Source organism: Nuphar pumila, chromosome 8 (assembly GCF_984573655.1).
Source record: "Nuphar pumila chromosome 8, dmNupPumi1.hap1.1, whole genome shotgun sequence".
Classification (NCBI taxonomy): domain Eukaryota; kingdom Viridiplantae; phylum Streptophyta; class Magnoliopsida; order Nymphaeales; family Nymphaeaceae; genus Nuphar; species Nuphar pumila.
The window spans coordinates 7,311,241-7,455,419 of NC_143256.1; the positions used below are offsets into that span (position 1 = coordinate 7,311,241).

At 36.9% G+C, this 144,179-nt stretch overlaps 2 protein-coding genes across 4 annotated transcripts; both read left to right on the top strand.

Annotated features, from left to right (window-relative positions):
• The first annotated feature begins 13,828 nt into the window (after nt 1-13,828).
• Nucleotides 13,829-59,940, top strand: LOC149829537 (phospholipase D gamma 1-like). Its single transcript, XM_090016011.1, has 10 exons — nt 13,829-16,260; nt 18,430-18,546; nt 27,981-28,175; nt 28,813-29,058; nt 29,187-29,255; nt 29,343-29,490; nt 30,593-30,741; nt 31,701-31,874; nt 32,090-32,287; nt 59,310-59,940. Exons 1-10 carry the CDS (start codon nt 14,695-14,697, stop codon nt 59,601-59,603), a joined length of 3,156 nt encoding a protein of 1,051 aa, XP_089872137.1. The 5' UTR covers nt 13,829-14,694; the 3' UTR covers nt 59,604-59,940.
• Nucleotides 59,941-74,883: 14,943 nt separating this feature from the next.
• Nucleotides 74,884-108,133, top strand: LOC149829538 (uncharacterized). 3 transcript variants are annotated; one of them, XM_090015568.1, is made up of 5 exons: nt 74,884-75,061; nt 88,968-89,215; nt 103,858-103,949; nt 107,366-107,613; nt 107,891-108,133. In XM_090015568.1, the coding sequence occupies exons 1-5, from the start codon at nt 74,948-74,950 to the stop codon at nt 108,011-108,013; spliced, it is 825 nt and encodes a 274-aa protein (XP_089871694.1). In that variant the 5' UTR covers nt 74,884-74,947; the 3' UTR covers nt 108,014-108,133. The 3 variants fall into 3 exon arrangements, with proteins under 3 accessions (XP_089871694.1, XP_089871695.1, XP_089871696.1); XM_090015569.1 differs by having other exon boundaries at nt 107,459-107,613; XM_090015570.1 differs by lacking the exon at nt 103,858-103,949 and having other exon boundaries at nt 107,403-107,613.
• Nucleotides 108,134-144,179: the final 36,046 nt, after the last annotated feature.

Here is a 144,179-nt window from a genome sequence, read left to right on the forward strand (position 1 = left end):
GTTTCTCAGGGCCAAGCATCGGCGGTGAGAAGATCGATGGTGCTTCATCGGTGGAAAATCATTGACAATGAGTTTTTTGGTTTAGGGTATCTTATGATATGGGTAGCATTGAAAATAAAATCTGCAACTCATTCTCATCATAGAGGACGGGGAATGATAATGATGTATCTTTCCATCAATACAAAGTTAATGTATCTCATAGTCAGTGTTCAATCATGTGGTATAAGTGGGACATGCAGCATTCTTGAGGCATATGCTCTAACGAACTGTGAGGACACATCTTATGGTATGGGTAGGATAAAAAACCAAAAGTCTGCAAGTTAGTGTTTGATGCGGTGATATGCAGGAAAAATAGTGTTTTCTCTTCACCAAAGATATAGTGATATACAACATTCTCAAAGCCCAAGAGATGGAGATACCTTTGTACATACTTTGTTTTCTCTCCATCAAAGAGGCAGTGAGAAAATGCATTTTTGTGAAAGAATGAAATGGATGCAATGTATGAGTGATTTTGCTTTGTGAAAGAATAGTTTGAATGCAATATATAAGTGATTTCGCTTTGTGAAAGAATTGAATAAATACAATGCATGAGAATCTTCATTTTGTAAAAGAATGAAATGAATGCAATGTATGAGCGATGTCATTTTGTAAAAGAACGATGTTTCATTTCTCAACCCCTTTTTTGCATTCGGATGCCTCATTTTCATAAACCCTGAATTATAGCCCACCTTCAATGATTTTTTTAATGAATCTCCTACGAATTGTGGAGGCAAAAAAAAATTTTTGCAAGAAAATATTAGACTTTCTTAATTTTTTCAAGTACCTTGCAAAATTTCCTTCTGATTTAAAAAGAATAAATGAAAATTTGCATGTACCTTATAAATTTCTTTTTTTATTTAAAAAGAATAAACTGGAATTCATATGTACCTTGCGAAGTTCTTTACTGATGTGAAAAAACATCATTTACAAACACATGTTCATTCTCTATTATATACCCATATCAAACAAATTTATTCCCTATTATATACACAACTTATTCTCATAAAAAAATCAATCAATCAATCTTCTTTTATATAAGCAATTCATTCTACTCAAAAAACAAGAATCAAATAAATTTATTCCTTATTATATACACAATTCATTCTTCTCAAAAAATAAGAAGCAAACAACTTCATCTTTCATTGTTGCAAGTGCAATGGTGACCTTCATCAACTTTCATCCATAAGTGCAAGTGTATCCGCCAGTTTTTATTGTCGCAAGCTCAATACAAAAGTAGTTGACCATTCTGTATAAATATCATAATAAATACATACTAAAAAAAACCAACCATTTTTTAGGACTTATCATCGTCGTAGATATTTATTTGGTTCTTCTTCACATGCCCAAAAAATCATTTTCATGACTTCTTTGACTCCTTATCCATCACTCCAAATGCTATAGAAAATATATCATTGAAATCATCAATCATGTGGGCATACAACAAAATACCCATGTATTTTTCTTTTAAGAAGGTGTCATCCACCATAAGAAGTGGAGAACATCCTTTGACAAACATTGTATATATGACTATCTTTGCTTTAAAAAATGCAACATTCATGCATTCTCAACTTTCAAGATTAACTAAAAAATAACACCTCCAGTTCAAGCATAAATTAGAAAGATTGTTAACTGATACCTAGATTTGTCATCTACATTGGAAGGTTGGGTGTCATACAACATCTTGTGATGATGGTCATCGACACTGGTTTGTCCAAGTGGTTCTAGATCATTTGCAGTGATCATCTCATCTTTAATTGTTGAGAACAATGAGATGTTTGCCAGAGTAGTGAACTCAATAGCTGGTGGCTGAGATAGATGCACATTATCCTCAAGATTTTCATCATTTCATTCATGTACGTCACTTCTAACTACATCTTGTATATCACTTCGAACTGCCACTTGATATTTAACTATGCATCCTCCAACTTCTTGTTTAACTTCACAAACATTGTTAATTCGTGTAACTTTACTCGCAACTAAGTAAATGTTGCCTCTATATAACAGTGATTGTACATCATTGTCGTCAAAGAGATGTATTCATATATCTTCACCATCTAATTTTGGAGTGTACTTATACGTGAGGACCATTAACTTTTACACATATATGATTTTATGAGACATTAATACTACAAATTCATTATAACTATTGTTTTTAGAGACCATTATAGATCTCCAAAGGAGTTGCTCAGTGCTACAATAATTTATAAATACCATTTCAGCAGCCATCATAACTGCATACACCAACCACACAATATATCACTCAGTTAACAATTCTGAAAACTAACAACCCACAATAAACTACAATACTCCCACAACCCTTATTTAATGCTTGTACACAGTCAACCCCAACCACATATAACTAATTGAATGTGCTCTAGCCCCAATCAAACAAAGATAAATATTGACAAAATCACTGAATATTGACAAGCAATAGATAAAAATAAGTAACTATATGTGAAATTCTTAAATATCGTAAACCATAAATAGTAAACAAGAAAAAAATATATACTACAACCTTAATAGATAACCAAAGAAGTAGAGGAGAAGGATAACACAACCTTGCACGAGGTGGAGCGAATAACTTTCATGAAAATCGCTGAAAGAGTAGGGGTTCTAGAGGGAGGAGGAGGAAGATTAGGGTTACCGCTCTTTTCAGATACAAAAGAGAAAAAGAGAAAAAAACTAAATAGGCATTTATATGGGACAAAATTTTGAAAGAAAAAGTAATTGTGCAATACAAGAGCGATTAGAATAAGAAATTTTGTAATATCGGGCTTTTATAATTTTTAGTAATTTTGCAATACTTCATGTGATACTTTTCCGTAATTTTACAATTATCAGACTTCTATAAATTTTATGATTTTTACAGGTTATCGCATGAAACTCGTCACGAGTTTCACAAATTGTTTAAAATTTCACAATCTTTTTTGGAATATCTCAATCGTACATGTGATTTTGTTGACAAGTTTTGTGGGTGTATTATTTTAGTGTTATGACCTACAAAACTCACAAATTCGCACATGTGAGGTGTAAAAGCATAAAAAAAATTTGAGAACCTACAATATTGTCTATTCAATGGATTTAATAAATTGTGGGTCATTTTAAAAGACATCTTTTTTTGCCATACAATACAGTTATTTTCTGAAATACAATTTGTGTGTGGGTGAAAATATCACTGATAGTGTCGTGTACTTCAATTTTGCCTGTGAATCAGAAAGGTCAAGAGTAAACTTAAACTAACTGCAAGTAACATGTTCATGTATTCAAAAGCAAATAACCATAAGAGAGACAAAAGTTACCTCATGCATTGGTTTATGCAACGCAAGTATTGGCAAGCATATCTGAATTGTTTTTGTGTCTTAGCATTTTCTGTAACACTCAAAAATTTTAAATTAAAATTACATAATTTTTAGAATATGAATGATGTCAGGACTGATCCATGGTCTGGCTTTAACCAGACTAAGCTCTAGGAGGTCAGCTTATGCACAAGTGCTAGTATTTAATAGCTCACTAGAATTAAGTTCGTGAAATCAAATATAAGATCCTTGTCTAAACGACATACAAAAAATACAACAAAAAACATTTATATTATTTTGGTTAGAATTTTGGGCAGGTTACAGGTATGATAATTCAACATGGGACTGGATCCAATTCTCATATTGGACTTGGGTTTATGTTAAACTCATGATTTGGTTCCAACTCAGAAATCTGATATCTAAAGTAACACTAAGATAATATCATTCATAAATTTAATTAAATTGTTTAAAAACATAATCAAATAACAAGTTTTAATAATTCATAAATTGTTTCAAAAGCAAATCTCAAATCTAAGAATTGGTTATCAGCACCACCTGCAACATCCCGCCATTGCTCCAGCTCCATACGCATTACCTGAATATTGGTAATGTAGGGATAGACTCATCAAGTCTCAGTAAGAACACAATAACAATGCATATATTTACAAATCAAGCATACATAAGAACATATATTTTTTAAAACATATCCAATGCAATCATATCATAATGCATTCCAAAGAATATCTATTTTTAGGAAATTCGCGTATTCAACTGAACAAATATAACAAACAAATTCATGCGGCATCATTACTAAAACATGCATACCCATGATTAAGAATTTACATTATTAGGGCATGTTTTTAATGAAAGTTTTTTATAGAATAAATGTGATAAAGTTTTAAGCTTTTGTTTCTTTTTATTGCCCTTCTGTGGGTACTCACAGGCCATTGTCGTTGACTATGATGAAACAAATCAAGGGTTTATTAGGCTATATATTTTAATAACCCGAGTAACTACCTAAAACTAATCTAATGAGGGTGGTTTGTGATCGAGAGAACCCTCAAAAGTCACTGATTTTGAGGATGCATCATAAACTTTTGTAGAAGATATAGATCTACCACTTAAGACACATTGGTAGTCTAACCCTCTAACTCTGAGGATTGAGGACCAAATGAGATGCCTTGCTTTGAAAAAGAACATGATGGTCCAACAGAGTTTTGTACTATTCACCCTCTTCAAGGTAAGCTCAAATATGAATGAGTTATTAAGTATCTTTATTAAAGCATTGGTTTAATGCATCTTCAACACATGTGCATATACAACACTCCAGCATATACAACACTCCATGACTCAATAGCCCAAGTACCCCTTTAGGGTAGCTTTTACATTGCCTTTCATGGCATGAGCATCATACTACCCATTCATGGTAGTTAAATAGTTTTATTGGCCCAAACAAGTTAATGACTCATTTAGTATGCTTTGGTGCCTTTAAACCAGTTGAACACCTTGCCTGTGAAGGAGATTCTCAAATTATTGTGTGTGCATATATTTTTTTCATAACTTAGTGCACTTTTAATGCCTCATATGTTATTTTTCAACCCCTTGCTCATTCATGAGCGATTTCATGTGCATGCATGATTTTCTTGCATCACAACATATTATCATCATCACATGTTAGTCAATAGAAAATTATGCATTACAGGACATTATCATCATCACATGTTAGTCAATAGAAATTTATGTATTACAACACATTATCATCACTCACGACACCACATGGTTTCTTTGAACCTCAAGCTTATTCATAAGCATCCATACGTGTGAGCATACTTTTCATGTCTTACAATATATCATAACATAATCACATACAACATATCAAATTTGTGCGCTTATGACACCACATTAGTTCCTTGAACCACAAACTCATCTATGAGCATCACATATACATGCATGCATTTCGTGTCTTATAATACCTAACAACACCATGTAACATCATATTGCATACTATAACATCATGTTGCATATGTTATCATCATAATGCGTATCATCACATATCATGTTATACATTAACACATCATGCATCTCATGTTAGCATTATGACAACAATTACAACATAGCATTCAGAATGTATGCATAAGTGATGGCATAACCATACAACCTCATTAGGCTCACATACGATATATTAAGAGATTGTGTATCCATTTGGTTTACCTCTAGAACCAAGCTACATTTATCTGGTTCACTTTCAGAACTATGACATGCTTTCAATCTTAAGTTTCCAATTCGATACTGTATGAACAAAATTTTCTTAGTAAATAGAAATTCTATCATGACTCGTATGAAATGATTTTAGCTTTAAGATTTTTACTGTAGATTCATACACATATTAGTTGTTTATATGAAAAAACCTAGACCTAAACTCATTTTGAATTGGAGAATAAAAATTATAGAACCACTGACTGTTTTCTGTTCACAGAATAATCTTGTTTTGTTCAGTCTTTCTAATAAAATATCAACCATGCATTACACAAAATGAAATAAATTCTAATAGTTTTACTAAGGGTGAGTTGATATGTCTGACACAAGTCTTTAAAAATCTTGAGTTACAATTCATTTTCAAAAGATAACTAAAAATCATGTAATACATGCTATTTCTGTTATTTAACACTTTTTTAGAAATTATAGTTTTTGGAAAGAAATTTCAAGATTTTTAATTTCCAAACCATAGAGAATCTGCCTTCAAGATTTTTGTTGTATGTTCTTCAATATACAAACTAACACACATAAAAATATCATTTATAAATCTAAAATAATTTAGGAGATATGATTTTTATAAAAATGTGCAGCCTATACAAATTTTCTGTCGAGATAAAAACTCTATGTTAACTTGTAGAGGTCGTATCTACGAACCCGTAACTCTTTTTTCTGAGATTGTTTTCATATGTCTGAAACATCCCTCTAAATTTTCAGGATTTATAGATTTACCATTTTTGAGAACCAATTTTTTCTTTAAGGTTGGTTGTAATAAATGAACAAGATAATATGAAACATATCAAGAACTTCATATTTTTCATAAAGAAACACCAAGAACATGCTTCCAACAATTTTGATTCATCAAAATCACATCATATTCATGCATATACATATCTAAACATGTTAAAAACGTAGACATATCATACATATCATGAATCAAATACAAGATCCAATATTTTTACATAAGAAAACACATTTTTCTTAGAACTGATTGTCGAAAAAAAATCATATTTATGAAAACCTCCATAATCAAACTCATATAAGATCCTAGATGGATCTAGGTTAATATGTGTGTTGATACATATCTAAGAATCATTCATAGCATATTCATGTATCTAGCTCCACACACACACTCATAGCTACGGTGTACCTTCCTCAAAATTAAAAAAAAAATCAAAAAATGACTTTCTGCAAGCATGAACACCAAATGATGCTTTACCTACGTATGTGCACCACCAAGATTTAGCCACAAATCAACTCTCTAAGGAGGGGTTTGTGGAAGAAAAAAGGAAAAGACACTACAAGAAAAATGCTAATTAGCGACGGATATTTGCGACGGATTTTTTTCGTCGCAAATTTGCGACGGATTAGCGATGGAAAACTATTTGTCGCTAACATTCAAAATATTTGCAATAGTAGCGACGGAAATATTTCCCTCGCTAAATTCGTCGCTAAGTAGCGACGGATTAGCGACAAAATTTTTCTGTCGCCAAAACACTACAAAAAAATACTAATTAGCGACGAAATTAGCGAGGGATTTTTTCTGTCGCTAAATAGCGACGGAAAAAATCTCTCGCTAATTTTCGATTTAAACCGTCCCACCTGAGGCGCAAAATTTTCCCTCCCTCCATTTTTTCCTCCCCCCGTTTGATTTAAACCACCCTTCCGGATGATGCTCAATTCAAAAACGTACGGGAAGAGGCGTGGCCAGGCTACCGACAGCCACAACCTCGCTAAAAGGGTAAAGATAATGCACCCCATCGATGGCCCATGACCCTCTCTCCTTCTCCAAACTAAACTTCCTTTTGGTTTTCTTGCGTAGGCGAGGAGGAAGAAGATCAACGCCCGCATCAAGCTCCTCCAGGAACTGGTTCCCGGCTGCATCAAGGTTTTCTCTCTCTCTCTCTCTCTCTCTCTCTATCTCTCTCTCTCTCTCTCTCTCTCTCTCTCTCTCTCTTCCTTCGATTTTTACCCTGCTCTTTCATTTTTTCTTCCCTCTCATTTTTGGTTATCATTCTGTGGAAAGGCCAATTGATATTGGGGTGTTTTCATTTTTTTTTTTGGAAGATTTTCGGTACGGCTTTGGTGTTGGAGGAGATCATCAACCACGTACAGTCGCTGCAACGTCAAGTTGAGGTTCGCCTTCTCTGTCCTGTCTCCATTTCCCTCAAAAAAACAAAAAAAAAAACGGGATTTCATTCTTCTTCTTTTTCTTTTGTTTTGGGGGTTTAACGAAAACGCTATAAAAATCCTTTTCCTTACCCTCTTCCCGTATGTTTTTGAGCTAAGTAATAACCCAACCCGACCCGCCGTGATTGGCACGCTGCGGAAGAGCGTCCCGAAGCCGGAACGCGTCGGTTCTGTGCAAAAAAAATTGCTCCCTGCTGGAGAATGCGCCGACAGAGAGCAATTTTTTTTTTATTTTTTTTTTAAAATTTAACGACGGATTAGCGACGAATATTATCCATCGCTAATTTAAAATAGCGAAGGACTCGCGATGGATCATGTCCGTCGCTAATCCATCGCAAATTAGCGACGAAAGTAGCGACGGATAAGTTCTGTCACTACTTAGCATCGAAAAAATCGCGATGAAAGTTATCCATCGTTAAACTGTTTAGCGACGAATTAGCATCAGATTAGCGACGGATTTAGGTCGTCGCTAATCCACAGGTTTCTTGTAGTGAGAGAAATAGAGAGATATGAGGTAGGGAATAGAGAAACTAAAGAAAATAAGAACCTAGGGGGTGTGTGGGAGGAGTAGAGAATGAAGTCATTTTATAATTCTCTTATGAATTTCTTAATCCCATTAGGAAACTCTATCATAGCTTACTTACTTGACATTTAATTTGATTTAAGTTTTTATGTAGAATTTTTAGCTAATTAGGATTCTAAAATAATTAAGAAATTATTAAACTCATTAGCTAATTAGAACTCTTAAGTAATATGAAAATAAATTTCTAGTTTGACTTTAATTAAAGTAAAAGACTTTAGGCAAGTAGGAGGGGCCCACATGGGTGGGATGTATTATGCCCTATGGTTCTAATTTCCTTAATTTGCTCCAAATTGGTTTCAAATTAAATTCAACCCAAATTTAATTTTAAATTCAAATTCAATTTCAATTAAACCCTAAATTCAAATTAAATTGAAATTAAATCTCAGGTAATGGAACTTAGACTTAACTGAGTGGTGTAATGACATGACTTGTGCTAGTGAGGATGGTTTTTATGGATTGTGGAATATTCTTTTTCTCAATGACAGGGTTGAATGAAAAATAAATTGTAAACTTGATTTGAAATTATTATATTTTTATTAATGGTCTAAACTGTTTCGTTTTAACAATGGTTTGAAACAAATGGTTGGTTTGACGGTGGAACGTGGGTTCTGAACCTGTAATGTACTTCAGATCCTTGAGATGTATTTTCATTCTTACATAAACTTCTGCTTTATTTTCTTTTTAAGAGGGTTTTTATCTTTGATTGGCTTTTTCTCGAGCTTAGTTCGATTGAACAAATATATGCTCACATTTGCGCTCAAGCAAGCCCCCTAATGCTTAGTCCGGTTAAAGCATTGTATAGATAAGGCCTTGCATCATTCACTTCAAACAAAAATTAAAGAAATTCAGGATAATTTTTGGTGTCAGTTGCTTAACTTGAAGACTGCTCTATTCTTGACAATCCTTAATGCAAAAATCATGTGCGTAAAACTTGAAGCAATTATTATCTCTAATGAGCGTAGCTACAAAAAACAAATTTCTTTTAATCTCAAACTCATGAAAGATGGTTTTAATCTCAAGCTCACGGTAACGGTGGGACGACATCAGCGTCCGGTGTTGTAGCGTAAAACACTAACGTTGATCAGCAGTTTAAATTTGAAGCAAAGGTAATATCGAACATTGAGCATCTTGCGTCCAGTCCGTCTTGTCCTGCCACGGTGACACAGACGGGATTCCCTCAAGGACTTGTAGACGACATAAATCGGGAGCCTTTGGTGGCCAGAGGAATCCCATAGCAAATGATGGATCACAATCGGCCTTCAGGTCGTGCTCAACGACTGCAGAGGAGATGGGGTCTAGGGACAGCTCATGTGAGCTCTGCTCAAACTCCTTTAGCAGATCAAGCTCCTGTTAACCTGAACCCTGATTGGGTTCCCCCAATGTAAATTTATAAATTTAATCTGGATTTAATAAACAGGTAGGTGTCTGCCTAACCCAGCTTTCTATGTCGAAAAAAATAACATTACTATGTTTGATATCAGCAAATTGACTCCATTTTCCACCGTGATTCTGTCCGTCCCTTGATATTCAGCTTGTTGTTAGTCATGCTTGAGTTATCAGTTATACTATGAGATGCCCAACTATTTGGATATCAGTTAGGATCAAACAATAAGTTGGAGCAAAGGAAGGAAGCACCTTGAATGGATAATTATAGCCACAAAACTTTCATGTTGATCTCACAATCCATTTAGGTTGTGGTGCTCTTCTGAGGCTTGTTCATTGGCTGCATTGAGAGGAATAGTCAACCATGTTTTTGCCTTCCTTTTTAATATTTAAGAGCATTCTAACATACTTAAAGCTTCACAAGCTGTAGGAATACATGTGATTTGAGCCAACACCAATTCATTGATCCAGCTCTTCAAAAAATTCACTACCATCTCCATCTCTTTAGGTGGAGAAGTTTTCCATCCTGTGAAATCGTACAAATTTAAACTTGCAAATTTTTTTTTAAGAAAACATTTTCCTTACAGGAAGTGGCATGGAAATTTCTGTCCTGTGTTTTTTTAGACCGAGACTCTGACTCTGACACTACCTAAGCGACCAATTTTAAGTCTTTAAGTTTGGTAAAACTTAGTAATACTACGAGTATATGGTTGCAGGAGCTTGTGTTGGATCCTTTCCATCACGTATATACAAACTTTCATCCTGTTTTTTTTTTTTTAGTGTAGTATGCCAAACAGCTTGAAATAATTGGGGCATCTTGTCTTGTTATGTTGGGCTAGGCATCCCAACGATTTTCTAGAGTTCGGCAGAGCCTTTTCGTTCAACACTTATCAATGGTGCTACCTGGGTAAAGATGTACCTATTTATGTCTTTCTAGTCTTTCTCGAGAAGGTTTGTAAGCGGAGTCACCCTCTTCGAGTATTTGTGGACTGTGATTCCGCCGGGGTTATGATGGTTCTTTCCCAAGTAGGTCAAAACAAACATGAAAATTCAGTTATTAGATAAAAAAAGAAAAGTCTAAAAAGGATGGGTCAATGCAAACAAACAACAACAACAACAACTACGCCTTTATCCCAAAACAATTGGGGTCGGCGATATGAACTAAAAAATAAATTCATTTTGGGTCTTCCACGTGAATCCTTCTCCTCCAATCATTTATATCCAATGCCATGTCCTCGGTGAGGTTCAAAGCATTCATATCCTTTCCTATCATCTCTATCCAAGTCTTCCTAGGCCTACCCCGACCTCTTTTAATTAATATATTATCCCATTTCTCCATCCTTTTAAATGGAGCATCATTAGGCCTTTGCCAAATATGTCCAAACCACCGTAAACGATTCTCTCTTATCTTATTTTCAATGGGTGCAACGCCTACCTTCTTACGTATCTCCTCGTTCCGGATCTAAGGATGGGTCAATGCAAATTCTTCAAAAAAAAATCTGTTCGTTTGGTAAAGTTTTCCTTCAACAAAAGGTTTCCTTTGGAGAAAAATTTTCAAGGAAAAAGAAAGTTTTAGGATAATGAGGGTCCATTAGTTTCAAGCTTCCATGGCATTATGGCTCCCCATCCATGCTAGGTCAAGTGGGCCCCAACGTTCCAGTGCTCTTTCACGTGAAAACCCCTTTCACATCTCCTCTTCCATAAAAGATTTAATTTAATCTTTCTTTTTAACTGTTGGGAGGCCTTGGACCTTAACTTGCTCCCCCTCGTCTTGAAAGAGCTGTGGGTCAACCACTTAGATATCAGAATCGTTGGCATCTTCAGAAAAGGAAATGAATTAAATAAAATAGAAAAGAGAGAAAAGGGTAATTTGGTACTAAGGATAGGGGTGGGCAACCGGCCCGACAGTCCAATGGCCATGATTTTAGTCCGAGGCCCGTTAGGTATTTGGTCGAAACCCGACCCGTTATATATGTGAGCTGGGCTCCTGCTAGCTTGCCGATAAGCTTTAGTTATTTATTGATTTTTTAATAATATGATTTTTTTAAAAATTAACTATTACACAATAACTTGGATAACTATTATTATTTACCTAATTAGTTGCATGAGAACTTGGTATTTGTTAATTATTACTATTTACTTACTTAGTTGCACGAAAACTTAGTATTCTCTTATTAACCTATCATTTCAATCAAGCATTTATGCATTTTAAGATTGAGTGAGGTTAAACCCGGCTCCCTTCACATTAACCCATAGGCTGAGTCATGGGCTTCACTTTAAACCCGAGCTCGTTAAGAAACGGTCCTAAACCTGGGCCGATCGGCCTGATTCATTAGCGAGCTGGCCCGACCCGATGCCTATCCCTAACTAAAGCATGAAACTATTGATTTAAAAAAATAGAAAAGAGAAAAAAAGGGTAATTTGGTACCAAGGCACCTAACTATTGAATGAAAATAACTTTCAATTTTTTTATATATATTGAACTCTATGGAAGTGATATATATGGTTTGTTTAGTGAGAAATAGGTTTTAAATTATGTGATTGTGACATGTAAGCAGTTTTTTATGAACTTCAAAAATTCAATGACATAATTTATTAAAACTTAGTAACTCAAAAAGTAAAAAAATGGTATTCTTATATTTGAAAAAACACACCCTTATCATTAGGGAATAAATTCATGGAAGATAACTCTATGTGGTTGGATCAAGTCCACATAGTTTGTACCTGTGATTTCTAATTCAATAGTTAGTAACTTTATTTGTACAAAGTATTATCCCAATAAAAGAAAAAAAAACTCTCCTATTTCTTAAAAAAGATGAGCCTTCTTTTTATACCATCCCAACACAAGGTGAAGTGCACTAACTGCTCTTACCATACAAGTGGAGCCCCCTACTCGGTTCAGTATTAAGTGCAGTATATAAAAACACATATATTCTGTATAAATAATATACATAAAATATAAAATGCTTTTACACGAGACATCTGTTCATGATCAACTAATCCCATTTAAAAAAGTTCAGCTTGAGCTCGGCTAGGCTAAACAAAAACACAAACTGAGTCACCAGTAAACTGGCTGGGTTTACCTAGACCCAACCCAGACCAAACCCTAAGGTCAGTTTAATACATAGACTCGGGTATAGTTTGTGAAATTTTATACCGGACCTGGGCCCGACTAGAGTTCCGATTAAGACCTGTAATTTTTTAATGTAAAAATGATAAAAAACATTATTTTATTTCATATAGTTCTTATCAGGTCTTGGTATGAATTCTCTTAATCCGATTAGATCTAGGTCTGAACCAGATATCATACCCGAAAATCTCATTCAAGTCTGGTTTTACCCGAGTCAGAACCAAACCAGACCCGTTGACACCGTTAGTCACCAGCTCAATTCACTGACAAACTAACCTAACCTGACCTGAACGTGCCTTTGTTTGGTCCGTACAGCTCTTTGATCAGCCCTACTGATAGCATGTCCGACTTCGGCCATTGATGACACTGGGCGTGTTTGCAACCACACGATTTTTTGTTTTTGAAGGGAAAGAAAATATCTGGAGAGAAAAAATCGGTACCTCGTCCCACCCACTTTTGTTCCCCAGCTTTTATTGAGTTTTCATCTCTAGTCTCTTACAGTGACCAAAAGCGAGCGGGGGAGAAAAGCGAGTCCTGACCGGTGCAATCACATGGCACGACATTTTGTGCATGAAGCACTTGATTGTCCTCCATCTAGGGATGGCAGTGGACTGGGGAAAGCGGGGCCCCGTGCCGCCTCGCCCCGTTTGGACCGGGGATGAAGGGTATGAAACGGAGATGGAGGCGGGAACGAAGGTTAAAATCTATCCCCGTCTCGGGGTGGAGGCAGGGATGGACGTGCACTTTTCCCTGCCCCGCCACAACCACTTTTCCCCGCAATATCCCTGCCCCGCCGTTTGAACCGGGGATGGAGGACATGAAACGGGGATGGGGATGAAGGCTGGGATGGAGGATAAAATCCATTCCCCGCCCGGGATGGAGGCTGGGGTGGAGGATAAAATTTTGAGGCGGGGCGGGGTTGGAGACCTTGTCCCCCGCCCCGCCCCACTGCCATCTGTCACAGATATTTGTTGCACCTGATCTTTTCACGAGAAAAGGTCGGGGGGTGTTTGATTGACGTACACTGTCGGGCTGTTTCTTTTTCGCCGGTTGCGAGCACGCCCTACGCAACAGACAAAGCCCCGCTTTATCTCTAACACTGTTGCAGTTCTTGCAGTGAGTTCCATGATCGATCCATCCATCCCACTTCATTCAGTAACTCCAAAGTATGGATCTCGAGCGGTCCGCGATCTACCCCGGTCACGTCCGTACTGGAAAGTCTTTCCCAAGTCTTTGTTTTACCCTGTGGAACTTTTTCTCGTTCTTCCTTGGCGGCTTTGAAGATGAGATCAAACTGAAGGGGGCCGGGGTCCCTCTGGTTAACCTTTCACCAATCGGAGCTCGTTCTTTCTTTCTCTCTCTCTCTCTCTCTCACACTCCCTCTCTCTTTCTTGGTCAATAGGTGAGCTTCCTCCCTTTTCCTCCTTCCATTACAGTTCCGATTTTCTCGCCAATTCTTCGGATTTTCGGTTTCTCTTGAAATTCGCGTTAATCATTTCGTACGTTTGATTTTCTTCTGATTCTCAAGGTAATCGTTCTTCGAGTTCTTAGAATCATCTGTTTGGTTAGTTTGTTTCATTTTCTAGCAGTTCTTCGTGAATCAGCGTTCGTTGTACACCTGTTTTCACTGGTTCGCAGTTCTATGACCAGTTTTTGATATTTTCACCCACGTAGAAGCCCTAGAATTCCGCATAAATTTTCCCCTTTAGTTCCAGGTTTTGTTCAGCGAGGAATTTCTTTTCAAGAAGAAAGTATTCTGGCTAAATTCACAAGAATCTGATCTACAAAACTGATCTATTTGAACATTTTCGCTAGTCGGTATGGAGAACTACGATTCAAATTCGTCAAGTGGAAATCAGAGACCCTATTATCCTTACCCTAGTTCCCATCGTGGACCTCCTATGCCGCCGCCTCCGAGTGTTTATCCTCCTCCTCCTCCTCCTCTGTATGACAATCCAGGGGTTCATTCTTATGAATATTCACATTCGCACTCGTATGCAGTTCCTCATTTGGAGCCTCAATTCGCGTATTCGAACCCTGATATTCATCCCCCACCTAGTTTTTATCCAAACCCCCCTCCAGTTCCGCTGCCTTTCGGCTACCCACCGGATTTTCAGCAAGGGAGCTTTCACTATAGTGCCACATCCTACCATGATCATCAATATCAGTCTGCTCAATTTCCCCACCAAGAAGCACCTCATGCTTATCAAGGGAGCCATCCTTCTTTAGCTCCAAGTTTGTCTAGTCACACACCTTTCGATTCATCCATGCCTGTGACACCTTATTCGTTGCCAATCGATGATGTTGTGGCTTCGAGCCGGCTGTCTGATGATCATCCTACCCCTGGATCCTTTTCTGCTTCTAGTTCATCTAGTGGAACCCAGAGACAGGATTCGGGATCCGTACGCCCTGGGTTTAACGAGTACTCGAATTATTCAATCCCTTCATCATCTGATGTCTCACAGCATAGTTTGAGCCAGCAGATTGTCTCATGTTCGCCTGCAAAAGCATCTCTGAAGGTGATTTTGTTACATGGAAGTCTTGATATATGGATTTACGAAGCAAAAAACCTTCCGAACATGGATAAGTTCTCCAAGACCTTGACTGATATGTTCAGGAAAAATGTTTCCACGAGAATTGCTGATAAGATTGACGAGCATATGACTAGCCAACATTCAATGACTAGCGACCCATATGTTTCTGTTTCTGTATCAAATGCTGTGGTGGCAACAACTTATGTGATCCCTGATAGTGAAAACCCCGTCTGGAATCAGTATTCTCGTGTTTCAGTTGCACATCATGCTGCGGAAGTGCAATTCCTCGTTAAGGACAGTGACGTGGTTGGATCTGAGCTCATTGGAGTTGTTTCAATTCCAGTAGACAAGATCTACTCAGGCGCAAAAGTTGAGGGATCTTTTCCTATCCTTGGTGCCAACAAAAAGCCCTGTAGAGCAGGTGCTACTTTGAAGATCTCAATTCGGTATATCCCCATTGAGAGACTGACATCATACAATTTAGGAGTAGGTGGTTCAGATTACAAAGGGATTCCTGGTACATACTTCCCTTTGAGGAAGGGTGGAAAGGTTACTCTTTATCAGGATGCGCATGTTCCAGATGATTGTCTTCCAGCCTTGAATCTTGACGGGGGTATGCATTACCGACATGGCAAGTGCTGGCGGGACATCTTTGAAGCAATAAGTCAGGCACATCGATTGATCTACATTACCGGGTGGTCTGTGTATCACATGGTTAGGCTGGTTCGGGATCCAGATTGCTACTCTGGTACTCTAGGGGATCTTTTGAAGACCAAGTCACAGGAAGGTGTGAGAGTTTTACTTCTTGTTTGGGATGATCCTACCTCAAGGACCCTTTCAAGTTTTCAAACGGTATGAAACTCAACCCATTGTATTTGTACTATCTTGAAATGTACGATTACAGTTAATTCCAAACAAAAGTAGCCCTGTTTATGACTAGTCAAAGTTAGAAGTTTGTTTCATGGATTTATGGTGATGGTGTGATGATTATTGCCATACACAAGAAACTATTTTCTAGAATATGGTTATGAAATGCAATGATCCTACTTGATATCTTTTTTTGTCTTCCAAAAATAATATTAGGCGTTTTCTTTATAACAGTTTATCAAATTACTTGTCTTATGTAGGGAAAATTAGGTTACAGACAACAAGAATACAACCAACAAATGCATATACACTGAAAATGAAATTTCATTCATAATTTTCTAGATTTTCTTTGTTCATTCCAAGGCATTGTATCTGATAACTAAAGAATGGTCCAGAAGACCTGCAGTTGTTCGCTGAATTTATTTGCAAGCATATTGTTGTTTATACGTGATCACATCCATGAATCAGGACTATCTTATTGTAGCTCTCAAGTAGGATTATCTGCTTGAGGTGTCCTTTGTCCCATCTGAACATCGACATGTCTCTCCGAGGACAGTTGAACTTAGTTCAGGCTATCAGTGAAAAAGCCATGACTTTGTTAATTAGGTTGCTCTTATCTTAAATATGTTATTTATTTCTAAGTTACATAATCTTGAATATTTATGTGCTTTTACATTTGTTTGTAGTGATTATGTACTAAAAAGATATGGATGCTTTAGTCAGAATTATACCCAGGCTTGGATTCTATTGATCATTGAACTCATGTCTTGACTCATTTATACCAATAAGCAACACTTCCGAATTCTTTGGACTGGACTGTGTGTTGCCTTGAATACAGAAATTGCCTTTCCTCCTAAGTTCCTTCATGGGAGCATAAGATCGAATACATAGATTGGGGTTAAAAGAATCATCAAGGAAATAGGGGAAATATTATGCTTTATTTGGAGAACTAAGATTATATACTTAACATCATTAGAAGTGGAAATAAATGCATCTACTACATGGCTAATGCGAAAAAATTTGCCATCTCCAACAATAAAATTTTTTTGCATAGCAGTACATGGGAACATGGATCAGAACTTTTAGGAATTAAGCAGGGCACGGATAACCCTTGGTTTGCTCTCACATAAGTTATGCTTCCTTTTGGAAATGCCTATATACACATGCCTCTTCCACTAATTTCAGTGGATGAAAATAGATGATATTTCTTGCAATTTGTAATGATTTAATTATCTATCATATTCTTCATGGAGAAAAGGTTAATTCGATTGTCTAATCCTTTTTTTTATATATATCCTATTGAAGAAAAATCCCCTTTTTCATATGTAAAAGACTTATTGAAAATGGCAAGGAGAGCATGACTTTATTCCAGTAGTGCATTGTTCCTATCTCAAGGGATTGCATATTTTGTAAGGTTAAATGCGTCAGTTTATCTTTATGCATTGAACTGCATGCCAGAGCATATGCAATCGTGCATTAATGGATGCACTTCCATTTCAAAACTTGAAGTTGCTTATTAAATGGTAAGTTCGCATTAAGCAGCATGTTTGGACAAGTGCAGCTGTATTGGCATTTAACTTATTATCATAAAGATAGTCACTGTAAAGCAAATATTTTTTGCAGAAGGAATCAGAAGCAAGTGGGTTTTCCTAGGGAATATCATGACAGAAATTTCTTAAACAGAAAATTGATAGAACTTGAAAAAAAACAGTAAATTAAAATTTCTTCTAAAACTGAAGTTCTTTGAAAATATCATGACAATATTAGGCTATTAAAAAAACATACCGAGTTTTTTGAAATTTTTATGAGTTTTTTTATTTTTTAATCATGGATAAAAAAGTGATAAATTCTAAATATTGTGAGATATGGTGGCTACGGCATAAGCCATCTTGGCTTTATTTGTGCTCATGGCTGGATGGTTACTCATAGTGCTTGATTTTGTCGTTTCTTTCAACTGGTTGAACATTGCTGTCAATTTTATCAACCATTTTCAAATGGTTATATGGTAATTGCTACTCTTAAGTCTTAATTAATAGGTTATGTACAAAACTGTAGGTGAATATCCTCAGGTTTTAAGGGAATTGCACTTTTAGATATTAAGAGAATCGATATGGTCCAAGTCATAATTCAGACTTGATTCCTTATGATATGCAGGATGGTTTAATGCAAACTCATGATGAGGAGACACAAAAGTTTTTTAAGCATTCATCAGTTCAAGTGTTGCTTTGTCCACGATCTGCTGGAAAGCGCCATAGTTGGGTCAAGCAACAGGTGATCTTTTAAGTAGCAAAAGCTATCAGTTTCTTTGTTCATCCTGTTTGTCTGCCTGTTGAGTTATTCACTTTGAAGCAGATAATATTTTATTTGTGTGCAACTCATGTGACCTATGACCAACATCTGTCTGACGCCCTTCCTGGACCCCATACCCAAAGCATCAAGCACAGATAACCATTCATGGGGCATTTAGATAGTATAGGGCCTTTACATCATACTATAAATACCATTGTAGGACCTAATTTTAACTGTTCTATATTGATTGGTTATTTGCAGATAGAATATGGTCATAATTATATTATTCCGTACTTTTCTCGCATTTAATTATTTTACTATTTTAAATTGGAGTATTTAGAACACACTTATTTCTTGAAATTCAATCATTTCTCATGCAAGTTACACTTTTCCTTTCTTTATCTCTAATTTAAAATTTGGAGTACTTGAACATATAAAATTGCCAAAACCTAACTGAATCTGTCTTATTCATATAATTTAAAGGTTCAGACAAGTTGGAGCATTGGACAATTTGTTGATTCCTACCTATATTCATGAGTGCTGGCAGCACCTTTTCTTTTTCCTGAATAAGTCCAAGGGAATGCTGGTTCTTTCAATTAGGTGAATTGGTTGATTCATCCACAATCCTTAGTTGTTTTCACCTGATTTTGAGTGTTTAAACTCTTCAAATGGGTGATTTCTCCACTTTGCAAAGCATATGAAACCAAGCCTATAAAGCTGGTTTTACTGCATAACATTTTTGAGTGAAAAGATATTGGTCTGTGTGTCACCAGAACATCCCAGAGGCTGCTCCATAAAGACTGTTTTTACCCAGTAAAACCCAGAGTTACCAGAAGCACCTAGGCGCATTGGGAAGCGTGCTTCCCCGAAGCGCGTTTCGGAAGCGCGAAACGTCGCGCTTCCGAAATGTGCAGGGAAGCACGCTTCCCCCTTGCTTCCCCATTTTTTCATTTTTTTTTTGTAATTTTATTTTTTTCGCTTCCCCCTCGCTTCCGGTTCACTTCCTAGGTTGCTTCCGAGACGGTTTGTAATTTTCTTCTAAGTCATCCTACGGTTCCCGCTTCCTAAAATTTTGAAAGTGCCTCGCTTCCTGTTCCCGCTTCTCGTATCGCTTCTCGCTCCTGCTTCCTAGACTGGTAACTCTGGTAAAACCATCATTTGGCTAACCTTCTCTATAGAGTTTTGTGTAGGATAAGCCCTAATCTAGAATCTATATTCTAGACACTACCCCAAAATCTCTACTTTTTTGATGTTTTAGGCACCAAGGAAGCCCACATTAGATAGCTGGCATTCTGTACATGTCACGTTGCCTTCCTGCTCAAATGATATTGGAAGCCCATCAAAATGTGGCTACATTTCTAATGCCCTCAAATAAGGGGCAAACATGTCATTTACAGATTTCTTTGGATTTAAGTACATTTCATTGAACACTAATGACAAGTTGAGCTTAAACTCGGTAACATGTATGTTGGTGTTTTGAGTATTAGAAACTTGCTATTCTAAGCTAGAGTCTACAATCTATATTCTAAATTGGGGTCTAGCCCATGTAATGAAGTATGCAGAAATATAACGAATGCTTAAAGCATTCACAATGTCCTACAATGGACAAGAGAGAGAACAAGAGAGAAGTCCACTATGGGACAATACAACAAGCCTTAAAGGCAACACACATAAAAGAATATGAGCTTTATTAGAGAGGCGCTCTAAAGCATGACAAAAAGGGGGGAGTTCCCTATTTATACACAAAAAGTAGGCTAAAAGACAAAGGGGGCCATTGGGGGCTCCCCATAGAGTCGTTGGGAGACCCCCCAACGGTCCCAACGATCCTATGTGGGACCCCCCAATGTCAAACAAAAATATTTTTTAAGAAAAAGGAAAAATAAAAAATAAGAAAACAAAAAAGGATATTTAAATAAATAGTTGTTTCTATAAACAACTATGTGAAATGATGAAAATACCCCTATCGGGTATATATATATATATATATATATATATATATATATATATATATATATATGATTACATATATTTTAACATCCCATTCTTACCAAAAATCGTTACCTATGTTGGGAAGCTGCTTTGGAAGCTGGAAGCTAAGGATTTTCCAATTTTTGATTCCTTTATCATCAAAAGCTTGCTACTGAAGGCATAAGATTTTCAATGTGAGAATTAAACTTTCACTAAACATTCCTATACAACACCATAGTTGGCTTATTTTATTTAAATTGAATGATATATATTAGATAACAATGCATTTTCTACAAATTTTTAATATAAAATTTTGTTTTCTTTTAAATGCAAAGTATTTTGAGTTATTCATTTAGAAAATAAGTCAAGGAACAAATGTGAAACATTCTTCTCATATAATATTATGTATGATATTATGTACTCTCTAGCACATGATATATAAGTACATAGCCTTAATTTTTATGTGTTATTTGTTGCTTACTATTTATTACAATATTACTACAACAACAACAACAACTACGCCTTCATCCCAAAACAATTGGGGTCAGCGATATGAACCAAAAAAGAAATTCATTTTGGGTCTTCCACATGAATCCTTTTCCTCCAATCATTTCTATCCAACGCCATGTCCTCGGTGAGGTTCAAAGCATTCATATCCTTTCCTATCATCTCCATCCAAGTCTTCCTAGGCCTACCCCGACCTCTTTTAACTAATATATTTTCCCATTTCTCCAACCTTCTAACTGGAGCATCATTAGGCCTTCGCCGAATATGTCCAAACCACCGTAAACGATTCTCTCGCATCTTATTTTCAATGGGTGCAACACCTACCTTCTTACGTATCTCTTCGTTCCGAATCTTATCTTTTATTACAATATTACTAAATAACTATTTTTGCTTAGATAAATTTTGTTTTATATTTGTTATATATAATAAACTAATGTTATAATCATATAGCAAAGAAATAAATTTTTTTACTTTGGGTTCAATAAATATTATATTAACATATATTTTACATGCTTTAAAAGCAAAAATTTAGTTAATATATCTTGAATTAATTATTAGTCTCATATACTATAGTGACTTTGAGCCTTTTTTTTTTTATGACGAAGGGAAACCCTCACCGAGAACCGGATCACTTAATGGGACCGTCTTTCTGTGAGGTAAAATTCCAAGTTGAGGACATGACCACCCAGCCTTACGTGCTCCAATCGTGATAAAGCAATAGCAGCCCCCATTCGCCAGCAGGATTCGATTCTGGGCCTTCAGCTTGACACAGGTGTTAGAACTTCAGTTTCCCCCTGGGCTGATCTGCAAAAGAGGGAAAGGTGAGAAGAAAAATGGAGAAAGAAGATAGACGCTGAGTCGATTTTTGCTGCACACAGGCTGACGATATTCTCTTCAATCTCTTATCGTGGCCTGGCTTAATGTATTTAAACATTAGGTATTAGGTTACAATTGAATAAGTTACAAATTACATGCGTGCCCCAGTAAACACGTCAATAGGATTTCCCAGTTTTGGTCTGGGTCAGACCCAAACTGGATCCAGGCCCAAACTCTCAAACCAGCATACGACACTTAATACTCTCCCTCAAGTTGTGCATGGTCTTGAACCATAGACAACTTGTTCTTCAGGAACCAAAATTTGTTTTTCGTCAAACCCTTTGTAAACAAATCCGCCACTTGGTCTTCTGTAGAAATGAAATGAGGTTCAATCTCTTTGTCTTCAACCTTCTGTCGAATGAAATGCTGATCTATCTCAATGTGCTTTGTCTTACTGTGGAAAATAGGATTAAAGGATATGTTAATGGCACTTTGATTGTCACACAATAAAATACACTTGGAAATCTGTTCTTCCAATTCATTCAACAAATGTCTCGTCCAAGTAGCTTCAGCAGTTGCAGTAGCCATTGATCGATATTCAGCCTCAGTACTTGATCTAGCCACTGCTTTTTGTTTTCTACTGCTCCAGGATACTAGGTTCTCCCCGAGAAAGATGCAATATCCGGAAACCGACCTCCTTTCATCAGGATCTCCTGCCCAGTCTGCATCACTGTAGATCATGACATCATGCATGCTTCCTTTTTTCAAACTTTTCTGATACACCAACCCATCTCCAATAGTACCTTTTAAGTATCTCAACACCCTCTTGACTGCATCCATATGCCCTGTTCGTGGCTCATGCATGAACTGCGACACTTGATTGACAGAATAAACAATGTCAGGGCGAGTAAATGTAAGATATTGAAGCATGCCAACTACACTTCGATATCTTGTAGGATCCGGGTACAAATCTCCATCCTGTGAACTGAGCTTTTGATGTAAGACACTCGGTGTAGACAAAGGCTTGCAGTCTTGCATACCGAATTTCTTTAATAAATCTAGCGTGTATTTATGTTGTGTCAAGGTCAGGTAACCATCCTTCCTGTCTACCTCGACTCCAAGGAAATAACGCAAATCTCCCAAATCTTTCATCTTAAACCTTTGACTTAATAGTCCTTTTATTTCTTCAATGTGATTCATGGAGTTCCCTGTAACTATAATATCATCAACGTATATCAACAACAAGGTGGTTATGCCTTTATCCTTGAAGATGAATAAGGAGTGGTCTAAGAGAGATTTACAGAACCCATGCCTCTGTATTTCTAAGGAGAAACTCTCAAACCACGAGCGTGAGGCCTGCTTCAAACCATATATGGCTCTTTTTAATCTGCATACATATGTGCTCGGGTCTCCCTCAGCATATCCTGGAGGTTGTTCCATATAAACCTCTTCTTTCAAGTCTCCATGAAGAAATGCATTTTTGACATCTAACTGACTCAATGTCCATCCATGTTTGACGGCTAAAGACAATATAATTCTTATTGTCCCCATTTTGATCACTGGGCTGAAAGTCTCATCATAGTCCTGACCATATTCCTGTGTAAACCCCTTTGCAACAAGTCTTGCTTTGTATCGTTCTATAGTGCCATCGGGTCTGTATTTGATTTTATAAACCCACTTGGAATCAACAACATTTATGTTAGGAGGTCTGGCAACAATTTCCCATGTCTGACATTCATGAAGCGCTTCCACTTCTTCATTCATGGCCTCAATCCATTTGTTTGATTTCACAGCATGATGAAACCCTATAGGTTCATCATGCTTATCAACCTGAGACAGAAAAAGTTGAAGATCCATAGAAAAATTATTGTAGCTGACCCATCTGTCAATAGGATGTCTGATTCTATTCGAACTCCTCAGGTTTCCAACAGACATATAAGTATCTGATCCAATGTGAGGAGCAGGGGGAGTACCCTTTTCTCTTCGCACATACACATACCCTTTAAATTTTTCAATAGGATGCGATTGTGGGTCTGCCCCTTCTTCAGTGTATGAAGCTCCACCGACTTGATCCCCAGATTGAGGTAAACATGCTTGGCCTGAGTCAATATTATTTTGGTCCGCCGAGTTTGTTTCTTGAGTACACTGAGGTGAGCAATCACCATAAGTATCTGCAAATAATTCTGCATTCATCCACGGATGATAAACTTCTTCTCTGGGAATCCCTTGACTAGTATTAAATGATACATCTTCAAGATTATTCTCGTCAAACACAACATTCCTGGAAATCCTAATACGCTTAGTCATGGGGTCATAGCACCGATAGCCTTTATAATCATCAGCATATCCCACAAATCTACACTTGGAAGCCTTTGGTTGGAATTTGTTCCTGAGAGAATCATCAATATGAACATAACAAATGCATCCAAACACCCGCAGAGCATTATAATCGGGTTGAATGCCGAAAAGAGAACAGAATGGTGAACTATTTTGCAAAACTGTCATAGGCAGACGATTTATAATATAAACAGCTGAATGGAATGCTTCTGTCCACAAACTAATGGGAAGATTACTGTTGTGCATCATGCTCATGGCAGTTTCAACAATATGCCTGTGCTTTCTCTCAGCGACCCCATTTTGTTGTGGCGTATGTGGACAAGACACTCTACGCTTTATTCCATTACTTTGGAGAAAATCAGTAAAATCCTTCGATGTATACTCACCACCTCCATCACAATGAAAATGCAAAATATTGGTAGAGAAATGGTTTCGAACAAAGGCATGAAAGTTGCGAAATATGGAAAAGGTTTCAGACTTATGCTTCATAAAGAATATCCAAGTATAACGAGAGTAACTGTCAATAAAGATGAGATAATATCTGCTGCCAGAAGAAGAGCATACGGGCGCAGGACCCCAAACATCTGAATAAACAATTTCAAAGGATCTTGAAGCTCTTTTATTTATAGAATCAAAAGGAAGTACATGACTCTTACGCATCTGACAACTGGGACATTTTTTATTACTGGTCTCAAGGGCTAAGCTTGATTTAGGAATTAATTTGCTTGATACAAGTTTCTCAAGAAAAGAATAACTGCAATGACCAAGACGATCATGCCAAAGACTTGGCTTATTACATTTGGAAATACTAAAAACAAACTCAGGCCTGACTTAGATAACTCAGACTGAAAAGACTTAGATTTCAATAAGGGCTTCAAGACGGGACTGGTATGCGCAAGTGGATCTTCCTTGAAGATGTACATATTCCCTTTTCGCTCCCCTTCAGCGAATGTCTTCCTCGTTTGAAGATCCTTGACATACACAGAAGAGGGAGTGAATTCAACATAAGAATGTGTATCATCAACAAGTTTAGACATAGAGATGATGTTCTTTTTTATGTTAGGAGCATGAACAACATTTGACAAATTGAGAGATGATTTTGACAAAAGAATGATTGCATTACCAATGTGAGAAATGTGATGGTGAGATCCATCTCCAGTAACAATACTATTTTTACCAAAGTAAGAAACCGAGTTCGAGAGCTTACCAACATCGCCTGTAACATGGGTCGCTGCTCCTGAATCAACATACCATGATCCTTGATCATTCTGTTTCAAGTGTAACCCAGACAGTGCTGCCAACAACAGTTGTTTCACCTCCCCATCAGACTTGGTAACATTATCTTCCTTCTTGCTCTCAGTGTTTTGCAATTTGCCTTTATTTTGAGGATTAAATCAGCAATTTGCCTTAATATGTCCCTTTCTATTGCACAGGTAACATGTCGGGACAACTCTTTGAGTTTGGTTCTTCGCATTAGAGTTGAACGACATATTGGGTGTGGGAAGCAAACCTGGACCTGCAAATCTGCCACGACCTCTTCCTCCTCTAAAGCCATTTCCTCCACGTCCACGACCAAAGGAGAACCCAGTGGCTAAGACATCTTGAGAGTCAGATTGAGCACTAGAATCTTCAGCGATGCCTTTCAATGACATTTCGTATTGTAGAAGTTTTGCTCGGAGGTCTTCAAATGTGGGAAGCACAGGCAAGCACAATAATGATGTCACCAATACATGATAATCTGGGCCTAAACCATTCAATGTCTGTTGCACTTTATCCTTGTCCGGCACTTCACATCCAATAATGGCTAATTGATCTGTAATGATTTTCATCTTATTCAAGTAATCCATGATAGATAGACCACCTTTTTTGAGAAGCTGGAATTCTCGCTTGAGGAATAAAACTCTTGCCTCAGATATCTCAGAGTATGTCTGTGTCAACTTGTTCCACAATTCCATCGCTGTGCAGTCGTCGGGGATAGCAACTAGTACTTCCTGAGACAAAGTAGAGGTGATGTAGGCAATCAATGCCTGATCTTTTCTCATCCAAGAGACATAATCCGGGTTGCGAACACGGTGAGTAGGTGCAGCCTCATGAGCGTTTGTTTCCTCCTTTGCAATGAACTCTGGTGGGACTGGAATTGATCCATCTAGATGACCAAAGAGATCTTGGCTCCTGATAAAAGGAACTATTTGCCTCTTCCAAGTCAGGAAATTGGAGTTATTTAATTTTTCAGAAACAAGTTGACTGAGGAAGTTTGATGACAAACCAGACTGAGATGAAAAAGAATCCATGGTAACGAGACACGAGAATATAAAATGGAAAGCACTCTAAGAAAGGTAATCAAATGATTACTTAAAACTCAAGATAATGTAACTGTTCAAAATCAGTCCAGAAGAGAACTCACTATAACAGAACTCGGATCCTTTTTTTTTTTTAGATCACGAGAATACTCAAATTATCAACTCAATATTTATGAATCAAGCCAAAGCACAACTAATCAATGTTATGCATATACAAGATATCGGATCACGTGAACAAGGGCCAGATCACGTTGATTAACTGAGTTTTCAGATTAATCAACGATGAATATTCAGATAAAGGAATGGGAAAACAGATCCAACAGACAGAAAAGGAAGGAAAGTATTAGCAACAATAACCCAGATTAATCGTATTTGCAGATTAATCAACAATAATGGAACACGACAGTGCTTTCAAATGAAAAACACGATAAAGGAATGAGAAAACAAATTTTAGAGAAGAAAGAACGAAGAAATCGTGTTTTCAGATGAAGGAAGAAAGATAGGGTTTCAAATGAAAAACATGATAGTGCTTTCAAAAAAAAAACTGGAAGAGAAGAAGAGAGAAAGATAGGGTTTGAGAGAGAAAACGATAACCCAGATTAGAAAGAAGGAATGTTTCCTGGCTGAAATTAGATGATCTCTAAGGTCATACCTTTTTGGAATCAACACCGAGCCCTAGGTCCAACCATGCTCTGATACCATGTTAGAACTTCAGTTTCCCCCTGGGCTGATCTGCAAAAGAGGGAAAGGTGAGAAGAAAAATGGAGAAAGAAGATAGACGCTGAGTCGATTTTTGCTGCACACAGGCTGACGATATTCTCTTCAATCTCTTATCGTGGCCTGGCTTAATGTATTTAAACATTAGGTATTAGGTTACAATTGAATAAGTTACAAATTACATGCGTGCCCCAGTAAACACGTCAATAGGATTTCCCAGTTTGGGTCTGGGTCAGACCCAAACTGGATCCAGGCCCAAACTCTCAAACCAGCATACAACACTTCAGGACCCCGCTGACCAAATGGGTAACCACTGCAGTGGTGACTTTGAGTCTTTTTATTTATACATTTAATATATATATATATATTAATTCACATTATCAGCCTCCTGTTGATCAAAGTTCTACATATGCATATACATACATACATACATACATGCATATATGCTTGCACACGTGTTACTATTTCTGGTTTTATAACTAAAATGAGTAGCAAATCCTTGTGGATTCACCCCTTTCATCATTCACCAACCTCTCTCTCTCTCTCTCTCTTCTAGATTTTTTCAACTTTGAACTCTGGCAAGGTCCAGTGATGGTTGGAAAATGACCAAGCTTTTACAATTGGTGCTGGCCCTGTCTGGAGATGGGTTATGTGCTAAAAGTTTGTTTGTTTTTTGCTATGAATTTTCTAGCAGTAGCAAGATATTCTGGTGCGTGCATCTAGGCTTGGAAAATATTTACTGACAATCAATTGTTCAACTTTATTTTGCAGGAAACTGGAGCAATTTATACTCATCATCAAAAGTCAGTGATCTTGGACTGTGATGCTGGTAATGGCAGGAGAAAAATTATTGCTTTTGTTGGAGGGCTAGATTTATGTGATGGGCGATATGATACTCCAAAGCATCCTTTATTCAGGACATTACAAACTGTGCATAAAGGAGATTATCACAACCCAACTTTTCCAGTAATTATCTTCTCCTATATTTGTTGTATTTCCTTTTCTTATAATATATTATTCTGCATTTAGTTATTAGTAATGTATGGAGTAAATAGTTTAATTATGTTTCTTGGCCTTAGCTTCTAGACAGTATTTCATATAAAGGCATGATTTTGATTCATTGTATATGTTTTCTAATTCACCTTTCCTCTTAAACATCAAAACTTCTACTGAGCTTATTCGTCAGGAATCCTTTGCACGAATAATGTCATCCATGAAGGATTGTAGGTTTGAATTTCATTGTCTTTTAATTGCCAGAACCATCTCCTGTCTGAATGTTCATCATCCTTAAATCTGTTGCTTTCAAAGCTTTTCCTATTTGAAAACTGCTAGCTATGTAATTCTGAATCCTGCTTCCAGTCCCGGGACACATCTCAGTTCACTAGGCCATCTTTCACCTAGGATGCTTTACTATAAAGTTTGCAAGGACCAGATAAAAATGGAATTGACATTTTCTTTATTCACACATTAATTACCAGTGCCCATACTGTCATGAATGTGTATGTCTTCATGGGAGTTTATTCAGACAACTGTCGAAGTCATACATTAAGAACTATATAATATTCAGGACATCCATTTTTTTTGTCACACTGGTCCCCTCCAGGCAGGTGTAACTTCCCCAAGGGAGCCATGGCATGATTTGCACTGCAAAATTGATAGTCCTGCTGCATACGATGTTTTAACCAACTTTGAGGAGAGGTGGTTAAAAGCTTCAAAACCTCTTGGTATTGGAAAACTTAAAATGTCTGAAGATGATGCACTTCTCAAGCTTTCAAGCATTCCTGAGATATTTGGAATAACAGGTGCTCCATGCTTGGATGAAAGTGATCCCGAGGCATGGCATGTGCAGGTAACGTTATTCATGTACTTAATTTAGGCGCAACAAGATGCCATGTTCAGTTCCATCTCTTACTACCATTCACAATTATTATGTTCTGTTTCCTTATTGATTTTATGTTCCTTTTCCAATGAAAGCAGATATTCCGTTCAATTGACTCCAATTCTGTCAAGGGATTTCCAAAGGATCCAAAAATAGCAATGAGCAAGGTTAAAATTGATAATTTGATCATGCAAAGTTTTTCTCTCAAGTGGCTGCATTTTTTTCTATACTAAGATGAATTATACATGTGACAGAATCTGACATGTGGGAAAAATGTAACAATTGATATGAGCATTCATACAGCATATGTTGAGGCCATTCGAGCTGCACAACATTTCATTTATATTGAGAATCAGTACTTCATTGGGTCCTCATACAACTGGTCTTCACACAGCGAAGTAGGTAGGTTTCAGCCTAATCAATTTGAGAATTGTAGACTTATATTATTTGCATATTTGATCATGTAAGGCTTATTTTGTATTACATTTACGGTGCGTTTGGTTATGTTTTTGAAAAGTAAAAATACTATTCAAAAGACATTCACTTTCAAAATCTCATGAGACCTCATGAAAAAGTGAATCTCACACAAATGAGATTCACTTTTTAAATCTCGTTTGGGGTTTTGTGCCAACTCACTTTTTATGAGGCTTGCTTTTGGGGTTTTATGCTAATTTTTTTTATGTTTGGTTGCTTATGGGGTACAGTTCAAATGATATTCACTTTCTAAATCTCATGTGATTCCAAATCACATGAGATGCAACCAAACATACCCTTAGAGGAAACTAGATGTCTAACAGCGGCAATGAAAGATTTTTGTGGCAAAGGCATAAGCTGTATATAATGTTACCCTTACCTTTTTTGTGTAATGAAAATTTTCTTTAATCTTTTCATACTGAAGTTGTTTATGCCCTTTTGTTATCTAACTTTGCAGAATGAAGAAAGTAGATCTTACAAAACAATTTGATTATTGAATGACTCTCAAAGCTGGGTTGTTTCAGCATCCACATTACCTGACCTAAATATGTCATATGCTGTCGACCATGATAAGGTCCATGACATTGAATCTATGTGAATTTCCATAAGTAAATAGGTTGTCTATTGCTGTCAGATGTTAGATATAGACTTTCAAAAAGCTGCTTATGCCTATACTACACCTTGTGATCAATCTTTTGGTATTATTTTTCTATGGGGTATGTTCGTGTCTTAGGAATAGTGAAATTGTGTCATATAGGATGATGGAAACACTTCCATGGAATCTGTTATTCTTATATTTTCTGTTAAATTTTAGTGTGAATGTGTCTTGTGTTTATTAGTTAAAAGCTGCATCTTTTATATTGTTTTGAGTGTAAAGCTAATATTTCAGACTGCTGTTTTCCCATACTTCATTCTTTATAAGTGGAACATTGAATTCAGCTCACTAAATTTGAGATTTTTGTTTGATATCTGTTATATTCATCCGCTTATTGCTCGTCATGGATTTGTCTTTATTAATCATTGGATGCAGGTGCTAACAACCTAATACCTATGGAAATAGCTCTAAAAATTGCAAACAAAATTAAAGCAAATGAAAGATTTTCTGCTTATGTTGTAATTCCGATGTGGCCTGAGGGTATTCCAACTGCTACTGCTACTCAGCGGATTCTCTATTGGCAGGTAATTTCATCTTGAGATTTTTGAGGGTATTCCAACTGCTACTGCTACTCGCCGATCCCAATTGTTTTGGGATGAAGGCGTAGTTGTTGTTTGTTGTTGTTGTATTTCTTGCCACTGCTGCCCAGCGTATTCTCCCGGCTTTTGTAAATAGATTGGGCAATTAGATTTGACTTTGTGTATAAAGTTACTTTAAAATTTCTTTCTCAATCTTCTCATGAATGGAATGACAATTAATGTCGATGTGTTTAGTGCACTCATGAAAAACCAGATTGTTGGCAGTTTATGATTGATTTGTTATCACAGTGAAGCATCATGGAAAGAGTCACCTCAATCCCCAGCCCACTTTTAATGGGCATGAGCCATACCCTTTCACAAGCTCCAAGTGTCACAACCTTATATTCCAACTCACCACTTGATCTAGACAGGACATTTTGCTTTTTATGAGATAAGACCACCACTAACAATTGCACAAAACCAAGATATATTGTCAGAGAAAAGGTCATTTAAATTTTGATGCTTTAACCATAATCCTCGCAAGGATTTTTACATCTTGTAGGATGAAAGTCTGCTTTGTAGATTTAAATATTTAGTTTCTGATAAAGTTTGTATCTATGTGAGGACATTACTCAATTGTGGCATGTATTTGAAAATTATTCTGCAACCTTATGTATCCACAGCTTTATTGCTATGACTCAACTCCACACATTATGATCATGTTTAATATGATTATTTTGATACACTATCTTGGTGATGACTTTGCTTTCAAGAGTATCGACTGGTTAATTCTGTGGACATGATATTTATTTGCTCCATTCTTCTAATATTAGTCTGGTCCTAGATTGTTTTGGTACATCTATGCATCCTATGCTACATGATATCCCATTATCTTTTGAAGTTAGGATCATATTTTATTATGTTACTAAGTGAACTGGTGTTGTTGTTTCCATTTATATGTGCAGCATAACACAATGCAAATGATGTATGAGACTATTTACAAGGCTTTGGAAGAAGTTGGTCTTGAGAACACTTACCATCCACAAGATTATTTGACCTTCTTCTGCCTTGGGAACCGTGAGGCAGAAGATGGGAATATTGTCTCATATCGAAGTGCAGCTGCAGAAAACACTCCTCAGGTAACTTCAGTCCTTGATATAAATTGCATGCTCATTCAATATTAAGTGTTCATTTTCCTTCAGAAAATTTAACCTTTTCCCACTTATCCCTTTCCTGGTTCTTCCAGTGACAGATTGTATCATTTGGCATTCTTATTTCTTCTACAAATTAACTTGCAAATGTTTTCCTTTTGCATCTTTAAAAGCCTGTTTAATGGATTTGATTAATCACTTAGGCACTTGCTCAGAAGAATCGTCGCTTCATGATCTATGTCCATTCTAAAGGAATGATAGTTGATGATGAGTATGTAATCTTGGGATCAGCAAATATCAACCAGCGCTCTATGGATGGCACAAGAGACTCAGAGATTGCAATGGGTGCTTATCAACCTCGGCATACATGGGCAAGAAAATCATCTAATCCACTGGGGCAAGTAAGATTGAGATTACCATCTGTTACCCTTATGAGAAAACAATGTTCTCTTCACAATAGAAGCTTATCATGCCACTCAAGTGTTAAGAATGTATGGTATTTGTATTGTGTATATGATGAGGGGTATTTAGTCATTCTGGTATATGGGAGTCTGTTGTAATATATATATATATATATATATATATATATATATATATATAAAGGATGTCCCATCAGATCGGGGATGATTCCCATTCTGTTTGCCTCCACTCCTCTCCTTTCCATTCCACTTTTGTCTTTTCTTCCTTTGTGGATACAGGGCACAGATTCCAAGGTGCATTTTCACTTGGTATAAAGAAGGGACAAGAAGAGTAAGTCCTCATCAAAGCCAAGACTGCTGATTTCCTTCTCTTCTTTCCCATTTCATCTTTTCTTATTCCCTTCTCTCTTATTTGTTCTTTTTAAAAGTCTTTCTTCCTCTTCCTTTTCCCTCAAAACGAAAGTCTTTTTGTCCTGATCGTTCTAATCTTTTCTTTGTTAGTTCATATCTGAATCTGGTTTTACCCTGCATCCTATTTCTTCATGTTAGAGCAAAAAAAGGAGTTGAAGAGAGAAAAAAAGGGGAATAAAAAAGGCAAACACCAAAAAAAAAAGGTACACCCTATGTCACAGGGATTCGGCTAGCAGGGCGCTGCACCCGCGTCGACGCGGGTGCGGCCAACCCGACCCTGGGTGCGTTGACCACACCCAGGGTCATTTTTGTTCATTTTTTTTTAAAAAAAAATTGCCCTATGAAATGGGCTGCGGAATTTAAAAAAAAAAATCTTTGGGGGGGGGTGGGGCACTGCCCCCCTATAACCCCCCGCCGGGGGCGCCCCCCCCGGACCCCCACCCGCTGACCGCGCAGCGGGACCCGCGCAGGGGAGGAGCCCCTGGACCCCCCTTCCTGCAAGGGCAAAAACAATGAATCAGGCTCCACAACTCATCACTTTCATCTTTGGGGACAACCATATAAGATAAAAAAATGGTAAAAAGTAAGTTGGGCATAAATGTCATGGACCTTAACAGCTACCATACATTCACACACACACACACACTAACACTATATATATATATATATATATATATATATATATATATTATATTTTTGCCCCTGCCGCACCCCCCGCACCCGATTTTTTTGGAAGTGCCGAATCCCCGCACCCGCACCCATGTGACATAGGGTACACCTGTTCTTGGGATTGCAAATCTTAATCCCATCCTTTTTCATCCGAAAAAAAAGGAGACGGCATCCAGGGCTGACATCAGTAAACTGCAGCAACCTTCTGGTGTACACCAGATTCATATCTGACCTATTTCTGTGTTTCTTTCCCTTTCTCCCTTGCTGATATCACCGGTGGAGGTCATGTTTCAGTGCTGAAATCAGTATCTTATTCTTTTAGGTTATTTTCTTCTTGCCAGTCTTTTACAACAAATCTAGCCCTTTTTATTTTCTTTGTGTTTTTTATTATTTCCTTTTTTTGTTATATATATATATATATTCTTGTCTCCTTCTTCCTACCGGTCTCTTACTAGTCCTTAATGGCCTCTTCAAATCTTACCAGTTCCTCATTTCTGAGTCAGTTGGCGTTTGACAAACTCAAGGAGGCCAATTTCATAACCTAAAAAAAGCAAATTGTCCTATGTTACATGGACACTTCACTTAGGCTGAAATGTGGGTGTCCGATACTTCCCACACCAACACTCTTGTGTTAAAGTATATATATATATATTGATGTAATAAGTAAAACCCATTAGGGGTATTTTAGTCATTTCACCTTATGTAATTAGTTGTGTTCATTAGGGGCACCTTAGGGTTTTTATTTTTTGTATTTTATTCATTTTATCAAGGGCATTATAGACCTATAATGCCCTACAAATAGAGCTATTGAGTGTGCTCCCAACGGCTATATTTCTAGTTGTTGGGAGCACTCCTAATGGCCCTTGTTGATCCTTTTTGTGTATAAATAGGGGATGAATCCCCTCTTGTATGTTATGCTTGTTCTTAATTTCTCTCTCAATAAATCTTATATATTTTTTATGTTTTCTCTCTTGCCCATAAGTGGCATTGTGTATGTGATTGTATCTTGACCCATAAGTGGTCTCTATTCGAGTGTGTTGTACTTGCCCATAAGAGGCATTTGTTTGTGTTCTTTATATCTAATTCATCAAAGCTAGAAGTGAAGGAGGAATGTGTGATCGTGAACTTCATTGCCTCAGAGAGCTCGACATCAACTTCCACATTCTCTATCTATTTCTTCTTTCTACCTCTTCTCTCTTCTCTTGGTGTGATGGCAGAAAAATAAGTTGTTACAATTGTTCCCATCAAATTTAATGTGAAAACTATAATGTGTGGGCTACCGCCATTAAAAGGATTTTAATAGGCAAGGATTTGTGGGAATATGTTGATGGTTTCTTATCGAAACCTCAACCTATTCTCACCAAATCTACTTGCGGTGAGGATGGAGTAATCAAAGAAGGAAAAGGGTAGTGAGATGTTAAAACATATGTAATAATACATCTATATATATATAAATATAGATGTATATTCACCATAATACCCGATAGGGGTATTATGGTCTTTTCACAAGTACCCAATAGGGGTACTTGTTTTATTCCTTTTTTTTTGTTTTTGTTTTTGTTTTCTTTATTTTTTAAAATGTATTTTGGATACCGAAAAGGGGCCCCACAATGGAGTCGTTGGGGCCCCCAACGGTCACAATTGTGACCGTTGGGGGCTCCCAACGACTCTATTGGGAGCCCCTTTGGTCTCCTTTTCTTATAAATAGGGGGAACCCCCCTTGTATGTTGCATTGCTCTTGAGAGCTCCTCTTCAATAATAGTGATATTATTTTTCATGTGTGTAGCCTTTTTATAAGGCCTTTCGTATATCCCTTAGTGGATTTCCTCTCTTATGCTTGTTGCATTTGTCCATGTGGGACATAGTGAATGCTTTAGCATTCTTGGATTCTTCCGCATATTTCATTACATGGTATCAGAGACATACGATCTTCTAAGGTAAAATCATGTATCTCTCTACTTCCTTTTTTTTCTCACACCTCCATCTTGTAGCAATGGAAGTCAAGATCGATCTATCATTCAAGCTCAATGGGAAAAATTACATGATGTGGGCATCCGCAATGGAGAATAATCTCAAAGGTAAGAAGCTTTGGGGTTATGTAATGGGGATCATTCCGGAACCTCAACTTAAGCTCACAAAGATGGAAGAAGATCAAGAGAAAGCACTTGAAGGCGATGCTCGTCTCAAGGCTATTGAAGATTATCATCATCAAATGGAAGATTGGGAGAGTAACCATGCAAAAATCCTAGCATGGTTTATGAATAATGTTGAACTTAAGGTATGTGCAAATATTGCAAAATTCCGCCGGGCAAATGAAGTTTGGTTTTTTATGAAGGGTATGTTTACCCAAAAGGATCTTGCAAGAGCTTATTTTTTGCAAGAAAAAGTGAGAACCACAAAACAAGGTGACATGAGCATACAAGATTATTATAGTGCTCTAAATCCTTTGTGGGATGAATTGGCTCTTTTAGAGCCTAAATGGGTGTCTATGGAGGATGTGGTTCTAAGACAAAAACAAATGGAACAAGATAGATTGTTTCAATTTTTATTTGGGCTTCGTCCCAAATTTGAACAAGTTAGATCCTCACTTCTCCATAGATCTACGTTTCCTCCCTTAGAAGAGGCTATTGCCGAGATTACTCAAGAAGAGACTAGGCATAATATGGGTAAAAGCATTGATGAAGTTCTTGCCGTATCTAAACCCGGCAATCATGTCAAAACATACAAACCACCTCATTTTGGTAAGCAAGGGAGTGGTGGAAGAAAAATGATTATATGTCATCATTGTTATGAGCCTGGACATATTAAACCCGTTTGCCCAAAGCTAAATGGAGCATTCAAGCCAAAGGTGGCTTCCGTTGAAGAGTCATCCACCAAAGAAGATGACGGCAAGAACGGGGATCTCAAAGATACTCTTGGACAAATTTCCTTGGCTCTCCAACAAATTCTAAAGGCTACTTCTTCTACCTCCGGTGCCGCCATTGCCTCATCATCACCTCCCGGTACGTACTCTTGGATTTTAGATTCTGGAGCTTCTTTTCACATGACCCCTCATGAAAATGCATTAACCAATGTGAACACCAATTCAAAAATGTCTTGTGTCTCTACGGCCGATGGAACTTTTCTCAAAATAAATGGTGTTGGAACTCTTGATTCTAAAAATGTTCAAAATTTCCTTGTTCCAAAAGTTAGAATAATTCCAAAATTAAATCTTAATCTCTTTTCCGTTTCTCAAATAGCCGACCATGGATGTGAAATATCTTTCTCATCCCAAGGGTGCTTTGTGCAGGATCTCCGGTCCGGGAAGCGGATTGGGCAAGGCCATAGGAAGGGAGACCTTTATTTTATGGATAACTTAATGCTTCCAAATATCTCATTTTGTACTTATGTCTAAGACAAAAATATTGAAACTTTGCATAAAAGGCTTGGACATCCAAGTTACTCTAAAATGTATCTTTTTCCTTTTGGACACAAGTTTTGTAAAGAAAAAGATATCAATTGCAAAGATTGCATTTTTTGGCAAAATGAAGTCTACTCCTTTTCCTATTAGAACCTTTGTAACAACAAGACCTTTTGAATTGGTGCATTCCGATGTTTGGGGGCCATCTCCGGTTCTATCTAAAGGTGGTTATTCGTATTATGTTACTTTTATTGATGATTATACTAGATATGTATGGATTTATTTTCTTAACTTTGAATCAGAAGTTTTTAACTTCTTTAAAGAATTTCATGCAAAAGTTCAAAATCAATTTCAAAGTCAAATATCCATTCTTAGATCCGATTCGGGTGGAGAGTACTTATCAAATGATTTTAAATCATATCTAAAACAACATGGCATTTGTCATCAAAAATCTTGCCCAAGAACTCCTCAACAAAAGGGTCTAGCGGAAAGAAAACATAGGCATATTTTGGAAACCACTAGATCCTTACTCATTTCTAAAAATATTCCTAAAAATTTTTGGGCCGAAGCCGTGTTAACCTCCATCTATTTAATCAATAGGATGTCATCTTCAAAATTGAACAATATCTCTCCTTATGAAAAACTTTTTAATATGACACCCGACTACAATCGTCTTCGAATTTTTGGGTGTAAATGCTTTGTTCTTTTACATAAAAGAGATAAATTATCACCTAAAGCAATAGAATGTGTATTTTTAGGATATGGTGAAAATCAAAAGGGCTATAGATGCTTTGACCATAAAAACAATAAATTATTTGTCTCCAAAGATGTGACCTTTTTAGAAGATGAAAATGGATTTGAAATATTGGAAAAACCAAATGAAATTGATTATATGTTTATCAATGATCTTTTAGAAGATTCAAATGATGACTCTTTGAGTCATCCGGAAGTTTTAGAAAATACTCATGATTCTCATGATAATGATGTATAACCAACTAATGGTGACAATCTCCAAGTATACACTCAGCGTGAGGAAGCCCAACCTATTAGTGCTTTAGAAAAATTCTTGCGGCTTAATAAACCTCTAGAAGAGACCTCCCTTAGGCGTTCTTCTAGAGAATCAATTCCACCTAATAGGTTTGTCTCATACGAAACTCTCTCACCTAACTATAGAGCTTGTCTAATAGCCTTGCATTCTTACTATGAACCCTCCCATTATAATCAAGCAAAAAGTATACCTCATTGGGTTGAAGCAATGAAAGTTGAACTAGATGCTTTAAATAAAGCTAAAACTTGGGAAATAGTTCACCTTCCTCCAAATAAGAAAGCTATAGGATGTCGATGGGTCTACAAAGTCAAAACAAAAAATGATGGTTCCCTAGAACGTTATAAAGCTAGATTAGTTGCTAAGGGATACTCACAAGAGTATGGCATCGATTATGAGACTTTTGCTCCCGTGGCTCGCATGACAAGCGTTAGAACTTTAATTGCAGTAGCATCATCTAAGAAATGGCCTATATTCCAATTAGATGTTAAAAATGCCTTTCTTAATGGTCAGTTGAATGAAGAAGTATATATGGACCCTCCGCCGGGAATCAGTGTTAACCAAGGTCAAACCCTTCGGTTATTAAAAGCTTTATATGGTCTTAAACAAGCCCCTAAGGCTTGGTATGATAGATTTAGTGCTATCATGTTACAATTGGGATTTTGCTCATGTTATACTGACACTGCTCTTTTTGTTAAACGTGCAGGTAATAGTATCATCATCCTTCTGCTTTATGTTGATGATATGATCATCACTGGCAATGATGAAAGTGGTATTCTTAAAGTTAAAAATATGTTAAAACATAATTTTGATATGTCTGATTTGGGTTTTCTCAGGTACTTTCTTGGTATAGAAGTTGCATACTCTCCTCGAGGGTATATATTGTCACAGATGAAGCTTGCTGCAGACATATGTTCCAAATCTGGGATTTCAGATGATAAAAAGGTGGAGACTCTCGAGGTTATCAATGCTAAACTACGACTGGAGGATGGAGTTCTGCTGGATGATCCTATGCCCTACAGGCAACTCATAGGCTCCCTCACCTATCTGACTATCACCAGGCCGGATATTGCTCATGCTGTGCACTCTGCAAGCCAATTTCAGCATGCTCCTACATCTGTTCATATGAGTGCTGTGCTCCGGATCATTCGATATATTAAAAATACTTTGACTAAAGGGTTATTCCTATCCTCAATCTCTTCCTTAGATTTACTAGCTTATACTGATGCTGACTGGGGAGGAAACCCAAATGATCGAATCTCAACTACTGGCTTTTGTGTTTTCCTAGGAGATTCGCTAATTGCTTGGAGGTGCAAGAAACAGCAGAAAGTCTCATTGTCTTCTACTGAAGCAGAATACAGGGCTATGGCAACTACTACAATGAAGCTGGTGTGGCTTCGAAGTCTTCTTCAAGATATGGGAGTCGAAATTACCGAGGCTTCGAAGCTTTGTTGCGACAACAAAAGTGCCATCTACATTGCCAGCAACCACACTTTCCATGAGAGGACTAAACATATTGAAATGGACTGTCATTATGTACGTGATAAATATCTTCGTGGGACAGTTACACTGCCATATGTCACTTCAGAATATCAACTTGCAGATTTCTTCACCAAAGCCCTGCCTGCTCCTCGCTTCTTGTTCCTTCTTGGCAAACTTTCGGTCATTCCCCCGTAAAGTTTGAGGGGGGGTGTTAAAACATATGTAATAATACATCTATATATATATAAATATAGATGTATATTCACCATAATACCCGATAGGGGTATTATGGTCTTTTCACAAGTACCCAATAGGGGTACTTGTTTTATTCCTTTTATTTTGCTGTTTTTTTATTTTTATTTTTTTTATTTTTTAAAATGTATTTTGGATACCGAAAATGGGCCCCACAATGGAGTCGTTGGGGCCCCCAACGGTCACAATTGTGACCGTTGGGGGCTCCCAACGACTCTATTGGGAGCCCCTTTGGTCTCCTTTTCTTATAAATAGGGGGAACCCCCCTTGTATGTTGCATTGCTCTTGAGAGCTCCTCTTCAATAATAGTGATATTATTTTTCATGTGTGTAGCCTTTTTATAAGGCCTTTCGTATATCCCTCAGTGGATTTCCTCTCTTATGCTTGTTGCATTTGTCCATGTGGGACATAGTGAATGCTTTAGCATTCTTGGATTCTTCCGCATATTTCATTACATGAGAGAGAAAAGGCTCTCTTTGAATACAAAAAAGCCTTTAAAGCATGAGAAGTTGGACATGCTAAGGTTTTATCCCTTTTTAGGGGAAGTATGTGAAGAACCTTGTGAGAATATTTTGGAGTCCGAAAGGACCGATGAAGCATGTGTTTTTATTAAACAAATCTACACTCAAAATGATGTGGCCCATAAATGGGAGTTGCAAGATAAGATACACAATTGTAAACAAGGTTAAAAAAGTGTGAGAGAGTACTATGATACTCTCAAGAGATTATGGGACCAAATGGCTAAAATGGAGCCTATTTGGGATACTCTTAATGAGGTTAGCCAAAGGAAGAACCAAATACTTGGAGAGCAATTTTTCCAATTCATGAGAGCTTAGACCTGAGTTTGAACATGTTCGGGGATCTATTATCCACCACAAGAAAGAGGAGCTTTCTCCTTTACATGAAATTTTGGCCCAAGTTTGCATGGAAGAAACTAGGCTAAAATCCATGGATGAATCTAAGGAGCCTAAAGACAATGTGTTGGTAGTATCTAAACCTGGTGCCAAGACTTATTCTTACAAGCCTCTTCATTTTTCAGAAATAACTTTGGGGGGCAACACAACAAAGATAGAAGAAATGATGGGAGAAAGGGGAAAATTATTTGTCATAACTGTGGTGAAACGGGGCACATCAATCCTTTTTGCCCAAAATTCAAAGGACGAGAAAAGAGTGGCAACCTTAGAGGCTTCTCAAGGAAACAAGAATGCATCCAATATAGATCGTCGATCTTTTGGAGGCATGTCATTGTTCTAACTTGCTGAAGCTCTACAATCACACCTCAAAAACTCATTCTTTTTGACCGATGCCACAATATTTTCCTCCTTACCTCCCAGTAAGATTTCTTGGCTCCTAGATTCTGGTGTTTCCTTTCATATGGCCTCTAATAACTCTATGCTATCCAATTGTAGTATTAATTCAAGTAGATCTAAGGTTTTTACCGTTGACAGTTTCTCTCTTGATATTAAAGGGATTGGGGATTTTAAAAATTCTTCGAGTTTTCTCATTCTAAAAGTCAAAATTGTTCCAAATATTAATTTAAATCTTTTAGTTTCCCAAATAATCGATCATGGTTGTAGTATCTCCGTCTGTAACGTCCCTAAAAAATCTAACCTTTTTAAAACTTTTCCAAACCCAATTTTTTTTGAGAAAAAATTTAAAATTTTTATTTATTATAAAAATTCACATGATTCTCGAAAGTAATATGCCCATAAGTTTGTCTATGGCCACATTCCAATCGTTCCAAATACTAGACGACCCACTTGAGCGCAAACATGAGTGTATATTAACCTCCCAGTATCAGATCCAGTACAGAATCATCCATAAACGCAATGTGATTGAGAAATTCACATGAGTCCTGAAAGTAATATGCTAACAAGTTCGTCTATGACCATAGTTCAACCGTTCCAAATACTAGACGGCTTACCTGAGCGCAAACGCGAGTGTATATTAGTCTCTCAGTATCAGATCCAGTACAGAATCATCCATAAACACTACTCGATTGGGTTTATTAATCTAAGGATTTTCATATGTGAAAAATAAAATAAAATGCAGAAGACGAAATTTGTCTAAGGTTTAAGACAATTGAGGAGTTACATAAAAAATTCATAATTTTCAAACCACAAGCATAACCAATGCGGAAATGAAAAGACAAAATTTAGAATTCTTCGTATTCCGAAATATTACAATTCTTAAAACTTAAAGATCTAGAAATAAAAAGTTAAATTTTGACAAGTTTATAACCATCCCAAATTGTTTGGGTCCTCTAGAGATCGTAATAGGTAAGAGTGGAGCCTTCAGTCATGCAACAACCCGCGCTTCGCTTCAATCCTCCACGAGGTTATCTGTAATATTATAAGGCATCAACCACTTGCCCATAAGAAACCAAAACTAAACTTAGAGAATTTAAATCAAGTTGTAATGGTACAATTAAAGTGTAATTCCCATCATTTTAAAATAACAGTCAAGGGAATCCACATCAAAACATTGCACATGATATTCAATCACATTTATCATCATTCATTTCATAGCATTCATATTTGCGCAAGTTGTATCTATGTAACTCAAAATCATAATAATTTTCATTCATGACATTCAACATTATAATCATTCGTATGCATGACAAGTGTTCGCATAAATGAATGAGAATTAAAATTCTTAGCATGCTTCAAAGTAAAGTAAAAATGTATCAGTTCATGATAACGTAAATATTTACTTTCTTTATCCTCAAAAGAAACATGCTCATATCCAACTCATGACTAAGACATATATTATCTAAATTATAAATTCAGATGTCATTTCTCAAAACATTTATGCACTTTGCATTCAAATATATAAATGGAACAAGCTATATTTCGACCTTTCTCGTGTGCCTTACACACACAAGCACTTCATGTTCAACAACCAAGCTCGTGGTTTGTATCAATAGGTCAAATCACATGACCAATATAAACATGTATTTTTCATTCACATGTAACAAATCATATGCAACAATCATGCAAACCTTAGTAGTTTCTACATGTTCATATCTATATGTTTATGCATATGATAACATTGATTCTAAAAAAATTAATTAATTGTTTCTCTTGTTTATTGAGACCCATCTAGTACAAAAGATGGTATAAACATAAAAAAACAACTATAGAAGTATTTATTATTCTATGTATTTTAATTGCCCTTCTATAGCTTAACTAGTTCTTTCTCGAGTGATTCAACCTTGCAATGTAGCGGTTTGGAAAATGGACCCCATGGTTCCATGGTCTTGGCTTACGTCAAACCAAAATCGTCGGCAAAAAATCGGGCATGCATCCCTAACTTTGCAGAGTTGTGGTATTACCACCTAGGACTCATTGGTAGACTTGTCCTCTAACCTCCATGAGACGGGGACAAGAGGGGCCTTCAACCCTTGAAAACACGTCCCACGAGTCTTGTATTGCCCTTTTCTCTCTCGGGTGGACAAGAGATCGGGACAGACTCAGTCATCTCAGAGAGCCCGACTTCACCGGCGCCTCAAATGGACTTATGGTCCAGGGTTATCTTTATTATTAAGTCATAGGTCAAAGCCAAGTATTATCATCTCATAGGATAATCCTCTTGTTCCCTCATGCATGATATCAACATTTCATGCTCTCTCGTATGACAAAAAAAGTCTATGACTTATGCATGACTTAATCTTACATGTGCCTGTACATGTACATAACATAATCATATTCACTTTCATGCATGATCCTATTATGTCATGATTTAAACTACACATGTTCTCTTGCATGATTCATTTCTAACATGCTTTCAAGTATGATTTGAATTCAAGATGCTATATGCATGATTCTCTCACATGAGTTACTATGCATGTACACGTCATAAAAGATTTCATTTTTCGTGCATAATACATATCACAACATAATTCACACACAACCATAACATACACTAACACACATTTGCATTCACGCGCATGATACATTCATTCTATGATATGCACTCATGTTACATGCTTCATATATATGATATGCTTAATTTAGTTATTAATTCGCACAAGTATTCAAAACCATCATTTTAAACCACATCAAGTTATGGACTCATACAATTCACATAATACATGTACCTGCAACAAACATACTCCATTTCCCGCTAACTAAAATCATGACAGGCATGATCTTCGACGACAAAATAAGATCACTTCTATTCTCATACATTCAAATCATGCTCAACATGATCTTCGACGATAAAATAAGATCACTTTTATTTTCATACATTCAAATCATGCTCAGTATTATCTCCGAACTACAACCATAATAGTATATCTGAGTGTGTGCGCAGGAATGTATTGCGTTCAATGAAATAAATATGGCGTATGATGCAATTGCATGACATATTTACCACAGGTATTTACCCAATTTGCATTCTTATGCATTGCATTTAATGCGTATGACATTTTTAGCCGCAAGCGATGCTTAGTAACAAGTATCACTTATTCTCCTTTTTCTTTGTTTTGTACCTGCAAATAGACAATTACCATGCAATATACACGTATCTCTAAGCAATTTCTACTATTAAGACTAAACTACTAATTTAATCTAAGTAAATTCCACATTCTAACATAAATTTCGTTACGCAATAATTCATACTCAATATATTTATAGAATACTTTAGATTGCTATCAAACAACAAGAATTTACATTCTACAAATTTAGTTTATAAATCTTACCTTTGCGATGTGATAAGTAGTGGAAACTCGAAAACCCAAAAGTCTTGCGAAAATGTAACTTCTATGCAGCGTAGACGAAGCATCGAACACTTGGTGTATGACACGTAACACCAAGCGAAAACACAGGAACGGTCAACTAGTCGTCCTCTCACACTGAGAGAGAGCTATGGTGTTGTACAAACAATGATAACTTTTATCCAAATACGCCTTCACACACGAGCGACAAAAATCAGAACGTAATTCGGTAACCCGATTGGCAAGCCATGAAACAACACACTAACAAGTCCAAAACAAGATTGGACAGTACTCCACGGGCTGCACGCTGCCCACTGCATCACCTAGTGATAGCACAAAAATTGAGGTACTCGATTCCAACAAAATTTTTTATATACCTATGGGAACCAAATCCAAAACAAGGAAACCATATCGGGGAAGAGCTATTAGAGTGAAGGGTACTTTTGATGTTATGCGACAGCAGCCCTATACGATTCCCAATGTTGGAAATCGAGCACACAAAATGAGGCAACAACAAGAATAGAAATCGGCTAGTATTATACATAAACAATGCATAATTCATGATTGAAATTGAAAAGAATGCACATAGGTATCATTTTAAGCAAAATAATTCAGTTCTAAACAATTTTAAACTGGACGCTCAAAATTGATTCATGTCCTAACCAAAATGTGAATCACCCCGATCGATTAACACAGGAAATCCCCAATTTTTGGAACATCAAACAAAATAGGAAAACTGACTTACAATAAAAAAAATTGGGACTGCGATTTCAGGAAAATGAAGGAAAAAGAAGCAAGGTATGTTGGTCACGAAGTCAATGACCCAGGCAACACAGAGCATAGACAAAAAAAATGCTACAAGGCAGAAAAGGGCGGGCGTCCCTATCTCAGCGATTTCCAACACCCACATAATGCAAAACAGGATGTCAAAACCCAACAAAAGCATGCAACAATAATAAAGCATGCCAATAATTACATATAGGATGCATCAACTTGATGAACTTCATAAATTGAAAATTCACTGTTCGGTCTAACCCATGCGATAACCACAGAAATAGATAAAACTGACAAGAATCGATTGAATCCCCAAATAGGAATCCTACCCACTACCGAAATTTCACCACAATAGGGACACTATCTGATTAAGAACGCGAAACATTAAGGGTTGCAGAAACCCACCCTGGTTCTCAAAATTGAAAAGAAAAAGGGGCGTCACTTCCCTAATGCGCAAGCCCTATCAGAAATTTAAAGAACCACATCGAAAAAGCAGAGAGAGAGAGAAGGTTACCTGGCAATAGCTGGGGCTCCCAACGATATGGTAGTAGCGTCCAGCAAGAAGAACCGACATTTCTTTTAACATTGTGAATGTAATTATAAGTGCTCCACACTCTTTCTGTAGAAGATGTGCTAATAGGTTGAGATAAAACCTTAATGGCTAATGCTCTCAACTCAGGTGTATCACCACCATAAAAACGCCACCAATTAAGCACCGACATTGTAGGATTCAGTGCATCTATTCTTGCTGCATTTCGGCTAAATCTTTCACTTCTTGATGCAAAAACCACAAGTTGTGACCTATAAAGTGTAGACAGCTCTTCATTTCCAGAAGATATGACTTTAAGCGCGAGCATTGCACCGTCTAAGATATCATTATCCTTTTCTGCAAAAAAAATATGTTTAGTAACTATAACAAGAAAATGCAAATGAAATAATAAAATAATTAAATAATTAAATCATTAAACTTTAAACTTTATTAAATAGATAAAATAAAATTTTTACCAGGAGAAACTCGTTTTACCCCTTCTGCTGTTGGGATTTTGAGATACTCTGACTCATAATATTTTGGAGTAAGCATGTGGGCTAGACTATGGAGAGGCACATTCATTCTATCCCATCTATTTGAGACAATCTTATGAATCTTTTCATATAAATCTGGTTGTCCTTTTAGATTGTCTTTGATTTCCTCCAACATGTTGTTCATGCCTTCATACACTTCACGAATTATAGGGCCTTCCTCATCACAAAATTTAATCATCTTATAGATGGGTTTTGTAATCAATAATGCTAAACGTACAGTATCCCAATATTCTTCATCAAGAACAGTTCTTTCTGTTGTAGCATCCCTTCTTTTCATAGTTTCATCCGTGCATGATTGCTTCCAATCGCTCCATCTATCTGAAATTACTGTGAGCCTTAAGCTCTCCCTCACATCAAGCAAACGTTTCAAAGTAGTATATTGCGAAGCAAACCTTGTTTTTCCAATCTTTATTAATTCTAATTTTTCATTGCTTCTAAAGATTGCTAGTGCTTTTGAATGATTTGTGATATACTTCACAATTTCTTTACTCTGCAAATATGTTTCTCCCAACCAATGAAACTCATGTGCCAAATCCTTAAAGATCAAATTAAGTGTGCACAACACAAGGTGACCAAAAAATATACTTGTACGTTTGTTTTAATTCTTCACCTGCTAACTTGCAATTTGCTGCATTGTCTGTAATCACTTGCACTACGTTAGAAGGCCCCATAAGTTTAAATCCTATCTTCAAAAACTCGGCAATGTTTGCAGCTAATTGTTGCACATTAGAAAAATCGCTTGCATATAAGAACATCGAGCCAAAACAGTTTGAGGCAAGTATATTTATCAAGTGTTTGTTCTTGATATTTGTCCAACCGTCTGAGACAATGGAAACTCCAAACTACTCAAACTTTTCTCGAAATTCATTTAACTCCCTATGAGCACACTCTTTCTCACTGTCAAACAACGTTGTTCGCACTTTTTTATATGATGGGGGTTTATATCCAGGCACTTTACTAACTGCAGATATCATCTCTTCCCAATATGGTGATCGAAGCACATTGAAAAGTATGTTATTTGTACACAAAAATCTGATAATTTTGTGATCTACATTATCTCTTTCTACCTTTTTAAAGGTATCACGAATATCAACTGTTTTTCGGCTTCCACTAGATAATGTAGTCATACTAATAGGCTTCTTCGGAGTATCAATTCTTGATCTCCTCAACTCAAATGCACTTGATGAAACTTTAACTCGACGAACTTGCCTCTTAATTTTTTTTGCCAATTCTGCATTTTTTGCAACTACATGGCGAAAGGCAATCCCAACACTTTGTCCCTTTGGAGATCCCATGAGATGTGCAAAAACTCGAGTATATGACCCATGGTAAATATTTTTGCAGTGCCTTCACATAAAAACTTGGGTTCCACCTTGCTTTCCTTGCCCACTCTTCTTTTGTTTCAATACATGGCGCCATAGCACTGTTGTTTTATGCATGCTAGGTGGTTCATCATCTTGGTCATCTTCAGAATAGTAGTCATCCAAGTCATATTCTTCTTCATCTTCCTCATCAAAACAATTTTCGTTTCTGTCCTCAAACTGATATGGACAAGCAGAAGACCTATTATTGCCCTTCCCAACACCACTAGATGATTCATGCTCCAAATTGTACAAAGAATCGTCATCGTCATCAGAATTATCGTGATCATAGCTTGGGATGGTCATTAATGAAGCAAAGAACATGCAAATATATCTGCATCATAAAAGTATAAGAATCAGCCTAAAACACTTTAAAAAAGTTATTATTAACAGTAAAGGATGGAGAGTGAAGAACACAAATCATTACTCATGATTTACCAATTACTAAAATAAATAAATAAACATCATTTAAGGAGGTGAAAGATCTATGATTCTATAATATACTATGATAAAGCAAACAAAATTTAAAAAAAAAAGGAAGTTCTTTCAAAAGTTTGCATTTATGAAAAAATGCTAAAGAAAGATAACATAACAACGAAGAAAAACAAAATTCATATTGGTCGACTGTTACTAGCAATAATGATATTTATTTAAAATTTTAAACAACTAGCTGCAACATACTAGTTGCCCCACTCTTCTGATAGAGTAAACGAGCCGAGCCTGGGCGTGCCCACGCTCGGTATATCAAAGAATTCATACTTAATTAGGGATGATAAGCTCAATCATGCTTGGTATACATTTTATATAATATATTTTTATAATATGAATTCAAGAATTTTCCTATAATATATTTTTTATATATTAATTTATACTTATAATAAGTATCTCTTTTGTTTTGTTTCTTTTATCATGCTTGGTTCACTTGATCAACATGTAAGTTCAGAATTCACATAAAGCAAAGTTACTTCAAGAGATCAAGGAGAGAATGGACGTCTGCAAGATCAAACACCATAATGAAACCATAAGACAACTTGTGGAGGCAGAACATGTTTTTCATTGACTTTGAAATTGAAAACAATAAATCAATAATCCATATATATCCAACAATAAAAGAATAATAAAAGTGATCCAGTCAATCTGATTAGGATTCAAGCAATCGTCAAAATGATTTAAAAGTTAAAACCTACAAGAATGATAAAAAAATACTGCATTAACCCTTATTCCTAAAAAAAACGACCAAATAAACTCAGTTAAACCACAAAATGTGAAATGTTTCTCAACCAATATACTGTTCATTCACGGGACTCAAATAAGAATATAAATGATCATCATATTGATAACACAAAAGATAAAGACCATCATGTTATTGCAACAGGAAAATGAAACAAATAGTCTTTAACAATCACCTGTTCCCTAAATGTACTTTCTAGAGAGAATGAAGGAATCAAACCTCTACTCACGAGCTGAACCTCACACCACACAGGTCAGACACCAGCCCTATATCACTCGAAAACTCTTCATCAATGCAAAATATGGGCCCACCATTTGGGGGAAACAATTTGGATGGGTTGAAACAGGTCTAAACTCATTAACTGACCTTATTTCTCAACCGTAACACCCTCTGAGTAGCCACACAAATCTCAGATTTCCAGAAAGTGAACCAAAGTAAAATTAAGTTAGGCAATGATGTCCCAAACCCTAGGTAGAGAATCGAATCTTCAAGGACCAAAACTTTCAGAAAATAAAACTGATAAGCTTTATGTTTTCAAAAGATCAAGGTTACAGTGACAAGGCAACGATAAGCTATAAGCAACCCAATAAATAATGATAAACATAGATAGAATAAATTGTTTCCAACAACATGCACATGAATAAGCAATTCTGCAGAACCGACAAAGAGTGTAAAACATGTCACAGGGATAGTCTAACTTAATCCCATATCATATCTCATGTGGTAAATGGGTCTCGTGCCAAGCTAAAAGCTTGGAATCCCTCTGCCTTGTGGGGCTTAAGAGATGGTTAGGGTCTGCGACTTCCTAACCCCAACTTGCCTTAAAAAAAACAAAAGAAAACAAACTCTGAAGACTGAGCAAGAGTCGCCATGCTTGGCTTGTGAAGGGGTTGGAGTCGTGTGATGAGCGTGAGAGAAGAGATGGAGTGAGAGGAGAGCGTACCTGAACATAAGGGGGGGAAGGGGAAAAATTGGAGTCGTGGGAGATGGAGAGAAGAGATGAGAGAAGAGATGGAGGGGAAATGGATATGTGTACCTGAATATCCCCATCATCAATTGGTTGCGATCGCCGGACGTCGGAAAAGGTCGCCGGAAGTTCTGAAGGTCTTCGGTGGCCAAAATCCTGAGAGAGAGAGGAAGAGAGAGACTCGGAAGAGGCGTGAAAAAAAAAAACCCTAAAGCCTCTCTTTTATGTTTTTTTCGTGCATTTTTTAAAATTCCAATTTTGCCCTTAATAAAAAAACTTTCTTTTTAAAAAAAAAAGGGCAAAATAGTAATAAAGGTAACTCGTACCCCTTTAAAGGGATACGTGTACCCCATTAAAGGGATCCACATATCCCATTAAAGGAGTACGCGTACCCCATTAAAGGGGTACGCGTACCCCATTAAAGAGGTACGTGTATCCCATTAAAGGGGTACGTGTACTTCTTTAAAGGGGTACGCGCTTCTTAATACTTAAGTGCGCTTCCCCGTGCATTTCGGAAGCGTCGCGCTTCCGAAACGCGTACCGGGGAAGCGCGCTTCCCCTCAAGCATAGGCGCTTCCGGTAACTCTGAGTAAGACAAAATATATGGAATGTTGGTTTAGTAAGTAACGAAGTAGTGATGGGAGTGTAGTGAATCTTGGTGATCAAGAAATACCGGTGGATGACTGTTTCAAATATTTGGGATCTATCTTTCAAAAGTATGGAGAAATTGATGGAGATGTAAATCATAGGATAAAGGTTGGGTGGATGAAATGAAAAAGTGCAACTGGAGTGTTGTGCGATCGTAGAATGCCATTGCAGTTGAAGGAAAAGTTTTATAGGATGACAATTAGGCCCGCTTTACTATATGGTACGGAATGTTGGGCTGCCAAGAGACATCATATTCAAAAAATGCGTGTAGTTGAGATACGCATGCTTAGATGGATGTGTGGAAATACAATAAAAGATAAGATTCGAAACGAGGAGATACGTAAGGTAGGCGTTGCATCCATTGAAAATAAGATGAGAGAGAATCGTTTACGGTGGTTTGGATATATTCAACGAAGGCCTAATGATGCTCCAGTTAGAAGGATGGAGAAATGAAAAAATTTATTAGTTAAAAGAGGTCAGAGTAGGCCTAAGAAGACTTGGATGAAGATGATAGGAAAGGATATGAATGCTTTGGACCTCACTGAGGACATGACATTGGATAGAAATGATTGGAGGAGAAGGATTCATGTGGAAGACCCAGAATGATTTTCTTTTTTAGTTCATATCGCTGACCCCAATTGTTTTGGGATAAAGGCGTAGTGGTTGTATGTATATATGTTGTTATGCAAACCTGTGTGTAGAGGTATATGCGTTTCCTCTAAAAAGCCTATGTACCTGCATCATTGTTGTTACATATTTACATACAATTTTTATGATGTATGTGTTTTAATGAAGTGGTACATGTGTTTTCTTTTTGTTGTGCACATGCATGTGTTTTGGATGATGCCATGTACATGCAGTTTTTAGTGCCTATGTACATACGGTTTTGGTAACACTTGTCCATGCAGTTTTTAATGCCATGTACATGCAGTTTTTATTTAAAAACCCTTTCGGTATTTATTTATACGTACTACTACTATGTTTTTTAGAACTTATTGTATATGTTATTGACCTTGCACTCAATATTTTTAATCTTGATCGTGTGCATAATTGATTTTAATATAACATTTTTTTTGTTTTCAAGACAAAAATGTCTGATAAAGGGAAAGGACTTGCATCATCCTCATCCCCATATGTGAGTTTTGTTGCTAGTGTTGTTGGTAGTTATAGTGAGAGTGTTGATTCAAGTTCTTTAGCTGCAACATGTAATAATGGGGGCCCACTATGAACATATGTAGATAAGCTTGCAAAAATTGGAAGAGGTGGTGGAAACAAAAGACTTTGATGCAAGCTTTGTGAAAGAGATTTTGTTGGGTCTTACACCAAAGTTAAGACTTATTTGTTGAATATACTAGGACATGGCATTTCAGGATGCAGAAGAGTTGATGAGGCAATGCGAAAACAATACAAGAAACTACAAGAAGAATATGAGAAGAGAAAGACAATGAGTGATTCTTGTACAATTAGTATGTCATTTTTAAGCCACCAAGAAGATGCTAAAAAAGAAAAGAAAAGTGGATGTAGGAGGTAGAGGAAGAGGAACAATACAATCAGTATTTAATACATATGGAAGAGAGAAGATGGATAGAAAAGTAAGGAGGTATTTTTATTCTAGTTCACTCTCATTTAATGCAGTTAGAAATTCTTATTGGAATGATTTAGTTACTGTTTTAGCAAATTATAATTTTAGTGGTTATTTACCTCCAAGCTCAGAAAAACTACGAACCACACTTCTTGCAGAAGAGAGGGCAAATGTTGAGAGATTGCTAGAGATTATAAAATATTCATGAAAGCAAAATGGAGTTTTCATTGTTTATGATGGGTGGACAGATATTCAAGGGCATCCACTAATCAATTTCATTGCTTCTTCGCTTAGTGGCATAGTATTCTTGAAAGCAGTTGATGCATCTGGAGAATATAAAAATGTTGAGTATTTGAAGGGCTTGTTTATAAAAGTAATAAAAGAAGTGGGTGATTAGAAAGTAGTACAAATCATCAGAGACAACGCTCTAGTTTGTAAAAGTGCAACATTGAGTTTGGAGAGTATCCTCATATTTTTTGGACTCCCTGTGTAACACACCGCTTAAATCTGGCCCTCAAGAGTATCTGCAACCCCAAAGAAGAAGAAAATTCGTCGGCATATGCTCTATGTTCATGGATTGAGGAATTAGAAAAAAATGTCAAAAACATTAGGAATTTTGTTGTCAACCATTATTATGCTAATGCTATATTTGATAGACATTCTGACTTGAAATTGTTGAAGGTCGTTGAAACACGTTTTGCGTCCATCATTGTGATAGTAAAGAGAATTAAGGAAGTGAAGAATGCTTTGGTTAGCATGGTGACCGATGAGAATCGGACATTCTATTGTACTGATGATGATGTCAAGGCTCAAGAAATTAAGAAATTCATTGTTGACGATGAGTTTTGGGATAAAGTTGTATATTTCCTTCAATTTACGCAACATATTTGGGAAATATTGAGAGAGGTTGATAAGGATGAGTCCATGCTTCACAAAGTTTATGAAATGTGGGATAATATGATTAAAAAAATACAAGTTGTAGTTTTCAAGTATGAAGGAAAAAATCCTGCATTATATGATTCAAATTTTTTTAACCATATTCATTTAGTTTTAGTCAGAAGATGGGATAAGAGCAACACTCTTTTGCATTGCATGACACATTCTCTTAATCCAAAATATTATGCAAAAAAGTGGCAGGAAGGTGATATTGGTTGTGTCCCTCTAAATTTAGACCCATAGCTATCAAGGCATAAAAATATGTTTATAACAAGACTTTATCCAGAATCACATATTCTAAATCAAGTCACACAAAAGTTTGAGAAAATTGCATCTTCGAGATTATATGGACATGTATTACTCGTGAGGGAGGAGGATAATATAGATCCTATTACATGGTGGTCAACATTTGGATCAGAAACACCTCTTCTCCAACATCTTGAATTGAGATTGCTATCCCAACCTCCTAGTTCATCCTGTTGTGAAAAAAATTGAAGCACATATTCTCAAATCCACAACATGAAGAGAAAGAAACTCACCAGCAAGCGTGCAGAGGATTTAGTATATGTTCATTCAAATCTTCGACTATTTTTGCGAACCAATGATGAATACAGATACTAATTTGCTCTCTTAGTTATTTGACTAATTCTTAGTTTTTTCATTTAAATATACTTGTATTTAACATTTTTAAATTGTTTAAATTTTTTAATAATGCAGACAAGGATCATCCAAATTTTGGGATATAAACTCAGAAGAGTGTGACTTATAGAGAGAGCATGATTTCAACATTACAAACATGGATTTATCTGAGCTCAATCTTCCTTCTTATGATGCATTTGATGAAGGAATAGAAAATTATTAGGATCTATTACCTCATCATCATATACATTGTGTAGGATATACTTTTGGTATGTAATTATGTATTTTTTGCTTTTTTTGTTAGTATACTATATAATTTACTTCTTTTCTGCTTTACTTATTTGATTATTTCTATAATATATTTAGGTTGATTTAATTGTGGTGTTAGTTTTTATGATGTAGAATATAATTGTAGATTGTTAATTTGATTTATTGCATTAATGATGATGAATTGATTTGATAATATTATGATAAATTTTTTTTATTTCATTAGTGTTGTTATTTGTTAACTGTTAAAACTTAAAAATTATATATATATTTTATAGTTTTGCCGCACCTGCACCCGCACCCATGTGACATATGTCAAATGATTTCAAAAGTTATTTGGAAAATCACGGGATTTTGCATCAAAGATCTTGTGCAAATACACCTAAACAAATAGTTTGGCCGAAAGGAAACACATGCATATAGTAGAAACCACTAGAACCTTGTTTATTTCTAAACATATTCCAAAACATTTTTTGGTTGAACCTGTGGTTACTTAAGTATACCTTATAAACAGACCTCCTTCAACCAAACTTCAAATATTTTTACTTATGAGAAACTTTATAAAACTGCCCTTGACTATTTTAAACTAAGGAATTTTTGGATGTAAATGTTTTGTTCTTACAAATAAAAATGATAAACTTTCACCAAGAGTCATTCCTTGTGTTTTTCTTGGTTATGGAGAAAGCCAAAAGGGATTTAGATGTTATGATTTTAAACATGATAAACTCTATATATCAAGTAATGTTATCTTTATAGAGCAAAAAAGTTTCTTTGAGTCAAATGTGCCTATTAAAGAAAATGATGATTACTCTTTTCTTGAATTAGTTGTAACTATATATATTTGTCAATGGAACGATGTTTGGTAGAGAGGTGAATCAACCATTAATGATCGTGGACTTAGGTCTCATTAGACTGAACCATGTTAACCTGCACATTCTCATTCTCTGGCTTGTTTCTTATATGGTATCAAAGCTTAAAGGGATCTATGGCAGCCAACTTGAGTTCGTCTTCTTTGTTTTCTGTTCTTGTCAACTCCAGCTCGTCGGGTATCTCAGTTTCTTTACCTCTTCTGCAAAACCCCAATATTCACCACTTTTGGTTGACTTGGTGGGGAGAATTATTTGCTATGAGAGCTGCAATTAATTCCCATCCTAATCACATATGACCTCATGGGGTATGTTGATGGCAGCAAACCTTCACCTCCTAAGGTCAAGGAAAGATTTGGTGAGTTGAATCCTGAGTAATGACCTATATAAGATCTACACCAGAAAACAACATATAGAGAAGAGAGGAAGAAAGAAGGGTGGCAACAAAATTGTTTTCCACACCCTCATTAGGGTCATGGGTTCCTTTAAATCTATGTCACACGGACTCGGCTAGGGAGGTGCCGCACCCGAGTCGACACGCCCCGACACGGGTGCGGACACGGGTGCGGCTTCGGACTCGGCCAACGCCGAGTCGGACTGGGTCAACGCCGAGTCGGACTGGATCAACGAGTCGAGGCCGAGTCCGTCCACATTTTGGACTCGGTCAACTTTGACCGAGTCAAAAAATGTCTATTGAAAAAACTAAAAAAACGATTTTTTTATATAAAAAGAGACAGTGCCTGTGCCTGTGCACAGTGCACAGTGTTGTGCACAGTGCGCACAGTGCTGTGCCTGTGCACAGTGCGCACAGTGCACAGTGCTGTGACTATGCACTTTTTAAATAAAATAAAATAATATTTTTTAAAAAAAATAAAATAAAATAATATATATATATAGCCGAGTCCCCGTGTCCAAAAAATTTAAAATTGCGCCGCACCCGTGTCGCACCCGCACCCATGTGACATAGCTTTAAATCGATAGGTATTTTACAAGACAAAAATTACCCTTGACTAGTATACAAGAAACAATACAAATAAGAGGGGTAATATGGTTAGGTCGAGCACAATACAACAATACATGAAAAGATGTCATATGTTATTGACGTTAAACAAATTTTGATCTGGAAATAGACCTAATAGATCACGTCTCAATACCCTCCCTCAAGTTGTGCATGGTAAGAACCATAAACAACTTGCTCTTCAAGTACCAAAACCTTTCCTTAATCCTTTTGTAAACAAATCTGCAACTTGATCCTGAGTCCCAACAAATTGAGCAGAAATCTCCCCACTTTCAATTTTGCTTCTAATAAAGTGTTGATCTATCTCTATATGCTTCGTTCTATTATGCTGAATGGGATTGAGAGATATCTTGATCACACTTTGATTATCACAAAACAAGATAGAACTTGACATTTGTTGATATAAATTAGTTAATAGATATCTAATCCAAATGATTTCAGATGTTGCTGCCACCATTGATCTTTATTCAGCTTTAGTACTCGCCTTTTATTTTTTACTGCACCATGAAACTAGGTTCTTCCCAATAAAGACACAATATTCGGAGACAAACCTTCTTTCATGTAGATTCCCTACCCAATCAGCATCTGAAAAGGCCACAAATGTTAAAACACCTTCATCACTGTCATTTTTTCGATAACAAAGCCCATCACCAAGAGTGTCTTTCAAATATCTAAGGATCCTTGTGACAACTTCAACATGATTCACATGAGGGCAATGCATAAACTGAGAAACTTGATTGACTGTATAAACAATATCAGGATGAGTAAAAATGATATATTGGAGCATACCCACAATACTCCTATACCTTTTAGGATCATCGAAAATGTCCCCTTCATCACGTCCAAGTTTTTACTCCAAGACACTTGGAGTAAATATCAGTTTGCAATCTTTCATTCCAGTCCGGTTGAGTAAATCAATGGTATACTTATGTTGTGTCAACACTAATGAGTCTTTTCTTCGATCAACTTCAACGCCCAAAAAATATTTGAGATCTCCCAAGTCTTTCATTTTGAATCTACTATTTAGCATACTCTTGACAACATTAATATGTTCTTTGAAATTTTCTGCTACTATGATATCGTCAATGGAAATGACTAATATTGTAATCCATTTATCACCTTTGTAGATGAACAAAGAATGATCCAAACGAGATCTACAAAAACTATGCTGCTGAATTTCAAGATAAAAATTCTCAAACCATGATAAAAAAAAGCATGTTTTAGCCCATATATAGCTTTGTTCAATCTATACACATAGTTGGCTGGATCTTTCTTATTATACCCTTGTGGCTGCTCCATATACACCTCCTCATTAAGTTCTCCATGCAAAAATGCATTTTTAACATCTAGTTGACTTGAATGCCAACCATGATTTAGTAATGGGGAAAGACTACTCTGATAGTTCCTATCTTTACTATTGGACTGAATGCCTCTTATAGTCCAACCCATGTTCTTTAGTAAAACCCTTTGCAATCAGCTTTGCCTTGTATCTCTTTATGCTTCCATCTGGTTTATATTTTATTTTAAAGACTCATTTTGATCAAACTACATTCTTTCCTACAAGTCTTTTTATAACATTCCATGTTCTACATTCATGTAAAGCCATTTCTTCATTCATAGCCTCAATCCAGTTGTTGGATTTTGTGGCCCGATTGTATGATCGAGGTTCTTCATGTTGAGATATAGCAGCTAAAAAGATTTGGTGATCCTTGCTGAAATTTTTATAACTTACCCATCTATCAATAGGATGCCGCACTCTTCCAGGTCTTCTAATTATTTGTTCTTGTTCAATGTGATCATTTTCTTATTCAACATTTTGTTGTTCTGGGATGCCCTCGGATGCATTTTCAGATTTAACATTTCGAACCCTGTGATGGTACGTAATTCCTTTGAATCTCTTTTCTGTGTCATCCAAATGATCAACATGTTGCCCTTCCACATTTTGCTGGTTCGATCCCACATGTGCACCCTTTGTTCTGTCATTGTATGTATCATTTGCTGTTGCTCCCTCAATAGAGAACATATCATCATCTAACTAAGGTTGATATAGTTGTTTTAACTGCAATTGAACACTTTATACATTGCTGCCTTTTGAAATAAAATCAGCAACATATTTATGATATGTACTGTTGGATGGAAGACCTCTGTCCAAAGAAATAAAGGAACAGATCATGCATGTCTCTTTAAGATATTGTATAAAGTCATTTGAAGAGTACTCACTCCTACCATCACAATGAAAATTAAGAATGAGTAAAGAAAACTGATTTCGAACCATAGCATGAAAGTTCTTAAAATTTGTAAAAACTTCATGCTTTTGTTTCATGAAGAATATCCATGTATATTGAGAATAGTTATCAATGAAAATGACATAATATCGGCTCCCGAAAGAAATGTTGGGGCTGGTCTCCATGCAGTATGTAAGGCTCGTTCATTATTTGAAATAAAAGGAACTACATGACTCCTAGATATTTGACAACTAGGACAAATTTTATTTAACTCATGACTCAAACTAGATGCTGAAATCAAATTATTAGAAACAAGCCTCTCAATAAAGGCTTTATTACAATGGGCTAAACGACTCTGCCAGACATTTGACTTATTGGACTCTAAGTAATTGACCAAACAATGTGACTTTTCAACATCTTGGATAGGAACACGAACCAATGGATTCTCTTTGAAGAGATACAAATTCCCTCGTCTTTCTCCTTCACCAAATGTCCTCTTCATGTGAAGATCTTTCACATAAACATAAGGAATAAAAACGACATAAGAATTAGTATCATTAACAAGCTTATAAATTGAAACAAGATTTTTTTTTATGTTTGGAACAAGAAAAACATTTGATAGACAGATTTGAATTGGACATGAGAGTGAAAGCATTTTCAGTGTGATGGGGTGTCGAGTGCCATCTCCGGTGATAACTTTATCTTTACCAAAATAAGGAGATAAGTTAAGTTTAGCTTATACCTCAGTTCGTGACAGGCAAAACCTTGCTGAAAGAAAAAGGTGTGGAGGGTTATATGTGATGAACGAAGCTTCAAACTCTTCTAGTGATAGCTCCTTTTTATTTGTGTCAGAAGTTGAGCATCCCAATAAAGAGTCCAAGCCATGGCATAGAAAACTTGGCCATTGCAATTCTATGTGATAAGGGCCTTATACCCTATGGGATAAAGATAAAAATGTATCTTTTTTGTCCTAGTTATCGCATTTATAGAAGTTATGAATTACCTTTCTGCATGTGTGTGTGTGTGTGTGTATGTGTGGTGCACATGGGGTGTGTGCATGTAGACCTCTCTAGTGCTTAAGGCACATGGACAGATCACTCTGCTTGCATCCTAAGCCAATACCTAAAGTGTCCTTTGGAAAAACTTTTGAAAGGTGGTACACATACCATGGTTGTATTCTTTTTTGTGATTGTCACTCTTTGCATGCCCTTTGTGATGTTATTGTTGTTCTATATACATGTGAACATCTCAGTGCAGATGCAGATGATTTCCCATGCACCACCAGCATGTTCCATGGATTTCAAACTATCTACACCAATGATGCTCCCTCTTTTGCCAACCCTCCATTTTATTTACTGAATGTCTTGAATCTGCATCATAAATTTCTGAAGATGTTTTAAGTGCTGTAATAACTTTTTGTCTGTTTTCCAGATCTATGGCTACCGTATGTCCCTCTGGGCAGAGCACTTAGGAGCATTAGAGGAGTGTTTTAAGCATCCAGAGAGTCTGGAATGCATGAAAAGAATTAACCATTTAGCAGAGTTGAACTGGCAACAATTTGCAGCAGATGAGGTAACAGATATGAGAGGGCATCTTTTGAAATACCCGGTTAGTGTTGATCCTAGAGGCAAAGTGAAAGCTCTTGCTGGCTGTGAAACATTCCCAGATTGTGGAGGGAACGTATTGGGAACCTTTATACCGGTTAAAGAAAACCTTACCTTGTGAAATTAGTTGAAGAGGAAATATTTTGTGCACCTTCGTAGGTGTTCAAGAGTACCTCTTCCTGTACAATTAGCTTGATCTATTCCACATTTGTTTGAAACATCATTAGTCAACAATATGTTTGTGATAACCGAATCAAGTTTCTAGGGAAAATATGTAAAAGATATAAACTTGACCAGTTATTTACATTTTGAATGGTTGGCTTGAAGAAAGTTGCCCTCTTGAATAGTGCTGGGAAACGAGATGATATGCTCATGGTTTGGCTCGAGCTCAACTTGTAAAGATCTCATTCAAACTCATAAAATAGGCTTGGCAGGTTAAACATGAACAGAATTGTTCAGCTCAGCTCGTACAAGCTCGTTAAGTAGTAATAAATATATTTTATACCGCATAATGTGCAGAAACTAAATGGTCGAAGTGTGTAAACTTGCAATCAATAAGCTTAGAGTCCAAATCCTATTGCTTCCATCCTTGAAACAATGTGTTTTTTCTGTAAATGGGTCAGCTTGGTTTTTCCCTATATTTTAGAAAGTGGCCCTAATCTACAACTCATGAGACTCTTTGTTTCCTTCTCATCTTATGCAAAAAACATCCTCATCTTTCCAACAGAATCTAACTGATAATTTTGATGCTTTTCTCAACTTTTCACATCATCTAATTGAAATCATCTTCTCTGTGTCCCCTTTCAAAATTTGCTGTTATTCACCGTGTTCCTTCTGACACAGAACCTCAAGGAGACCATTCATGGAATTTTCATTGAATTAATCCTGAGTTTCTGTATTAATTTTGCTGTACCCAACTTAAGCTGTAAGCCTGTAACCAATTTATAGTTGAAATTGGCAATCCAAATTTTGGATGGCACTATCCTGCCAAAACAACCTGAAAATGATTAGAAATATTGATTCCACAGAAAAAGATGCCCATCCCATAGGCGATTTGGATAAAGCTCCCGGTCTGATTGGAAATTGTGTGACCCAAGTTGGTTGATTGATTAAATTGGATCATTTGGTGTAAAATGCAAAGTCATGTAACAGATGAACATAATTCAAGAAAACCACCTACCCATAAATAAAAAGTGAGTCACATTGTGGAACTGAGTTTAACTGTCCACAAGGCTCTGTCTTCTTGGTTAGGGGAGTTCGTGATTTATCACTTGACATGAGATTATTACAGTACGAAATCTACAGCAGCATCCCTTGCTTAGAAGTCAAAGCTGGGCATACTCGCTGGCAACGTTTGCTCCGGTTGGTTGGTAACTTAAGTGGGACTGTGAAAAAGTGAATCAAGTCATCTTAAGGCCATTTCACTCACTTTTTTGCCATAGTTTAACAACTCGCCAGGTTGACCCAGTGACTCGGCTGAGTCATGGGCGAGTCATATATATATATATATATATATATATATATATATATATATATATATATATATATTGGTAAATTATTATAAAATATAAAGTTAAGATGACCCACGAGTCACCGAGTTGACCCGGCCGAGTCACTCAAGGACGAGCCTAGTGCCTAGTGACTGGGTTTTAAAACCTTGTCTTTTGCAACTGATGATTATCACAAGTTGTACTAGTACTAGATGCTAGAGATCGGTAAGGGTGGGGATATTAATACAAGTACATAGAAGCCTATAAAAGGTCTTAGGTACAGCTTCACTTGAAACATGTTGGTATGGGTTTTCAAAAATCTTGATATGAGTTTCTACTTTCTAATAAAATTAATATGGTTTTAAAGAACTGATACATATATGATTCATATAATCATGTTTAAATAATTAGAGCAGATAATTTGTATTTTACTATATTATTCACATCATGCAAAAGAATAGTTTATGCCTTGACAAATTCAAATGAATTTACAAACAAAATAGTTTGTAGTTTTTATAAAAAAAATGAAGTGAAACATTTGTTACATAAACTTTTTTTGTTAATAATAAGCACATAATCATAAACTTTTTTTTATAAATAAAAAGCACACTAGCATGTCTAGCCTGTGAAGTTTATGTTTGATGTTGTATTAGTATCTTGTTTTTTAAGTAGGAAGCTTTTCTATGAGTAATAAGTCATTTATTGTTGTTTGCTTAATCCTCAGCATTTTCATTGCATTTGTACTATAATATTAGAAACAAGTATGTCACAATTTTCTAACATGGGCGAAAAATGTTCTGGTTATATATGATACAAGGTTTCTTATGCGTTTGGGATAAGTAGTGTTTTCAATGAATTTCATTAGTATTTGTTACTCTTATATATAGGTTCTGAAACGAGTTTCACACCAATATTGGGTATTGGTATGCTTGATATGCAGCAGCTATTCTTCGAGTGGGGTCACAAACACCCAGGTTCTTACAGAGCCCACCAGTGATTGTGCACCTGCACACTGATTGGGAGTTAAACCTGAGACAAAGAGAATGAACAAGCAGACGATATTGAGAAGTGACTTCATGGCTTTTATATATATATATATATATATATATATATATATATATATATATATATATATATATATATATATATATATATATATATATATATATATATAACTAGCGAAAACCCCAGTTTAGGTGGTGTAGTTTGGGAGAGATTGGCAGTCCGCGTATGCTCATCCTAAAGTAGTTAAAACCCCGGCTGCTCCTTTGTCCATGAGGGAGCCTACTGCTTTGGCTATAAGGCAAGAGATGCACACCTGTTTATTGAAATTGTGACATCATTTAACTTTGAGTGCCTTGAGCCGGTACCCGACTTTGCAACGAACTCACCATGATTTTAGAGCATTATTAGCCTTAGATGCTTTGGGAGGAGGCCAAGGAAGGTATAGCCCTTCTCATTTCGAACTACTTTTGCTGCCTCAACAAACTGCTGCAAGTCCATGCCAAGAGAGTCTCACTAGGTCCCCACCCACAAGAATGCTTTTCTAGCCAGTCATCACCAAATATTGCTCCTTTGGTTCGCACTCAAGCGGTCTTCTCATTCATTCTGTTGACCACAAGCCTCGCCCTCTGTTGTGGAATGCAATGATCAGGGTCACCTGAAGAACTCCCAATTCGAATGGGCTCTCAACCTTTACCATGTTAAAGTGTCAGAATCTGGATCCAAACCAGGACCCGATCCAAGACTAGAAGACATTTCAGGAGACACTCAAAGATAAGGTCAGCTACTAGAAAGGAAAGGAAGGACAGCTGCATGAGTCGTCTAAGCAAGATGAGGTTTTGGAAACTCAACCAATGAAGGAGTCTAGAAGATCGAATAGATATAGAAAGAGTTAGTCTTGGAGTACCAGCCAAGAAATTCTAAATGTAGTGTCCAAGATCTAAAAAGAGTTAATAAAAGTTTCTAACTTTGTAAAACTGCTGGGATCTTAAAATAGAGATCAAATCTATTATATTAAAAAAAAAACTATTTAATGGAAACCTATCTTACCCTGATTTGGTGAGTGTCAAGTAGGAAAAGCAGTTGTTGATGTAGGCTATTATTGGGTCGAACCATGTAAACTGTGTCCTTGTGTTCTTGTTTTTACATGGTATCATAGTCAACTTGGCACTTGATCTTCTAGTGTCTTTCATGGCTTTCTCAGGTTCCTCACCAGTGTCAACTCTTTCCCTCAATCAAGTCGTGCAGTGGAATGTGTTTTCCAGTTTAGTTTCTTTCAAACTTGATAGAAATAATTATCTTCTCTGACAATGACATATTGAATATGTGATGTTTAGTCAGGAGTTGATAAAGTTCATAGATCGTCCATATCCTGCTCCAGAGCACGTTGTGCCCCCCCCCCCCCTCACATGAATCCTATCCAGAGTACCTCGCCTAGAAGCATGCTGACCAGCTTGGCTTAGTTGGATCAAAGCCACAATTACTGAGTTTGTCTTGGGGCAGATTATTCGTATCCCAACATCAAGAGACATGGATTTCGTTGGAAAAAAACATACGCTTCTCAGTCAAGCTTGCACATATTGCAAATGAAGGACTTGCATGACATAAAGAAGGGTGATAAGACCATGCTTGATTACCTGAGTCATGTCAAATTTTTTTGCTGACTCTTTATGCTCCTGATGAGGTTGTGTCAGATGAAGATCTAGTCCATTACACTTCTATTTTCAAAAAGTTGCCTACGCTTATAGAGGTTTATGACATGCTACTAAATCAAGAAAAAAGTTTGGAGATGGTAAACCCTAAACAATCTCAGGCTAAGTCCATGACCACTGCTTCTGTTGCCCAACATGGTAGAGGTCGCAGAAATCAGTTTAGAGGAACGGGGTGTGAGGAAGAAACAACAGAGGTGGTGCAAACAATTTCTATTTTTTAAAATTTTTGTCAAAACAATAATGATGGAGCCCAGTCGTCCTCTAGATCTTCAGATAACCAAGTTACATGTTAGTTCTATAACCAAGTTACATGTTAGTTCTATGGAAGAGGAAATCACAGTGGCAGTATTATGATATTCTTAAAGCCTTGTTGTGATGGTCATCAAATTTGGTCAAGACTTCAATTGATACTTGAACACCGGGGCCACCCATCACATGATATCAGGTGAGCAAAATTTGGTGGTCAAATCAGACTATCAAGGGAGTGAATCCATTGTGCTTGGTAACATATTGAGTGTTCCTATGGCAGGTATTAGTAATAGCTTTTATCTCTTCTAATAAAAATTCATTTATTTTAAAGAATGTGTTGCATGTGTCTAAGATGTGAAAAAAATTGCTTTATGTTGCTTAGTTCACTAAGGATAATAGTTAGCTCTTTCATGTTTCTTCCTCATGAATTCTATGTTAAGAACTTGCAGAGCAGGATCATGGTTCAAAGAGGTTAGATTAAGAACGGGTTGTATGTGTGGCTGACGGCTAATAAAGAACAAGCTGTCAAGGAGGTAAATTTGGCATATCAAACGTTGGTGCATGATCATGAAGTTTGGCACATTGAGCTTGGTTGTCCTAGCCTTAGAAATCTTGAAATTTTGATGAATAATTTAGGTGTTTCATTTGATAAACATTGATTTGGTTTTTGTTCAAGCTACACTATTAGTAAGATGCATCAACCTTTTAAAAGTTTAGATGAACTAGTTGTTGTCCCTAGTCTAGCCAGTTTACTGGCTTCATTTGAATCTATTACTTGTCTTGTATAAAATCAGTCAGCAGCTCAAGATGGTGATACCGATTATAACATGAAAATATTGAATCTAATCAAGAGTTAGATTGTGAACTTAACTTAGTTGTTGATATTCCTATTGAAATGCTCATGAGAACACATCATATGGTCACACGGCCTCCAAGATGGAATCCTAAAACCAAGGTTGTTTATGTCCTCTAAACATTCTGTTTGTTTGGGTTTGCTTAGTAAAGTCATTGAGGAACAATAACTAATCTTTTGTGTGGCCATGAAAGAAGAAAAATGGTGCAAAGCTATAAAAGATGAAATAAATGCCTTATATAAAAATGTTGCAGCAAGTTTTTGTTGTCTCGGTTTGTATGCCAGAGACTACTCCATTTTGAAGATATTTTTTAGCTTCATTGACTTTAGGTGTTAGTTGTGTTAGGTTAGCTTAATTTAGTTTTGTTTAATACTTTAGGTGCTAGTTGGTTATGCATTAGTAAGTTAGGTCTTAGGTAAAATATTTTAATAAATAAATAATTATTTTTTAATAGGTAGTTGACTTAAAAGTTATTGGTTGGGGAGGTAGACCTTGGGGCTTTTCCCATATCTTAACCTTTTTTCTATTTAAATTCATGTAAAATCTAAAACAAAGTGTGTTTTTCGAATAAAATCAAAATTTTGAAACATTTATTCTTCTTGTGCGAGAAACGCTAAAGAAAAAATGAAAGAGTCGATAAACCAGGCTCTTATACTCAGGTCAGAACGTTCTCGCTCTCGAGAGCTATTATGTTTGTGCGTGTGTCTTGGTCGGCCCATGTTAGAGCTAGTTCGCTGTTGGACCCCTAGTTCGACGTCATCTTGTTGTGTGCTATCAGTTTGTTGTGTGGTCAATGTTTCAATCGACATAAGGTTACTTTTGGTGTTTATCGTGTTATGACCAATATCGTGTATGTTGCGTCCTCTGATACCACTAGATTATTACTAGATTATGAAGGTTTGAGCTCATGGCAAACATGCTCATTCTCTCTTTAACCAATCCATGCTTCTAATGCAACGAGTTTCATTGCCTTGAATAGTGTGAAACTCAGGACACTTGAAGATCGAGTTTTGAATGTGTTTTAGATTTGATTTTTTAGTTTATGTATTTTTCTTTTTAGATTTAGTTGCAATGACTCATTAGAACATGTTTTGAGTAGTTGGCGGGTGTATGCAAGTTTTGGGGATAATTTTTAAAATTTATTTTTCTGTATTAAGCCTCAATTGGATCTCCTAGGCAAATTTGGATCCAAACCAATAGGACCAGACCTACCCCATTGGTCTTAATGGGGGTGTATTAGGGTCCCAAGGACGGAGAAACGTTAGTCTTTCCTCCCTTTCATGTCTTGAAGTAGGTAAGAGTTTAGTTAGGTTTCTTTTAAAAATAGGTTAGGTTTTAAAATTCATTTAATGTCTTAGGCGGTAGTTATTTTTTTTAAAAAATAGTTAATTATTTTAAAAATAGGTGGTTGAGGAAGTACATGAGAGTTGGGTCATGTTTTTTCCTTTATATTTAAATGCAAAATCTATTAAGTGTGTGTGTTTTGAATGAAATAAAATATTTTTTGGAATTGATTTTTCTTGTGTGTGTTCTTTGTGAGAGACACTAAGAGAGGAACGAACTGTGAACTTGTGCGTAAAGTGTAGGCCTGTAGGACCTCACCATCAAGTGCTACTTGTTCAACCACTTTGGTCAGCCTTTCCTGGTGCTATGCCATTGTTGAATGCTTGGTCAATTTCTCTTTCTCTCATCATCAAATTGTGTGCTAATATGGTGGTGTTGCAGTTATTGGTCAGAAATTATTGATGAAGGACCTCCCTAATTAAGTATCGATCATGTTACAACTATCATAGAAATGCTGCATTCTCTAACCCTGTTCACCGTAGCTTCCCGTTATCCACATCAAGTGTTATCAAAGCGTAGGTTGTCGAGCTTCCTAGTTCAATATAATCTACTCAACATGACGCATGTTGCGATCCAACTTTCATCGAATATGCATAGGACAAACATGGTGCCGAAACTGCTCCTGCACTTTGCATTCGCCATCGAGAGGAGCAACAAAGTTTTTGGGCTTTGAGGACAAAGTGAATTAAACCCTAGGAGTCTAATGTAGCAAGTTTTATTGCCTCAAATCATGTGTCAAACTTAGGACACTTGAAGATCAAGTTTTGAATGTGTTTTAGATTTTACTTTTGAATTTTTATATATATATATATTTTTTAGATTTAGATCTAATGACTCATTAGAACTTGTTTTAAGTCATTGGAGGGTGTATGCGGGTTTCAAGGTTAATTTTTAAATTTTATTTTTATTATTTTGTATTCAGCCTTAATTGGATCCCCTGAGAAAATATGGATCCAACTGACATTTTAACTTCTTATTTCAACTCAATGGGACCATACTCGCCCCATTGGTTCAAATGGGTGGCATATTAAGGTCTCAAGGAGGGAGAGACTTTAATCTCTACTCCCTTTTATGTCTTAAAGTAGCTAAGTGTTTAGTTAATTTTTTTTAATAGGTTAGGTCTTCAAATCCAATTAATGTCGCAGGTGGTTGTTGTATGTTTAAAAAAATAGGTAGTTGTTTTAAAAATAGGTGGTTGAGGAAGTAGATGTTGGAAGCTAGGTTCATGTCTTTTCCTTTCTACTTAAATGCAAAATGTACTAAGTGTGTGCATGTTTTGAATGAAACAAAATATTTTTCTAGAATTACTTCTTATGTGTGTTCTTTGTAAGAGACGCTAAGAAAGAACGTGAAGGAGACATGAATGAACCATGGTCTTGTGCGTTGAGGTGCAAACCGATAAGACCTCATAATTGACTGCTACTTATTCACACAACTTGTTTGCCTTTGTCTGTGCTAAACCACTATTGAATGCTTGGTTAGTTGCCCTCCAGCAATTAGTGCCCTAATAGGGTGCTGCTATAACTATTGGCTAAAAATTGATGATGAAGGACCACCCTAGGTGTCAATTGTGTTATGACCAACATGAACTTGTTGTATACTCTAACCTTGTTTGTTGTGGGTCCCTACCCTCTACATTAAGTGGTATCAGAGTGTAGGTTGTCGAACTTCCTAGTTTGTCACGATCTACTCAGCATGACACATATTTCGGTCTAGCCCATATCGGATACATGTAGAGCATTCGACTCCGAAGGTGCTGTATGGTTTGTGCGCTTTGAGGATAAAGCGAAACAAACTCTACAACACATTTTCGTTGTTTCACTACCTCGGTTCATGTGTTGGAGTTGACCTATTGAATATTCATTTTGAACATTTTTTTCGCTCTATTGGCTTTAGGTGTTAGTTGTATTAGGTTAGTTTTGTTTAATGCTTTAGGTGTTAGTTGGTTAGGCATTGGTGAGGTAGGTCTTAGGTTAAATATTTTAATAAATAGGTAGTTATTTTTTAATAGTAGTTGACTTAAAGGTTTTTAGTCGAAAATATTGACATTAAGGCTTGTTTCATATTTTTTATTTAAATGTATGTAAAAGCCAAAACAAAGTATGTATTTTTTGAATGAAATCAAATATTCGAAACAATTTTTCTTTTTGTGTGTGCCTTCTTAGGTGAGAGACACTAAAGCGAGAACGAGAGAGTCGGTGAACCATGCATTGGTGCCCAAGCTGGAATATCCTCACCGCCGAGTGCTATCATGTTCATGCACGTATCTTGTCTCGCCCATGCTAGAGCTAGTTCACTGCGAAACTCCTAGTTGAACCCCATCTTGCTATGTGCGATCAATATTTTAGTCGAGATAAGACCACCTTTGACATTGTTCGTGTTATAACCAACATTTGCATCTTGCATGCTCTAACTTTGTCTATCGCGGGCTCAAACACGTGCGAATACGATAGCACTCAAGGGCGAGGACATTTCAACCTGGGTACAAGTGCATAATTCATTGACTCTCATTTTTTTCTTTAGTATATCTCACTCATGAATGCATGCACAAGAAAAAGAAATGTTAAAAAAATATATACTTTATTTTGACTTTTACATGCATTTAATTAGAAAAAGGTAAAGATGTGAGATAAGCACCAACGTCTACCTCTCTAACCAACAACCTTTAAGTCAACTATCTATTAAAAATTTATCTATTTATTAAAATATTCTACCTATGACCTAGCTATAATGTTTAACCTACTAACACCTAAAATATTAAACAAAATTAACCTAAGCTAACTTAACACAACTAATACCTAAAGCCATTGGAGGTAAAAAAATGTCTTTAAAATAGATCTTTAATAAGTCAGCTCCAACACATGAACTAATAAAGTGAAATAACAAAAACTTGATACATCAAACTCTCGAGGTTTATTTTGCTTCATCCTCGAAGCATGTAAACCATGCAGCACCTCCGAGATTGAGCGCTCCATGCGCATCTGATGCAGGATGGACTGCAATATGCGTCATGTTGAGTAGATCATGTCAAACTAGACAACTCAATAACCTACACTCTAATACCACGATGCAGACAATAGAGACTCACGATGAATCGAGTTAAAGCACGCAACAAGTTCATATTGGTCATAACATGATCGACACCCAGGGAGGTCCTTTGTCAACAATTTTAGGCCAATAGGTGCAGCAACACCCTACTAGTGCATGGGTTGATGGGGGCGGGAGGGCTATCGGCCAAGCGTTCAGTATCAACTTAGCACCAACAAAGGGTGGCCAAGATGCACAAACAAGTACCACTCGGTGGTGAGGTCCTACTGGCCTACACCTCTGCACACAAGCCCATGGTTCATTCTACTCTCCCCCACGTTCTTTCTTAGCGTCTCCCACAAAGAACATGCACAAGAAAAAGCAATTCCAATAAATATTTTATTTTATTCAAAACACATATGCATACACTTAGTATATTTTGCATTTAAATAAAAAAAAGATATGGACTAGCTCTCAACGTCTATTTCCTTAACCACCTATTTTTAAAACAACTACCTAACACACAAATAAAATATGAGACATTAAATGAGGATCAAGACCTAACCTATTTAAAAAAAGCCTAACTAAACCCTTACCTACTTTATGATATAAAAGAGATGAGAGGCTAATGTTTCTCCCTCCTTGTGACCCTAAGACACTCTCCATTGGGACCAATGGGGCAGGTTTGGTTTCATCGATCTGAAATTGAAAGTCAAAATATCAATTCAGACCTTCATAGGCATCGATCATATTACAACTAGTATGGACTTGCAACATGCTCTAATCCTATTCATCGCAGGTCTTTGTTGTACGCATCAAGTGATATAAAAGCATAGGTTATCGAGCTTTCTAGTTTGACATGATCTACTTAACGTGATGCATGTTATAGTCCAGTCTGCATCAGATGCACATGAAACACTTGATCTCGGAGGTGTTGCATGGTTTTTATGCTTCGAGGATGAAGTGAAACAAATCTCGAGAGTTTGATACAATGAGTTTTTGCTATTTTACTTCTTCGGTTCTTGTGTTGGAGCCGAATTGAAGATCCATTTTGAAGACATTTTTTAGCTTCATTGGTTTTAGGTATTAGTTGTGTTAGGCTAGCTTTAGTTAGTTTTGTTTAATGCTTTAAGTGTTAGTTGGTTAGGCATTAGTAAGGTCAGTCTTAGGCAGAATATTTTAATTAATAGGTAGTTGACTTAAAGGTTGTTGGTTGGAGAGGTAAACGTTAGCGCTTGTCCCACATGCTTATTTTTTTTCTATTTAAATACATGTAAAAGCTTTTTTTTTTATGTACCTTATTGAGTGAGATGCTAAAAAGAAAATAAGAGTCGATGAACCATGCACTTTTACCCAGGCCTGAATGTCCTCACCCTTGAGTGTTATCGTGTTTGTGCATGTGTCTTGGTCAACCCATGTTGGAGCTAGTTTACTGTGATACCCATAGTTAGACCCCATGTTGTTGTGTGCTACCAGTTTGATGCGTGGTCGACATTTCAATCGACCTAAGACTATCTTTGGCATTGATCATGTTACAATCAACATCGTGTATGCTCCATGCTCTAACCTTGTCCATCGTAGGCCCAAACCTTCGTCATAAAAAAACCATAAATGAAAGCTTATTTCACGAAAGGAGTCACAAAACATAGTTAGATGTAAGTGAGTTTATCGTATAAAAAGGCACATTGGTGAGACTATTACTCATTACAAAGCAAGGCTCGAAGCCAAAGGTTATAACCAACAAGAAGGTATTGATTTCATTGAGACCTATAACCCAGTGGTAAAACCTACCATGATTCAGATGCTTATTTCTATTATCGTGAGTCAGAATTGTTGTGTTCATAATGCATTCTTGCATGGAGTTTATATGGCAAAACCCTTAGGATTTAAAACTATTTTTTTTAATCATGTGTGAAAGTTAAAAAGGGCCTTGTATGATCTAGATTAGGCCTCTCGTGCTTGGTATAACATGTTAAAAACATATTTAGAGAAATTGAATTTTTTAAACTCCAAAGATGACTCCTCATTATTTATTTAAAATTCTATACAAAGAGTGATATGTGTTCTTGTTTATGTTCATGATATAGTTGTGATAAGCAACTCTAAGAAAAATATAGGGTATGATGAATTCTCTTGGGAGAAATTTTCTATCAAGGACTTAGGTCCTTTATATTATTTTTTGGGTGTTAAGGTTACAAAATAAAAAAAGCATTTTTGCATTGTCTCAGACAAAATATGTTTTTTATCTACTTCTCAAAACAATAATGGTTGAAGTCAAACCATGTATCTTGCCTACAATTATAAACATTAACTTGTCAAAGTTTTTCGAAAGTGAGTTAAAAGATGATACCTATTACAGTTGTTGGTTGGTGCCTTACAATATACCACCTTCATCAAGTCAGATATAGCTTATTCAGTGAATAAAATGTGTTGGTTCATGCATAGTGTGACCTTTGATCATTGAAATCATGTAAAACAAAATTTTCATTATCTCAAAGGCACTATAAATTTTGGCATGCATATAAATAAATTAGATTCTTTACAATTGTTTGTTTACTCAAATATTGACTGGAGAGATTGCCCACATGACAGGAAATCCACCAGTGGATATCTTTCATCTTGAGTCCAAAACTCCTGTCATAGTGTTTTACAAAATTGCCTACTGTGGCCAGATTCAACACTGAAGCTGAATACAAAGCTATAGTTGGAGTTTTTGAATTAATTTAGTTGAAATAATTGTTGAACGTACTAGTAGTTTTTATAAATTAAACTCTAGTTTTATAGTGTGATAATTTGGAAATGACTTATATCACGACAAATCCCAATTTTTCATGCTCGAACTGAACATATTGAATTTCATTATCACTTTGTCAAGGAAAAGGTAGCCCAAGGAGAAATTAAAATGCAGTTTGTTTCTTTTGACTATTAGCTGGTTAACATTCTTACCAAAGCCCTTCTAGGACCCAAGTTTCAAGATCTCAAAGTTATAGAGATCGGCTTGAGGGGGCATGTTAAAGTGTCAGATCCTGGATCCAAACTAGGACTCATCCCAAGATTAGAATGCATTTGTTGAGACACTCAACATAAGGTCAGATATGAGAAAGAAAATGAAGGAAGACAACCACATGAGCCATCCAAGCAGGAGGAAGATTTGAAAACTCAACTAATAAAGGAGTCTAGAAGATCCAACAATGATAAGGAAAGAGTCTTAGAGTACCAACCAAGAAATTCTAAATGTAGTGTCCAGATCTAAAGGGAAAGTTAATAAAAGTTTCTAATTGTAAAATTGTTGGGATCTCAAAATAGAGATCAAATTCATTGCATTAAAGAAAAACTATTTAATGGAAACCTATCTCACTGCGATTTGTTGAGTATGATACATGAACAACAATCGTGAGCATAGGACATTGTTGGGCCGAACCACATAAATTGTGTCTTCCTCACCCTGTCCTCCTTGTGTTCTGGTTTTTATATGCCATGAGATAAATCCCTTCAAGAACCATGCAAATGAACAAATGTTTCATATTGTTATAATGACATGCATTGAGTTATCCAAGTTTGAATTGGGTATGAATGTTCATGAAGGTTATTGTATTATGGACTCGATGATTGCAGGATACACACAAAATAGGTGCAAAAGTGATGCAAATCAAAAGCTTGATTTGCAAAGAAAAAACTACGTTATGTTATACAAATTATACTACCAAAGCAGAATTAATAAAAAATAAAGAAATAATGGATTAATAAAATTGAAGAAAATACTCATAATCTTAACCAATCAACCTCCCTGATAAACCCCTATAATGAATATTTATAGGAAAACACAGAAAACCCTAGGTTTATCTTAGATCCAAGATGGATCCATTACATCAAAAGGTCCAAAACTAAGTAAAACAGAAATAAAAACCCTAAACTAAAACTAGACCCAAATGGATCTATCTCTTAGACCCGAGCTGCACACTAATCTGCTCCTGCATCATTCTCCCTGTGTTGAAAAAAGGCTCGGCCTCGAGTCTAATCCACTTTCGTTTCTTCCAGTTCCACACGACTTCTAAGAATGACAAAGGTGACATTATCTCTAATGAGTGTGGATTGATTCACTGATCTAGAGAAATTGATGATGACAGGATCCATTTTGCTAACAATCCAAATAGAGAGAAAATATGGACCCTATTGCTCCCTGATGATCGGTGAAACACAATCCTAAATAGGTCTGCTTGCAATATTTGAATCAAAGTAGAAAGATCCAATTGTAAGGTTTTTGGATCCAAATATAACTAACCAGATCCAAATATAATTGACCGGATCCAAAAGGGCTTCACCTGGGTCAAATGGATATGTTAAGGGTTGTTTATGTAGTGGATATGTGTGCATACATATTGGTGGGTTTTGGATAGCATTTGGGTTGGTGTAGCCCCATTTAGGAGATTGGATTAAGTTTGGCCTGATCAAGAAGATATTAAGTCGTTGGACCCAGATTAGTATAGGTCAGACATTATATCAGACATTATTACCATGATCAAAGCTCATATGGCGCTCAAACAATATGACGATTCATTAAATTTCTTTTACAAAATGCAATGAAGCAGCATTCGTCCTGACGAAGTAACCATTCTTCCAATGTTTGCTTTTATCATTCTTCCAATGTTTGATTCAATTGCATCTCTAAGCAAAGAACACCAAGCTGATGCTTATGTAATCAGAAGAAGATTCCATAAAGAGAGACAGCTATATCTAATGCTTTGATTAATATGTATGAAAACTGCAGAAGAATTTCAACTTTGAGTGCAGTTTTTTGAGGGATCCTACATAAAAATGTTGTGTCATGGACTGTGATGATATCATACCTGATTGGATCCAACGTATACCCACTTGGTCCTAAATAGGGGTGGCAATCGGGTCGGGTTGGCGGGTCAGCATACCTCAACCCGAACCCGACCCGTTTATTAAACGGGCCAGCTGTGGCAAACACGAACCCGACCCGTTTAATAAACGGGTAACCCGACACGACCCACCAACCCATTTAATAAATGGGTTGGGTCGGGTAAACGGGTTTTCAGGTTCGCGGGTCAGGTTGGCGGCTTGACGGATCGGGTTGGCAGGTAGTCAGGTTGGCGGGTTGGCATACCCCCAACCCGAACCCGACCTGTTTAATAAACGGGTTACGCGGGTCGACCCGTTTATTAAACGGGTTGGCTTAAGCCCAACCCGAACCCGCCTAAGAGGCGGGTTGGCGGGTCGTGTCAGAAATTGCCACCCCTAGTCCTAAACAAGTCTAACACTTAGTTCGGAGCGGTGAGCACAGACAGAGTAGGTCTATCTAGGGCTGCAAATGCATTGGATATGGTTGGATATCCGATCCGAGTTTGATGTTTTTTCAGATATGGATCCGTTAAACAAAATCTGAATATGAATTCAGATCTGTTCAATTGGATTCGGGTTGGATTCGGACCAGCATTTTAAATCGAATCTGAAGTTAGTCCAAATTAAAGTCAGACCAAACACATTTTTAGATGTAAATAGCTTGTTTTGTTTTGTTTTTTTCGGATCCAGTATTGCCACATGTATTTCGGATTAGGATTCAATCTAACCTCCTTGGATCTCATTAGTATAGGAATCCGGATTCGGATCCACTGATTGCATTTCGATTCGGATCCGGCCCGAATCCGACCCATTTCATCCCCTCTCTCTCTCTCTTTGGGCAAAAGGGGTGGCGAATTGGCGATTGGAAGAGCCCAACAAAGAAGGAAAGATCGCGTTTCGAGCTCCCGTCGTCCCCGAGGAACGATGGCGGGTAAAGGAAAAGCGAGCAACCAGCTGGAAAAGAGATCGATTTGGCCCGAAATAAAACCAAAGCCTCATCTCAGAGTAACATACCTCAAGGATTCTCATCTCTTTACGGTACGTATCAAACGGTTCACCCCCTTCTCTTTCTTAATTGAATCGTAGTTTTCTCGAACTTAAAGGTTTTCCAAAATGGGTATCGCAAAATCGTCATTCTTTTAGCCTTTTCTTCATTGAATACTGAAATGATAATCGCTGTGATGGATTATTTGTGCGCTTTTATGGGTGGAATTCTTCTGAAGATCATATTGACGGAATTGGATGCAGTCTCCCACACAATTTTCTCGGTCATTATGCTGTCAGATGGTGACATTTCATAGGTATATAAAGAGCTTTGATTTTGGCAAGGAAGAGTTAGGCCGAGCACAACGTCGATGTTAGTATTGACCCGCGTTAGTATCTAGAATAGGTGGTATGCGAAACATAATAAATTTATTTATAATGGAAGTAAAGGGTTTTTTCTGTGTGCTGTGGACCTGACATGACGTGCGGATAAAAGTTTTACGACCGTGATCAACATCTTATGCTGCTGGTAACAGTTTCTAGAGTTGTGCCCTTCTTTTCAATTTGATGGGCGTCATAGCGGAAGCTGCTTGATAATGAGCTCTAGTTAGGGAGCAACTTTTCTCATGAACTCTAAATTGATTTGGCGATTTGATTCTTATCCTTTTTCAGTGATATCCATTGTGCACTTGAAAAAATTGCAGTTCTAGAACTCGTGACATCTTTCAACTTGAGTGCCTTAAGCCGGGACCCGACCTTGTGGGTATGACGAGCAACAAACTCTGTATGATTCTAGAGCATTATTAGTCCTAGATGCTTTGGAGGGAGGCCAAAGAAGATACAACCCTTCTCGTTTCTAACAACTCTTCCTGCCTCAGCAAACTGCTGCAGGTCTACGCCAAGATAATCTCACTGGGTCACCACCAGAATGCTTTCCTGACCAGCCTCCTCATCACCAAATATTGCTCCTTTGGTCACACTCAAGCGGCTCGTCTTCTTCTCCATTCTGTTGTCCACAAGCCCGACCCTCTGTTGTGGAATGCAATGATCAGGGGTTACTTGAAGAACTCCCAATTCAAACAGGCTCCCGACGTTTATCATGAGATGAATCCCTTCAAGAACCATGCAGATGATCAGACATTTCATCTTGTTATAAAGGCATGCACTGAGCTAAGTCACACGGACTCGGCTAAAAGGTCGAGGCACCCGCGTCCACCGTACCCGACACGGGTGCGGCTTTGGACATGGTCAACTAAGTGTTGGACTCGGTCAACGCACTGGGGCCGAGTCCATCCACATTTTGGACTCGGTCAACTTTGACCGAGTCTATTTTCATCTATTTTAAGGGCAAAAGACGTATAAAAACTAAAAAAGAAATGGTTATTCGATCGTCTTCCTTCTTTATGTGTTATATTTTGGTAAGTTTGTATTGTTACTTCAATAGAATTACTTTTTTATTTTTGCTTTAAAATTTACAATCTTATATATATATATATATATATATATATATATATATATATATATATATATATATATATAGCCGTGTCCCTATGTCCAAAATTTTTGAAATTGCTCCGCACCCGTACCCGCACCCATGTGACATAGGCACTGAGTTATCCGAGTTTGAATTGGGTGTGAAAGTTCATGAGCATATAAAGATGAGGGGTTAAATTGGTTGTTCTTGTTGGGACTGCGCTTATTGATATGTATTATGTACTGCAAATCTGGTCATGTTGAACTTGGATGCAAAGTGTTTGACAATATGCTTGTGCGAGATGTTGTTTCTTGGAATGCCATGATTGCTGGTTATTCGCGAAATGGAGTGCTTTCCAATGCTGTGGAATTGTTCTGTTGCATGTGATGCACTGAACAAGGCATTCATCTAACCAAGGCCACGGTAGTTAGGTTGATCTCAGCTGGTGGGAATTCCAGATTGCTGATGTTGGGAGAGGTTATTTGTGCTCATGTGGTGATGTGTGGATCGGACTTTGTCTGTCAGTGAACAACTCAATTATAGAGATGTATAATAAGTGCAACTGCGTGGCCGTTGCTTCAGAATTGTTTCACAGGTTGCCGGTTAAGGATGTTGTATCATGGAACTCAATGATTTCAGGATACACACAAAACCGGTATGAAAGTGAAGCACTTGGACTCTTTTATCGGATGGTGCAAGATGCAGGAGTAATGCCAACAAGAGTAACATTGCTCAATGTTCTACCAGCCTGCGCCGAACTGGTGCTTTGGCAAGTGGGCGAGCGGATCGTGGACTATTGCAGAGCCAAAATAGGCTTGGAAATGGATGCTTCTTTGGGTACTGCTCTAATTAGCATGTACTCAAAGTGCATAAAAATGAATAATGCCCTAACATTGTTCAGAAGAATGCCGGGAAGGGATATTATTACTTCCAATGTTTGCTTCAATTGCATCTCTAAGGAAAGGACAACAAGCTCATGCTTATGTAATCAGAAGAGGATTCCATAAAGAGACAGCTGTATCTAATTCTTTGATTGATCTGTATGCACAGTGCAGAAGAATTTCAACTTCACGTGCAGTTTTTGAAGGGATCCTACATAAAGATGTTGTGTCATGAACTGTGATGATATCAGGTTATGCATTGCATGGGGATTGCCATGAGGCACTGTCTGTGTTTGCCCTTATGCAGCAATCAGGAGCTACACCCAATGACTACACCTTTACTACTGTGTTGTCAGCATGCAATCACTCAGGCTTGGTAGTAGTGGGGAGGGGATGCTTTCGATCTATGATCAAAGACTACGGCATAAAACCTGGTGTGCAGCATTACACATGCCTGGTTGATCTCTTGTGTCGTGTGGGTCTCTTGACAGAGGCGTACCAGATGGCACAAGAGATGCCTATGGAAGGCAGTGCTAGGATATGGGGTTCCATATTGAGTGCTTGCAGAATTTACTGTAACCCAGTACTTGGAGCAGAAGTGGCAAGGCATCTATTCTACTTGGAGCCAAGAAATGCCACAAATGATGTTCTTCTTGCAAACATTTATGTGTCTGCTGGGAGGAGAGGGGATGCTAACAAAGTTTTGAGGTTGCTGAAAGAGAACGTCTCACCAAAATTCATGGAGTTTGTTGGATTGAGTGACACATTGATCAATGGCTTGAACTCAGATGCATGGCTTACCCAGACTGGGTAAGTACGCCTGTCATGCAAGTGTTGCCACAGATATTGCTATATTTGGAAAATAACTGTTGTTAAAATCGGTCTGAATCTGCCGATTCAGATTGAATTGGCCAAATAACGATTTAAAAGGGGTCAATTCATGACCAGTCCAATTCAAGTTTTAATATTTTTTGAGGGCTTATTTTTTTTCAATATCTTTTTATGTATAATGACATGTTATCTGATGGTAAGAAGTTCTCGATTCTTAGGTTTTTTTAAGAAACTCTTTCACCTTGTGAACTGATTTTAACAATGTTGAAAATATCACAATGTGATTGTTATTTGATAAAGAGTAATTAAATAGGTAAAATATCACAATATTTTCAAGTTATCAAAATTTTTGAAAATATCATGTCAATATTACAATGTTGTGGTATTATCTTGATATTTTTTTTTTAACTTTTTTGTTAACTTCTACTTAAGGCATGATTTTTTCTTCTTTATTCATCTTTTTGTATTTTCAAAGCTTTCAGATTAGTTATTTACATTTTCTTAAAAGAATAATTACTAAGTTCTTCATATTTTAAAATTTTTTATTGGTGAGATTTTCCTTAGATTTTCTCAATATTTATCAGAAAACCTATAATATCCTGAGATGTTGTTCTTGCTGAGATATACTTGAGACAAATATATGTGACTATGCTTGGAAGCTGTGCCTGCTCATGAATCATGGCCAATTTTTTTGCTTTGATTGGACCAGACAGACGGCTTGGCGCAACTGTCTGCTTTCGGACTCAAAAAACAGTGTAGTCATACCCATGCCCAGGTTACACACTACCCAAACACACGGTGTCTACCTTGGCCAAATCCAAGTACAAGCCCAGCCTGGATATGGGTTGTGTTCTTATGTGAAACTCTTTTGAAGATTATATTGACGGAATTGGGTGCAGTCTCCCGCACAATTTTCTTGGTCATTTTGCTATCAGATGGTGACATGCATAGGTATATTATAAAAAGCTTTGAATTTGGTATGGAATGTTTAGGCGTAGCACAATGACAGTGCAGTTCGTGATCAACATCTTATGATGTAGAAAACAATTTTTAAACTTCTTTTTTTTTTTCATCCAATTTAATGTCTTATTCAATTTGATGAGCGTCGTAGCAGAAACTGCTCGATAATGACCTCTAGTTGGGGGCAACTTTTATTATAAACTCTAATTTTATTTGGAGATTCAATTCTTATTCTTGTTCAGCGATATTGTAACAACCCCGATTATAACTAGATTTTTTTGTGATTTTTTTTTAAAACTTAACGAAACATGCAAATCAGGATTATTATGGCTGTTGTACCAAACCATTCATTAACTAAATTGCAGAAATAAAAGTACATCATTATAAATCTAATTGAATTGAATAAAAGTTCAAATCATCCATAATAATCTAGATTCAGATCCATCTCCAAACAAAATGTCCAAGCCAAAACCAAATCCTCCTAACATGAGGAATCACAATCACCACATCGTCAGGTAGCGAGCAAAGTCCACTAATAGCTGAATAGATGAAGGATCACTCAGCCTCTTTAGAACCTAAAAATCGTTCAAGTAAAAGAGTCAGATAACCCGAGTCTGAGTAAGAAATAACATACTTGCAATAAATACATGATATGAGAATATATTCAAACACAACCTCTCACATTAATCATATAACACATATCTTAGGAAGTAATAAACATGAAATCATGCTAAATAAAAAAATAGCAAGACAACTTAGGGCACACTCATTCATTCTAAGATTTGCAACAATACAACAAATCATGTACATTCACGAACATTTACAGGAATGCATGAACATATACAAGATTCATGAACTTACCATTTCAATGATGCGAGTCTTTCATGCATGAATAGGTTCTTATCTTCAATTATCATTTTCTTTTTTAAATAATGCATGCAATATTTTATAGACATGAATTTCACATTCTTGTTTCATTTGCCAATATCATATATCTGTGGGTACAACACAAATTCTCCTAGTTTGGAGGTACGACCCAAGTTTGTATATTCAAGCAATTGTATTTTTTTAACCTGCGTGACGCTTCAACACTAGTATTATCTCTGGATAAGGAAAAAAATAAATTTGAGAGAGTTTCCAAACTCTTGCAACCTGATATATTAGCACTTTCCTCATGAGTCTTACTTAGCACACTGTTGACAAATCATTGTAGTTTCCACTGTGGATAGGGGACAATGCAACCTTTTGTGTCAATAGAAATACCATGCTTACTCTCTCAATAAGCCATAAGAGAATCAATTTCACTTTGATTTCTTAATTAACTCTCTTGTTAAGCGTGCCAATGCAAGCATGCAACCATATTCTTGGTTCATATGTAATAATATTCCTGGCACCATATGCATGCTTTTGATTAGTGTTTACCATAAAATTATACAAGTAATGCAATCACCATGCATTTATATAGTCAGGGTAAACTAATTATTCATATTTATGCGTGCATAATTCAAACATGGCATTTATTCACAATTCGCTTCATGTATGCAACTTATGCATTTTTATATCCCGCGATCACGCAAGCATATCATGTATCAATTCGTGCATATATTCAATCGTAGGCATATCAATTATAAATTTCATACAATTACACATGACACAATTATATTCAAACATTGCCAATTTCGTGCCTCATTAGACTTATTGTATAATCATATTACTTGCATCAAATATCACATTTTATGCTTCATGTATTGCTTAACATGAATTGTCAACTCAAAACGACTTAGGCATATGAATAAACAAGTGAGGTAAATTCAGACATCTGTTTGCCTGTTTTTGTAAAATCAATCAGAAATCACAGAAAACAGATTCGACTTTCATTTTTTGCTAAGCATGCATTAATATGTCAGGAAAACAACCCAAAAACAGATCTCGAAAATCAGTTATACAGAAATTATAAAAATTCTGTAATTGCATAGTGTTTTGGAAAAACAACAGACCAGTAAAATTTTCCAACTTGGGGATTTTTCGTTGATTTACTGGTAATTCTTTTTACAAAATCTTTTTTACAGTATCTTCTACTATATGTTGGATCTATCATAATTTTTTCATGATTTTATCTAATATGTTTTGAATAGGTTACCCGGTCAGAACAACCCTGTAACCAGAGCTAGAAAATTGTGCTCAGTTACAATCGGCATTTCTCTCTCAAAACAGACCTAAATCAAATAAAATAACATGCTAGAATTAAGCCACGGATGTGTAGAACATTACAATATTTTTATTTACTTTTTTCTGATTCGTATTCTAATAGAAACAAAATTATTTTTGAAAATTGGTCGGGTTACAAACGTGAACAACAGTACAAAGTTATTATAACTCTTAATAAAATCATGTTTTATAGCCTAAACATGGCATTAAAACATGACTCATCATATTAGATGATGTTATAACATACAACAATAACAACTACGCCTTCATCCCAAAACAATTGGGGTCGGCGATATGAACAAAAAAAAAATCATTCTGGGTCTTCCACACGAATCATTCTCCTCCAATCATTTTTATCCAATGCCATGTCCTCGGTGAGGTTCAAAGCATTCATATCCTTTCTTATCACCTCCATCCATGTCTTCCTAGGCCTACCCCGACCTCTTTTAACTAATATATTTTCCCATTTCTCCATCCTTCTAACTGGAGCATCATTAGGCCTTCGCCGAATATGTCCAAACCACCGTAAACGATTCTCTCTCATCTTATTTTCAATGGGTGCAACGTCTACCTTCTTACGTATCTCTTCGTTCTGAATCTTATCTTTTATTGTATTTCCACACATCCATCTCAGCATACGCATCTCAGCTACACTCATTTTCTGAATATGATGTCTCTTGGCAGCCCAACATTCCGTACCATATAGTAAAGCAGGCCTAATAGTCGTCCTATAAAACTTTCCCTTCAACCGCAATGGCATTTTACGATCGCACAACACTCCAGTTGCATTCTTCCATTTCATCCACCCAACCTTTATCCTATGATTTACATCTCCATCAATTTCTCCATGCTTTTGAATGATAGATCCCAAATATTTGAAACAATCATCCACCGATATTTCTTGCTCACCAAGCTTCACTACACTCCCATCACTACGTTGCTTACTAAATCGACATTCCATGTATTTTGTCTTACTCTTACTCAACTTAAAACCTCTTGCTTCTAATGTCTGTCTCCATAATTCTAACTTAGCATTAACCCCAGCTTTAGACTCATCAATCAAAACAATATCATCGGCAAACAACATACACCACGACACATTGTCTTGAATTGGTCTCGTAAGCTCATCCATCACTATAGCAAATAGGAAAGGGCTTAAAGCAAATCCTTGATGTAACCCAACCGTTATAGGAAAATTGGTTGTCACCCCTCCACAAGTGCGGACATTGGTTACTACTCCTTCATACATATCTTTAATTATACTAATGTACTTGAGAGAAACACCTTTCTTCATCATTGTCCACCAGAGAACGTCCCTAGGTACTCTATCGTATGCCTTCTCCAAATCAATAAAAACCATATGCAAATCTTTGTTCCTCTCTCTATTTATCTCAATAAGTTGTCTAAGAAGATGTATAGCTTCCATAGTTGATCTTCCAGGCATAAAACCAAATTGATTCTCCGATATCATGACAACCTTCCTCAACCTAGACTCAATCACCCTCTCCCAAAGTTTCATAGTATGACTCATGAGTTTTATACCACGATAGTTTGTGCAATCTTGTATATCACTCTTATTCTTATATAGAGGCACCAAAGTACTCTTCCTCCACTCATTAGGCATCTTATTTGTCCGCCAAATCATGTTAAAAAGATTTGTCAACCATTCTAAACCTTTCTCTTCCAAGCATTTTCAAGCCTCGATAGGAATACCATCTGGGCCAACTGTCCTTCTTGATTTCATTTTCTTCAAAGCCTCTGCAATTTCTTTCTTTTGAATGTTGCGCATGAAGTCACAATTCATCTCATGAAAAGGAATAGGGAAGTCTCCCAGATCCTGAGCATGACTTTCATTAAATAGCTTGTCAAAATAATCTTTCCATCTCTCCTTAATCTCCTCATCTTTGACTAAAACCCTTTGCGTTTCATCTTTGATACATCTAACCATACCCAGATCCCTCGATTTCCTATCTCTCATCTTTGCAGGCCTATAAATATCCTTCTCGCCCTCTTTGGTATCCAACTTGTCATAAACCTCCTTATATACCTTATCCCTCGCGTTCCGAACTATTTTTTTAGCTTCCTTCTTTGCTATTATATACTTTTCCAAATTCTCATTATCATGACTCTTAGATTTTTATAATACTCTCTTTTAACCTTAATAGCTAATTTGACATCCTCGTTCTACCACGATGTATCCTTACCTAGCGGTGCATCGCCTTTAGACTCACCAAATACCTCCTTAGCCACCTTTCTCATGCCACCCGCTATCTTATTCCACATTGATTCTAAATCCTCCTCGAGATACCAATCAACTTCCTTAACTACCCGCTCTACAAACATTCGTTGTTTAGCTCCTTTCAGTGCCCACCACTTAATTCTAGGATCTATCCTATGTCTATCCCTTTTGCGACATTGTCTAATTCTAAGATCTAAAATTAAGACGATGTTGTGGAGCTACACTTTCTCCCGGTATAACCTTATAATCGATGCAACAACCCCTATCTCTCTTTCTAAGTAGGAAAAAATCTATCTGACTCGTATTAACCCCACTTTTAAATGTTACTAGGTGAGACTCCCTCTTCCTAAACCAACATGAATACAGAAAATATACAACAATATTTAGCCCTTTTTCATGCTGATCCACCATTGCAAAATTCGTAGATCTCATTGGTAAAGCATAAAACAACCTGAATTTCATTTCTAATTCATATTTAGCATTAATCTATCGATAAATAAATCAAATCATGATACCCTAAATTATTAGAGACATGATAACATCAATATTTTCTTTTTTAACACAATCACACAAAAACGTCATCCTATACCCACTATTCATGTTGAACGAATCAATAAAATACAGATCTAACCTTTTCCCAACGATTTTTTCTTTTAGGGTTTCAAAACTAGTTTTTTTTCAAAAATGTTTTCTTAAAACCGATTCACCAAAACACCGTTTTGGGTTTTCAAAAATCTTTTTCATGTAGATCCTTAGCCATAAACGGTTTTAGGCATAAATCACATATAAATCCAAGCTCTGGACCAAAAGAGGGTATGCCAATGCATCATGAAATCAAATACCATGCAAGTAGAAATCTCCTACCTCGAAAATGCTTTTCCCACAACATAATCGTCGCTTTTTCCTCTATACGCACCTCCTCTCGAGTTGTTTTAGACCTTCTCCAAGGTAGTTGTAGGTCTCTAATAGAGGTTTGAACTACCTCTACGGTTGGGAGGAAGAAGGAGATGTGAGGCAGAAGAGAGAGATGCACATCAATTGAGAGAGAGAGGTTAAATAATCACAATAGCGGGGGGGGGGTCCCCTCCTATTTGGTTTTCTTTCCTTCTAGAGATTGAACTCTATCTCCAACAACCCATAGGTGGGCCCTACTAGGTGGGACGTCCCACCTATAAGACTCTCTAGGTGACTTTTCAAACTCTACTCAAACTCTTCTTCTAAAAGTCTTTTAACCCTCTAGGTCTCTTAAGAGTCCTCCCACCTAAAAAGCTCCCTAGGCGACTCTTCAAACTCTACTCAAATTCTTCTTCTAAAAGTCTTTTAACTCTCTAAGTCTGTTAAGAGTCATTCTAAAATAAAACGCTAATCTTTAACTAAAAGTGGGTTCCACTAGAGGGGGGCATCCCACCCTCTCTAGAACCCTCTTGATTTAGTTAGAGATCCTCTTCCATGAGGTCTCTAGAAGATAAAGTGGGGCCCCACCTAGGTAGCGCCCCACTTGGGTCCAATCCAAATGATTTGGATCCAAAAACCTTAAATCGTATCCTATAATTGGATTGGATCCAGGTACCAAACATTAATTTCAAATCCAATGCTTAAATTAATGGCCCATATCCATAAATGAAGTCTAAATCAATATTGAATCAAAATACTAAGGTTTGGATCTGAAAATGACTCATCCAAGATCCATAAAAGCCATTGGCCACTTCTGAACCCATGTGAGCCACCACTTAGGCACATGGCACCCCAATGAGCTGGGCGTGACCCTCTGGGTCTCATAAAGAACCTGGTTTGATTCCAAAACATAGCTCGATCAATTTTAAACCTTGTCTAAGTTGAAAACCTAAAATGGAGGCCGATCAATTTTAAAAATCATATTTTTTGAACCAACCCATAACCGAAATCACCAAATCTGTTCTCCTACGAGATCTACGACTCATAACGAACCTAACTAGAGTCCTAGTTCAACTTAAACTCTTGAATTTTGCCTGAATTTAAGCTGATTTTAACCTGATTTTAACTTTAATTTTACTCGAATTTAAAAGTTAAAATGAAACAAATTTGCAGGTATTACATTCTACCTTTCTTAAAAAAAATTTGTCTGCAAAATTAACTAGGGTTACTTACCGAACAAGCTTGAATATTTCTCCTTCATAGTTTCTTCCGGTTCTCAAGTGTATTCCTTGATCCTGTGGTGTTGCCAACGTACTTTTACCAAATGAATAGTCTTTTATCGTAATACTTGTTCTTGCCGGTATAAAATTTTTATCGGGCGCTCCTCTATCGTGAGGTCATTCTGCACTTTCAAATCCTCGTATTGTATGATATGTGTCGGGTCTGACACATACTTCCTCAACATTGATACATGAAACACGTTATGAATATTCGAGAACTGGGGATGAAGTGTCAATCTGTGCGCTGCTCCTCCGATCTTCTCAAGAACTATAAAATGTTTTACATACGTCAGGCTAAGCTTTCTTTTCCTGCTGAATTAGAATATACTTAGTTGGCGAAACCTTGACGAATACATGATCCCCAACTTCGAAAGTAAGCTCATGTTGCTTTGTATCTGCATAACTTTTTTGACCACTTTGAGCAGTCAAAAGCTTCTTGCGAATCAACTGTACCTGATCAATATAGTGTTGTAGCACTATCGGGGATTCGAGAGACCGATCAACAACCTCACTCCAACAAACAGGTGATATGCAGGGTCGTCCATACAATGCCTCCTACGAAGCCATACCTTTGCTCGAATGATAGCTATTGTTATAAGTAAATTCTGCTAACTTCAAGTGTTTACTCTAGTTACATTTCCAGTCTAATGCACAAGCCCGTAACATGTTTTCTAATGTCTGGATCATCCTATCTGACTGTCTATCTTTCTGAGCATGAAAGGTCGTACTAAACTTTAGCTTTTTCTCCAAAGGCTTCAACAACTATCCCTAGAACTTCAACGTAAACCTTAGATCTCTGTTAGAAATGATTGATACGGGTGCACCGTGTAACCTGATGGTCTTATCTATGTATAGATCCATGAGACTCTAAAGTCTGACTTATCCTGATTGGTAAGAAGTGTATTGACTTCGTAAGGCAGTCTACAATCACCCGTATAGCATCATACTGATGCCTAATCTTGGGTAGTTTCATATCAAAGTCCATGGTAATATCTTTCTATTTTCACTGGGATATCTCTATAGTCATCATTGGACCTCCTAGTTTCTGGTGCTCAATCTTGACCTGCTGGCACACTAAGCATCTGAAAACATACTATGCAATCTCTCTTTTCATTATATTCTACAAAAAATTCTTTTGAATATCTTTGAACATCTTGGTGCTGTCAGGATAAATAATATACTTGGATTGGTGTGCTTCGTCTAATAACTCTTTCTTTAATTCTGGATCTTCTGGCACCTATAATCTCTATCCATACCATATGCTATCATCTTCTTCTAGGTGTAGATTCGACTCATCCTGTTGATAGGCTGCTATTATCTTGTTAAACTGTGGATCGTCCTTCTGCTTATCTATGATGCAGTCAATGATATCGGTCCTAACAACCATACTGGCGATCCCGATCTTGCCTTGCTTAGATGTAAAAGGAGTTCATTAGATGAAGTCTTCTAAAAGCTTCCACTCGCTACAAATGAGACATGACATTCTACTATCTTTTCTGCTTAAGGCATTTGCATCTACGTTAGTTTTTTCAAGGTGATAAGAGATAGAAAAATCATAATCTTTCAGAAGTTTCAACCACCTATGTTGCCTCATATTAAGTTCATTCTGGGAAAACATATACTTAAGGCTTTTGTGGTTCGACAAGACTTGAAATTGCTTCTCATACAGATAATGTCTCTAAATTTTTAGAGCAAAAATAAGTGCTGCCAATTCTAGATCATGTGTAGGGTAGTTTTGCTCGTGAGTCTTCAACTGATGAGACACATATGCTATTACCTTCCCATGCGCATCCTGGGCCTACTCCTGAAGCATCACTATAAACAACAAAGCCTCTCTGTTCTCATGAAGATTTAGCACTGGAGTTGTAGTAAGCCTTCTCTTAAGCTCCTGAAAACTCTCTTCACACTGTTGTGTCCATACAAACTTTACACTCTTTCGAAGTAGCTTGGTCAACGATGTTGCAATCTTAGAAAAATCCTGGATAAACCTTCTTTAGTATTCAGCGAGTCCTAAGAAACTTCGAATGTCCGTGATACTCTTCAGTTGCTTCCAATTCAATATATTTCACCTATTAAAATACCATATTTCACTTATCAACTTTCAATGAAATTTATAATTTCATAACCAAACATTATTATTTTATTGAAAGATCTGCTCACCTTAGCCGGATCTATTGGGATCCCGCCTTTAGAGGTTACATAACCTATAAACATTATCTGATCCAGCCAAAATTTGCACTTAGAGAATTTGACAAATAATTCATGCTCTCTGAGGATCTCGGATCTCTAAAACAATTCGGAGTTGTACACTGTGATCTTCTCTGTTCTCTGAGTAAATCAGAATGTCATTAATAAAAACAATCACGAAGAGATCCAGATAAGGTCGAAAGATGCTGCTCATTAAATTCATGAAAGCTGCCGGAAGTCATACTGCCCAATACAACAATTTTGAATAGGAGATGCATGTAAAATATCAATTATGGGGCAGGGTAGCACCCTCTAGTATGGTTATAGCTAATGTCCTATATTCTGTTTCAAACATGCTAATTGGGATTGGGGGTATCCTCTATTGAGCTATATGTATCTTCACAACCACACACAAAATATGTTTGTGTCAGTGTGAATATGTGTGCATGCATGTGTCAAAGCAACTGGAAAGAGATTCCTTTCTGGCATGTTTCTCAAACCATGTGCTTCCATATGTCATATTAGATAGACAGGTGTTCTACATACTGATAGGGATAAAAAACAAAAAATGCATTGATCAAAAGATAAATGGTGGGGGCTGTCGAATATTGATTGAATTGTTTTTTAATAGGGTTGACACTTAAGGCGGTGCAGTGTCTCCTTGTCACTTGCAGTCTTTCTTCTTTTAACATTAGTTCAATCTAGCAAGTTCGTAACTTCGTAAATGGTTCCTTCTGCTTTTTCCTGGATACATCTTTTTTTGAATTAAGGCAAGTTTTGTACCCTTTCTCATGGTTGAGCAAATAGTTTAACTGTTTGCTTATGGGTAGTGTCATTTTCATTCCTAGCCTTTTTTAATGCCCATTTAGTTGCTTTTCCCTTGCCCCAGATGTTTGCATCTTCATATGCAACTGACATCTTTTCCCAGACCATAATAGCTGCTAGGCTTTTATGGCCCAGAGATATTCATGTCATTCTTTTATATTGATTTGTTTAATGTTTTCAGGTGCAAGACTTCTTTACTGCTGTAGAATCCAAGGCCTTTATCCAAGCTGCTGAATCTGTAAATTTTGTCCATCAAGGAAGTCTTGGTCCAGCAAAAGGAGAAGCTTATAGGGACAATGACCGGATATCTGTTCAAGATCCATTTCTTGCAGAAAAGATATGGAGATCTGGACTTGATAAATTATTTAATGGCATTAAAGTACAAGGACAGGTTGCTGTTGGTTTAAACCCAAACATTAGATTTTACAGGTAAGCAACAGGCCACGACATTCGGTTTTGGTAATTTTCATTTTCTCCTCAAGATCTTATTTCACACATGTGCACACACTAGCAAATGCTCAATCAAAAGACCTTGGGGATTGACTCCTAATTTGTTTTTTGTCTTGAGGCAGTTTGCTGAGTTTTCTTTTCTGAGGAAGGTAACCCGTAGATAAATATGATATGTATGGTCACCCAGGATCTAGAAAGGCTACTGGAGGATTAATTTCATGTTGAAATTGCAGCTTTGTACATTCATTTTTTCACTGTTTCTTTCCCATTAATTTTGTCCAGGAGGGCTAAAACCCCATCACAAAGATGAAATGCTCCCAGTCAACAGTTGGAAAATATTTGTTATAGACCATAGAGAAATACTGTTTGACCCTCCTTAGGTTGAGGCCATTTGTGTATCTTAATAGATGACTGGGGAAGTGATAGAGAATAATTCATTTTTCAAACCTAGTCTAAACTCTTTTCTCATTGTTCACTACTGTTAAGATAAACCTCTAATATATATATATATATATATATATATATATATATATATATATATATATATATATATATATATATATAAACCGGAATACCCATCAAGGGTATTTCAATCATTATACATTGTAATAGGCGTCAGCTCATTAGGGGCTGACTGTTTATTTTTATGTTTCTTTTTATTTTTTTGGTAAATATAAATGATGTACTGCGATTGGGCAGCTCCAACTAGCTGTTGGAGCTGCTCCCAACAACAGCTCAACAGCTAGTTGGGCTGCTCCCTATGTCCCTTATGTATTATAAATAGGGCTTCAAGCCTTGGTATATTCCAATGCCTCTAGAGCATTTCATGCCATACAAGAACATTTATTTTGACCCTTGTGTGGGTAGTGTGGCTTGATCAATCGAGTGTTCTTCTTGGTTGGTTGTGTTCTTGTAAGTCCATAAATGACATTTATTTGCTTTTGTTTTATTTCATTACATGGTATCAGAGCTTTGGTGCTCTTGAGTTGTTATTCATTTGGAAAGGCCAAGAGGAGAATCGTGAGTTTGGTGGAGCATCAGTTCGTGGGATCATTGCATCGGGAAACACTCTATTAAAAAGCTCCACAACAAATCTTTTGTTATCTTTCTTGCTCTCTCTTTCTTTTTCTCTCTCATTATTGTAAAACATGGAGGATGAAAAAGAAGTAATCGTCTCTATTCCCGTGCGACTCAGTGTTACTAACTATGTGATTTGGGCATCCATAGTGAAACACAAAATATGAAAAAAAAGGTTTATGGGGTTTGGTTGATGGTACCAAAAGAGAGCTTAAACTTATACTACAAGGATTGAAAATAGAAAGATAGTGACCCTTCAAGGAGAAGAGATGTTTAAGGCCGTCACCGAATATGATAAAAAATGGAAAGAATGGAGGATGGGTCATTCCAAGATAATTGGATGGCTCATCAATAGTGTTGACATCTACAAATACTCTAGCTTAACAAAATTTAACTTCACTAGTGATGCATAGAAGTATGTTAAAGATATGTATAGTCTCAAGGATATTGCTCACATATGCAATGTGCAAAATAAAGTGAGAACTATGACCCAAGGAGAGATGAGCATTAGGGAATATTACAATGCCCTTTCTCTTCTTTGGGATTAATTGACTCTTCTAGATCTAAAATGACATTGCCTCCAAGATGTAGAACTCTGAGAAAAACAAATTAGAACATAACATTTTTATCAACTTGTTAATGAGCTTATACCCGAATTTGAAGAGATCAAGTTGTCCCTTCATCAAAGAATCCGTGCTTGCTATGTCAAAGCTCGAAAATCACACTAGGAGTTATAAACCTCCTCAATTTGTAAAAAATAATGAGAATGAAAGACATTTTAATGACTATGAAAGAAGTCAAAATGATAAACGAAGTGATCATGAATACAAGAAGAATGGCAAAATAATATGTTACTATTGCTATGAACTGGGACACATCAAGCTTTTTTGTCCCGAAGAAGGAAAGAAGATCAAAGAGATGATAAAATGGTGGCTTCGGTGGGACTATCTTTTGAAAAAAATGGTATTAACGACTACAAATACATCGGGTCATTATCTTTGGCACAATTCATGGAGGTACTACAACCAATGTTCAAAAATCAAGCTTCTTCCTTCTCGGGGGCGGCCGTATCCACAAGTGGTGACTCTGGTAACACTTCTTTGATCCTTGATTCCGGTGCTCCTTTCCATATGACCCCAAATGAGTCCATATTATCCAAATGTCATACTAACTAAAATGATTCTTATGTTTCAATCGTCGATGAAATTTCCTTAAAAATTAAAAGTTTTCGGGCTTTTATAAAACAATAAACTTTCTTTATACTAAATATTAAAGTAGTACCAAAATTGAATTTAAACCTCTTATCCGTTTTTTCAAATTGTCGAACTGATGTCGGGTACGAAGCCAATATCAAGAGCGCTCTATCGGATGACATTAGCAGAGTTGGAGGAATTGAAAAGGCAGTTGCAGGAGCTGATGGAGCGTGGTTTTGTGCGACCGAGCATATCTCCATGGGGTGCGTCGGTTCTATTCTTGAAGAAGAAAGATGAGTATATGAGACTATGCATAGATTACATAATGTTGAACCAAGCGACTATAAAGAACAAGTATCCTCTACCGTGTATCGAGGATCTATTTGACTAGTTGAAAAGAGCAAAGGTCTTCTCAAAGATAGATTTAAGATCAGGATATCACCAATTGAGAATAAAGGATGAAAATATCCCTAAATCAGCATTCCGAACCAGATATGGGCATTATGAGTTTGTGGTAATGCCATTCGGACTCACTAATGCCCCAGCTGTATTCATGGACCTAATGAATCGGGTATTCAGGTCATACTTGAACGCTTTTGTCATCATCTTCATTGATGACATACTGGTATACTCGGAAAATACAGAGGAACACAAGGGACATCTGAAGATTGTTTTGGAAACCCTCCGGACACATCAGCTATATGCCAAATTCTCAAAATGTGAATTTTGGCTTGAAGAAGTCATGTTCCTTGAGCATGTGATCTCGAAAGACGGAGTCTCAGTAGATCCCGCCAAGGTTGAGGCCGTGATGAATTGGGCACAACCAAAGAATGTCAGTGAAATTCGAAGCTTCCTGGGATTAACAGGATATTACAGGCGATTCATTCAGGATTTCTCCCGAATCGCCATGTCGATGACGAAACTTCTATGAAAAGGGGTGAAATTCAAGTGGAATGAGAAGAGCGAAGAGAGTTTCCAAATCCTTAAGGCCAAACTCACCATAGCTCCGGTGTTAGCCTTACCATCTGGAAGCGGAGGATTCGTGGTGTACACGGATGCCTCCGGTATTGGGTTGGGTTGTGTGCTGATGCAACATGATAAGGTCATTGCCTATGCATCACGACAACTGAAGACTCATGAGATGAACTATCCCACTCACGATCTAGAGCTGACAACCGTGGTTTTCGCCTTGAAGGTTTGAAGGCACTACTTGTATGGAGAATAGTTCGAAATCTTCACAGACCACAAGAGCTTGAAGTACCTGTTCTCTCAGAAGGAGCTCAACATGCGTCTGAGAAGGTGGTTTGAGTTCATAAAAGATTATGAGTTTACAATCTCTTACCATCCCGGGAAAGCGAATGTGGTTGCAGATGCCCTTAGTCACAAGGCTGGGGGAAATCTGTCCAGCTTGGTAAGCATTGGATGAAAGATGATTTTTGATTTCACGGAGTGGAGGCCTTTCTCCGATGATCAAAGCATACTCAGGATGTCTAGCCCGACGACACGATCGGAACTGCGAGAGCAAATTGTTATTAAGCAGGAGGACTCGCAGTATGAGAAGATAGAGACATTGGCGCTGCAAGAGGACACAACATTTCAACGCAAAGAGGATGAGAGCATATGATTTAAGGATCGACTATGGGTGCCGAGCGATCCAGAGCTCAGAGAAGAATTATTGATAGAGGCACATAAGAGCAAGTACACCATTCACCCGGGCAATACTAAGATGTTCAAGAATCTACAATACGGGTACTGGTGGAATGGAATAAAGCGCGATGTTGCAAGGTAAACAAGTCGCAAGAAAATTCTTTTGTGTTTTACTTAGTTATTCTTCTATCAATTACCATTAGCATTAGGCTAATCTCAATATGTAATACAGATACGTCGCGAAGTGCTTGACGTGTCAACGGATCAAAATCGAGCATCAAAGGCCGCGATGAACGATGCAGTTGATGAAAATTTTTCAATGGAAATGGGAGCATATCATGATGGATTTCGTAATGGGGTTACCACGAATCCGTAAGAACTGTTAGACAGGGCAAATATCGAGCATTTGTATTTGTATTTAAGTTTGGATCCGGATCCGGATCCAAACTACTTTTGTGTAACATGTCCAGCATATATTGGACATACTTGTAACTTATTAGGGTTACTTGTAAAAGACCATGTATTAGGTTTTGTTTCACATATTAAAAGGAAGAGATCACAATTTTTTCATTATGGAAAAACGTGATTAGTTGCAACCTCATTCTCTTTCCTCTCTGCAGTTTCCTGATCATTGATTTTGGAGAAAACTTACATGGTATCAGAGCAAGTTTGATCCGATCGCTGAAAGTTTTTCCAGTAGGCGTGTCTCTAAGAGATCTTATTCCCTTTTCTATCTCCTCTCTAATCTTCTACTGTTCTGCGTTTTTTCATTCTGCACCTCATCTTTAATATTCTGTTTTCTATTTCTTCTTCTCTAGATTCTCGTTCTTATTAATCTTTTCTTCAGATCTGATACACAAATCAGATCAGACGTCTGATTAGTATTTTTCAGCCATCTGGTTTGCGTCAAATCAGGTTCAGATCTTCCTCTTTTCCTGAAACTGATTTGGGTTTGCATCAAATCAGTTTCACGACAACTTTTTTTATTCCCAAATCAGTTTCACGACTTTTTGGTATCAGATTTGCGTCAAAGTGATTTGGGTCGAGTTCTTTTTTACCCCAACCAGTTTCACAATAGTCCTTTTCAGTTTTGTGTCAAACTCATTCTCGTTGTTTACCGGATCTGTGTGACAGATCTGACACCTCACAGTATTTCCCAGATCTGTGCATTAAATCTGACGATTGGTTAGAATCAGTCTGCAGTCTCGGTTTCACCTGTTACTCTTCGTATTCATTACTGCTGTGTGCAATCTCACATATAAAAAAAAAATCTTCATATTTGTCACTTCCTTGATGCAATCAAATTAGATCTTTGTTGAATACTCGAGCTTTCTCCTTTAAAAAAAAAAGGGAGACAAGTCTTATTTGTTGCATCCTGATCTGTGACAATTTTACCTGATTGCACACGCCAATTTTTTTTTCTTTTTAAAGTCATGGATTCTTCTCCTCATTCATTTCTCTCATCTAATTTCCTTGGCCAACTCATTTCTAAAAAACTTACCAATTCCAATTTTTTGATATGAAAAAGACAAATTCTTCCATTCATTAAAAGCCAAGGTCTCTTTGGACATCTAAATGGATCAATTTTAGCTCCTCCAGAATTTATCATACAAGAAACTAAGGATGAAAATGATGCTGATTTTATACAATAAATTCCAAATCCCCAATACGAGATTTGGATGAAGCGTGATCAAGCTGCAGTTGCTTTTATTATTTCTACTATCTCTCTTGAAGTATTGGTGGGAATTCTAGACGAGTGCTCAACAAAGGAATTGTGGGACAGGCTGGTAAAGACTTACTCTTAGATATCAGAGGCTAGAATTTCTTTTCTTCAGCGTGAATTTCAACTCCTGACTAAGGGCTCTATGTCCGTCATGGAGTACTTGAACAAGGTTAAGAGCATCAGTGATCAACTAGCCGTTGTAGGGTATGAAGTGACTGATAAAGACAAAGTCAGGCAAACCTTGAATGGCTTGGGACCGGAATTTCATGTCCTTTCGACTTCACTGCTATGTCTACCCGACTTACCGTCATTTGAGGACTTGCAAGCAAAACTACTTCAATATGGGATGACTTTGAAGGGGATGTCACATGAGACTCGTGGACAGGTTCTTGCTACTGACATTTCTTTTGGCCAGGGACGTGGGGATAGTAACTTTAGAGGGGGCAGAGGACGAGGACGAGGTACTCCAGGGGGCGTGGGTTACTTCCTACTTCGAATGTTACACCTATTTATAATGTGAAAAATGTACCCACATGTTATCTTTGCAACAAGCGAGGTCACATCAAAGCCAATTGTTGGCACAATTCACAGAACAAAGGAAAGTTCCAAAAGGGTGAGAGCTCGTCATGACGAAAAGAGAACTCTTCAAAGTTTGGTGGAGATGTGAAAGAGCTTCTCTTGGCTACGTTGTCTGAACTTGATTTGAAGCGCGATGATAAAGGAGTGTGGTGCATTGATTCAGGGGCAGCTATTCATGTCACAGGTAATGTGGGTAAATTCTCTACTTTTACCCCCTATTTTGGAAAAAGTAACATCGTCACTGGAGATGGGTCACACCATCCCATCACTCACATTGGAAATGTTTCTATTCCATTGTCTAAATCCCCACTTCATCTTTCCAATGTCCTTCATGCCTCAGATATTAAGAAAAATGTAGTTTCCGTTTCTAAGCTTGTTGATCATACCAATTCTTCCATTGAATTTACTGTCTTTTGTTTATGTCAAGGATCTACAAATGAAGGAGACATTCGCTAGAGGGGAACGCCAGGGAAATATGTATGTCTTCCATGAGGATCCTTCTACTTGTGTCCGACCTATCTTGAAGTCTCCTCAGTCTATGTCGTCAAAGAGTATTCGTGTGTTTAGTTTGCGATCTTCAAATAAATGTAATAAGCCTGATTTTTTGCATTCTCGTCTTGGTCATTGTGATCGAGTCTTTGTTGAACGACTAGTATCTAGTGGGCTTATTCCTGAATCTTGCTTAATTATTAGATCAGATGATAAATTATGTTCTAGTTGTCAACTGTGTAAGAGTCATGTTTTTCCTTTCCATTCAATAAATGAGAGAGCTTCAAGGCCTTTTGAAATTGTTTGTTCTGATGCGTGGGGACCTGCCCTTGATTCCTCTAATTCTGGTAGCTGATATTATGTTATTTTTATCGATAATTTCTCTCGTTTCACCTGGATATACTTCATGAAGAATAAATCGGAAGTCTTCTCTATTTTTCGTTGTTTTCGTGCGTTTATTAAAACTCATTTGTCTTGTAATATTTTACATTTCCAATGTGATGGAGGGGGGAATACTCCTCTAGGGAATTTATCAATTACCTCCAAGATAGTGGAATAAATTGTAGAGTATCTTGCCCGCATACACCTCAACAAAATGGAGTTGCAGAACAGAAACACCGTCACATTGTGGAGAGCGCTATGAGCATGATGCACGGAATCGTGTTCCCATAGGATTATGGACCGTGACTTTTCATTCTGCTGTTCACATTATTAATCGCCTGCCTATGAAGATTTTAGAAAATAAATCACCTTATTTCGTTTTATTTGGGATGCATCCTAATTATGATGAACTAAAAGTTTTTGGCTGCATGTCTTACGTTCATATTGACTCTTCTCTGCGAAATAAGTTTCAGGCTAAAGCATCAAAGTGCAGATTTGTTGGATATGCAGATCACCATAAAGGGTAAAAATGTTATGATCCTGACAGCAGGCGAATCAAGATATCTAGAAATGTAGTTTTTGATGAAAATGATTTGGCAGATGGAGAATATGTTTCTGCCCAAACCAATATGAATGCGCTTTTTTATGATCCATGGCTCAGTGCAAAGCTTTTTCCTGAAACAAGCAATGAGTGCTCTTCCTCCTGTGCTCAAGGGATATCCTGTCAAGATGGAAACAGTAGAATATTGGAACTTGAAATAGACAATCCTCTAGAGATTAATAAGTTTGCTGGGCAAGTTTATAGGAGAAGAGAAAGGTCCCTTTTGACTCCGAATGATATTGAATAAGAAGCTCTTACGTCTTATTCACCCCATGACACCACTATTTCTCCAGTTTCTAATACAGTGGCACTTCTGATCAGACGATCAGAAAGAGCACGACATCCTATTGAAAGGTGGGTTAGTTATAAGAATTTCACCATGGATTTCCAGTTATTTTTGTCACAAGTTGAGAAAGAGACCGAGCCTAGACATTTTCATCAAGCTATTAACTCCAAGAAATGGATTCAAGCCATGAATGAAGAGATGAAAGCTTTGTACCAATGTCAAACATGGGCAGTTGTTCCTCGACCTTTAGATAAGAATGTTGTTGGGTCGCGATGGGTTTACAAGATCAAATACAAACCGGATGGGAGTGTTGAGCGATACAAAGCTCGTCTCGTAGCAAAGGGATTCACCCAAGAATTTGGACAGGATTATGATGAAACCTTTAGTCCAGTCGTGAAAATGGGCACAATTCGCATTGTTCTTTCATTGGCTGTAGATTATGGTTGGAAAATAAGCCAGCTAGATGTGAAGAATGCTTTTCTTCATGGGGATTTGAAGAAAGAAGTATACATGGAACAACCGCCAGGATATACAGGAGGAGATTCAAAGGAGTATGTTTGCAGATTAAATCGAGCACTCTATGGCCTGAAACAAGCGTCTCGATCTTGGTTTGAGAGTTTCTCCCTAGAAATTCAAAGATATGGTTTTTATCGATCGCAATTGGATCATTTTCTTTTTATTCATCGAGGTAAGGAGTTTACTACCTTCTTATTGATATACGTAGATGATATAATTATTACCGGAAGTAGTGAGAACCATGTTCAAGAGACTAAAGATCTTCTGAGCCAAAGATTCAAAATGAAGGACCTTGGAAATCTTCGGTACTTTCTTGGAGTGGAGGTGGATAATCAAGAAAATAAGCTTACTTTGACCCAACATAAGTACACCCTGGATCTGTTAGAAAAGGCTGGAATGAAGGACTGCAAACCTCTTGCTACTCCTAGTGTGCTTAACCAGAAATTAAGTACGCAAGACGAAGACTTGTATCATGATCCCACCAAATATCGGAGTTTAGTGGAGATGCTTCAATATCTCACATTTACCAGGCCTGATATCACATATTCAGTCAATCAAGTTTCTCAATTCATGCATGAGCCAAGAACGGGATACATGGATGCAGTAAAAAGGATACTGAGATATTTAAAGAGTACTGTTGGAGATGGACTTTTGTACACTAAAAGCAGATCCATAAGTACTGCTCATGACATCATTGCTTATTCAGATGCAGACTGGGCCGGAGATCCTGATGATCGAAAGTCAATTTCAGGATACGGGGTTTTCATTGGTGCCAATCTTGTTTCCTGGAGTAGTAGAAAACAGAGGCTAGATCTAGCACGAAAGCCGAATACAGGGCGATGGCTGCTGCTACGCAGAAGTAACATGGACTAGACATTTGTTAACAGAGTTAAAGGAGCCGATCACTAGTTGCTTTCTCCTTTGTGACAACCAAAGTGCTATTCAAATATCTCTTAATCCTATTCATCACAGCAAGACCAAACACATTGAGATTGATCAACATTTTATCAGGAAGAAGATTGAGGAAAAAGAGATTGAGCCTCATTATGTTAGAAGAGAAGACCAAGTGGCTGATTTGTTAACCCAAGGCTTCTCAATTAAGATCGTGTTGTTAGTGAACCAGGAACCATGTTTGTATCCCGGTCCTATTCACAATCAAGGTGATTTACTTGTGGTAAAAGAAACAAGACTATCTAATGAAGCAATGTTGTGAAAAGCATTGAGGCGTAACGAAGCGCTCTACTAATGTATGAAGTGAGGCGTAAGCCTCAAGGCGTAAAGCATAAGCCACAAAAATATATTTTAAAAACTAAAAAAACTTTTGAAAAACATCTAAAAATACAAATAAAAAAAATGTTTTTGTCATTATAGATGTATTATTTTGACATGCTGAATTTTTTTTGCATAATATGACTTGCATAAACTTATTACATATGTACCATAGTTCATTTAAAATTTAATACACATACCTGCACAATTTAACATAAGAACAAATCTGATAAGTTAATTGCACAGTCAATGTTATGTTCTTTTACATATTCATAATTATAGAACTGTTAGAAGTTCCACATATGCCTATCATCTTTTGGAAAGAACTTTCTTGATTTTCTGAGCAAAAAAAAGAATCACATTATGAGCAGTTTCTTTGCTATTTGCGGTTGGAATGAGTAAAACAGAGCAAAAAGAAAAATGAGAAGGGAAGAAGAAAAAGAAGGAGACCGGAAGAAGAAGAAAAAGGAGAAGAACAAAAGAAGAGATACAAAATGCGAGAGTTGAAAGAGAGAGAGAGGTGCGTACCTGGAGTGCACTTTCTTCTTCTTCTTCCTTTCGGCAGAGAGAGAGAGAGATGAGAGACGAGGGGAGTGCCCTAAACCATTGGGCCTCCCCTAATTTGGGTCACCAAATAACTTGAGGCATGTGCCTCAGCCTGAGGCATGCCTCATGGCCTATGAGGCACACACCTCAAGCTAGCTGGGCTATTTCAGCATGCCTCAAAGAGTAAAGGTCTTCCCCTTGAGGCAAGGCACGCTTTTTGCGCCTTGAGGTGCACTTTTCACAACATTGTAATGAAGACTTACTTTCTGTATCAAATGGAGGAGATTATAGTAATAAATCTCAACAAACAAGGAAACCTAACTAGCATGAATCTCATCCTAAGGAAGAAGTTGCTAGAAGATTGAAAGCAAATACATGATTATAGGAAGTTGATTATTTTGTAAAATATTACCACAATAATATTGCTTTTTAAAGTCTTGGTATATATTTTCACCATAGTAGAATGGTGGCTGTATGTGAGAGAGAAAAGACAACCTTCAATGATCGTGTCTATTGACTAAACCACATTACACTAAGTGCCTTATTTTCCTTGCTATACCATTTTCTTATATGGTATTAGAGTTCCTTGCAAGCACTGGCACAAAGCTCGTCTTTCCAATCATCGTCCACGTTTAATCTACCTACCGTTAATATTCTAGTATGTCAACTTCATTGCCGCTTCTTTAAAATTTGAATCTCTTGCACCATTTTCTGTCTATGAAATTTAGTGGGTGAAAACTATCTATTGTGGGAGTCCTAGTTTACTTTCAAACTCATTATTTATGACCTATTGGGGTTTGTGATGGAAGTAAATCTCTACCACCAAGGTTCAAAGGTGATTCCACTGAACTTAACACATAATATCTGCATTGGCTTATGTGAGACCAACTTTTTAGTTGGCTATTATCATCTTTTTCGGAATCATTCATAGTCAAGTTACAAGGTTAACTTCTTCCTCTCCTGTGTCGAATGCCTTGAAACAGTTGTATGCTGCTCATTCTAGGCCTAGGTTTATGCAACTTAGGTCTTAGTTGCAAGCAGAGTTACCGGAAGTGTCATATGGAGTGGGGAAGCGTGTTTCGGAGCGTGAAACGTTGCGCTTCCGAAACGCACTAGGAAGGGCAAATTTTTTTTGGGAAGCTCGCTTCCCCATTTTTTTCATTTTTTTGTATTTTAATTTTAATTTTTATTTATTTTTTCTCTTTTTTCGCTTCTCTCTCGCTTCCGGTTAGAAGGCAAAAGCTATATCACACCAGTTGGCTATTGCATCAAAGATCATCCCAAAAGAGGATTTCATGATGTAAATCTTGAAAGGATTACCCAGTGAATACTTGGCCTTAAAACCTTTATAGAGACTAGGCATCACCCAATTTCATGGATTACTGTTAATCCAAGAATCTCGTTTGAGCGACATGGATAATCAGCTGACTAATCAAGCGAGTCTGGCTACCAATCTGTCCTTACATCATCCTTTGGTGTGCAAAACCAGGGCTCATCAAGTGGTGGTAGAGGCCAATATGGTGGTTCATAGGTGCAGGAGAGGAGGTTGGTTTACACTTATCTCTGGTGTATCGGTTTACACAGTTGTCAAAATATGTGAAAACTGGGTCATTCAGCTAAGACGTGCTACCAACACACTAATTTGTAACAAGAAAAGAATTCTGACCCTCAAGTTTATTGCATGTCCTCTTATAATGTTCTACTCACCTTTGGAGATAACACTTGGTATTTTGACAACAGCATGAATTATCACATCACAAGCAATCTTAATAATCTCTTGATGCATTCAGAATATAAGTGTTAGGACTCTGTGGAGATCAGAGATGGATCAAGTTTGAGTATTCATCACATAGGTCATTTTAAGGTTTAACATAATTTCGTATTAAATGATATTTTATGTGCTAAAAATGACTAGAAACTTGCTTTTAGTTCATATGTTTCCAACGATAATAATGTTGTTTTTAATTTCATCCTCAATGTTATCCTGGAAGGTGATAATTATAAAATCACAATAATGAAAGGATGGTGGTTCTGCCAGCATGACCTACGTCCACAATCACTAATGGATACTCTCAAACTCTCACACCGCCAACATTTCACTATGATGAATAATGCTGCAAAGACTCTTTACTAAGAAAAATAATTCTGATAAAATTTACAAGATTACCTCAATAAATTTCCTAAAACCAAACATTATCTTCCAACTTTCTATCAATCTTCTTTCTCAAGATGAGCTCATCCTGATAAGGTTTTCTTGTAGGTTGAGATTCATTGCTATAATCTTCTCGATGATGAATGAGGTCTTCATTTGTAATTTGGCTCTATTTACCACATGTAACTTTTCTTGATTGTGAGCTGGATCTAATCCAAGTGCAGGTCCCTGTTTCCTGATACACCCCTTAAGTTCAACGTTCTTGGTTCACTGTTGAGCTTGCTACACAAAAGGTTGAATTGATGTGACACAAGAGGTAGTCAAATTATCTGCTATTTGATCTTTAAATGAAATATATTGTATAATGATCTCCTTTTTTGCCAACTTATCTTTCACAAAACAAAGATCTATTTCAATGTGCTTGCACCTATTGTGATATACAAGATAAAATGCACTTATATTATCACACCATCATATTGGTATTTAATTCAAGGAAACCCCAATTCTTTTATGAGAAATTTCAGCTTGGGTAAACTCTACTGTAGCATTGGCCAAAGCTCTATATTTTATCTTTAGTGTTCGAGAGGTAGTGACTTGTTTTCTTGAGCTCCAAGATATTTTGGCCCAAATATAGGGCATATCCCCTTAGTGACTTATAATCATTCAAGCATCTTACCCAATCAGCATCTATGAAAGTATGAATGCTAAGAGAAGAATAGACAAAGAGTGTTTTAACCATGGTTGCCAGTTGAGGAAGCGGGAGCGGGAAGCGAGGCACTTTCAAAATTTCAGGAAGCGGGGAAGCGTGGGACCACTTAGGACCGATTCGGGAAGTGTCTCGGAAGCGACCTAGGAAGCGTCTCGGAAGCGACCCAGGAAGCGTCTCGGAAGCGAGGGGGAAGCAAAAATAAAAATAAAAATAAAAATAAAAAATAAAAAATACAAAAAAATTGGAAAAAATAGGGGAAGCGAGGGGGAAGCGTGATGGGAAGCGCGCTTCCCATTAAAGGGAAGCGCGTCCCCCATTAAAGGGAAACACATCCCCCATTAAAGGGAAGCACGCTTCCCAAAAAAGGGGGACGCTTCCCCCCACGCTTCCGAAGCGCGACGTTTCGCGCTTCCGAAGCGCGACGTTTCGCGTTTCCGAAGCGCGCTTCGGGGAAGCGCGCTTCGGGGAAGCGCGCTTCCCCTTTTAGCTAGGCGCTTCCGGTAACCCTGGTTTTAACTAAAGACCATAGGTTAGAGTGTGCTTCAACATTGCAAAATTCTTTTAACTACTATTGAATGCTTTTGTTGACTACTATCTAATGCACATTAGCAAGAGCATGCATGTATTGACACACTTTGTTCCTAGTGAAGGAAATGTCAGGCCTGGTCGTAGTGGCTACTATAAGCAATTACAACACTCCTGTAAAGTGTTGGAACCATCATCGAAGGTTGATCCAGATGTGGCTGGCAAAGGTGAAGTGATCATGGGTGTGGAGATGGATCTGGATTCTTCCATGGATACTGGCAACAAGAGATCCAGCATATATTTTGTTTGAGATAAAATAAGACTTTAGCTTCAATGTCCTAGAGGAAACAAAGTGGACCCAAATATTTTATAAGAAACTCTACTCCTAATCTTGAAATGAGTTGATCTATACAGATTTGTGAGTTCCCAATCACTATTGTAACATCTACATAAATTAACACATATATGACAGACTATTTGGAACTTAAAATAAATGAAGATGTGTCTGATTTGGATCAGAGAAACCGAAACTAAGTAAAAATGAGCTCAACCTTAAGAACCAGCTTGCAAGGCTTGTTTGAGCCCATATAAAGCTTTTTCTAATTGACATACATGACGGTGGAAAATTTAGGTCTACAAACCTTGGTGGTTGATCCATGTAAAAAACTTCTGACAAGCATTCATGAAAAAATCATTTGAACATCTAATTGTTTTATAATGCACTATTATCAATGGAAATCGATAAGATGAACCTAATTGTTGTAGGTTTTATAACATGACTGAAAGTTTTAAAATAATTCAAACCTTCTTGTTGGTTGTACCTTTTAGCAACTAGTCTTGCTTTATAATCCTTCTAGAGCTCCATCAGCCTTGCGTTTTATCTCAGATATCCATTTGCAACCAACCATATATTGAGCCTATTTTGCAGGAACAAGAGGCCAAGTTTGACTTTTGATGAGAGCAACATATTCAGATTTCATGCCTTCACACTATTTCAGATTCTGATATGCTTCTCTAAAGGTAATTGGTTCATGATCTTAAAGAAGTATAGTGAAAAGAGCATTTACTGTAGGATGTTTTGTGGCTAAGTAGGTTTTGTGTTTCAGGGCTTTGTCTCGGTATCTAGTTTTCATAGAATGAGTTCGAGTTGGTGGAACATTTGTAAATGAAGATTGATTGGCAGCTACATTCACTTGATTAGAGGGTTGATCATCGACATCACTTAGGTCAATTTCTTAGATTAATAGTAATCCATGGAGTTCATTTAACTAAATCGGTTCTTGCCTAGTTTCTATTAGAGGTTTTGAAGGTCAAATACTCAATGGACAATCCTTTTAAGATTTACATTGTGCGATCCTCTTCAAATGTCAAGTCTTGAAGTGACAATCAACTAATGTGCTGTGACATTAGCTTTCAGAATACTCATTAATAAGCCCTTTTAAAGCCCCAAGGGGGGTTGGTGTAGTGGGGTGGAGCCTTGGCTGCTAAACGGGCAGCCAAGGTCCGATTCTCATGTGTGTCGCTACTCTGCGCAAGCCAATGCCTAGCATGGGCCCCAGGGACAGGGGTCCTAGCCTCAGAGTTTTACGTTGCTCGCACGATAACTGTAGGTATGGCAGGCTGAGCCAGTGCGACCAGGTCTTTGTGCTAGGTGCGGTTTCTTCGAGTTATAAATTAAAAAAATCCCTTTTAAGGGTCCTATAATTGAGACTTGAGTTGCATAATTCTAGACCTTGAATGAGTAATGTACAACTGCTTCAACACCTTTCACACAGTGGAAGACAATGTAAGTCCCACAATGCGACTATGGACTGACTCTGAAAGGGTCGATAATAACTCACTCAGAAGAAGTTGGTCATGCCTAAGTCATTTGACCTATTCTAGATTTCGATTAGTGGAACCATTAAACTTTGGTAGTGAGGATTTATTTCCATCAACAAACCTCAATAGGTCATAAATGATGAGTATGAGAGTAAATAGAGACTCTTACCTAAAATAGTTTTCAACACTAAGCTTGATAGATAAAATGGTAAAAAAAAATGGCAATGAAATCAAAATACCAAAATCTCTAATGGTGGTTGGATTGGATGAGGATGATGACTGAGAGGGCGAACTTTGTTCCATTGATTGCTATTGTTGCTCTGATACCATATGAAATCACTACAATGAAGGGAGAAGATGCTCAATATAACGTAGTTCGACCTTAATACCTATGTCCTCCATCATTAGTGGCTGCTCAAACTCTCACATAGCCATCGTTCTACAATGATGAATAAATTTAGAAGGGCTCTTTACAAAGGAAAATAACTGTGGTAATATTGACAAGATCACCTCAATAAACTACTTAAAATCAAGCAACAACTTTCTCTCAATCTATCTGTATGGACTTCGTTCAGAAAAGGTCACCCACCATTTCATTTAGCCAAATTTTTTTTATCATCATGAAAGAAGATGGGTTCACGCTGATAAGGTTTCCTTGTATGTTAATATTCATTGCTATCCTCTTTCGCATATGATGATTGATGAATGAGGTAGGCTTTCATTTGATAATCTTGCTCTGTTTACCATAGGTAAACTTTCTTGACTATGAAATGGATCTGTTCCAAATGTAAGTCCTGGAAAAGGAGGAAGTGATCAGACACTCTACAAGTTTTACATATTAACAAGTTGGCTTTTATCGGAGGAAGAGTTATAGTAGATCAATGGCATATGAGACTGGGTCACCATGGTAGCGGCTCGTGCCGACGCCTCCTCGGTGAGGTTTCCCAACGTACCGAAGTACTGACTGACTGTAAAATGTCCCCAAAAAGGTTCTCTAAGGCCTTCGCGTCCCTTGTGCCAGTGAACGCTTGGGTTCTGGCACAAAGATAAAAGGCATCTTTTCTGTGACCTACTGCCTTCTTTATTTATTTAATATGCGTTGATTAAATTTTACATGGGTATGATTTACTTTTTGAAAACTTTAATTTAAATAACATGTGATGTATGTTAGAGATGCAGAGGGAGAGAGAGATAGGTGAAGTCGAGAGCAGAGGGAGCGAGAGAGAAGCCAGGAGTAGAGGAAGAGAGAGGGAAGCCAAGAGTAGAGGAAGCGAGACCAGGGAGCAAGACTAGGGAGAGAGAGAGAGAGAGAGAGAGAGAGAGAGAGAGAGAGAGAGACCAAATGGCCCCATCCCTTTGACCTTGATCAAACCAGGGTTGTTAACACACAACCCCACCCGCAGCCTACCCGTACTGCGTGCTTACTCTCCCCCGTGTCGACACCGGTACAACTACCTATATGTTGTGTCTGTGTGACTTAGGTCAGCCGTCAAAAGAATTTTGCAATGTGAAGCATAATTTCTCTTAGTCTTTATTTACGACCTTCATCAACTTTTCTTTCAGCATTTACTGGTGCTGACTGGCAAGATGTGCAGATGGTTGTAAATCAACAGACAAACATGCAATATATTTGATACCAAACTTAATATCTTGGAGTTTCAGAAAATATGCCAGTGTCCCAGTTCAGCACAAAGTCAAAATATAGAACATTGGCTAATGCCTAATGCTATAGAAAAACTTAAGTGTATGAAATTTCTCTTTCAACAATTGGGGATATCACTGAATAAAACTCCAATAATATGGAATGATAATGTAGGGGCGTTTTATCTTGCAGATCATCCTGTATATACCAGTGCATGTATATCAAAATGGATCTCTATTGTGTCAGAGATAAGTTAGCTTAAAGGGAGCTTCACATCAAGTATATCTGATCCAAAAGATAGCAGACATCTTGACAAAACCTCTTGTCTCACATCGATTCAATCCCTTGTATGACATGCTCAACATTGGATCAGGAACGTTGAGCTTGAGAGGGCATGTTAGAGGATTGAGATCCACATTTGGATCAGATCCAGCTCACAATCAAGGTGATTTACTTGTGGTAAAAGAAGCAAGACTATCAAATGAGGGCTTACCTTTTATGTCATATGGAGAAGATGGTAACAATATATCTCAACAAACAAGAAAACCTGCCTAGTGTGAATCGCATCCCAAGGAAGAAGTTTCTGGAAGATTGAAAGCAAATGCATGATCATAAGAAGATTATTCTGTAAATATTGCCACAATAGTATTGCGTTGTAAAGAGCCCTTGTATATATTTTCACCATAATGGAGCAGTGGTTCTGTGAGAGAGAGAAGACAGCCTTTAATGATCGTGGACATAGGTCTATTGACCAAACTACATTAGACTGAGTGCCTTATTTTCCTTGCTATCATTTTCTTATAGGTGAAACTTTCTCTGGACTAGTTATCCTTTTCAGCATGTATGTTTACCAATTTGTTGCTCTCACGGTTAATCCACATGGTTATTATGACTAAATGCATTCAGTAGGGCTATTTCTGCTAAATGCATGTTCCAGCAATTCTCTTGACTGAGGTTTTTTTCACTTGTCAAGATGCCAGCCTTTTTATTACAGTTTTTTTCCCCCTTAGATACAAGGTTGGTCAGCGATTTGGACCACATATTGATGAAAACGTGGACCTTGAAGGGGGCCGCACAACTCAATACACGCTGCTGATATACTTGAGTGGCAACGTAAGGACTACAACAAACAACACTACAAATAACAATCAGAATTCTCTACAGAATCTAGTAGGGGGCGAGACTGTATTTTATGATTCCAGAAAACGCATAGTGGCTGAGGTGAGCTTTGTTATTCAATTAGAGTTTGTGGTACTTCTAGATAATATTCACCAGTTCCTTAGTTACCCATTTAGTTGGAATCATTCCACACGGATGTTTCATTTTTTCTGCTGTTCCATATCCCTTTGTATACTCCCAAGGAAACTTAATAAAAGTCATATCCCTGAAACTACAGCCATATCCATGTGACTAGCTCTGAACTAGTCACTTAATCAAATTTCTAGCAATCTTCGGTGTTACGACATAGATCTTCTCTAATCGCTCTTATGGTTTATAGGTTGCTCCAGTTGAAGGGATGGCTTTACTTCATCTCCATGGAGAGAGATGCATGTTGCATGAAGCTCGCATTGTAAAGAGAAGCGTCAAGTATGTCTTGCGTTCAGATGTTATATTCGCTTAATGCTTTACAGATGATATCATGAAATTTGTTGGTATATCTTCTTCCTTCGTCTATGAAATTAAACTGTTCAATGTTTCTACTATTGGTTCTATAATGAATTCACCATGGATCCTTGGGTGATTTCAAGCATTACCTCTCTTTTCATCTGTTGCCATTGATGCCCAATGACCCATCCTAACAGATGGGTAAAAGATCATGGTTGATTGCCACAGATCTTAGATTGGAGGTGATCTGAAATCTTAGGATCTTGGATCCTGTGTGTGTGTGTGTGTGTGTGTGTGTGTGTGAGAGAGAGAGAGAGAGAGAGAGATTCATGGATGTCTAGTTCTACCATCCTTCGTCCAAAGAATCATGAACTATAGGGTTTTTTTGCATGCATCTTGTGCTCTCAAATACTTCTGTTATGACATACGCCAGTGCTTCGTAAGCTTTACAATCCTCACATTCAACAGGTCCAAATGCTCTGCAACAACAGGTTGCCTAGTAAACATGGACCAAGCAATGAGTTATAGATGCATTTTTCCATGTTAGTATAAACCGTTCTTCCACATGAAACTTTCTGTAATCATGTCCATTTAAAGATTGGTATTTCTGTGTTCACACGACTTTATTTCTCTTACAATAGTAAGTATGCGAATTGATTTTCTTTAAAAAGTAGAATGCCTTTCCTTTAGAAATGAGAAAATCAAATGAAAAAATTCATCAATACCCACATGCTCATATAAGGCGGTTAGTTTTTTCTCTCCTCTTTTGTAATAGTATCAACATTCTCATCATAAACGTGGGACATACTTCTTTAGCAACAAACAAGAGAAAACACGTTCCAATAACGAAAAATGATCATACTTTTTTGCAAGATGGCATGCTTTTCAAATGCCTACAATTGACTAAATCCTCTGGATATCCAAAATCTCCATCTTTCGACCTTTTTAGAACATTTTTGCCTTTTGTACATGCAAATATGATGAGGTTTGAGCGATATATACACACACGGTAGGAAGTTCACAACTTTCAATAAAAAGGATATCACCTGTCTATAGTACTATCTTCACAAATGCATTATAACCTTTGCAAAGATACCCTATGAACCTCCTTTTAAGTAAATACTGCAAATGTGTGTTGGACATTCCTAGTCGCTTGTTGCAAATGCTCTCTATGTTCTTTATATGCAAATACTATAGTATGCCCATTAGAAAAATTTATGAACTTCATTTGACCGAATGAAAAAGGGTTAAGATTCTAGAGAAAAAAGGGTTAGGATTCTAAAGAAAAAAAAGGGTTGGGGTTTTAATAATGAGAAACAAAAAAAAAAATGAAAAAAAGACTACAATGACTTTATATATAAATTAGCAAGCATACAAAGGTACTAACGGGGCTTCGCTTGTTTGGACAGTTAGTGCATGTCAGGTTGTGTTGGGACAGTTGCAAGTTTGAACCCCAAATGATATGGTTGTATAATTGGTAGGGGTTTGCCTAACCTCAACTTTCTCTGTAAAAAAAGAAAAAGCATACAAAGATCCATCATTCTTAACATGTATTTGTGAATGTCATCACACATTTGCGAACATAAGTGAGGCACATTTAGTTAAACGAGGTTAGTAAGTTTTCTTCACGAAGGTTATATTATATTTGCAGAAGTCGAATACTAGAGCAAACATTGAGAACATTCACAACAGGTGATTGCGAATGTCAACACATATTTGTGAGGTTCACAAGGTATCTTCGTGAAGGTTGTACTATATTTGCAAAGGTCATATTGTATCCGTGGAGGTCAAATTAGAGTGTGAACAGGCAACTATGAATGTCGGAATACATTTGCAAAGTTCCTTGAAAAGTATTTACTTAAAGAAAACCAGCAGGGTATCTTCGCAAAGTTCATAATATATTTCCGAAGGTAGTATTATATTTGTGAATCTCCACATGCAATCATCTTTTCATTGAAGGTTGTGAACTTTTTACAGCGTACCTATATATCGCGTGAACGTCAATAGGTTTGCATGTGAGAAGGGCAAAAATATTCTACAAAAGTCAAGAATTAAAGATTTTGGATATGCAAGAGATTTTGTGAAATTGATAGCCATTTTTTTGCAAGGTCGTGCTCGTTAAGTATATAACCAATGGGTATGTAATACCACACTGTGTGGTGTTCGATAAGGATGTAGAAGCAGAATTTGGACATTCCCCTCTTTGAAGCCTTAATTGAAACTTTTCACCAGATGTTGAGAATTTTCCTTTTGTACGTAACCTTCATCTTCACCTATATGAATTGTAGCTAAAGTCTTGTTAAGACATGCTTGACTGGGCTTCCCTTCAATTGCTAAATTCTTAAAACTTATCATCTAGTCATCACTTGCAGTCTTTGAGATCACCGACTACACACTACTGACAATTCCCTCATTTTTCTGGTGTTGGTCAGGTACAAACCCATATGCTTTTTGGTCTTCTTCTAAGAGAAACCACAGTTCCTTTTGTGATTGGTGCTTTGATCTTGCTACTGTTTTACACGCCTCGCCTATCTCCTTAAGCCTTTCTTCAATTTGGTCGACATCCGTTGTAGATCTCTTCTGAGACTTTTCCCGTTCTGGTTTTGTCTGTCTCATCTTGTTGCTTAAACCTCCTGTGCAGTTTCCTATTTGACTAACACATTGCTTTTTGCTCTTCCAATCTTGCAATAAGTGCCGTGGTTGCAGGCTGATTCAGCCGAACCTACTTTTTGTTGACAATATTCTGATGCATTGTGTCTAAAATCAGAATGATCTGGAGTTCCGCAAAGGAAAAGCATGAAAGCTGCAAACTTGGGAATCATTGAGTTACCCAGTATCACTTTCAGAGAGAAGTAATGAAAATTCTCGTTGCTTGAAACCACTGTTCAGAAATGAATATTGAAAATAATTGATTTACATAGATGCCCAATTATAGATCCCACCATGGGAGTAGAAATTTGAGCGTGCTTTGTTTTTTCAGAAAATGACCTAACTGTACGGTGAAAGGGATACGTTTTTCGACATATCTCACAATTTTCACTATTCTCTTCATGTCCAAAATCGCAAATATACAGTTTTTAAAAGTCTTTTTTACCCTTCGCACATGCGGACTTTCTAAATATATGTGAATTTTCTTTCAAATGTATGACGGTTTTCTGCAGAAGAGTCTCTATTATCAGATCTGTATCTCTCCGATCCAACATCAAAAACTTATATTTTTATAGTTGTTGGAAAGCTGAAACACAAACTTGTAACTTTCATGTTTTGAGTTAAAACCGAAAACCCAACTATGATTCTTATTTCTAACTTCTAAAACTGGATAGAAGCATACTCTGCAGACTAGAACAACTGAATTGTCTATCTTTCAGAGGACGTTTTGACCCAAAAAATGAATGATTTAAAAAAAAATACAGAAAAACAAAAAAAATAGACAGAAATACCTTTCCAACGACATCTAAATCGCTAAAAAATGATGAACAAGCACTGAAATATTTCCCCGACAACATTTTAAAAAAATGATGAACCATGTGGTTATGCCAATTATTCTATATTATTTTTTGGTAACTTGCATTGAAAATTCAGAAAAACAATTAAAAAAGTAGATAGATCGTTGCATTAGCTTTTTAACGTCACTAAGATTGCTTTGATTCGATAAGCGGTTTGAGAGAAACATCCTCTAGAAGATAGACTTTTTTACTGTATCACACATTCTAAATAAAATGTAGATTCACACCATTTTTTTTGCAAATCTCACAAAATTAATATAAAATATAGGCAAAAAATGACAAATATTTGTGAGGATGAGAAGGTCCACATATATTTTATGTGAACTTCGTGTGGTATTCATCATAAAATATGTGTGGACCTTCTCATCCATACATAAAATATATGAGGACTTTCATATTTTGCTGAAGTTTAATAAGAAGTTTGCATATAATTTTATACGAACTTCGTGAAGTCTGCACTGCAAAAAAAAATGTGCGAACCTTATTTTAAGTGGACTTCTTCATCCTCACTTATGTTCATTGTTTGCATGTTTAAGAGTAATAATCTATCTTCCAGATGACATTTATTTCCAATTGCTCATCAGATCAAAGTGATCTTGGTGGCAGTAGAAAGCTAACGTCTTGATCTGTCTCTTTTCTTTTTTTTGTTTTTCTAGATTTTTGGTTCTCAGCTTTTCAACGATTATAAAAACATAAGTTTTTGACATCTAATAAGAGAAATACAAATATAAGAATAGAGATTATTCTGCAAAATATAGTCATATATTTGGGAGGAAGTTCGCATATGCAAAGGGTAAAAAGGTCTTTTTATATCCAAATATTTGCAATTCTGAACATAGAGATAATATAACAAATTAGAGGGTTTTTAAGAAAATACATCAAATTACCCATAAAATGTGATCATTTTCCATTGTTTCCTTTTGCATACTTTCTTTCATCATATAATAATAATAAGATTGATATCTTCAAGGTCGAAACTCGGTGCACTTCTCAGTGGATAGGAGGAACCTCAAAAGATTTACCAACAACCAACCAATATGTATTTAGTGAGGGGTGAAGGGGATTTCCCTTGGACTATCCAAAAAAGTTTGCTATCTTCAATAGAGAAACCAATGATTGATAACCCAAGCCAAAGGAGAAGAATGATTGGCATGAAAATATAAAATGTTGCCATTCGGTTCAACTCAAAATTTCTCTACATCAAGCACTAATTACCCAGATTATTGTGCCTTTTCCACATTATTTCTTAGGGAAAATTTCAATTAGGGGCCAACCACTTTCCCCTAATTCAAAATATAGGCCTCACATTTCTAAAATTCTAAACACGGGCCCATGTTTTCTTGAAAATTGCCAAACAAGTGTTCTTAATTCAGGTTAAATCACAAGCCAAATTATAAAGTGTATACCTTTTATGTTTTTAAAGGTGGATAAGTATTTTTCAATTTTCAAAGGACAAGGCAAAAAACTAAAAGGGAATCACGTTTACCAAGATGATAGATGTTGATTGGAGGTCCTTATTTGACTGTTTTAAAAAACAAAATTGGCCCATATCTGAAATTTCAGAAAAATGAGGTCCATTTTTGGAATTATAGGGAAAAGGTTGACTACTAATTGCATTTTTTTTATTTTTTATGATTCATGATGTGTTTTCTATCCAATCAACAGATGGGGGACATTAGGTTAGTTCCTTTCACTCTCAAAGCATCTCATGGCTCTAAGACATAGGAGTGAAGGTGAATGAGATTTGGTGAAGGTATTTCTAGAATTTGGTATCTTCATAGCTTGTCATACTCCCTTCAAAAGACCAGCCTTTCTGTCTTAAGAAGTTGCAGTCATGGCTCCGTCAAAGTGATATGGATGACGCATAATAGCATATAAACTGATAAGATCATGCATGATCTGATCATGTGTGATCTCATAGTGGTCATTTAGAAAGTCTGTTAGTTACCTTGTTGTACATTAACCATTTTGTATCTCCTTTTTGTTTTTCTATCCCTATAATCAAGGGATGTCAATATTCAAAATCTATATATGTAATCACCATACGATCCAATAAAAGACGTCAAGTTTTCCTGGGTTATTCCTTTCTATATGGTATCATAGCATGCTACAATCAATCAGCCCATTCACAAGCGTCATTATTGCTTATCTGCCACCTATCGGATTAGATCGCTCTTGATTGATCATGGCATCAAAAATTGTTAACAATTCTAAGGATCCCAACAACGACGAACCGCGAAAATTCATCCTCTCCTACATCACCATATCATCTTCATCATTCTGATAACCCCAACGCTGTTATCGTTTCAACATTACTCATGGGCGAAAACTATTCTACTTGGAAATGAGCAACGAGAATGGCCTTAAATGCAAAGAATATGGATGGCTTGTTGCCACAATCAGAAGCCACCTCAAGTGACTATCAGCTATGACACCGATTCAATGATATGGTGCTTTATTTGATCCTTAACATCATCTCAAAGAATATTACAATCAACATCATTTATGCAGATCTTGCAACCAAGGCATGAAAGGACTTAGCAGAATGGTTTTATTGAGGTAACTCCACTTGCATTTACCAATTTAAAAAATTGATATGTGATTTGTGCCAAGATCAATCTCCCTTGATCACATATTTTAATACCTTAAAATTATATTGAGAAGAATTGAGTTCGTATTCCATAAATCCAACTTATACGTGTGATGCATTCAAAGAATATAATAAATGCTAACAGAGGGAAAATGTATTTGAATTTCTAATGGGCATTAATGAATCTCTCTATGAGATTTGAAGCAATATCTTGGCCATGGAACCATTGCCGAATGTAAGTTGAGTTTACTCTTTGGTGAGTCAAGAGGCGACTTAACGCCTTTTGATGCCATCCATGAATGACATTTCCAACTCGGTTACGTTAATTGCAAAGGGTAATGGACAACCCGCCCGTCACTTTAATGATAATTGAAGCATGGGCAGGGGTCAAGGAAGGCCTTGATGCGACTATTGTGGTATGCTTTGTCACGTTAAAGTTTGATGTTACAACTTAGTAGGCTATCCGGTCGGCCATCCTAAGAATCAAATTACCACCGAAAAAGTGGGCAGCAGAGCAAACAATGTTAGCAATATGGGAGACGTAAGTAAAGCAACCAATGTGGCTACAAACTAACACTAGTCAACACAAATCAGTAGGAAGTTAGCCTAGTTGCAACTAAGCGATGATCAACTTAAGAAAATAGCCGAATGGCTTAATCTGGATTCTAAATTGGCTTCCACTAATCTTGCAGGTAATATCTCATTTTCTCATTCTTCATATTCATTTCTTCTTCCTTGGATAATAGATTAAAAGGCATCAAACCATATGACCCTTTATTTAAGTTCTTTGTTTGACATTCAACTGGTTTCCAAAGAAAAACCCGTTACATTGCCAAATGGTCGTACTATGTGAGTATCTCATTTTGAAAAAACCCAATTATTGCCTGATTTAATACTCACCAACGTGCTTCATATTCTCCACTTCCATTACAATTTGTTATTAGTAAGAAAGCTAACTGAATCTCTAGATTGTGTTGCTTTGTTCTTTCTCACATTTTGTGTTTTTCAGGATAGTTAAACAAAGAGGCTGATTGGAGCGGGTAAGCTTCACGATGGGCTCTACCATTTTGATCCCCTTTTCCATCCCAATCATGCACTTCATGCAACCCAATCACCAGACACCCAAGTTTGGCGCATGAGACTCGGCCATCTATCCTATGATCGAACTATTTTTTTTATCTAAAGAACTTGGTGAATTAATTAATTATTTTAATAATTTATGTGATGTGTATCATCGAGCTAAGAAGACTCGACTTCCTTTTTAAATAAGTTTTAATAGGAGTGTTGAACCTTTTTCTCTTGTGCATTGTAAATATGGGGATCCTACAAAACTCAATTGCACACATGCACACATTTTTTTCTCACTATTGTGGATGATTATTCACGCTATACTTGGTTTTTTCTTATGAGATATAAGTCAGAAACTTATTTTTTTCTAACAAAATTCTGTGCCATTGTCAAAACCTAATATAAGAGCTAAATGCAAAGCATTAGAATTGACAATGATGTTGGATTTTTATCACATAATATGCATTATTTTTTTCATCAAAATGGGATTGATCATCAATGGTCTTACATGAGAACACCTCAACAAAATGGTCAGGTGCATGTATCATCACCTTCTCGAGGTTACATGTGCTTTGCGCTTCCAAGCTAATCTACCCATTGATTTTTGGGGAGAGTGCATCCTCACTGCCATGCATTTGATCAATTTCATCCCTACTCTCATTTTGCAAAACAAAACTCTATATGAAGTTCTTTTCAAAAGCAAGCTCAAATATGACCACCTAGGAGTATTTGGATGTTTATGATATGCCCCATATCTAGGCTCAATATGAGGCAAGTTTTCTTCAAGATCTCAAAATTGCATTTTTATCAGATATCTACACAATCAACGTGGATATCATCTTTATGATTTGAAAACTCATGAATTTTTTTTCAGCCGAGATGCTTTTTGTTATGAAAATGAATTTCCTTTCATCACAAAACCTTGACATGATATTTCTAAAATGACACCCATCATACCAAATCACATTGAGGATACATTTACTGAGAATATTTTAGATCCAAGATTCGTCGGTCATAGAAAACATTGACTAACCAAACCTCTAGATTTATACCATGAACCAAACGTTACCCCTTCAGAACCAGATCTGAATCCAAGTCCAAACAATCAACCAACTTCCATTACTAGCTGATCCACGAGATCCCATACCCATCCTTCATACCTACTTGATTACATATGCTCTTCAGCCATGGTACCCAAGCAAGTTTTACCCTTGCCTCCTGATCATGCCTCTTTGGAAAAATCCTATCCCAACCAAAACTTTAGTGCTCTTTCTAAAATTTATTCTTTCCACAAGGCTCTTCTTTCAGCTATTTTTAATGATGTTGAACCTAGCAATTATAGTGAAGTCACTAAGCATCTGTATTGGCAAGAAGTTATGACTAAGGAGATTCAAACTTTAGAAGTGAATAACACCCGGATCGTAAGGACCCATTGGATGCAAATGAGTTTATAAGGTCAAGCATAAATCTGATGGATCAATCAAGCGCTATAAGGCCTGTTTAGTTGCCAAAGGCTATACCCAAGTGAAAGGATTTGATTATCATGAAACATTTGCATCGGTAGCCAAACTCACCACCATGCGTTATTTACTTGCTATTGTTGCTATTAACAATTGGATAATTTGTCAATTGGACGTAAATAATGCAATCTTACACGAGGACCTTCACAAAAAAGTTTACATGAATTTTCCATCAAGATACCAACATCAGAGGGAGCCTCGTTATGTCTATAAATTAAATAAATTAATTTATGGATTAAAACAATCATCCAAAAATTGGTTTAACAAGCACATATCTACACTCAAGAAAGCTGAATTTATACAATCATCATCAGATTATACTCTTTTCACCAAAAGGGCAAAAATAGTAATCTTAATCTATGTCGATGACATTATTATGGCAGAGAATGATGACTATATCATAGCTTGGATCAAGCATTTTTTAGACTCACAGTTTTACCTTAAATATTTGGGTCGATTAAAATATTTTTTGGGAAATTGAGGTGGCTAGAGAACCATCAAGATTTTTTTTAAGTCAAAAGAAATATGTGCTGGATATATTATTCGATGCAAGACTTATGGGTGCAAAACTGATGGAGTTCCCAATGGATCAGAAACTTAAATTCAATACACAAGATGGGAAACTTATCTTATAAGATCCAATGTGCTACAAGAGATTAATAGGATATCTTATATACTTGACAGTGACTTGACCAGACTCAATTCATATTCTAAGCTAATTCATGCATGAGCCCAAAGTGCCACATTATAATGCTACTACTTAGGTTCTGAGATACCTAAAATCCTCCCTTGGTTATGAAATTCTACTACATGTTGAAAGTTAGCTCAAGTTATCATCTTAATGTGATGTGGATTGAGCTAGTTGTCCAATAAATCGATCTATAATAGGATACTTTGCCATATTGGGTACTGGCCCCCTCTCATGGAAAAGCAAGAAATAAGCCACCATTTCGCGATTATATGCCAAAGCAGAATATTGGTCGATGGTGGCTGCAACGTGTGAATTAATTTGGCTAAAGGTGCTTTTAGCAATTTTTGGAATTATTCATAAAGGCTCAATGATACTGTATTGTGATAACAAATCCGCCATTCACATTGCAGCCAATCTAGTATTTCATGAGCGAACTAAGCATATTGAGCTCGATTGTCATCTTGTTCGTGAAAAAGTGCAATAAGGAAACCATATGCACTAAATATGTTTAAACAAAATTACAACTTAGAGATGTGTTCACAAAGACCCTTCCACATATCAGTTTCAATTTCTTATACACAAGCTAGGAGTTATAGACCTACACTCTCATGGGGGGAGTGTCAAAGAGATAAGGATGACCCATAATAGCATATAAACCGATAAGATCATGCATGATCTGATCATGTGTGATCTCATAGTGGTCATTTGAAAAGTCAGTTACTTACCTTGTTGCACCTTAACCATTTGCAACTATTTTGTAATTCCTTTTTGTTTTCTATCTCTATAAGCAAGGGATGTCAACATTGGTATAGGTAATCACCGTACGATCCAATGAAAGATGTCAAGTTTTCTTGAGTTATTCCTTTCTATAAGCTCATCCATATTAAATATCTTGGGTTTGATACCAAGGTCATCAGCTCATCATCAATAGTTAGAAGATGAAACTAAGGAAAGTCTTCGAATTTGGATTCCAAGAATAGTAGCAGCTCATCGTCACCTCAAAGAAGAACCAACAGGTGTCTCTTGCTCCTAATAACGAGAACCAAAGCAAGTTATATGTCCCCCCTGGAACACACAGGTGTGTGTTCCCAGGTCTGAATGAGCACCACGTATGTAAGCACGTGGGGCTCATTTCTCTGTGTGTGTCAACATCACTTAACATCCGAGTCTGGTGCGTTTGCAAAGACTTAAGTATCCTTTCCCGTCATTAGCGCCATAAAACGATGTTTCGAGTAAAGGACAAAAATGTCCTCCTGCCAGAAAGGGTTAAAATCATCATCATTTTCACCCTAAGGAGTAAACTCCTCTGCTTTAACAGAAGCGCCTCGCAATATGTCGCTTTAAACGTTCTGGATCACTCTTTGGTGATGCACCATCTGCTATAACAGGAACTCTGATTGATGACACACCCTTTTCCATTGTCTGTTGCCGCCAGAGCACCCTTTGTTGTCGTCTGCTATCGTTAGAGCACCCTTTGTCATCGTTTGCTACTGCCAGAGCACCCTTTGTTGTCGCCGTCATCTATTATCGTTGGAGCACCCTTTGTTGTCGTCTGTTCGTGAGAAATAGTTGAACTACCAGAAAAATCAGCATTTCGTCTATTGTTCATCATGATACGAGGGTGCAAACATTGAACTGAGTAGACAAAGAATAGCAATTTACAACAGAGATAATGATGGAAATGTCAAACTGAGTAGAGTAGCGATTTATAATAGAAATCAGATAAGAGAGTAACGATTTATAATAGAAATCAAATCAAAGAGTAGCGATTTATAGTAGAAATCAGATAAGAGAGTAGCGATTTAAAGTAGAAATCAAATCAGAGAGTAGCGATTTACAATAGAAATCAGATAAGAGAGTAGCTATTTACAGTAAAAATCAGATAAGAGAGTAGCAATTTACAGTAGAAATCAAATCAGAGAGTAGCGATTTACAGTAAAAATCAGATCAAAGAGTAGCGATTTATAGTAGAAATCAAATCAGAGAGTAGCAATTTACAGTAAAAATCAGATAAGAGAGTAGCGATTTATAGTAGAAATCAAATCAGAGAGTATCGATTTACAGTAGAAATCAGATAAGAGAGTAGTGATTTATTTTAGAAATCAAATCAGAGAGTAGCAATTTACAGTAAAAATCGGATAAGCGAGTAGCAATTTACAGTAGAAATCAGATCAGAGAGTAGCGATTTACAATAAAAATCAGATCAAAGAGTAGCGATTTACAATAGAAATCAAATCAGAGAATAGCGATTTATAGTATAAATCAGATTTTTACTATAAATTGCTATTCTCTGATCTGATTTCTACTGTAAATCGCTACTCTCTGATATGATTTCTACTGTAAATCGCTACTCTCTGATCTGATTTTTACTGTAAATCACTACTCTCTTATTTAATTTTTATTATAAATCGCTACTCTTATATCTGATTTGATTTCTATTGTAAATCGTTACTCTTTGATTTGATTTCTATTGTAAATAACTTTTTTCAACAGAGAGAAAAAAAAAACCACGACCATTGAGAGAGAAATCTTATTGCTCTTTTTAACAGTTACAAGAGAGAGAATTTATACAAGGCAAGGGCGACAACCCTAAACCTAAACAAGTTGGGTCTGATCCATAAGAAATTGAGTCTCAAACATAAGCCCCCAAAAAAATTTGAATCAGGCTCAATAACTCATCAAGCAGGAACGAGAAGGCAACCATGTGTTGTAACACAAGCTAAAAACAAAAGTGAAACATGCAAATCTATTTACGGGGAGCGGGAAGACATTTTCATCCAACACATATCTATCTTATAGGACATTTTCGTCAAAATCATATATACCTTTTTTATATGTTGTTTTATTATAAAGTCATTGTGAGCAACATTGGCATATGAATTATCGCGGGTCCCAAGATATTCCTTCATACACACCGAAACACACAAATTTGTATTTCGGGGAGAACACACACCACCCTCCCCCTAACAACGTCAAAATTCATGAATACCCATTCATTATCTGTACTTTCACCTCAAACAACAAAGTGAGAACCAAATACTAAACCGATAAAAAAGAAGAGAAATAAATGAAAACATGATGAAATCCCAGAGTTGGTGGTTAAAATGAAACCCCACCACTTTGTGAAGCCTTGAAGGTAATAACTCTCAACCCTGGAGCTCTAATCATGGTGCAATTCTTCCTCCTTCTAGCTCGATCGATTCTCTTGCAGAACAACGTGGAGTCACTGCCGATCACAAACTATTTGAAGGAAATGACTCCCTGCATTTTGGAAGCGATGATCGGGAACTAAGGTTTAAAGGATCCAATGCAAAGAGGGGATTAGGGTTATCTTCCACTCAAAGGGAGCGAGGGCTTTTGGTTGTCCTACATTCCCCTTCAAGGGAGAAGAAGGAAAAACTCTATAAAAGTTGCAAGTGGACGAAAGAAACTTTGGATCGACTGAAAAATAGATAAAAAATAACAGAATCGAGCAGTCACCATAGTAGGGCAAGCATGATACCCCTTAACTTTGGTGAAGATGAGATATTGAGGCTTCCACTGGTGCTGGAATCCTGTAACGCTGCCCTCATGGGGTAGTTACGGGAAGAGGGGGAACCACTGCCCCTCTCCCTGTCCCACGAAAATGAAACATGGGAGAGGGAGAGGGAGAGGGGGAAAATGGCTCCCCCATGAAGGAAGGCCGGAGTGAGGGGGTTAACCGACGCCCCCACCTATGGCTATAAAAGCCACGGGGGGATCCTCCCTTCTCTATTCAATTACTCAGAGAGAAAGAGAGAAGAGAGAGAACGAGAGGAGGAGCAAACCGTCAACCGACAGGTAAGTTCCCCTTCCTCTAGTTTCCCAGGGATAGGGAGAACCTTGTCCTTGACTTGCTGTAGAAAATAAGATAGCGACGGGGCTTTTCCTCTTGCAGAGGTACAAGTCCCTGCCTTCTTGTAGAAAAGGAGTAGCATACGAGTTTTTCCTCTGCTATTACCATCGGACGGTCGCCTACCACAAGGAGGCAGGAGGTCCGGCCGCTGCCCTCATCGTTGGTAGGCACCGACCTATATTTCTGCAGATTGTGAATGGCGGACTGAGTCTACATTTTCTACAGACTGAGTCATCCATAACGGGTCAAGGCAGACCGGGCCCAGATCGAGACATGCAGAAAAAAAAAATTTGTTCGACAGACCGACTTAGTCTTCACAGACTGAATCAGGGTCTGTGTAAATTGACAGACCGAGTCAGGTCTGTGTTTTTTTGACAGACCAAGTCGAGGCTGTGTTTTTTTGACAGAGAGACTTGGTCTGGACAAACCAAGTCATGGTCTATGTATTGCAACAGAACGTCTCAGTCTGTTCAAACCGAGTCAAGTCTGAATTAGTTTAGCAGACCGAGTCAGGTTTGTATTTGTGAATCGACTCGATCCAGACCAAGTCCGACCAATATGGGTCAGACCGACTCGGTCTAGACCAAGACAAATCAAACTTTTGATATATATAAAGATATATGTGTGCGTGATTGAATGAGTGCAGTAGAAAAATTGAGATAGCAAAGACCTAAATTTTTTATTACGAATCAAATCCAAGTTTGGATCCCAATTTAGACCCAAAACTCAAGTCGGATCACAAACACCCAAGTGGATCTGAAACTAGGTGGACTTAGTGGAGTTTAGTCCAAAATCCAAAAATGTCCAGCATAGACACCATGCATGTGCTAAACCATCATAAATAGGTTTGGATCGAGCATATTGGATCCAAGATCCAGTTAGAATTTTGGTTAAAACCTAAGTAATCCATTTTCAAATCAGTGTTAATTTGGATCTGAAATTTAATACGAATTAGACATGGTGTAAATACAACATAGATGTCGTTACAATTGGTAAAAAAGTAAAAAGATCATTTTGCTCTCAGTATGCCTGATTAGTAAAAAAGGTATAACTTTGATACCCCGAGGTCGGATTCAAGTGATTTTTGGATCCTTAGATTATACTTTTCGAGTAGGATCCATTAGCAGAAGATGTGATAACAAACTCTAAAAAAATGTAGTCAGAGTTTGGCATTTAAGTTCAAGAGTATTTTGGTACTTTTGATAAAGACGTGATGTTTGGCATTTAAGTTCAAGGGTATTTTGGTACTTTTGATAAAGACGTGATGTTTGGCATGCTTAGGGATCCATAAAGTTTAATGTTCAGTATGATGATGCATATTTCTTGATTCATGGCATGAATATAAATGTATCATGATACTACTACATGTAAAAGATTGATGTGTGAGTTTGAGAATTGAGGGTACAGTTTCAGAGTCTCGAGATAAGAACTATCTTAAGAATGTCATGCTTATGCCTTGGTAGAGGCATTGCAAGTATTGTGAATTAATAAGTATATGGTGGGTTGCTAAACTTAAAAGTTCTGACATGAGAACATGTGTTAAAAAGCAGTTGGTGGACATACATTGTTGATTGTATAATGTACTGACTTTAAGATATGAATGCTAAAAGAATATTGTATATAGGATAACCACACAGAGCTTAATAAGGAACTCTACTAGGAGGCGTGGTCAGGGGCACTATTGAAGTGTGTACCTCATGTATACCTTGAGAATATCTTAGATGTTCTTAGGTAACCCTTCGAGGTTGAAATATTGCCCACTAGACACATGTAGGATGTAACATGAACCACAAAACCTTGGGGGTAGGTATAGATTCTTGAGACACCTTGAGAGCAAATATAGCTCCTTAAGACACCTTGGGGGCAGGTATAGCCACCCTAGCTCTTCGACTAGCTATCAATTGAGTTCTTTAGCTCTCGGCTTGCAATCAGCGAGCAACTACAATACCTATTTTCGTAGTTTGAGTCGGTTTGGATTATGTTATTGTGAGTGGTTCATATGTTTGAACAATATCGTAGACTTTGAGTTGTCTATATAGGTTGTTATGTCTGAGAAGGCTATGTCCGAAATAGTCGATTAGAGTAGAGGAGGTGTTTGAGAATGATGATAGAGATACAATAAAAAGAGAGTAAAACTCATAAATAACATGTGTGCATAATTAGCAAACTAAATTAAGACAAGGAGCTTAGAGCTCACTATAGTTGTAATAGTCATGTCTATTTATAAATGAAATCTTACTAAGTTGTAGACTCACCCCCTTCTTTTAGTTGCAACTGTAGGTTCAGAAACTACTACCACCCGCAAGACTTATTAGTGGACTTCGACTCTGCCACCAGTTTTCAGTACGATTGAAGTATGATTCACTTACACTCTTCAATTTATTTTGCTTTTGTATTTGGATGGTTATGATATTGTAAATAGTTGTATGGACTTTCAGTTACTAAATGAAAAAGGAAAAAAAAATCTAGCATGTTTTTTAGGTTGTTTTTGAGGTTATTAGAGTAATTTTCCTCTAGAAACTAATGTCCATGAACCCAGGCTCGAGAGGCCCCAAATCGAGTTGTTACAGATTCAAAAGCAGTCAACCCCTTGTCGGCTCCTCTTCTACAGCCAAGTGCCATCGCAGGTGGCGACGACGAGGTGGAGAATGTCATGGCACTCTCATTGAAACAGGAGAGAGAGGCCATTTTGCTGTGAGACCGAAGGGAAGAAGAAGAAAAAGAGGTGAGGAGGGTTTGAGTGGTGGAATTAGGATTAGGGTTAGGTTTGGGGAGGAGAAGGTGCATGGAAGGAGAAGGGGAGCTGACAATGAGGGTGAGGGGCCTCTTGTGAGGGCATTAGGGTTAGAGTTAGGGTTAGGTTTGAGATTAGAGAGAGAGAGAGAGAGAGAGAGAGAGAGAGAGAGAGAGAGAGAGAGAGAGAGAGAGAAAGAGAGAGAGAGAGAGAGAGAGAGAGAGAGAGAGAGAGAGAGAGAAAAGTGTGTCATACCCTTTTTTATAGACCCACTCTATAACAACGAGAGCCGGATCTCATCATTATTGATGTATAACGACAAGTTTTTTTTACCGCTAGATATTACTGTTAAAAATTAATAACAATGATATTTCTCGTCTCAAGGCAAGGTGCACTTTTTGCGTCTTGAGGCACATTTTTAACAACACTAATGTCACTCTATAACAGTGACATAATTGTCGCCATAATAGAGTAAAACCCTATAATGATGATAAGTATGCAAAGGCAAGACATTTCAGGGGATATCCAACTCATTGTTATTGATGAAGCTAATAGCAACGAGATTCATGACCATAGTAGAGTAATAGTGGCGAGATTCATGACTCGCTGTTATTGATGAATCTAATAGCGATGACAAAAATCTCACTGTTATTGCTTTATCAATAGCGACGAGATTTTTTCTTACTATAAAAAAGTTGCCGCTACTGACCATGATTCTTGTAGTGAAGGGTCTATTGTCAGTTTGTTAGCTAAATTCTATTTTTTCTTAATTTGAATTTTCATCCTCTGGTTGTGTAATAAAGGATATGAGGACATGGCAAATAATGGCAATGGGTAGTAGACGAGGAGATTTATATGCGTTAAATCAAGGACATGCAACTTTCTTTTTAAATTGCTTTAAAAAAGTCTCACAAAGTAAATGACATGTTAGACTTGGTTATTCTTAAGCTAGTACAATTAATTTTATTTTTAAGAATAATTTGATTGATACTGAGGAAAGGTGAAAATAAAGATTTTATTTCTCATAATTATCAAATGAAAAAAACTTATTGTTTGGCATTTACGGACCACTTTGAATAACCTATTGACTCGAACTCAAAGTATATATATATATATATATATATATATATATATATAGATAGAGAGAGAGAGAGAGAGAGAGAGAGAGAGAAGAAAATATGAGAGTTGATGATGAAATGAGATGCTTAGGTTTATATATGCTCAAGCCCAAAATAGCTGAGAATCAATACCAACAACCTAACAATAAATGGTCTTGGTTGGCTAAAATGTTAGGTATAAATGACTTTTAGTAGGCTAAATGACTAGTGTCCAAGAGTCAAATAATGACTAAATCAATTAAGTATTAAATAATTAGATAATGACTTACTCAATTGAGTGTCTAATGGCAAGATAACAACTAGCTCACTTAATTTTCAAATAGCTAATTTAAAAAAATATAAAAAGTCAAATCAAACATGACCATAAGCTTAGCCTAGTTAAGTGGTTTCATCGAAGTCAAAACACACATGATCAAGAGTTTCAGCTAGGTAATTGCATAATTTTGAGACACAATTTCAATAATGCATACTCTAGATATTGAATTCACAATGTTCTTCAAACTTGAAACACCTTAAGATAACCCATCCAACAAGTATTGTGGTACAAGCCACATTGTGGTACAAGCCACAGTAAACCATTCAAGTGAACTAAAGGTGAATTTTTTGATGTTTTGATGTAGATTTCATTGACTCTTATTTTTTTTTAAATGATGAAAATCACACTTTGATTGTATCATTATAAACTTGATATGTAATTTTTAAGTTTAGTTTTGAGTTTTCTACGGGCAAATGGTTGATGCCTTGCAACAATCTCGGGCCAAAGCCTTAGACAAGGAAGAATTAAAGGTGAACTGAAGGTAAAACTCTGCTTCTATCAAAAAATTGGTGCTAAGGAAACTGATGGTTGCTTTTGTTGTTTGTACTTGGGTTGGAATAAATTGGGGAAAAGGTACAAAAAAAAAATCATCACACGTGCTGCTTTCGGCATCCTAACCAACCTTTTCAAAAGGATGCGTTTGTTTCTTATTTTTATTGATGGAGGGTGATGTAACCAATGGATTCTCATGTAGCATCGTGCATGGCTCACCATTTGTCTACCATTGAGCGTAATTACTTGAATTAGAATCCGACTTTTGTTATGGAGGCATTTTAAGCATAAGAATTTGGTGGGTCACCATCAAAGTTCACAAAAGAACTTTTTCTAAACTATACTAAAATAATGAAAGCAGTTCATCTAAAAGCTTAAGTGCGATTGCTCAACGTCTTTGATCAATACTGCTTAGATTATTACAACCGTTGTGCTTTTGAATTAATTTTTAACAACAGTAAGCACGGCAGGCAGAGCCAGCTTCAAATTTAGTGAACAATTCCCTAAACCTTTTGCTCGATTCATCTATGTTGGTAACGACTGAAGAATACCCTTAAAGAATCGGAGCAGATCTCAGGGTCTAGTGCTTTACAAAGTACTCAGGCCACACAAAATACAGAAAGTCACTGCCTGGAAAAATCGTTGCATGAGCTGCGATTTTATGTGTTTTTGTGTGGCCTGAGTGCTATGTAAAGTACTTGGCCCCAATCACTAGATCATGCCTCAGACGAAGTATTCCTGCTCAACAATAGGGATGGACTTTTCAAGTCTGCTCTATTGTTGGTTTTATCTTGATTTTTTCAAAACAAGAACAAATGCAGAGCCATAACTCAACGTGCCATATATATATATATATATATATATATATATATATATATATATATATATATATATATATATATATATATATATATATATATATATATATATATATATATATATATATATATATATATATATATATATATAGAGAGAGAGAGAGAGAGAGAGAGAGAGAGAGAGAGAGAGAGATGATTACGTGCTAAAATGAAGCATGCTAAATGGGGTTTTCTGCTCTTTCGGTGTTTTTTTCGCAGTTTCGACCTCATAAATGTATTGGGCATAGTAGATTTATGAGAAATCCATACCTAGATCATGTGTTTTTGATGAAAAAAATGATATTTGGAGCCTTGAAAATTTACAAAGATAGATCTTGGATAGTTGATTTTTCAAAACGTTATAAAAATCCACCCATGTGTCAGAATCAAACACTTTAAGAGTTGATCCCTATAAAATCAAGTACATAGATAATTTCTGTATGGTCAGAAATTAAAAATAAAACAAAAAACATGAAAAACTCATTTAGCAAATTTTAGTTAGCACGTACCCATTAATATATATATATATATATATATATATATATATATATATATATATATATATATAGAGAGAGAGAGAGAGAGAGAGAGAGGTATGATAAATTATAATTCTTAAAGCTTTTGAAGCCCATAATTTTTAACCTTTTCGATGCAGTTATTGACTAAAAGTCAGTCAACATAAATTCAATGTTTACTGGATTATGAAATTCACTTTCACCTCGACAGGCATAAACCTAAACTCATCTTTAATTAGATTCTATTATTGGTTTGCCATATTATTATGGGAAAAATGTTTCGTGCTATTTTTTTTATTTTTTATTTTTGAAAGAAATTTATTGTGCCCTATTATATAACAATTTTTTAAACAGTCATAAAAATTTGTACTAGAATACGGTTTTGGCCATGGGGGCATTTATTTAGCCACGCACGTCTTGGCCAGTTTTTGGAAATGCATAATAATATATGGCTATGAAAGTCATCTGCTATAAAAAAAGTATATTCAGTATCTTCTTACCAATAGAACGAAAAATATACTGTTATATTTTGGTGAAAATACACTATTATTTGGCCATGTACGAAAGATGCGGTGTTCCCTTTGTCTAATAAGAGAGTTAATAATTGTTAAGGATGTAAACGGATCAAATTCAGTTAGATCTAGTCATATTACTGAATACAACCTTATCAGAACTACATTAATCAGATTCAGATTCACACTTGGAGTAAAAGAAAAAGGTAATACTGAATTCATATCCAAATTAGCTGATCAGATATATTTTATATGTTACCGGGGTCGAATGATCTCGGGAATTTTGGATATGTTATAGAGTTGGATTTGGATACAGATGCAAGTTTGCATGCCAAACCACTATTAATCAGATCTATTTTTCTTTGCTGAATTGGACTAATCAGATTCTCTCTGATATCGAATCTAAATCTGATTTTTTTGCCATCCCTATTAATTGTTTGGCCACAGATTCAGCTGTGAATCGTTTTGTATTGGCTCAAAAATAATAAAAATTTATTATGTGTCGATCATAATGTTCAACGTGTTAAAACTATTAAAATAATATTAAAATAATATTTTTAGTATTTTTTGCATTTATTGGCTCAGAACCCTCCAAGAAATGGCCATGTTGATATCACGACAAATGAAAATGATAAACAAGACAGTAATTATTAGGAAAACAGCTCTATCAGACAAAATACAATCTATCCTTTTTTGTCTTTTTCTTTAATGAAATCCTACAAAGGATATTGAGAATCTGTCAGCGGTCGCACCAAGATGAGAGCCATCCACTCATCTATTGTTAATATAGCCCAACTTGTCACGATTCAGCCTCTAGAATTAGAGCTCTTCCATATCACGTCAAACATGGTTAATTTCAGTGACTACAACTTTTGCAGTAGCAGCAGCAGCAGAAATAAAATCACTTTTTATGAAGATGGGAGGGACTGAAACTAAATAAAGCAATATCTTCTTAGATATATACATATACAGTAATGGGTACGTGGTAACTAAAATGTACTAAATAAGTTTTTCAGCTTTTTGTTTATTTTTAAATTCTATGTACTTGATTTTATAGGAATAAGTTCTTGAAGTGTTTGAAGAATAAGTTCTTGAAGTGTTTTGAGTGCCACACATGAGTAGGGTTTTATAACTTTCAAAAAATCAACTGTCCAAAATCTTTGTAAATTTTTTAGGCTACAAATATCATTTTTTTCATATAAAACACATGATCCAGGCGTTGATTCTTCCAAATTTGACCATATGGGTCGAAACTGCGAAAAAAAAATACCAGAAAAGCAGAAAAACTCATTTGGCATGTTTCATTTCACTACAAAAAAATTGTTAATTAGCGACGGAAATTTGTGATGGATTTTTTCTGTCACAAATTAGCGACAGATTAGCTAGAAAAAACTTTCTTCATGAATCCGTCGCTAATTAGTGACGAAAGTTGTTTCATCGCTAATCCGTCGCTAATTAGCCACAGATTAACAACAACAATTTTTCGTCGCTAATTCTCAATACAAGAAAACCATTTTAGCGAGGGAATTTTTTCATCGCAAATTAGCGATAGAAAAATTCTCTCGCTAAATCCCTCGCTAATTTTCGATTTAAACCGAGCGCGAAATTTTCCCTCTCTCCCTGTTTGAAATTTAAATCGATCGCGCACGATTTAAACCGCTCTCTTCCCGTCGAAGAGCGCGCTGGAGAGCATGACGGCGACGAGGCAGTTTCACAGAGGACGGCGACGCCGGCGGACGACAACGCCGGAGGACGGCGACGACGGAGGATGGCGATGACTTCGGAGGACGCAGTTTCATGGAGGACGACGGCGATGGAGAACGACGACGACGGAGGACGACGACGATGGAGGACGGCGACGTCTTCGGAGGACGCAGTTTCACGGAGGACGGCGACGCCGGAGGACAGCGATGACTTCGGAGGACACAGTTTCACGGAGGACGGCGACGCCAGAGGACGGCGAGGCCGCCGTCGAAGGACGGCGACAGCGACGACGACGACGGAGGACGAGGACGACTTCGAAGGATGCCGTTTCACGGAGGATGGCGACGAGGCTGAGCGATTGCTGAAGGACGGCGACGCCGGTTCACGGAGGATGGCGATGCCGGAGAGCACCGGTTCACGGAGGACGATACAAGTCCGGCGATGAGGCAGAGCGATAGTTCTATGCAATGCCTGTCGGGTGCGGTATAAGTCCGGCTTACCGCTCGACAAGGATCAATTTTTTTTATTTTTTTTTAAATTTAGCGACGAATAATGTCTATCGCCAATCTGTCGCAAATTTGCGACGAAATTAACGACAGATAAGTTTTTCGCCAATTAGCGAGCAAAAATTCGCGATGGCCTCTATCCATCGCTAATCCGTCGCTAAACAGTTTAGCGACGGATTAGCAATGAATAGAGGCCATCGCGAATCCACAATTTTCTTATAGTGTTTAGCATATATATATATATATACTCTCACATACTAGAAATTATGTTTGTAAGTTGTATCTTCTCAATTAAACCTTATGGATGTACTCCACATAGTTTATTTGACAGAAATCATGCTTTGGATCATATTTTTTTGACATAAAAATAGACTTTTTTTGTCATAAAATTTTGATACACCATCATCATTTGATTTTGAAAGGTCTTAAAAAGCATACATCCAAAACTTGTTTTATACTAAATAATGCTTATAGAACAACATCTGATCAACAACAATACCATAAGAAATTTGAAAATCTAAAGTTTTTATTAGGTGAGAGTAGGTAGTCAGGGAGCACCTTTTATATATATATATATATATATATATATATATATATATATATATATATATATATATATATATATATATATAATGGGTAGGAGAGCAATTTGGTGCTCATCTTGGGCACGCTTCTCATCTCTAGCTATCCGGTGTTATGGGAGGGACAGAGAGAGGAGGGAAAGAGTGAGAGGTAAACACGACTGCCCTAAAGTGAGCCTTAAGTAATAAGGCTATTTCTAGCCCTTGGATTATAATAGAATCCAACAGCCATCAATAGTGTACAAAATTGCTCTCTTATTAGTTGCTTTCCTACCCATTCCTCTCTCTCTCTCTCTCTCTCTCTCTCTCTCTCTCTTGGCTCTGCCCGGTCGTTCTAGACTTATTTTTTCAAACTTGGGGTGCGCCACCTGTTCAAACTCGTCCGTGCTCCGTTATTCGGGACCTCTTGCTTGGTCCCAGGATTGTACGACACAAAAAAAATGGAGATTATTGTGGCGGGTTTGGTTGCTTTCAGCATGGTGGGTCATATGGACCGAAAGAAACGACATCTTTTTCAGGGGCATCAAATTCGATTTCGGAAGGCTTCGGCAACGGGTCATGTCTGATGTGTATCTGGCTCTTAAATTACATAGTAGGGGGGAGGGGCTGATCGACTTGTACTCTGATCTATGCACAATCACCATCTAGATTGTGGTTGTTTTGCTCTTATGTTTCTCTTTTGTCTCTCTCATCCAATATTCTGTTGGATGTATTTTGGTAATGTTGAATGGTGAATGTTCTCTCTCTCTCTATATATATATATATATATATATACATGATTGGGTGAAACGTCGAACACGCAGGTCATCGGACGAGGTTGGGCACACCCAATGCATCCACGCATAATTTTTTTTTTTGTGGTTTTACACCTAAGCTCTTGACCACCGTCAAAGGCTTGGGCAAAACCCAGAACTTTAGCGTACCACCGCTAAAGGGTTTGAAAGCACAAAAAAAAGCGCATCAATGGGCTTTCGTCCGATTAGAGCTCTTCGATAATCATGTGAAACATGGTTTACAACTTTTGCAGCAACAGCAGTAGAAATAAAATCACCGGAGTATAAAGCCTTTTTTTAAAGGATGTGTTCCAGCACTTTTTATGCAGATGCCAGGTGCTGAAAGCAAAAGCAACGGAAGCAAAATCTCCTTTGATATATATATATATATATATATATATATATATATATATATAGAGAGAGAGAGAGAGAGAGAGAGAGAGAGAGAGAGAGAGTGTAACATCAAACGTACTGGTCATCGGTTGCCCAGCTCATCCACGTGTATTTTTTTTGTGGTTTTAGCCCTTAGTTCTCGATCGCCACTAAAGGTTTGAGCAAAACTCAAAACTTTAGTAGTGGTCCAGGACCACCACTAAAGCGAAAAAAAAAAGTGCACCATTGATCATGCGCAAGATCAACAATGTGCTTTCGTCCGAGTATCATTAGACACTTTGTGTCTGATCATACACCCCACTATATATAGGGTAACCGAAATATGTTTACCAGTAAAACATGTTTGCTGGTACACACTAAGATTTTTGTAGTTTTTTTTTTAACTTCACCATATGGATGTGATCTAGATGATTGGTTTTATAGAGAGAGATTATCATTGGATGCGCTCAGAGTCAAACCAGGTTGAACGCCCCCAACATGTCTCATTATAGTTTTTCTTCATTTTTTGACCTTTAGTGACAGTCTTGGACCACAGTTAAAGGTCTAGGCAGAAAAATGACCTTTGACGGTGTTGAAAAAAGTTTCAAAATATAGCATATTTTGTAAAGTGTTTGTGCTTTATTATTTCCACCAAAAGTTTTTTTAAAATGTTTAATCCCATATCTAAGAGAGAAATTTTTCTGATGGTATAAATAGAGTGTTTATTTTCTATTCTTTACTTTGGTAAACCTTGTGTGTTAGAGTGATTTGCAGACATTTCTGCACTTCAAGCAGGAACACATGCGTTGTTTGCACACACGCGTGTATGCGAAAGGGTGCTTGAGGCACAATGTGACATTTTAATGGCGCACTTTGCACTTCACTTGTAGTGGCACGAGGCACGTGTGAGGTGTCGATGTCCGCTTTAACCAAGCTGTCTTTCACTTTCCATTTTCTCTAATGGTTTGGCTGTTTGAAAGACTTTAAAAATGGATTTATATAGTGTTTATCGAGCATTATGACTGTTGGATGATTTTGGAGGTCCTTGATCGTTAATCAAAGATGGGTGACCATTCAGGATCATTTTTGTTCAATTTTTAAACCATTGGATTTATGGCCTTTAATTTCATTTATCACAAAAATGTCTTATTCTTCCTAAAGTCTATAAATTTCTTCATTTTTGTCTTTTGGTTCATCAGATTTTTTGATTCTCAAGTTTTCTCTCTTTCTATTCTTTTGTTCTTGATTTGGCTTGCCAAGTTCAAGTGTGGGAGATGTCACCTTATCTTGTGAAGCAATGATACTTTTGAGGTCCAAACCTAGTTGTATCTTGGGAACTCAGCTGTGAATAAACCCTTTTCGCATCTTCGAAAATCTTGAAGTGGGGCGATTGAAGTTCTACATATAGCGATCTTAAGAACGTACCTCTAGGCTTGGGATCTCGATTCTCTTAAATGTTGTTTTTTGTCACCATTTGTTCCAACAATTTTAAAACTTCAATATGGTCTCTGGTTTGACATCCAACTCCATCAATATGTTGAGTCATGACCATGAGAAACTTGATCGATTTGATGAGTCAAACTTCAAGCGATAGCAATTGAATGTCTCCTTCCTGTTGTCCAAGTTGAACATTGACTACGTTCATAAAAAGTTGTCTCACTATTGTTGCTAAAGAAGTTGACATAGAAAAACAAAAGAAAGAGCGAGAGAAATGATATACAAACCACTACTGATGCAAAGGGCATATCCTGAACACTTAGCCGATTCTCTATTTGATTTGTATTCTCTTTTAGAGTCAGCTATAGAATTGTGGAATGCTTTGGAGATCAAGTACAATACAGAAGACACTGAAAATAAAAGGTTTATCATACACTAGAATGTTAGTTTTTCTATTGTTAATAATAAGCCTATACTTGCTCAAATTCATGAGATGCAAATATTGACATGTAAGATCAAGAAAGAAGGTATGTATTTTGATGATGACTTTCAAGTTGCAGTCATCATTGAAAAACTACCTCATTTCTGAAAAGAATATATGAATCACTTAAAAAATAAAAATGAGAAAATCACTTTAGATGGTCTTCTTAAGGATATCCGAATTGAGGAGTTGACTCATCTTCACAACAAAAAAAATTTGAGTCCTAAAGAGGATTATCCTAAAGTAAATATTATTAGTAACAAGGGAGAAAAAATCATGAAAACCCAGAAAAAAAATTTGTAGAAGGAAAAATGCTATCTGATAAAAATACCAAAAAAGCAGAAAACCCCATTTAGCATATATATATATATATTATGGTTGTATGTTGTATCTTCTCAATTATACCTTATGGATGTACTCGACATAGTTTATTTGACAGAAACCATGCTTTGGATCATGTTTTTTTGACACAAAAATATAATTTTTTGTCATAAAATTTTGATACATTTTGACCATTTGATTTTGAAAGGTCTTAAAAAGCATACATGCATGCTATAATCACATGATCTAAAACTTGTTTCTAAATAATGCCTATAGAATGGAATATGATCAACAAAAAAACCTTAAGAAATTTGAAAATCCAGGAGCACCTTATCACACACATATATATATATATATATATATATATATATATATATATATATATATATATATATATATATATATATATATATATATATATGTGTGTGTGTGTGTGTGATAGTAATGGGTAGGAGAGCAATTTGGTGCTCATCTCGGGCACGCTTCTCATATCTGGCATGTATATCCAGCATTATGGGATGGACAAAGAGAGGAGGGAAAGAGTGAAAGAGGTAAACACGATTGCCATAAAGTGAGCCTTAAGTAAGGCTATTTCTAACCCTTGGATTCTAATAGAATCCAACGGCCATCAATAGTGCACAAAATTGCTCTCTTATTCATTGCTTTCCTACCCATTCCTCTCTCTCTCTCTCTCTCTCTCTATATATATATATATATATATATATATATATATATATATATGAAAACATGTTGGTCATCGGATGTGATTGGGCACACACAATGCATCCACGTGTATTTTTTTGTGTGGTTTTATGCCTTAGCTCTTGACCACCGTTAAAGGTCTGTGCAGAACCCTGAACTTTAGCGAACTACCGCTAAAGGGTTTGAAAGCACAAAAAAAGGCGCATCGATGCACTTTTGTCCGATTAGAGCTCTTCGATAATCACATGAAACATGGTTTAATTTCAATGACTACAACTTTTGCAGCAATGGTAGAAATAAAATCAAGTTCAAAGTCTTTTTTTGAAGGATGTGTTACAACACTTTTTATGTAGATGAGAGCGTCAAATATATATATATATATATATATATATATATATATAGACAAACACACACACGAGCAGGTGTAACGTCGAATGTGCTGGTCATCGGATGCCCAACGCATCCTCATGTATTTTTTTATGGTTTTACCCTTGAGCTCTGGATCGCCGCTAAAGGTTTGAGCAATACTCAAAACTTTAGTAGCGGTCCAGGACTACCGCTAAAGCTAAAAAAAAAGTGCACCATTGATCATGCTCAAGATCAACGATGTGCTTGCATTCGATTATAATTAGACACTTTGTGTCTCATCATACACCCCACTATATATAGGGTAATTGAAATATGTTTACCAGTAAAACATGTTTGCTGGTACAAACTGAGATTTTCATAGATTCTTTTTTTAAACTTCACCATATGGATGTGATCCAGATGATTGGTTTTATAGAGAGAGAGTATCATCGCATGCGCTCAGAGTTGAACGAGGTCAAATGCCCCCAACATGTCTCATTATAGTTTTTCTTCATTTTTTGGACCTTTAGTGATGGTCTTGGACCACAGTTAAAGGTGTGGGTAGAAAAAAGACCATTGATGGTGTTGGAAAAAGTTTCAAAATATAGCATATTTTGTAAAGTTTTGGTGCTTTATTATTTTCACAAAGTTTTTTTAAAATGTTTAGTCCCATATCTAAGAGGGAGAAATTTTTCTGTTGGTATAAATAGAGTGTTTCTCTATTTTTTAGTTTGGTAAACCTTATGTGTTTAGGTGACTTGCAGACATTCCTGACAGATGCACCATTCACGCACAAATGCATGTGTGCAAGGGTGCTTGAGGCCATAATGTGGCATTTTGATGATGCACTTTGCACTTCACTTGCAGCAGTGCGAGGCACGTGTGAGGTGTCGAGGTCCACTTTAACCAAACTGTCTCACTTTCCATTTTCTCGAATGGTTTGGCTGTTTGAAAGACTTTAAAAATGCATTTGTATAGTGTTTATGGGGCATTATGACTATTGGATGATTTTGGAGGTCCTTGATCTTTAATCAAATGTGGGTGACCATTCAAGGTCATTTTCGTTCAATTTTCAAACCTTTGGATTTATGGCCTTTAATTTCATTTATCACAAAAATGTCTTGTCATTCATAAAGTCTATAAATTTCTTCATTTTTGTCTTTTGGTTCATCAGATTTTCTTATTCTCAAGTTTTCTATCTTTATATTCTTTTGTTCTTGATTTGGCTTGCCAAGTTCATGTGTGGGAGATGTCACCTTATCTTGCGAAGCAATGATGCTTTTGTGGTCCAAGTCTAGTTGTATCTTGGGAACTCAACCGTGAACAAACCCTTTTCGCATCTTCAAAAATCCTGAAGTAGGGCGATTGAAGTTCTACAGATAGCGATCTTAAGAACGTACCTCTAGGCTTGGGATCTCGATTCTCTTAAATGTTGTTTTTGGTCACCATTTGTTCCAATAATTTTAGAACTTCAATATGGCCTTTGGTTTGACATCCAACTCCATCAATCTGTTGAGCCGTAACCTTGATAAACTTGATCAATTTGATGTGTCAAACTTCAAGCGATAGCAATTAAATGTCTCCTTCTTATTGTCCGAGTTGTACATTGACTATGTCCATAAAAAATCGTGTCTCAATATTAATGCTAGAGAAGTTGACATATAAAATAGAAGAAAGAGCGAGAGAAATGAAATACAAACAACTATTGATGTAAAAGACATATCCTGAACACTTTAGCCGATTCTCTATTTGATTTGTGTTCTCTTTTGGAGTCCACTAGAGAATTGTGGAATGTTTTGGAGATCAAGTACAATACAGAAGACACTAAAAATAAAAGGTTTATTGTAGATCAGTTTGTTAATTTTTCTATTGTTGATAATAAGCTTATACTTGCTCAAATTCATGAGATTCAAATATTGACTTATAAGATCAAGAAAAAAGGTATGTATCTTGATGATGACTTTTAAGTTTAAATCTTGTTTTTGGTCACCATTTGTTTAGGTCCAAAAAAAAAATCACCGTTTGTCATGTGAAATCAGCCAAACAAAAGTTTTCAAAAAAGCATCAGACATAGATTGGTGTTTGATGATACAACCACCTCCCCCCCTCTCTCTTTATATATATATATATATATATATATATATATATATATAGAGAGAGAGAGAGAGAGAGAGAGAGAGATGTGTAGCTGCTATGGATGCTCAACATCTTTTTTTGCGTAAAAAGATGTTTTACTGGCCCTAAAATAGCATCTATAAAAGTCTAAAAGTGTTTGCGCAAAAAAGACGTTGAGCATCCATTGCGCGTGATGGACGTTCAACGTGAGTGACCTTCGTTTGAGAACCTAAGGAGTGATCAACTACCCATTTATATATATATATATATAAAGGTGGTAGCTGCTAACTACTTTCTAGTGTTCAGCTAAACACCGTGCTAATCAGGATTTCAAAGAGATTTTCTCATGTATTACTTAAATATGATCTTACAGATTTATTCAGTATGGTCGATTTATTTGGAAATTGCACTTGGATCATGTTTTTTCAATGAAAAACATGATTTTTTTAAGCCTTGAATATTTAAGAAAATCTTAGATCAATAATTTTTTGAACCATATAAAAACCTAACTTTGTATCTTAATCAGATGATCCATGAATCAATTCATATAAAATCAAGCCTGTAAAACTCATATATACGATCATTTTTAAGGAAAACATGAAAAACTCCTTTCAAAGGCCGGTTAGCACGACAGTTATAGCTTGAAAAATGGTTAGCAGCTATCACCTTCTCCACATACGTCAACCGTCTCTTCACCAAATTATCCTTATAAATGTAAAGCTCCGAGTACCTTGCCCTCGATATCACTGGAAATGTTTCCCCCCAGCTTCGTCCTTGTGGTGAGGGATACATACTCCCGATATCAAACTCGAGATGTCCTTCAACTTTAAGCTGACCCACCTAACCAAATCTGCAGAGCCTTTGTGGGCTGTGTGGTCTGCATATTTCTGCACAAGATACAGTAAGGGGCTGTTTGGAATCTGGGCGTTTATGGAGTTTATGCATTTGAAGAAGTGGCAGCTGTCAAATCCTGAATTTGGCGAAATCCATGATTTAGTGTAAATATAAAAGAAGAAGGGTTTCACTTCTCATCCCAAATGCATAAACACCCATCTCAGCGCCCGGATTCCAAACAGGACCACCAAAGTAGTTTGTCCAACAAATGCATAAACGCCCATCCCACCAAACAGGCCCTAAAGTGAAAGGCGAATTCTTTGATGGCACAGAATGATATACGACGATGCCTTCAAAGTACCAAACGAGACAAGTGCAATGAAAAAGGGTGCATGGATAGAAACCCCAAGGCTCTGGCCTTTGACAAAGTAGAATTAAAAATGAAGCCTAACTCTAACCAGAAACTGATGAAAAGGGACATTGGTGTTGCTTTTGCCGTTTGTACTTGTATTGGAATAAAATTAAGGGAAAGGTCAAAAAAATATCATGGCACGTGCAGGTTTTGGCATCCCATCCAACCTTTTCAAAAGAATGGATGAGTGTTTATCTTATTGGTGGACGGTGATGTGACCAATGGATTAACATCCACCACCATGGCTCACCATTGACCTACTATTGGCAACTTTTCACCCTTGATCTATCATTGGAAACTTTTAGTTGGAAACTTTTAGCCTTTTTTTAGGAAGAAGAAAGCTAGGGTTAGCTAGGCCGACCCTACCAGTTTATTAAAATCTCTTATTAATTTAAATTGGAATCTGACTTTTGTAATGGAGGCATTTTAAGCATAAGAATTTGGCTGGTACAAAAAGAAAAAGCATATGAATTTTGGCATTAGCACTATCAAGTTGGCTATCACCTCATGCACATGGACCTAGACTAAGCCACGACTCTGCTCGCCACCCTATGTACAGTACCACAATACTTTTTACAAATGTGTGAAAGTTGTTGTTTTTTTTGTTTTGAGAAGGAAACGATGTTCACACCCGTCTGAATCAACAACCAAATCCAACAACAGTTGCTAGCTATATGCCTTAGTAAGCAACCCAAATCAGTCACCAACACTTAGACACTCACTTGCCCGGCCTCATGCCACCGTGCATGGTTGGAACCATCTAAAATAATCCTCGAAAGAGTTAGCCCTAATTCACCCATTCTCTCATACGTACCAAATGCTACACATGGAAAGCTTTTATCTTGAATTGAGAGGTACTTAAACAAATATACAAAGGCATCTTCCATTCCTCTGGCCCAACACAATGTAGAGAGGACTATATTGTTGTAACCAAGAGAGGGGGTGAGTCTACAACTCAATAAGTTCTTATTTACAAATTAGATAAGACCATTACAATTGTAGTGAGCTCTAAGCTCCCAATTTTAGTTTACTTTGTTAACTATGCATACATGTTATTTATGGATTTTATCCCATTTACTGTTTCTCTATCATCATTCTCAAAGTAGATATTCATATTCTACTTTAATCAGCTATTCCAAAAATAGCCTATTTGAGCATAGCAACTTATATAAACAACTCAGAGTCTATAGTATTGGCCAGACATATGAATCACTCACAATAATATAGTCTAAACCGACTCAGATTATAAACTCACTAATGATGCAGTTACTCATCGATGGTAAGTCGAAAGCCATAAAGTGCTCATCGGTAGCCAACTGAAGAGCTCGAGAGACTATACCTGCCCCCAAGGTATATAAGGAACTATACCTTCCTCAAAGGTGTCAAGAAGCTATACTTGCCCCCAAGGTTTGTGGTTCATGCTACATCCTACACGTGTCTAGTGAGCAATGTCCTTAACCCCCTAAGGGTCACCTAGAAATTCTTGAGCAAATTCTGAGGTACGAACGATGTATTTATACCCCAAACAATGCTCTAGACCATGTCTCACCTAGTAGAGTTTCTTATTATGCTATGTATCGTTATCTTATATATATTATTCTTTCAACTTTCACTTCTTGGCGTTAGTGCATTATACAATAATCAATGTATGTTCACTAACTACTTTTAACATTTAAACACATATCATATATCTAAGTATAACAACCCACCACAGAGTCAATTCATTACGTCACAATACTTACAATGCCCCTTCCAAGGCATAAGCATGACATTCTTAGGACAAGTCCTATCCTAAAACTCTACTCTCATTTCTCAAAGTCATACATTCATACTTAACAACATTTTACATGCATCAATGCCATGATTATTTTCATACATGATACATTCATAATCTAAATTATATCGTAAGTCAAGAAACATGTAACATATATCAACATATTTAAGTATCGTACTGAACATCAAGGTTATGAATTCTTAAGTATGCTACTCAGTTATTCTATTCAAAACAAGATATACTAACATACTTATAACACATGAAATCACATTACACGATGTCTAAATTAACCAGCATGTATTTTATTTAACTAAAGAGAGATTTGCAAATGTTTACTTTCCTGGAGCACTTAAATTTTAAATTCTAAGGAATAACCTTAGTCTTCTCACAAATTATGGTCTGAAATAGACAAAAAAAATCCTATATCATCACTTAGAATCTCATTTTTATAAAAAATTATAAAAATACTCTTAGGCTTTTATGCCAAACTTTGACTTCATTTTCTCAAAGTTTATCATTGTATCCTCTACTAATGGATCCTACTTGAAAAGAAGAATCCAAGGATCCAAAAATTACCTAAATTCAATATCACGGTGAAAAGTTATGCTTCATTTACTAATCAGGCATATCAAGGGTAAAATAATCTTTTTACTCTTCGACCATCCATGGGTTCATATAATTTTTTCTAGATTCGTTTTGTCTTTACACCACACCTAATTCACATTCACTATAGTTCAAATTGGTTTAACATGATCTATTGATTGAGTTTCGGATCCAAATCCAAATCTTATTTTAATGCAGAGCATTCAAGTTTTTTAAATATAAACCTGACTAGATTCTGGATCCAGTACGACCGATCCAAACCTTATTCATAACAACTTTGGTACAAGTGTGGCATCAACAATGGAAAGGACTTGGGTTTGAACTAAACCCAACTGGATCCAATTTGTTTTGGATTCATTATATATATACACGAGATCCGATCTGTTGGATCCAAAACCCAGATCCGACTCATATTAGAAAATCGAGGTCTTCACCATCTCCATTTTTGCCCCATTCCATATATATACCCATATCCGCTTACACACAAGTATATATATATATATATATATATATATATATATATATATATATATATATATATATATATATATATATATATATTCTTTATTATTTTTAATTGATATTTTATTTTTAATTTATTTTTTTTCTAAAACATGGTCGACCTAGCCTAGATCGAGTCAGCCTGACAACAGCAGACCCAACTCGGTCTGGACCAAGTCAGTCCACCGAAAACAACCTGACTCAGTCTATCGAAAAAACAAGTTGGCTTAGTTTGTCCAGACCGAGTCGATCTGCCGAAAAACAAACCCGACTCGGTCTACCATTTTGTTTTTTCTCTTAATTGACTCGGTCTAGAACATTACCAGACCGAGTCGGCTGGTCTATATATTCTGACTCAATCTGGGTGAGTCAGTCTTGTTTGATGCAGACCTGGCTCAGTTTGGGTAGTACCCAGACCGAGCGGCCTAGTCGACTCGGTCTGCCATTTTATGAAACTGAGTCTGATCCGGTTACTCGGGGTTGAGACAAAGAGTCAAAACTCTCTGATCCCCCCCCCCCTCTTCTCTACTATGACTGCCTCTAGCAACCTCACGGTTGTCAGCGACTGATGTAGGGCACATCTCCCCCCCTCCCCTTTTGCCTTCCACTACGAGCGCAACGACTATCCGCCTTGGCGTTCCTTTTTTTTTCTGCAATAGCAGGTCGTTGGCAACACAGTTGCTGGTGGTGAGGGGAGAGGGGACAATCCTCTCTACGTCTCCCCCATTGAAAGCGACAGGCGACAAGGTTTGACCCTTGTCCCTACCATTTCTCTCTTTTTTTTTGAACCGTGTCGGCAATCCTCGCAATTGTCAATTTGTTTTCTATTTTTTTTCTGTCACCGGCAACTTGCGGGTTGTCGGCTATGAGGACAGAGGGAACCCCTCTGTGCCATATCATTTTAAGTGACACGGACGGGATCGCCTCCCTGTCCCTGCCCTTATGCGGTCGTCGGCAACCAAAGGATTGTTGGTTTTTTTAAGAGAATAGGGGAGGGTAGACTTACCTGGTCCACTAGTGGCAACGCTCCTCACGCCCTCCTCTTCTTCTCTCCTTTTAGTCTCTTCCTTTCTCTCTCAGTGTCCCCTCTCTCGTGAAAGAAAGAGAAGGGACCCATGGCTTTTATAGCCATGGGTGAGGGGTGTTACCCCTCTCCCCTTCTCTTTCCTCTTTTAAAATGGTGTTTCCCCCTCTCCCCACTACTCGTATGTGGGAGAGAGAGAGGGTTAACTTCATGCCAGGGTTAACTCCATGCCGTTTTTGGCTAAGGCAAGGCCCCTTCATCTCTCCCATTACCCATTTAATAGGAGAAAGAGAGAGGGGTCCTGCCCTCTCCCCTTAGTAACCGAACTAGGTGGGGGGTTACGCCCACCTGGTAGGTGTTACAAATAGCTCCTACCAACTACTCGGAGCCCCCCTTGGTGATCAAGGCTGCATTTGGGAAGAGGGCAATCTCGGTCCTAGCTAGTTCATGGTGGAGGTTTGTATGTTAAGTAGGGATTGACATCAGGTCAGGTACCTGACCCGACATGGGTCAAGTTTTCGCTGCCTTGTGCAACATGAGCCCAATAAGTAGGTTTTTCCTTCCAACAAAACCAACACCAGACTCTTACTCTCATTGTGTTTTGTAGAAAATTTCTAGTTAAGGGGTACCCTATCCCCAAAGTAGTCACCATTCATTGACCATGCACATTGCTATACTCTGCACCTCATTTGTCTTGCTAGGCTCTTGACACTTTTGCACTGGTGTTATTGTCCAACCCATGCACAAGCCCTTATTCTCTTGATGAGGTTGATCCAATGCATGCTTCATACCATAGTAACCAAAAGACTTTCATGCTTGTGTGGTGCTTTCTATCACCCCTCTATCACTTATGCAACTTTGCAACACATGCATGCCACAAACACGTCCCATACCATGCTTGTGTGTCCAAATGTCACTATATCCCATATTGTGTGCATGCTTAGTTGTGTTACAGAGCAACGCTCTCCTCCACCCAACTCTTCGACATCCCATCAAAGTCTAAACCATGTAGAAGAGGGGTCTCTCATCTTTTGCCAATTTTTCTTATACTCAACTTTGGTTTTCCTCATACTTGACATCCTCAAACTCTCAATCCAGCTCGGTTGCTCAAGCATTCATCCCATCTCAGGTCCCATCCTACTGGGCCAAATGCATCCACACCCTACTACATAGGGCAATACCATCTTACTTGGATGCCCTGTCCACCCACGACTTAAGTTGTCCCTCTAAATTCTTGCGGCTAGTCATGCTATATCGTGGAAAATAAGTTAATAAGGGACCGCTCTCTATTGCCTTGGACACTCCAAGAGTGTATCATTCAATAATTTGAAGGAAGTATGACCGACCACTTCCACTTGAGGTCCCCCAACCATCACCTAAGTACAGTAAACATATTATCATAGTTTGCTCTGCCCAACAACTGAACTCTAACAAAGGCTCCCCTCAACCTCGGGCACTCCACTGCATCTTAGCAAGTGCAAGTCCCTAACACAAGAATTGACTACCCTGTAAATCCGTATGCTGGTACCACAACATCCGCACCTCAATGACATGCCCATAGCCCAATTCATGATGTCAAGTCCCCCAAGAAAAGTGTCAATTTGATGCTCCTTTGCAAGCATGATCAACGAGTCTTTTCAATTTTGATATGAAACTATTAATCAAATTATTACACTGCAGACTTCACAAGCACCCTTTCACACACACCACATAAGCATCAAATGTACTTAGCCATCAACATCAACCCTTCAAGCCAACAATTTCAAAACCATACCTGAACTAGAAATGACCTTCACTTAACCACTGTAGACTTGGTAAACACCATCTTCCTCAATATGCCTCACCATACGAGAGAACACAACATGCTAATCGGACATCAACATCATCATAAATCATTCTAC

Coding starts and splice junctions, on each gene's coding strand:
- LOC149829537 (XM_090016011.1), top strand. CDS start 14,695: ATGGAGAACTACGATTCAAATTCGTCAAGTGGAAATCAGAGACCCTAT. Junction 30,742..31,700: donor AGCGGATTCTCTATTGGCAG/GTAATTTCATCT, acceptor TTATATGTGCAG/CATAACACAATGCAAATGAT. Junction 32,288..59,309: donor CATCTAATCCACTGGGGCAA/GTAAGATTGAGA, acceptor TCTGTTTTCCAG/ATCTATGGCTACCGTATGTC.
- LOC149829538 (XM_090015568.1), top strand. CDS start 74,948: ATGGCGGGTAAAGGAAAAGCGAGCAACCAGCTGGAAAAGAGATCGATT. Junction 89,216..103,857: donor CCAAACATTAGATTTTACAG/GTAAGCAACAGG, acceptor CCTATTTTGCAG/GAACAAGAGGCCAAGTTTGA. Junction 107,614..107,890: donor GAAAACGCATAGTGGCTGAG/GTGAGCTTTGTT, acceptor TATGGTTTATAG/GTTGCTCCAGTTGAAGGGAT.